The sequence below is a fragment of the Netta rufina genome (genome assembly GCF_964035555.1).
Source record: "Netta rufina genome assembly, chromosome: 2".
NCBI classification, from domain to species: Eukaryota; Metazoa; Chordata; class Aves; order Anseriformes; family Anatidae; genus Netta; species Netta rufina.
This window is the reverse complement of record NC_140124.1, coordinates 73787093-73931271: the sequence shown is the minus strand read 5'-3', so window position 1 is coordinate 73931271 and position 144179 is coordinate 73787093.

The window sequence follows — 144179 nt, the reverse complement described above, 5'->3', positions numbered from 1 at the left end:
CTGAAAAACATGAAAATCCATCTCAATACAAATCCTTCCTTTTTACTGTGCAAGTGATCAAACACTGGAAGAATTTGCCCAGAGAGGTTGCACAGTCCCTATTTGTGAAGGCGATGGAAAGCTGTCTGGACATGGTCCTAGGCAACCTGCTGTAGCTGACCCTGCTTAGGCAGTGACGTTGGACAAGATGACCTCCAGTGGTCCCTTCCAACCTAAAAGATTTTCTGATTCTATAAAAACAGACATAGAGCCACAGAAGAGGTATAGAAAATCTCTGCTATGCATCCAGGTGCTTCCCCATCTGACCCTTATTATTTCAGTTTGAACCAAAAGAGAGTTCTATGTTGTGTGGTTGTAGCACATGGTAAGAACTGTTCTGATACAGTACAAGACTGAAAGTTGTTGACAAGAAGAAGCACCATAATCTATGTTTCTTCTTTTATTAGTAGAATAAATTGATGTTTTATTACTACAATAAAATATATAGCTATTGTTCCACCTATACATTGTAGAAAGGGGGAAAGCTGAGCTGTGAATAACCCTATTTATGGACTGTAGTGTTGTTGCCACAGAAACCCTGCTAAAACTTCAATCAGTCCTGTACTTAAGAACAAATCAATGAAATGGTTATACCTCTCTAGTACTGTTAGTGTAAAGATTTTGTCGTGAGCAGCAGTCTAAAATGAAGAATAACAAGAGCAGTTCATGTGTGTCCAGCTGAACTACAAATGATGTAGCACATAGATATTAAACTCTTTGTAGGGCTCTTCTGTCTAGTGCTTCTTTATTTCATACAAATCTACAAAGTACAGTTTTATTTATGGAATATGGGATTTGTATTTTTCCTTGCCTTTTCCTAAGATGTACATCCAATAAATACATGGTCACGAAAGAGATTAGGCTGCTTACATGGCAAGTTACAACCTGGTATTCCTTTACAAAATTGCTCTTACCACAGCCTGAATTGAAAACTGTATGTAGCTCATTGGTTCAGCAAAAGAAAAGAACTTTACACTTTTGCAGTGTTCCATGTGTAGTATCCATACAATTTGCAAAGGATCTCAAAATCTATTGTAATCTTCAGCAAGTTAAAATCCAAAATGAAAAACAATAGGACTTCAAGGAGAGAGCTTTAAAATAAAACAGAATTAATTAAGTGAACAAACGAATGCATGGACTAAATTTAAAGACACAATTATCTGACAAATTATGCTGAAAATGAAATTGTTCACTGAAACAGAAGTAGCTCCCTAGAGGCTGCCTATGTTGTGCAATACTGTTCTGAAAAGGACCAATGTAAAAATGGCTTTGTCTTAATATATTTATGTATACGGAGAACCAGTTTGATTACTTTGCTGACTGAACTTTTTGTAATTTTTATGGCTTGCCTCCTAGCACTGAAGTGACAACACACAACTTTGGGAAAGTAAGTTGAATCATTAGCAGGATTCTTTACTAAATTCAGAATCATTTTGTTGAAACTTGCTGTTAAAAGTGATTAATATAAATGCCCATGATACCATTATGGATTCTACTTTCCAGAGCTCAGTTAAATGTACACTTCATATTGCCTTTAAGAAACCAAAAACCTACCAATGCAGCTGGAAAATAATATGCTCATATTGGGGGAACAGGGCTGAAAATTATAAAATATGTATAAAATATGATTTCATTTTGACAGAATCATCTGCATTGGAAGAGATCTCCAAGATCATTGAGTCCAACCTCTGACCTAACACTAACAAGTCCTCCACTAAGCCATATCCCTAAGCTCTACATCTAAATGTCTTTTAAAGACCTCCAGGGATGGGGACTCAACCACTTCCCTGGGCAGCCTGTTCCAATGCCTAACAACCCTCTCAGTAAAGAAGTTCTTCCTAATATCCAACCTAAAACTCCCCTGGAGCAACTTTAGCCCATTCCCCCTCATCCTGTCACCAGGCACATGGGAGAATAGACCAACCCCCACCTCGCTACAGCCTCCTTTAAGGTATCTGTAGAGAGCAATAAGGTCACCCCTGAGCTTCCTCTTTTCCAGGCTGAACAATCCCAGCTCCCTCAGCCGCTCCTCGTAGGACTTGTTCTCCAGGCCCCTCACCAGCTTCATTGCCCTTCTCTGGACTCGCTTGAGCACCTCAATGTCCTTCTTGTAGCGAGGGGCCCAAAACTGAACACAGTACTCGAGGTGCGGCCTCACCAGAGCCGAGTACAGGGGGACAATCACTTCCCTAGCCCTGCTGGCCACTCTGTTTCTTACACAAGCCAGGATTCTGTAGGCCTTCTTGGCCACCTGAGCACACTGCTGGCTCATATTCAGCCGACTATCAACCATCACTCCCAGGTCCTTCTCTGCCTGGCAGCTTTCCAGCCATTCATCTCCCATCTGGAGCTCTGCTTGGGGTTATTGCGCCCCAGGTGCAGCACCCGGCACTTGGCGTTGTTGAACTTCATGCAGTTGACCTCAGCCCATCAGTCCAGCCTATCCAGATCATCCTGCAGAGCCTTCCTACCCTCGAGCATATTGACACACGCACCTAACTTGGTGTCATCTGCAAACTTACTGAGGGTGCACTCAATCCCCTCATCAATTAGATCATCGATGAAGATATTAAAGAGAACTGGCCCCAGCCCTGGAGGACTCCACTAGTGACAGGTCTCCAACTGGATTTAACTCCATTCACCATGACTGTTTGGGCCTGGCTATCTAGCCAGTTTCTACTCTGTAATTTTACTCTGTAATATGTAATAATGTAGTCCTAATACTGCCAATTCTGCTTAAAATAGATCTTTGTAGTTGAAGTGGATCTTTTGGAGTAGCTTTGCTTGTTTGCATTTGTAGTGAGTCCCAGAAACTTACTGATGAAATATATTTTTAGGTGAACTGAAAAAGCAGTTGAAGAACAAATCAGTCATAAGCTGATTGTCTATTTCTGTCTGTTCTGATATTTTTTCTTTCTTAGTATATGTTAATACACATAAATATGTAATCTATCTACATATGTGTATGTGGAATTTTTGCTGCACAAAATTTTAAATATATGTAAAGTCCACAAGATATTGTTGGTCTGTTGGTAAATCATATAAATTAACTATATGTATTTAGTGACCTTGAAGGAATAATAAGAACTGAAGTGAAGTGAAGTCTTGTTGACTTTCTCCATAAGAAACATGAGAAGAAATATCTATAATGGTAAAATAATATGAAGATGAAAACACTAGGAAAATGGAAACTGTTTTTGAGCTCCGAGGGTCTATACTGTGAATAAGTTATGAACAAAATTTAAAGCTATAAGGCAGTGGCTGAATTTTCCACTACCCCTTAGGTACCTGGTTATTTTTAGGTATATTATATCTCATGATAATGCTGTCTCAGAGATTGAGCAACAGCAGAATAAAGGGAGGAAGGGTTCACATTCTCAAAGACAAAGTTCAGGTTTCTACAGAATAGGAGTATTCCCTTTAGCGTGTCTTAAATTGTTTTCCTCTTCCAGCCTAACATTTCTTTTGCTCTAGATGTCAGATTCCAGCTGTCCTTTCAGAACAGATAATAGAAAAGAAAGAAAGCAAACATGAGAAGGACAGACAGAAAGAAGACCTTCAGGAGGAAGGTCTGCTGTTGTTATAAGGAATGTCTGATGCTATAAAGAAGGATCGAAGGAGGGGATGGCTAACTGTCTTTTGGGAGATGAGGTTAGGCAAAAGAGACCAGAAAATAAAGCTCTTCCAGCCTCATACAACAATTCTCTTTTTCTTGAGGCACTGGAGAAAAGAAGTTCATGAGACATAAGTAAGAATGGTCAAAAGACTCAAATCATGCAGAAATTTACATATTGTTAGAGGAGAGAATTGTAATGTTTGGGGAAGCGTTTGTTTTTTAAATAATAGTAACTTTGGGCACAGCTCAGTAATAGATATTTCCTTAGTAACTTGCCTTTTGCTTGAAGACAAATAGAATTATAACTGTAAAAGCCAGAAGTTTCAATTTGCTTCAATCCACATATGCAGAAACTTACTTAGCAAAGTAGCTTTGTTTCAAGTGTAATGTAATTGGCAAAAGGAAGCAGCTGTGATCTCTAACGTCCTTTAAACAATCTGGTGACCAAACTACCTCTACCAGAGGTATTGTGTTAGGCATTATTAGTAAGAATGTTGTATATTCCTGCTGACTGAAGCACGATCCTTGGCAGTTTCTCTGCTCATCTCAGGTTTTTCTCAGCCTAGCTCAGCTTTCTCATGTCGGTTATGTCACTTTGAGGAATGGTTCAGAATTCCAATTCAAAATACATGGGCTCCCTTGCAGGGATGAATAAGAAATAATCTACCTGAAAACTCACAGTAAGGACTCGTTATGACATCTAGGTAGGAGAATTATTTGACCTTATTCAGAAGCTGAAGTTTGATGCATCTAATTATACCTAAGGAGGAATAAATTAAGAAAAGAATGGTGAGGAAGAAAAGCACTGAATCCCAATTAAAATAGTGCATTCTTTAGTAATTCAATAGCTTGAAAGATGCCAGATTTACAGTTTTCAGTGCACTGGTATATGAGTAAGAAAAACTCGTTATTCCTGGTTGATGAGCTCTGATAGCCCTTTAATTTTGAAAACAGCTTTCCATTTCTTTCGGAAATGGAAAGCTGCTTTTTTGGCAGAGCCAAAAGCTTAAATTCTATGAAGAAACTTTTTTTTTTCTTTCTCTTTTAGTAGTTTTGGATGACGCTGGAAACAAAGTTTATATCTGTCACAGGAAAAGTGTATACATTCTTTACAATCAATTGTATGACCTAAATGAGTTAAAATACTGTCTAGTAATATAAGTGGTCACATGGATTTACAACAAATCAGATGTTTTATAATGGTATTTCTGCGTGGGTTTAATGGTTTATTGTTCTGAAAAAAAATATGCTAATGCAAGCAAACACATCAGCTTCCTGGGTCATAATCAAAGTAATCATAAATAAGAGAAGCACATAATAATACAAGTTACAGCTGACCAAGCTGGTTTTGTTCCTTCTTATTCATATGGAACCTGTAAAAAGGGAAGCATAGCAAAGACAATTGTCTTACTCAATTTTTAGTTTGAACAACACATAGCTGAGCAGTCGTAGTTGTGAAAACAATGTATGACACTTGTAATGATAATGTAGTGAACACAGGATGTTATCTTTACACAAAGTACCATGTGATGAAAGATTCTGTTGTTTGGAAATTGATTCCATCTCAGATTCTCCCTAGGATATTTTAGTGTGCTTTAATGTCACAGTTTGGGCTTACATTCAAAATTCTCACCTTTAAGTTTGTGCTCTGGTAAAATGGTTAGTTGTTTCCATAGTTTGAATGCCCATACTGACATTTCAATAAATGCTTACTTCACTATGTTGAATGTTAGAGAGAATACTAAGTGGTGTTTTCTATACCAGAAATTGTTCTGCAAATGGAAATGAGCTTATACACATGCCAGGTATTTTTGTATTGAATGAATGTGTAAGGCATGACCTCTAAGAGTGCAGAGTTGTATAGACCTTTTTCCAGTCACATATCAAAAAACTCATGAAATTATTCAAGTCTTCCTGCAGCAGTTTGATTCATGGATATAGAGGCAGAAGGAGCCTTGAAGGTCATGTATTTTCACACATGAACAGAAACAAGCATGTATTTCTGGAAAGTTTTAATTATGTGTGTTTTTACCTATATCAATATTTCTCAGGATAAGTAGCGTCCAGAAGAGCCATATGAGGTCCTGATGTGCCACACCAGGCCCCACCATGATGTGCACACCATCATGAAGCACTCAAATTATCCTATTGCTATGTCTTTATTCTGTTAATCAAACTGTTCAAATCAAACTGTTCAATTCACCATCAATATGGGATTTGCAAACAGACTCGCAGACTACTTTCAGGCAGACTCATTTGTGAAGTGTGCTAACCTTGTGAGCCTTATACCTGAGTAGCTGAAATCCTGTTTGGTAACACTAGACAACTTTTATATGACTGCTTGTCATACTGCAGGTAAGAATACTCTTGAGGGGAGTCTTCTGCAACAAATAGGATAGCGAACATCAGTTCTCCTACATACCTTTGCTATTACTGTATCCTGAATGAAGGGTTATAAAATGTTACAGGAAATTGAATGTGCTCCCTATATTAAAACATAAATGTTGATTACCTAGTTGTGAACTTTTTCAGTCCACTGCAGGTACTTTATAATGAACACTGATGTACTAGAAAAAGATTTGGGATGTCATCCTCATGCAACCCAAGTATATGGCCTAACATAGAAGTTGAGTAGCACTTTTTTGAATAGTCTATACCTCAGAACCAATCTTTAAAAAAATGCTGAGAGCCTAATTTTCAATGCAGCTGAAGTAGTATCTATATGAATAAGTCCATGGTCATAACATAAGTAACAGATTTTTTTTGAAAAGTAAAGGAAAATGCATTGGCTTTTGATAATACATCAAAAGATGGAAGCTAGATAGCTTAATAAGCAGTGCTAAACTTAAATATTTTGGGAAGGAGAGCAGATAGGTATCTTCGAAGAGTTCTCTTACTGTGTAGGCTTTGCAAGATTAAAACATCCCTAAGTATTTCATACCTAATACCCTAATGATGTAAGAACCCTGATCAGAGAAATTTGTTATTCTGTGCTTCATACCTTCAGAACTAGCTTTAACTTGTTATTTGGGGGAAATTCCTTTTTTATTTTTTTAGTTAGTGGATAAGGCATTTAATATAAATGAATCTGGCATCTTATCTCTGAAGGTAATCATAATTGGATAATAAAAATCAGATTTCCTTATACACCATCTTTGAATTATAGTATACCTTCTTTTGCTGGTCAAAGCTATGTATATTTGAAGGCTTCAAAACAAAGATATTTGTGCCTGTATTGTACTTTGGAATTTTGTCTGTGCTTAGTAAACAAATCAGGAGTGAAGTCAGAACTACCTTTTTTTGTGGCTAGTGTATTTTCTTCTAGGACAAAATGTCATTTTTCCTACCTGCTCTAAGAAATTATGTATAAATCCAGCAGCACTATTATTTTTTTCACTGAATTGTCTATAGATATATTTCATGATTTCTGCATAACTTACATAAATGTTATTTACCGTAGGTTCACCTATTGAAGTATATATTATAATCAATGTCTCCCTGCTCTGTAAAAAATTGGAAATAACAAAAGAGCTTTTTGGAACGGTGGTTCATTAACCACTTTCAACTAGCATAGCTCTTCTGACTTAACATATACACTGCCCATGATTTGAGTTTTGCATCCACATTGCCTTCTGTGGAAAACAAAACAAAACAAAACAAAAAACAGGCTTGTCCTCAACAAAGGGATGAGTTCTGTTATATGAGAAAAATGGTTCTGACTCAGAAAGATTCGGTGTTCTTAGTAGCAGGATACTCTGAATGTAATACTCCCAGGGATATAACAGCAAGTTGAGTAGAGGTTGTTTTTTGTTTTTGCTTTATGTTTTGTTTATTTTTTTTTTAAAAGATAATAATTATAAAATGTTCTTTTTTTTCTTTTTCTTTTTTTTTTTTTTTTGACCCTTCCTTTTATTTCTTTGTATCAGTCTTGACATGTCTTTTCTGAAAAAAAAAAGGGGGGGGGGGAGGGGGGAAGAGAGGAGAATGTTTGAGGTTGGAAGGGACCTCTCTGGAGGTCATTTTGTCCAAAATCCCTGCTGCTCAACCAGTATTATGTACAGCAGGCTGCACAGTCCAGATGGCTTTTCAATTTCTCCAAGTGTTGAGTCTCCACTACCACTTTGTGCAGCCTCTTTCAGTGCTCAGTCACCCTCACAGTAAAGTTGTTTTTCCTTATGTTCAGGCAGAACCTTCTGTGTTTGTGGCTAGACATCACAGAAAAGAGCGTGGCTCCATCTTCTTTACACCTTCCCTTCAGGTATTTGTACACATTGATGAGATCCCCCTGAGCATTTTTATTTATTTTTTGCCTGTTTTCCAGGCTGAACAATCCCAGTTCCCTCAGCCTCTCCTATGGAAGATGCTCCAGTCCTTTCATCATCTTACTTCTACCTCCTGCATATAGAGGAAAAGAATTGTGTTAAATGGGCTTTTTATTAGTTTAGAGACAAATTTACAGAGCCAATATTCATCATCAGTTTGAAAGAGAAATAAAACTTTTCAATAGACAAAGATGGTCAAAGATTAAGTAAAGAGCAGAATGATAAATGGAGTAAAGGGAAGAGATTGAAGCTTTGAAACAATTGCACCATCAGTGGCTTCTGGATACTGCTAGGAGAAACCTTGGCCAAGTCAAGCCACCAGACTGTTAGCCATTTCTTTGTTTTATAAGTAGCAAATCTTCAAGGAAACCTAAATACAGCAAGGGTCATCATGGTATTATCTCTTGTTTCAGTCTCCCATCTCAAATTTTTATAGAATCATAGAATGGTTTGGGTTGAAAGGGACCTTTAAACATGAGCTAGTCTAACCCCTCTGCTGTGGGCAAGGGCATCTCTCATAGATCAGGCTGCCCCAAATCCTTTGGGCTGGCCTTGAAGATTTCTAGGGCTGGGGTACCAATGACTTCTCTGAGCAACCAGTTCCAGTGACTTGCCACCCTTTAAGTGACAAATTTCTTCCTAAAATTTAATCTGACTCTATACTCTTTCAGTTTAAAACCATTACCTCTTGCCCTGTCACTAAATGCCCTTGTAAAAAGTTTCTTTGCCTTTCTTATAAGCCCACTTATAAGGGGGCTTATGGTCTGCAAGAAGGTCTCCCAAGAGCCACTTTCTCATCCCCAGCTCTCTCTCTCTCAGCCTTTCTTCATTGGAGAGGTGTTCCAGCCTTCTGAAATTTTACAGAATAACTTCTGTATGATACCAAGGGACATTCACTTAGAGTTACCTGGTAAAATTCTGCCTAGGGCAGTCTTAGATAATGTGTACAGTTTCCACTGCCTTTGCAGTGTGGTATAGTTTCATCGCTAAAAAGCTATTTTATACTATTGAGAAGATAAGGCAACAAAAGGAAGTAAATTACAGGGAACACTTCAGCCTTTAGTGACAGAACTATTTTCCATTGGGGACCTTCAACATTCTAAGATACAGTACCTGGAACAGATAAGAATTTAATTCTATTGCTAAGGGTGCAGTTAATAATACAGGTAATAATTACAGCAGTGAAGTTAATGATCTCATTTTGTGCAGGCCTAGATATTGTAAAATGCTGCTGACTGTTACCTGGATACATCAGATACTCAGTAATGGAATTTCCTTATGCTTGTCTCTGGTAGAGAGAAAGAGGAAACATTGAAAATAAACTTAGATTTTCAGTACAAGAATTGTATTTTGACCATAAAATCGAAGTCATGCATAATAAAGTCTTTTCTTTATATCTATCATTTCAGACTAATCATCTTCACAAATACCTGTCTTGTTCCTATTTGGGAAAATAATAACAACTATATATATATATGTATATTAGAAGTTGAGATGAATTATGGCAGTTTTTCAAAAATAATTTCTTCATTTGACTATCTTCAATTTTGAACTTGCTATCTGTTAAAAACTGTGGTTTATCCAGAAATGGAGGGTAGTTCTGGCCATATTCATCGTGTTTCATTTATTGCGTTATTTATTTTCCACACCTCAGAGAACTCCCAGAGGTTCTCAAGCTATCATAAAATCATTAAGGTTGGAAAAGACCTCCAAGTTCATCAGGTCCAACCATCCCCCTACCACTTAAAACATGTCCTTAAGTACCACATGCAACCTTTCATTAAACAGCTATGTTAAAGGCTTATCAATGCTGATAAGCATGTGAAATAATGCACTGTTCAGTTGTCTTTAATATTGAAAGATGGATTTTGAGGTCCATGAGAAATGTCTCTCCTAACAAGCACTAAAACCTCTGATTCTTTTAAAGAATCTTTTAAAGTAATATGGACTACTGCAGTTTCTAAATGTATAAACAAGATCAGAACCATGTATTGCTCAATATGCTACTGCCAAAATCAAATTCTCAGAACTGTTAATCTGGTTTAAAAATACATGGGATTGAATTAAAAATCACAAGAGAGAAAATAAAAGTAATTGCAGTAGACATTGCGTATGTATGCTTATTTTAGAGGTATACATTATTCAACTTTTCACACACTGTAAAATACATTTTAGAAATTGCTACAGTTAGCCTTCAGGTTTGGAAATAAAATGTAGATTTCTAAACTTTTTTCTTTTTTTTTTTTTTTTTTTCTTTTTCCCAGTAATGGTTCAGAGACTGCTCAAAAAACCATAACTGTTTGTTGGAAATTTACATCAAATATATCTTAATGCTCTTTTTCCAGTGATATTCTTATGCAACAATTTAATTGTAGTGATTAGAAAAAATATTTCAAGAGATTTAAAATAAAACTAAGGAATTTCCATTGCTACCTCACATATTCATGTTATGTTTACTAAGAAATTTGCTGGTATATAAGTTTATGGTGTAAACTCTCCGTTCAGTAAAGCATCTTTGTGTTGGTAAACTAACATCATTCTTTATAATTTTTTTCTAAAATAATCATTCACCCTGTCTCTTCAACTGCTCTTCTGAATTGACCCTACATAAAAAGAGGCAACAGGCACGAGGAGGAGAAGCAGAAAGTTGAAATAATCTGGTCAAGGGCAAAATGCTAGGTAGAAGGGGACCAACCACCCTCCCCCTTCCCCCCCCTCCCCCCCCCCCCCCCAATTTTGAGATTTTATTCTGTGTTCTGTGTTTTGAACCATTTGCCTACTCCCACTAAAGGGAAAGAACAAGGAGCAAATCAGCATCTTATCTGAAAGTAACACAATGGGAGAAGGAAAAAAAAGAAAGGAAGGGAAGACATTTTGCTTAAGGAATTGATGAAAAAATTCTAGATTTCTCTTGAAAGTTTATTTTTTCCTTAACGTTTATTTTTATTATGTTCTCCGCTATATTAAGACAAGAATTAACACTATGACCGTAAGTGCACATACAGGCATACATGGTGCTAAGTGGTTAAATTGTCTGAAAAATTATTGTAGCACAAGCATGATAATTTCAGGTGACTTTCTTACTGGAAATGTCTTTCCTAGACACACAGTGCCAGCCTAGCAAGCAAAGTGCAATGGACCTTCTTGCTTCTCTTGTTAAAGACAAGTTGCTCTCGCTACAGATGTAGATTTAACAAAGTATTCAACAGATTTATTTACCAACGATTCAGTTTGACGGCAGGGCACGGCTGGGCCCAGCAGCCAAGATGGCGGCGCCTCGCCTCAGGGACAGCCTGGGGAAGAAAGGAGGGCACAGCGCTGCCGGCAGCCGGCAGAAAGAAAAGAAGAAAGGGGGAAAAACAGCCCTGCAGGCACCTGGTGGGGGGGAGGAGGAGGTGGACGAGGAGGGCAGGTGGGGCGCCAGGCGCCGGAGCAGAGATCCTCCTGCGGCCCCTGGGCAGGAGGCGGCGCTGGAGCAGGGATTTCCCTCCCTTGGCAGGCCCACTCGCTGGAGGAGGGCACGGTGTGAGGAGGAAGGGGCGGCAGAGAGGGGATCTCAGGGACTGGCTCCAGCCCCTGGGAGGGATAGGACAAGGAGTAACGGCTTTGAACTAAAAAGAATAGATTTATATTAGACATTTGAAAGACATTCTTTGCTGAGAGAGTGTTGAGGCACTGGATTAGGTTGCCCAGAGAAGCTGCGGCTGCCCCATCCCTGGAGGTGTTCAAAGGCCAGGCTGGATGGGGCTTTGAGCGACCTGGTTTGGTGGGAGGTGTCCCTCCACACAGGGGTTTGGAACTAGGTGATGTTTAAGGTCCCTTTCAACCCAAACCATTCTGTGATCTGTGATCTGTTTGCTGTCCTGGATCTTCTGTTTAAACCCTGAAACTGGTATGTAAAGTAATTCACAGTTAGCATATAGGTGTGCTGTGTTATGAAATTTAAAATACAGAGTCAACAGAGTGAAACTGAATTAATAAAATTACTGTATACAATGCACTAGTACCTTCTAGTTGTTTCTCTGTGCAAGGAAGTAGAACAGAACTTCCCCTTTTGAAGAAAGCTAGAGATGTCACAGCAGAATTAAGGCCCATCTAGAGTGGTTATTATACAGACCTATAACTTTGGATGGTGCATTTTCATGGTGATGCTGTAATTACTTGGCAGCTGAGGGAAATTGTGTGGAGAAAAGCTCTGTTGTACTTGAGGCACCTTCAAGTTAAATAGTCATTTTGTCTTTCACCAGTTCTGTTGTTGAATATATTGTTGATTGAATAAGCGGTTGGAAGGTTGCATATACAGTATAGCTTTCAATATAGGCTGTATGTGGAATATAAACCGCAATGATGGTGGAATATAAACTGCAAAGTTACAAATAGAACAGATAAATCCAGTATACACTTGTTCAGGTTTGGTACCTTTATGCTGGTTCTTATAGTGTAGCACCAAAAGCTCAGCTAAGAATCTTCAAGGTTATTGATGTGCTTAAACATTTAAATGTTATGCGTCTGTATGAGCCCATAACTGTTCTCTTTCTGAAGAAGACTGAGCTTCTCAAATATTTACAGGATAACCAGTACATTATTCAGTGAAATATTATATGCTTTTTACGATTATTAAGAAGGACATTAAAAATTACCTTCTTAAAAAAAAATTCTTCATTGATTATATGGTATTTTTGTTATACTTAATACTGAATAGAATGATAGTTAAGTGCACATGCATTTTAATAATAATAATAATAATAAAAAGTCTCTGGGAGTAAAGCCAAAACTTCAGTAGCTTCCTTGACCTGCTGATCTCTTGAAAAGTAATGTTTATGAAACATCTCATTTGTACAAATCAAGAGCCTACTCTTTAAACCTTCACATTACAGACAGGACAATTTTTTTTTTTTTTTTTTTTTGTCATTTTAATTTATGGGTATACCTGCCAGTAGACATCCAAAGCCCACTGTTGCTCTTGCATAAAGCCTCATACCTAGAAATAGTTACTGAAAATACAGTATGCTTGTAGCTCTGTCTCGCCAGCAGTGACTTGCAACCAGAACAAAGAGCACATTCAATGCTCAGAAGGAGAGCATGTTAAATGATGATAAAATGGTTTTCCGTGTTTGTTCAGCATCTAATTAACACAATGATGCTGATACATAACTATCCCACTTAAGTGATACAGAAATAATAATAATGGTGGTGGCCAGCATACCGAATGAAAGAACATCATAAACAGTAAATTTGTGAGTACATAACATACTACAAAATTTGTATGGAGGAAAAAGTAATTCAATATTTTCATTTAAAAAAACAAACAAACAAACAAAAAAACAAGAATCTTCATAGACACATACATCACATTCATTTTTCACTTGCAGACTCTTAGCACAGTGCTATACTTTGTATCATGCACATATTTTATTTTTTTTTATAGATATACTGAATATACTGAATACTTAGTTTGGCTTACCAAGTACTGCCCCACCAGTCTGTTCATTCTGAAAACTACTGATGTCAACGAAAGTAATCAGGAAATGTTTTTATGCACACACCAAAAAAAATAATATCTTTGTTGAAAAAAAAATAAATTATTTTATTTGATTCTAAAGAAAACCAAGAAATATCCCACATACACTGCTGTTCTAAGAGCTCTGTGGGGATAAAACTCCACCCAGAAACCATTTAACAGAAACGTTTTCGCAAACACTAGATACAAGCTAGAAGGTAACTTACATAGTCTCTAAATCAAAATGAATTGAGCAAAGCAATTGAATATCTTATTAACATGCAGAGGTAATGTTTGGCATTCACAACTCTGCAATATATTAAGGTAAAAAATAAAAGGTTGTTGTTCTGTGTTTTAAAGAATTACAATTTCCTGCCATAACTCTAGCACAAATTCTGGCAGTGTACTTTTATAGCAGGTGATATTGTTACAGTATTTGCAATACAGTGATGCAAAGACATTCATGCTTTGAAACAGTTTGTAGCCAAGGTTGGAAGTATAATCAATACAATACCAGATATAGAGGAAAAAAGGGGATTATTCAGTATGTATTTTAGTGATATCATATGAATACTAAATATATGCTTGCTGTTGGGGTGTTTTTTTTTTTTTCCTTCCCAGTGTGTTAAAATCTTCAGAACTAATTAACTGCAGTGCACTAAATGTCAAATGCATGCTTTCTTTTGTTTGAAGAGTCCTGACATTAGAATAAAGACCCCAGACAGGAGAAAATATTGTCTGTGCATTATATTAAAGCTTATGCACCACCTGGTGGTTTTAAGAAGCCATTATATTGCCATATCAGTTGATGATAGTTCATCAGATCAGAAAGAGCCCAGCCTCTAAACAGCAACAGCAGCAGTGTATGATGGGGCTGTTTGTGTGGCATTGCTTGACAGAGGAGAAAGATGATGGAAAAAAGTATCTGTGGCCTCTGTCTTCCCTCTAACTCCAAATGAGCTCTGAATTCACTCAGGGATTTTATGTCTAGCACTCTGGGAAATAATCTGGCTTGTTTCTGCAGTTGCTATTATTTACAAAGGCATGCTCATTCACCAGTGTTTTCTCATCCGAACTGCCCATTCCACAATTCCATACACCCAAAATAGATTAAGTTAGTAGTCTCAGAGTTACTCCACTAATTTCTTTATCTGCGAACCATTTCATGGAGTTGTATTTTCTCCCAGAAGCTATGTTTTGTTCTCATTGTTTATTCTCTCTACTTTAAAATTCAGTATCTGCTTACATATATTCAAACAAACAAAAAAAACCTACCAAAGTACTATTTCCTTTCTTACTTGTATAGTAAGTAGGAGGACATGGGGGCATGGACAGATAACACCCTTACCATGGAACATGATCACTTACAGCCATGAACTTTTATGGGTGCTAAATAGTCAGTAAAAAGCAAAATGTTCCATTTTCTAAGACTGATGTAACAGTGATCTCCTTGTGTGCTGGTGACATCAATCTGTTTACTTCTCACAGAAAAGCTCATTTTTCTGTCTCCCCTTATCTTCTATTCCTGCTTTCATTTTTCTCTGCTAGGTTTTTCTTACTCAGTTTCTCTTCCGCAACTACAGACATTTGAATTTTTCCAAAGCCTGATTATTTTTCATTTTTGTTGAAAATGAAAGGAGACCTGTTAATGTCTTATTTTTAAAAGAATGCATCAAAGTAGCTATTTTTCTTTCCTAAACACACATAAAATCTAAATAAAAAAAAAAAGGAAAAATAATAGGATGAAATCTTCATTAAAAATATTTCACCTGCTCTTGTCTGAATCAGCATGCCAAACTAGAATAGCAAAGGCAAAGGGGGAGAGCATGTGTTTAAAATATGTTTGTATAAATCAGGCATTATCGTATGCCTGACATATCACATTTCCTGATTACTTTCATTGACATCAGTAGTTTTCAGAAAATTAACAGACTGGTGGGGCACTAAGTATTCAGTATAGCGACCTTATCTATAATTTGTTGGCTAGCTGTGTGGATGATGCAAAAGCAAGAAACAAACTTAAAATATCCTGCAACTACTCTTCAGTAAAATCCATTGAAAGTTAATTCAGAGAAGTATAGAGCTCAATCAATAATGATTGTAACTCAGTAACTTCAAAGCCTTGCTTTCTTTTATTCACTTGTTCTGGATTCCAGTGTTTTTAAGTGCTCTTTGTCCAGAGACCTATGTTTCACTTTACCTGTGATTTGCATTCAGATTTCAAATGCTATTTATTTTGCTTTTAGGTATGTGTTTTGTTTGTTTGTTTGTTTCAGAAAGGAAAAAATGGAATTCAGAACTACTTTTACTGCAAATCGTTCATGGTTATTGCATTCATATGCTCTACACAGAGTTTTCTGACTATTAAAATTTCTGGAAACATTGAAATATGTGAAAGACTGTCTTCTAAGTCAAATTATAATGCCACATTAGATCCTAAAAGTTTCTTCCTGGTGCATCAAATAAGGTTATTAAATTGTTTTATAACTTATTTGCTTTTTTTTTTTTTTTTTTTTAATGGGAAGAAGATACATCATAAATTGTGTATCATGCTGGTTGTTTATATCACGTTATAGTAAAAAGAGTTTAAATAATCTGGCACACAACAAATCTCCCATGCTGTAATTTAAAACAAACAAACAAACAAAAATAACATAAATGTTTTTTAGAGACAAACTTCACCCGTTTCTTCTCATGCCTCATACAGCATTTGCAATGTTAATGTAATTTTTACTCTCCTATGTCTGTGTCCTAAATTGCAGAGACCACAATCTCAACAAACGGGAAGAAGTCAGAGGGTATATAGAGTAGTGGTGCTAAAATGATGCAGTTTGTATAAGCCATAGTGCCTTAGTCAAAGGTATGTCTAACTCAGTACTATGTCTTAAACAAGGGGCATAGTGAGATAACACTGAGAACAAGGAAAGAGGGTACTTTTCAAGTCTCCAAATATTTTTGGACACCAGGAAATGTCTGATTAGTAACTCTTGTACATATACCTTTATCTATTCACAATTACCTTGAGTGAGGAGTGCCACTGGAAAAATGACTTTTTATTATTTGTTTTGAGTCTGGCTCCCACCACCTTTACTGATGAAGGCTACTTCTTGTGAGGAACAGTGAATGCTTGATCCCAATCCATTCTCTCCATTTCACCCATGTTTAAATAGACCTCATCATATGTAGACTCTTAAATCCTTACAGGCTCAAGAGTCCAAATCTACTCAGTTGCTATGAGCGTCATACTCAATATGACAGCCATGCTGCACTTCAATTGTTCTTATTGTCTTCAAAACGTCCAGAATATTTGGGAGAACTTAAATTTATGCCCTAGCATGTTGATAGTATCTTTTTTTTTTTCCCTCTCAATTATTATGTTTCTAGTACTGACTTTTGTTTTTTGTTTTTTGTTTTTTTTTTTCCTCCTGTCCTGCCTCTTGGTCAACTCAGAGTTTATTACTTTATTTGTGGAAGTAAGTTTATTTTTCTCCATGCACAGCTTTGTATGAATCTATAATGAATTTCATGTGTCATTTGTGCCCGTAAGATCCTTCAACAGTTCTTTGAAGTTATCCTTACTATATTAAATAACTTCTTCAGCAAACCAGCTCACCTCACTGTATGCCTCTTGGACAGATTATTTATGAATATATCAAACAGCCAGGTCCAGAACTGGTTCTAGCACAAACTCTGGAGGAATTCCATTGGTGACCTCACCCCATTGTGAGAAATAGCTACTTTCTCCTACACTCTTAATTCATATATTTAGGTTATCTTAGTTATCTTAAAAGCTTGAGATAAGGAACTATCAAAAGCCTTTTCATAATCTAAGGAAGATGTAAGAACCTGGTCACTCTGAATAACAAGATGTGCTGAATAACAATCTGAATAACAGAAGTGCTGAAAGCTCAGATGAGTATGAAAGTCTTGCAATGCTAGCTTCTATGAAAGGAAGGACTGTTGTCCCTTTTCAAGTAGACAATACTTAGATGCCCAAGAATAATTCTTATTTATTTATTTATACCTTATAGTAGCTGTCAACCAGTCTGAAGTTCCTTAAATCCTCTTGGAATGCTTTTATGTGTCTAACATGCCCATTTCCCTATCCTCAGTCCACTGGTATCAAACAATTTTTATTGAGAGGTTATATATCATCATTAGCATTCATTTACTCCATCCCTGAGTTCTTGTCAAACTCTTATGTGAACATCATCTGGTTCTGCCAGTTTGGTTAAGTTAGTATTGTATTTCTTTAGAAGACCAGCACGTATATGTTACGTCTATGCTGTGGGCCAAGAACATAGATCCATCTTAATTTATATTGCAGTGTAGGGGATTCCAGGGCTAAGTTACACCCTTGCAGAGAAGTGGAGAATGGTGTGAAAACAAACAAACAAACAACAACAAAAAACAGTTAAACACTCCCCAATTCCCAAAACCTAGAGAAAGAAAAAATATGGTGCAATGTTATATGATGCTACTTATTAATACAATTCTCCCAGCACTTTAATATGTGCACTAGATACTGTTAGTTATTTTTAGTGACATACAATTTGGTACAGTAAAAAAGTTTAAGGGTCTAGCAATATCTAAGAGAGCTTATGTGGGCAGAAGTTCACTAACTTTCTGTGCATTAGTCCTTTCTTTGATGGAGTCATTTAGTGTATTCTGGTGTCATTTTCTGCCTTCAGGTGTAGTTTAGGCAGTGAACATATTTCTTTATAAACACACCCACACGTGAGCACACAGTGAAAGAAATATACATTATTTTTAGATAAAGGGATGAGAAGTAAAGAATTAAGTGAAAAGGTAGTATTGGATGTAGCACAATATGTATTTTAATGTTAAAGGGAAATGAAATTTCTGTATCTCATTACACAGTCTCATGAAGATGAATTCACATTTTATTTACTTGTAATTTCAGCAACAAAACATGGGAAGTTTCTAGTGTAATCCAGGTCACAAAGAAAAAAAAAAAAAAAAAAAAAAGGTGCATGTGTGTAAAAGTCCAGTTTCTATTTCACTAAAACCTTGATTTGTGTTTCATACTGGTTTTGTGTATAGAAATAATGGGGGGGGGGGGGAATGGAGGGGAAGAACATTTTCAAAATTGGGTAGCCAACAACAAGCTTGCTACTCTTCCTCATGAGAGTGTTAGAAAATGAATTTTCTTACCCGTCAGGTTTTTCTAAAAGCCCTGTATGGAAATCTACATAACTAATATAAAATACTGGATGATTTATGATCACATGTATTTGTTCTGAATTACAGCTTTGTGATTATATTCCATAACTTTTAGAATTATTCTGTTAGGGTTCAATTCAGAGGTAAGCTTTTGCTCATTAAGTTCAGAATATTTAGATCTGGTAGCTGATTTCAGGTTCAAAGTACTGCATTTTGTAAAATAAGTAGAGAATGAATAGGTAAATCTCAGTAGTCCTGGAGAGCAACTTTGACACATTAATTGTGTAACAATTGATATAAAAGCATTGCAGGTGGCAGCTCTGAAAGAAACAGCATACTGGGTGTAACTAACATAAAGGTAAAATTAGAGTTGTAGATCCTTTGAAGTAATGCTTTTTTTTTTTTTTATGAGAAACCCATTCGCAGCAAAAAACTACTATGAGTTTTACCCTGTATATACATGCTTGGATTTATAAAATTGGATACATGCATTGAATCCAAAGTTAAAGAATAAGCTTGGCAAGTAGGAAAAAATATACAGACGTTACTTAATCTTGTTCACATTCTATTAAGTACATATTTATATGCTTCTCTATTTATACCAGTTGTGCATCATATCTAAAGAAGTGTTTATGCTTCTTTATTTTAGTGTTTGTAATGTAAATGCACAGCAATTGTAAATGAGCTGTAAACAGAATGAGTTTACTAACCTTTACTACATGAACATGTCACCACTTTCAAGACTTGCTTATATTTCTAATAAAAAAAAATAGGTAAAGCTAACCAAGTTAACCATGTTCCATAGCAATTTGAAGACTGGGAACATATTTTAAAATCTAGTAAGAATACTGAATAATGTAAAAACCTTATTCTATAATACTGTATTTTTGCCTATTAAATTTTTGTGTTGCAAGCTGTCATTTTCTCCATATTTGTAAAGTGCCAAACACAATAAAATTTGACTAGAAGATCAATATTGAGAAATAGCATTAACACCATAGATATCCTTCTTGATCAACTTTTTAAGGTGTGAACTTACTATTTTCCTGTAACTATACTTGAGATAGATATTGTTTATTCTTTGGAAAAGATTTTGTACAATAAAATGATTTAAATTTCAAATACATTTATAAACATTCAAAAGAGAGTATTTGTACCTTTAGCTGTATTTTCAGCATAATAGTTTATAGTTTTATATGTTTATCATTGTTTAGTTACAGGAAAAAAATAATTTTTTTTGTTCATAATTTTCACAAGGAAAAATCTTAAATTTGGCTAAGTATTACTTTATTACATTATTATGAAAGAATAAAATAGATAATCAAGGTCCACTACAGTGCTTTGGACTTGCCAAAACTTTATGTAAAATTAAGTTTTGAGGATCAGGTCATGGGGAGGATTGTTACAGTAGCAGTGCTCTAAATTCTGAAATGCTTTCTATAGGTACCTCTGGATTTTAATTTAGGGCATTTGTGCCTATCTACATTTGCTAAAAGTCTAGCCCAGAGTTTTATACGTAAAGAAAAGACAAGAAAACAAAGTTCTCTTGTGCTTGGCAGCTGATGAAGAGAAAGACAAATATAGCTGACCATTCATACTGAATATTCTGAAATATTCTCTAATTTGTGTAAGTGTGATAAAGATCAATATGAAGTATTTTAAACAGATGATTCAGAAAAGGGAGACAAAATATTAATCTGCCTGGTGACAGGATGAGGGGGAATGGGCTTAAGTTGCGCCAGGGGAGTTTTAGGTTGGATGTTAGGAAGAACTTCTTTACCGAAAGGGTTGTTAGACATTGGAACAGGCTGCCCAGGGAAGTGGTGGAGTCACCATCCCTGGAAGTCTTCAAAAGACGTTTAGATGTAGAGCTTAGGGATATGGTTTAGTGGGGACTGTTAGCGTTAGGTCAGAGGTTGGACTCGATGATCTTGAGGTCTCTTCCAACCTAGAAATTCTGTGATTCTGTGATTCTGTGAACTTTTATGCCTCTATGTGCTGTATTTATCTTCAAAGCTATGAGGTTATTTTTGCATGCACAAGAGAACAGATGTATTTAAATTATCCAGGTACCCCTTGTTCCTTCTGAAGTGTTCCATTCCTGGTCCTCCATCTACTAGGGCACTCAGAAAACAAATTGGATTTGGGGATTAAAAAGAAGTTAAGGGTCAGAAATAATGCTGTGTGCATAATCTGACTGTTTATGGTAGCCCAAGCTGTGTAAACAAATGAGCAAATTCCAAGTCTTTGAAGAAAAGAACACAACAAACACTGCCAACATATAGTCTGTATCTATTTGTCCAACTGAACTATATAAAAAAAAAAAAAAAAAAACACAAAACATTATGGTCTGTCCACCAAACACCTCAAAGGAAACTGAAATGCAGTGCTTTCTGAGTTGGCTGGTTTGTTTATGAACAGACTAGGTACCTCAGCATTAGACTTGAAGGCAGACCACTGACTTGGGAGTCAGTGACAGAGGTAAGTCTTGCTAGCAATGTCTTGTTAGCTAGGTTTAGGAGAGCAAACTGTTAGTAAGCAGCATGCTTGAGTTGGCAGGATGAGGTTTTTTCCCTCCCCAGACCTAGGAAGGAAGTGGGGAGTCGCCATGAAACAGCAGACCTAAGCAGGGGTGCAAGGAGGAGATGAAGGAGGCAACAGTGAATTAATTAAAAGGCAATCTTGGGAAAACAGTCATCAAAGCAGCACTTTATCTCAGATGAAAAGGTTTGTCTCAGAAGTAGTACCATAGCACAAAAATTAAACAATTAGTCTGGAGAATTATGTGGGAGTAGCTACAGTCCAGATGTAATACTTTCCCCATACAAACACAAATAAGCTAGAGCCTTTGCCAAATGTGAAAGATATGTCATTAGAGGTTTACAAAAAAATGTCACTTTGTTCCTAGAAACAGATGACTCTCTTCAGACAGTTGATGTTCTTGTTTGACTAGCACGTGAGTAGCAAAATCTCATGTGCTACAGCCATTTCAACACAAGGCAGAGAAATTAACATTTGTTTCTTTTTAAAAAATAAATGTGATTGGACTTTTTCTTGTTCTCACCAATATATCACATCTGTTTCCTTTATCTGTTTTATTAATTCCAGCTATCAGTGTTGTGTTGTTTTCACAAAAGATCAAGTGGTTATTTTTCATGATCAGTGATATCATCCTGTAATTTGTTTCTAGCTGCGTTCCCAGTTGGTGAGCTGTTTTTGTTCTTCTGTTTGAAATTCAAAGGAGAATGAAACCTAACCAAAATGTCAACCAACCCAGTCGAACAGTTTATGTATTCATATTGCCTTTCTTTAAAGATAAATTCTTCAAGCACCATGTACAACTTATCTACTGGGTCTTCAGGTTTTCTGCATGCTGTGTAACATGAGATCGATTCATACGACAAACCTTTTTGTCTTTGTAGATCCACAGTGTTTCTATGGAAACTGTTACAATCTCTTACATGGAAAAATAATATTTAGAATATTATTTGTTGTAGGAGTTGTTTTTGTTGTTTTGTCTGTGATATGACAGAGAGATGGAAAAGGAACTACCTTACTTTCCCCATTTCCCCTGCGTTGTTTTATTTGGTCGTTTTTTGTTTGTTTTGCATGGGGAAATCACTTAGCAAAAAATATTCATGAAGAGTGCTTTTTTGCTGACTTAAATATCGTTAAACATTGCATTCTCTGCTTGTAATTCTTATGGATCACACAGAAAATCTTACTAGGAAATCCAGTCAAATTTTCTTGTTGAAATACTGCACAGTAAACTGTTCATGTTGTGCTGTTCATATTAAAAATATAATAGTAAAGCACATCCTGCTGTCATTAGCATATGGTGAGACGTCATTTTGTTCAATATCAAGATCACATAAAAAGCCAATTCTGATCATCAAGGAAGAAAGTCAAGCCTGGCCATCACTTTTTTCGTCATAAGTAGTTCCATTTAGACACCATAAAATATTCTCTATTGTTGTTTGGGTGGGAATAACACTGTTTGTGATTGTTACCAATCTATGAAATCCCACAAAATGAACAGATATTTAAAATTTTCAAAGTCTTACTTGTTAGAAATCAATGTTTAGGTATATGTTACATGCTTGACAGACACCACTGGAGAGTATTTAGTATCAACTGTTTCATAAATGATCCATTAGGGTTAGACTTCACGATGACTCCTGGGAGAAATATGCTTTTATTTCTTTGCCATTTACTCACTCAGCTTTCTGTCTGCTGGGAATTCAGAGCTGTAAATTCTCCAGATAACTGTTTGTAGTCAGTGAAAACCTGAGCTGACTGTGGTAGGATGTTGGCTGCTGTGCTCTCCAACCTGTCTATTGTAGAAAGAGGTTACCAGTTATATATATATATACCAGTTATATACTTATACCAGTTATGATCTTGGTCTGGTCACTTTGGTGGGAAATGGAGGAACTGTACTAAACCATGTTCATCCTTGTTTTGAGCCCAGACCCTTTCCAAAATTTGTATTGTTTTATGTAAATAGCATTTTGCCCCTTTTAGAATCTCCCGTACTACAGCCATCTTCCTTCATCTCTGCTGATAAGTTGCTAGCTCCACAGTGTTCTTTTTTCTTAATGATGAATCCAGTGACTTCTTCCAAACATTTCCGAGCTGCAGAAAAGTTCATACTGAGATCCAAATTTCATGTCTGACATTTGTGGCTCTTTCTTGAAGGGCCTGGCATTTTCTGCAGCTCCAGCTGCTCTGTATAACCTAGGTGATAAATGTGCTATCAGTCAATTAAGGAAAAAATAAGAGAGGGGTGGATAATCGCAGAAATTGCAATCTAATGATGCCTAACTCATCCCAAGTATGCCAAATGAGAAAAATATTAACTATTAAAATCTAAATTACATTCTGTGACAGAAACAATCCAGTATAGTATTTCATTCAATGGATTACTGTAAGTCATCATATATTATTATTATTTTTAACTAAGTAGTTACAGATAATGAATAGGAGAAAAAGGAGAGGAGAAACTTGTTAACACTTTTCAGAGACTTAGGAAGAAATCAATCAAATGGAGCTCAAAGCTTCAGCACTGATGGTTAAGTCAAATGAGGCTGTAATTACCTATGATAAGATAAGAGTTGCCTCATTTGTAGCTCCAGTTTTTCTGGTTTCAGCTTGTTCCCATTTTTCTTTATGAACTTACCACCTGATTCAAAGGATCTTATTTTCTTAGTAATATTTGTCCCAAATCATGTACTTGTAGAGCAACATCTCTCAGACTCTGAAGAAATAGGAGGAGTTTTCTAAGTCTTTCACCGTGTAACATATTTCCCACACCTCAGATCATCCCTATCCCTTCGCTGGGTTATTTCAAGTGCTTCAACACCTCATAAGGTGTTCAAGTGCTTCAACACCTCACTCCAGAAATGACCATGCTGATGAACCAGTGATCTTGTGAGTAGATTTGTACAGGTCATATTCCCTCTGAAATTTTTGTAGATTTTTCCATTTATACAGATACACCTCAGATCAAGTTAGTTTTTCAATTGCTGCATTGAACTGTAAGCAGCTGGTTATTCACCCTTAAATCCTTCCCAGAGTCAGTTTTCAACAGCCACTGTGGCATGTACTACTTACTGATCTATACTTATGGGATATACCAAATGGGTATATGGATAAAATGTACCCAGTTTACCAAACAATCTCAATTTCTTTGTAAATTGTCCTTCTTTTGGAATTAACATACCACCGACTTTGTGTTATCTGCAGTTACAAATTATTCTTTTTCTTCTATCTGTCTTTTACATACACACACACACGCACACTCACAAAGTATTATTTAGGGGGTTGATTTTTTTCTGCAGGACCATATTAGAAATAATTCAAGTCAATTACTCTTCCTTTACAAATACATTTTGAGGTCTGTCGTTGAAAACATATTAATCTTGTCAGACGTTAAAACAGTGCAGACAGTAAACACAGCAATGATAATATTCGGATTTGGGTATATAGCTACCAGGAAAATTATGCTGGATACTTCAGAGAAGGTGAAAAGAGGAAAAATTGGCTTATATTTTCCTGCCCATTAAAGAATGAAGACATTAGCAATCTACATATCCTGCAACCAGGAAATCTAAGAGACAAAGATGCTACAGACAGGCTGTTGTTGTTTTTACCATAATTGTGCTAATATTCATGAGAACTATCTCTCAATAATTAAAATAAAGTAAGTAAGCCTGCCTTTTCCCATCAGGGAATTAAAAGAAGAGTCATCAAGACTTTTTATTTTAAAGATAAAATTATGAAGATCAGCAAAGAAAAGTGGATAGAGAGATTTTAATTGATTCAGATCTATAGGTCAGCTGTTATGGAATTTATTTTCAGACTAGAGATATGACAATGTCTCTGTTTTAAAGATCTTGTAATCTGCATCAGTGTGCAAGATTCTAGCCTGGCATAGGGTCAGTCTGAGCAATTTCATTGATTGTTGGTTCCATTTAAAATGCAGTTTTAAGATTAAAAAATAAAATAAAATAATAAAATAAAAGGAAATAAAATGAAATAAAATAATTTCTTTTGTCCTTAAGAAGACTCATAAAACCAGAATAAAAATATCTGTAATATATTTATGCAGTTTTGCTCCTCTCTTCTGGTACTAGAACTGTAAAAGACTGTTTTGGTTTGCTATACCTTTATCTGTTGATAGATGCAGGTAAAGCAAACTGGTTAATTATTGATCTCCATGAGTACTTTCCGTTACATATCTACATCTAAAATAGATTATAAAATTGACTAATCTCTGCAAGGTTTTTTGCCTATCTGATCCAATAACTGGGCTGCATAGTAAGAAAGAATAGAGCTATTCTATTATTAATGTACTGAGAGAAAAATTAGTACAAAACTGAATGAATTTATGGCAGAACAAAAAGCTGTTTTATTTACCAGGGTTTCTAATCAACCATGGTTGATTACATGAGGAAAGAATTCCCAACTCATGTAAAGAAAAATGAAATAGAAATGAAGTACAGATTCTGTAAGTTGATCTTTCTGTGGCATGAGGTTTCTTGGTCAACTGTGTAGATGTTAAAACACCAAAATGTTTGTCAAATGTATCTCACTGTCAGCAAGATGTTTTTTCCAGGGGACATAGGGAAATGTAGGGAAAATGTAAACATTTGACCATTTTCCTAAATAAGAAAATACTCATTTTCAATTGAAATGTCTTTATATTTATATTCTATCGAATATGAACTTAAAAATTACATATTCCAATGTGGTAAACTGTTGGCTCCATCCAGAAATAAATGTCATGCCATCCTGCTCCACCCCTTGCTTTTCCAGAATTATAGTGTTTTCCTGAATTGTTTTTACTTGATAAAACTTCTGGTGTACCCAAAATGTAGTAAGCAGCACAATGTTTAAGCTGACAGTTGATAACAAAGGTGCTGTGCTAAAACAACAATGTTGAAAAGAAATGCATTCTGTGGGGAGGGTCGCCGGGATAGGTAAGAGTTTGTGTTTTGCAATGTGACATTGCATAACACTTTCCACTTACCTTGCTAGATGCTGATTTAAGTAATTCAGTTTACCTGAGCTGCAGTTTGATACAGTGACTTTGCTTAGCCTGAAACTGTTACACAAAACTTTAATTTTAATTTTAATAATTTTACTCTACCTATTGTTTCACAGAGGTCTTGAGGAGATACCATCTTTTTCATTATACTTCAGTGAGCTGGACTAGCTAACATTGCAAATGAGAACACCTTAAATGGCTTCATTTACTATTAAGTTTACAGAACATGCACAAAAGACACATTAGGGTGGTACTGGCAGTTTCCTTCCAAAAATGGATGTAGTATCATTGCTAATCTGCAACATATTTAGTTTAAAAAAAAAAAAAAATAAAAATGAAGAAGAAGAAAAGAAAAACTTAGAGTCACCAAAACATAATGGAATCAAATTGTTTTGGCTCAGCCTGTCTCTAAAAGCAGTTGTCACACTGAGTTCTCATCTGTCTCTGTCAGCTCATTTCATTAAGGTACTGTCTGCAAACTTGGGGTGGGGGAAGAATGCTGCACTGCAGTTTGATTCCTTTACAAGCAGCATCAGTAGCTTTTTGATAGTGCGCACTTGTTGGACTATCATGTTCTGATATTAGCAGTGAACCTTCCCTGAAGGAGGTAAATGGATCACAGAAAGAATCAAAATAGACTGTGAATATGGCAAGTTCAACTGATGAAAGCAAGTTACACTTAGCCATCTTCTGTTTGCAGCAACTATTACTTGAAAATATATTTAATGTCAAAGACAATTTTTATATTATTGGAATAGACAATTATTTAGAAGTAGATGGTTTAAAATAAGTCAGATATTTCTTCACAAGTAATGTCTAGACCAAGAAAGACTTTTCAATTAATACTTAATCGTCATTCAGAGTTTCACAAATTTTTGCCTTTTGCCCACAAATCTATTACAAAATGCAGCTTTTTATTCCTTTGTAAGACTTCTGAGGCATACAATTGTGCAATTAAGGCAAAGTGTTGAATGTAAAATATAGCAGTCATTTCCTAACAAAGTGTCTTGAATGCATGGATTAGCAAATTAGAGACTTTTGGAGTACTGCTGTATTACTGCCTGGCCATCACATACTTCCAGACTGCAGGTTTATTATTCAAACCAGACTGCCCATTTTGTTTCACTGCTTTACATATGGAATTCACTTTTACTATTATTATGCAAATAAGACATTCATTACATTAGAGGTTAGGCATATATAAAGAACTTCAGATAAGTATGATACATGTCAATAAATATGTTGAAACATTGCCTCTATAAAAATGGGAAGTGTTGTCTATGTCTGATACATGTCAAGTAACAGAAATACACTTTTTATTTCTTTTTTTTTTTTGTTTCCACATTGAATAATGCTATATAGTCCAATCATCTGCATAGTGTCGTATGTCTCGTGGCAAAATGCAAAACTAATTTGCTGCCAGCAGTACTATTTTTATTCTCTTGGTCTGACCTTTCTTGTACTCCTGTTTTAAAATCCTAAGTGAATATTTTCTCCACCACTTAAACATTGAGTGGTACATCTAAACTGTTATAATAAGCACAGTAAAAATAACATGCAGAAGTATTATGATATCTGATTCAGGAAGGAGGAAAAAGGAGGAGGACTTGGTGAAGCTGTTGCCTGTATCTCTGAAAGGCTCATCCCTGGAATGAGCGACTATATTATATATGTACATATATATAAATATATATATATATATATATACATGTGTGTGTGTGTATATATACACACATATATATAAATAACTTAAAGGCAGCCTGTCTGGCTATACTTGAGCACTGAGCAGAAGTCATCTCTTTTTGTGACCTTGGAAATATGGGCCTGTGGGCAGATTTAGAGCTGAGCTCAGCATGGACTGTAGGCATCTTCCCATCAGCCTGGTCCAATGTTATTTACAGCCACAACTCCATTCTGTTCATCTCGCCGAGTGGAGCACCTTGATCGAGAAGCTGTCACTGTTGTTGAAACCTCTTGTTTTGGCAAGAGAGGAAAGCTACACTTTTTGGAGGGTGGTTCTTGGCTGTGGAACAAATAGCTAGTGTATAAACAGAAAACATATATTTCAACAAGGAAGGTTTTGTTTTGTTTTGTTTTGTTTTGTTTTGTAAAGAAGTAGAATTGATTTTCAAATGAGTTATCTGCTGATTTACTAACAACAAAAAAAAAAAAGCTCTAAATGTTATTGTCTTCTAACTACCTTCTCTAATACTTGTAGTATTTTATTATTTGCCTAATCAGCAAGATCATGTATCCATTTTAGTTAAACATAGGAAAAAATGCTGCTAGCCCTGGCTTGTAAATGGGGTTAAATTTTAAAGAGAATGTCAAGCAGATCTTAATTCTCCCCTTAGAGGGAAGGGGTTCCACTGGTCCCTGTGATATTTAAAGTTTGCTAACATAACTTTTAATAATACATTATTCATATTTTAATGTCATTAAAATGCACACACCTCATAATTGGCATTTCTAAGTCTGGTATATTTCTAAGAACTTAACACTTATTTACTAAATTATTCAAATATTTGGTACCTGACTATGCATTTCCACTGTATTTTAACAAAGATAAGCTAAGAACAAAGTTATGTTTCTACCAGAGCATCAGCCTTCTAAATTATGTTGTAAATCCTGGTGGCATTAGAAACTGAAAAAAATAAATAAATAAAATATCGGGGAAAAGTTTTGGTGTCAGCATTTTGTTTATCCATCTGCTTAGGCCCCAACACTTTTGCTTTCCAGCAACTCACAGTTATGAGAATATGTAATTTCCTTCAAATTACGACATTTTAAAGGCATTTTCTGCCTTACTGATTACCACAAGTACCAAATCTCTGTTCATCATGGAGATTATTCTGAAAGTAATCGAAACCCTGTCATTGTCAAGGTCCATGACTAGAGGACAGAGACTGTGGTATGGAAATATGTAATGCAGCATCTTCCAGTGTAAACAGGAATTAATCTTTGATGTATTGAGCATGTTAATCACTATCCAAATAGCAATTCCACAGTAATGCAGCTGGAAGAGGCCTGAAGAAAGGAGTCCATCTACCATTAAAGTGGTTATTGATTGAAGGTTAATGTTGTGTGTCTGGGAGATCACTCTGCATCCTTCTGGTAATCAAATAAGCACAGAATTGAATGACTGAATAAAGTGCTTGGCTAGCTGTCCATTTTACTCAATATGGGATATCGGCATTGATTGTTTAAAGTAATCCAGGACCCAAAAAAGACTTTATGCCTAAACTGTCACAGCTCTATGTTGACTGGCAATTGTCATCTATTCACTCTACTCTACAAGAAGAAAATTGACATTTCCTTACTTTTTCACTTTTAAGCAGTAAACCATTACTGAGTATTGTATTTTAAAGAAGGTGTCACCCCCGGGTCTTTTTTCCTGTGAACAGAATGATTTATATAAGATTATATGGTACTGTACATTTCTGTGTGCTATTCATGCTAAAGGGAATGACAAGGCTGGATAAATGGATGGGGAGGTGGAGGTAGCCCAGGGAGCATGCTTGAAGGAAGGACAGGGCAGGTGTTGTGGGGATGCAGGCAGCAGCTGTGGAGAGCACTGGTAGCAAGCACACTGCACAGGAGGCACTGGGAGGCTGCCAAAAACAAACAAACAAACAAACAAACAAACAAAAAAACATGGAGCCACATTTCTAGTGTGACAAAATGAGAAAATTTCCTTAGGAACATAGACTGTACAGAGATGTCCACAGCCCACACAGCCCAGAAATAACACCGAGTTGCAGAAATGAAGGTGAGATGGGGGCAACAGCTTACCCAGCTATGGCACAGGGAAAGGTTTCCCTTTTATTTCTCTTCTGTCCTTCTAGTCAGTCTGAGTTTTCTCTGCCTTAAAGTTAGGGTTTACTATATGAGCACATGACTTATAAGATTGTGCTCCCTAAATGCTCAGGGAAAATATGGGAGTTAAGACAGCACTTCAGAGCACATAAAAGAAAAGTCCAATTAAAGTCCATATGAAGTAGGTTGTGTAAATATCATAGCAGTCTAAGCATTGACTATGTCAACTTGTCAGCTGATATTTCCTCTGCTCTGGTACATTCTCAGTAGATTGATGATTCCTTTCTCTGTTTTTCTAGCTTAGGCTTGACCTTTATTCCTCAAGGGCCAAAATGAGCTATGGTCTGGTCTTTTGGAAAAATCAGTAGTTAATGCCTTATGTATTTCTGTTACTGTAAAATGAATTCTTCCGGAGAAAGAAAACATGCAGACAAGTGATTCCAAATGAATAGTTTTGTGTCATCATTTTGTCGTGTGGTCTGAAGTTGGGCTTTTTGCTCTTTCACTAAAAATTGTGATGGCAAAAGATGACAGCAAACATACTTTTTCATTTTTCTCTTCATGGCAACAAGAACTAGTCTGTTCAATGTGAATTTCATTTGCTTTGTACTTTCTGATGAGTTTAATTGTTGCATGGCACAATTCATAGAACACTGAATATTAGTCTGTCTGGATAAGAAAGCTATTTCTATTTGCATGGTAATGAAACCTTTTCTCAAAAACACTGAGGATAATCCACAAACTAATGAGACTTTCTGAATGACCTAAGCCTAATGGCTGGTTCTTCTTGTAATTTAGATCAAACACTGCTGATAAATGTAAGGGAAAATCTTTAATTGAATGCAAACATTCCAACAAGAAATGAAAGGAGAAATTAGTGTAAACCAGAAATGAAAGGAAAGGGAGAAAGTTCTGAATGGCAGCTACTCCAGCCAAGATGATTGCATAAGAGGCAGAAAAGCACTGTGTTAATGTTTATTGATTAAGGCACAATAATGTTTATACCTCAGCTATATAAAGACTTTCCAGTGAACAAAGTAGTCAGATTTATCCTTAAAAAATGTGTCAGCATTAAACATTTCTTTTGTGTGTGTGTTTTCTTGGCCAAATATTTGGTGCCAGATGCCAATTTATAGGAACAATCTCAGAGATTTCAATCTCAGAGATTTCTTTGCTTTCACTTCTCCCAAAAAAAAACAAGCTGTTAAGCTTCCTTCATAAGGGAACTACATTATAGAGATCAGAAGAGAATCCAAGGAACGTTTCTGATTTCTGAGCATGCCCTCTAAGGGTAAAGTTATTTGTTTATATTATGCTTATCTGTTATTTAAGTATATCATTTTTTAAAGCAACCTTAATCATCTCTTTAAAGTAACTTGAGTTTCTAAGTTTCTGATTTCTGGCTTCTCAAATAGAATATTTATGCAACAACAAAAAAGAAAGAAAATTTATTTTAAAAATGTTGACTGTACCCCTAACTTGGCTAGTCCCATATACTTGCTGCCTTATAGTCACTGACTACCAGGGCTTCAAGCTTCCCGTTTCATCATGATAATTAGAAACTCCAAACAAAGAACATTCTGTTATAGGTAATACTAAAATAAAAAATAAATTATCCTTATTTAGAAGAATTTAGAATTTTGTTAGAAATATGGCTGCCTTTGATAATATATGAATGTTTCTGTCATGCACAAGTCTTGGCAAAATGATATAGTAAATTATAGAAGAAATAGGAAAAAAAGTCTGATCACTGTTCTTTTTTTTCTTTTTTCTTTTTTCTTTTTTTTTTAAAAAAGGGTGAAATAGCTAGTTATTAACAAAAATTTGTCAACATTGTTTTCTGGAGAAAAATTTCCACATGTACATCTTTAAAAGTCAGTTTCTTGTGTTTTAAGCATGTAAGCCTCTGCCTGCTACATGTGCGTTTTTTTGCACAATGTGTTACTCATTTCTCAAGATACTGTAGCATATTATATATCATCCCAAGGGCCTGGTCATTACCTTGATGCATGAGATTCATTTTGCTGGTTGTGAATGGTGTGGTTGCTACAGCAGTGTGAATCGAGAGCAGATTTTAAATGAGAACATAAAAGTTCTTTTTTTAATACAGTAATGTTACCCTGTGGCAATTTGTCTGTGTTCTTGAGCAGCCTCTTCAAACGTGCAGTGCATGATAGTCAGTTGAACAAAAATGTAATTAGTTTTCCTAAGAAAATGACCAGAAGAACATCTTTTCAGCGGATGTATTTTTTTTTTCCTCTGGATTGCACTTCACTTGCACATACCTTTTGTGCTCTGAGTAGGGACAGAACTCTGGGCTGAAGGCAGTACAATTTCCAGACATGGGATGGGTGGAGAACAAACACCCTGAGACCCCTGAGTCAACACAAGAGAGAGTCTTTGGCCTGTAAACTGTCTTGCTAAATCTGACATATTTAAACTTCTCTTACTGTGAGAATAAACTCATCCTCCTTCAAAGACAGTTTTGTGAATGATCTGTTGTTAAGTAAAAAGACCTTTCTGATCCTTGGCACCCCTTCTGCATCTTCTGTATGAGACAAAGGATGTGATTCTGTATGTGACCATAGGCATTGGTTACAATCTCAGTAGCTGAGAGACTGTTGCCAAGGGGGAAATTATGAGTAGTTAATGAGTCAGTGTATCCATGGCTCACATACTGCCTGTATTCTCTTAGGAGAAAGTAGTTATGAGAAGACTGAACAAGGAATGAGACTTAACATGTGAATAAAACTCTGTGTGTTCTGGTTATTCGTAGACAGTGAAAGATGTCATGAATAAGATCAAAATCATTATAGAAATATCCACATAATTCATTTATTTATTTATTTAGTGCATAGAAGTCATTAGGCCAGAGAATGGAAGAGGAGCACAATAGATGGAAAGCTAAATACAACTTTTTAACATATATATCTCTTGTTTTTTTCTTCCTTCTTTTGAATTTTCAGCGTTAAAAGATACATTGCGTCCACTTCCACTCTCTCTCTCTCTCCTACATTAGCATTGATTTTATTGTGCCTAGGGTTGTCTTTGTATTTTGTTTTTACAAAAAATGGTTTTCATAGCTCACAAAAAGAATACACCAAGACCATGGACTACATTATTAAAGAATTTCATCTGAGGTGAAAAAAAATGTATGAGTTATAATGAGTTATAATATATGAATAAAATATAAAAAATATAAAATTATAAACTCATATAATTAAATATAAAAATATATAAAAATATATAAAATTATAACACATATAAAACATATGAGTTATAACCTGAGTTATAACTGTCCAACTACAGAGACGTTTATTAAGAAAATTGGTAGAATGTACAATAGCCTGAGCAACCAATCTGATTTGTCTTTTGAAATTAGCTATGGTTTAGTGGGAGGTTGGACTTATTGTTTCCCTTCCAACTTATATTTTTCTATGGAAAAGCCTAAATAAATTTAGAGGGGTCATATTTGTATAATTATGATGGTTTATACCATCAGAAAAAAAATCTTCCTACATCTGCCTTTTCCTTTATATGTTCTGTACTTAATCACTACTAATAAATTCCCTACAGTAAATTCCATAATGGGTAGAGAGAGATCTAGCTCTCAGAGCCCTCAAGCGATTATTCTCTTCTGAGACCTAAATCTACAAGACTTCTGAAGGTATAGGTGAGTGACCATGTAAGTCATGCTTGGATTCCTGACTTTTTTTAAAGTAAGAGACTATTAGAGACCACATTTAAAATCCATTAATGTTTGTGGGAGTCAGATACTTTGGTCTTTTCAGTCTGTAAATATTTTGCCGGAGTTTTAATATGTTGTCTACTTCTGTATAAATTAATTCAAGATCTTATGGTCATACTGCTTTTGCTCTTTTCAACTGGTTAGAAAGGAAGAGGAAGCCTGGAGTCTTGTGGACGGTCCTCATTTTCCTGAAACAGTACCTGTTCAGTTGACTAATTGTCTCTGTTCCACAAATGAATCATCTCTAAATGACTATATGGCAATGAGAGACGTATTGCAACAAGGTTAGAAATGTGCTGAGAAATGACAGTCAAAATTGCTTGTATTTCAGAGAAGGGAAATGAACTATATTTTGAAAAAAAAAAAAAAAAAAAAAAAAAAGAGAAGAAGCATTTAAAATGTAACTGTAGGATACAGAATAAGAATACTGAATGAATGTGAATAGCTGGTAAGCCATCTATAAATGTTAACACTAAACTTGTTCATGCCTTAGTTAGATTCTTCTTCTTTAGTACTGTACTTGGAATTGTCCTCACTGCTCAACATTCGTTTGCCTGTAGTATATTGTTTTCTATTAAGAATACCACAGAATTAATGGCACAGAGACCTTTTAGTGAAACTATTTACCTCTTAGAATCTCAAAATGAGAGTAACATCTCACAGCCCATCACTTATAATTTCTGTCTTGCCACGTTAATGAGTTTCAGACAACATTAATGCACTTGGAGGACACAGGTCCCAAAAGCCCAAGTGCAACATAAAGGAAATGGACATTCGTTTGAGTCTTAGAACCTCATGGGGCCTTTACAGATATAAACTCGGCTATAAATTAACAAGCAACCTTGTTTGCCCTCAGGCTGTTTGAAATCTATGAGAAGAGAAGATTGTCGTGCTTTGGAAAAAAAAAAAAAAAAAAAAAAAAAAAAAAAAAAAAGTGCCCTAATAGATTACCATTTGTTTAAAATCCTGCTGTTCTTCCATGTTCTGTGTACATACTGTTTTTGTACTGTTTTTGGTTATGGAATGCAGGATGAACTTAGGCTCCCCAGACATCACAGCACCTCACCTGTACTTCTGTATTGCTCGGTATTGACGAATTTACATGAAAGAGTTACTGGTGCATTGTATTTAAAAGGAGCCTAGTAACTAACTATGCAAAGCTGTTGCCAAAAGTAACAAAACTTGAAATGCTGGTCTCTTTCTCTAACATGAATTTCTGCCAGTCTGTCCTTCACAATCTGAGACAGGCTTCTGAAGTAACTTGGATGTGAACAATAAGCTTGAAATATTTTAACTGCATGTCTATATTGCTGAATGCAAGGAATCTCAAACAGCAGTCCAACATCATAGTCACTTATGGAAAACAGGAAACATGTACTGTAGAAAGAACAATGAGGGGTTTGCCTTGCGTACACAGATTAATATAGCTCTCAAGTAGCCTGCAAATGTTGATAAGATTTCTCCTTAAGATTCAACCATTGCTTACTAGTCAGGTAGAACGGAATTAATGAGGACCATCCAAAGAGAAAGCAGCCTTTTTGAAGCTGGTTCTTTCACATGCTTGCTTCCTTTCTTTTCTGACAACTTCTGTGTATGTGTCCTCTGCCAGAAACAAATCAGAAGTGATTTCAACTGACAGTAAGGCTGATGGCATATGAGTGAAAAAGGGAGCAAAAGCATTAGAGGTTTCAGGTAGAAGTAAATTGTTCCCATTCAGATAATTATCACTTGTGCATCAGAACAAATCTTCTCCTGTTTTTACAGAGAGGTACGTTTGTTCATAGGGCATTGGAGTTGGACACTCTTCCGTTGGCTCTCCTGAGCTTTGGACAAGTCAGTTATTGTAAATTAGAGATACAATAATACTTTTTGTTTGTTTGTTTGTTCATTTTTTGCAATCAGTAAATAGAAAGTATGATGTAATTGTTTAGTGTTATTTGTAGATTTTAATCTTAAACTTCCTTGAAAATAATGTCATGTTGGATGCACTGCATTGCAAATTTTGTTTCTTTTTTTTTTTTTTTTTAAACTGTCATATCATTTTATCAAGTGTTTTAATAAGGTGGGTAGATAGAATAATTGAAAATGTAAGCAAATTTTTGTTTTGATTTTTTCTGTCTTTCTTTTCCCTGACAAACTATAGTTGAATTTGGAAATCAAGTAAGAAAGCAATGATGATCAGTCTTTATACAGCATTATGGCTGGAACACTGGCAATAAGAATTTTGAAATTTCTTTTTCGTATTATATTTAAGGCTGGTTTGTAATTTTGTTGGCATGGTTTTGGCTCTACCAGAGACTTTCTGTATGAGTTTTGATAAATTGGTTAATCTTTACCTGCATTACATCTTATATGTCTGTAAAATCATTATAAAGATGATTATCTTTTTCTATTTGGGTTACAAGCCTTTTAGTGCAGCATGAAGTGCTTGGAAAGAATGGACATGCCTGTGAAAGGCACTCTTCTGAACTACAATAATGCAAATAAAATAATTATGAGGTTTCAGGAATCTGGTTACCACCAGATTACAAGGTTAGGGTGATTTTAAAGGAATTGTCTCTGAAAACAGCACTCATACTAGCAATAAGTTATATAAAATATAGTTCATGTGTTTCATAAAGCTTTTCCTGTTTAGAAAGATTTTTGTGGAAAATTTAATGTACTTTATTTCATCTATACAATTTATCTATCATTAATTGAAATGTCTTAGAAATGTAGAAAATGATGTGGCCCTATTCCTAATTGCAGGTTTCAGTGCATTCTGCTCAAGGAAATTTTCTCCATAATCATGAATTCATGAACAAATTATATGGAAGAACAAGAATTGTTTATAGAACAAGTATAAACATTTCCCGTTTTGAATGTCCTTGAGGCTATAATTAAAAAAGTTTCAAAAACAATTGTCCCTGAATTTTGCTACTGGCCATAATGTAGTCTTAAAAGATCAGTATAAAAGAGCACTATGAGTATTTTCTAGGCCATGATACAGAAAATCAATATGAAATTCATCCCATCAGTTGTCCTTTCCCTCAAAGCACTCTAATGGCTAGAAAAAGCAGAATCATTCACCCTATGTGCTGCAATCCTTGGAAAGATGTACAGAAAATTAACAACAAAGAAAAGATATAAAGGCAGGATAATCTCCATATGTCCCCATTAACTCAAAAATGTGATTGACTTAAGTAATGACTAGTGAGATTTCACTAGCAATAGCTAACACAAAGTTTATACAAATGAGCATACTCAATGTTTGGAATGCACCCTACATTTAGTACAAGAGATTTATATATTGTTCTGTTTGTGTCCTTCATCATATTCACAGTTTCTTTGGCCCTAATACTTTTCCTTTCAATGACTGTAATGTGTTATCTTATATGCACTAAAGTTTTGACTTCATATTGCATTAGTCAGTTTTATGTAGCTGTAACACTGGTGAAACCAATGGTGTTATTGCCTCTGAGAGAGTGGAAGAACTCAGCAGTAACTCAGATTCCTAGTTTTAGCAGTTTTACTCCAAACTTTTCTCTAGCTTGAACTGTGTGTGGTAGGAGTGTAAATGAAGAACAGTCCACCGATGTACAGCAAGGATAGATGTGGTAGGAGCCACCTCCCACATTTTGCATTCTAATAATGAGATTGATGGCTTTTTTCCAATTTAAATGAGCACAGTCACAATTAGTCTTTATTATCCAGAGAAAAAACAAATGGTGAATCATAGCTTCATATCCTAGAGTGTTTGTTATATAATACCTATTGAATTTCATTTGCATGCTTTATGCATATATTTATTATGCTGAAAGCTGATTACCCAATTTCTTCTAAAGTCTTTCAAGGCACTGTGCCAGCCCTTCCTAAAGTTCTCAAGCATATTGTTTTTGACAGTCAGGAGAGTTTGAGATTTTTGTATTAATTACTCTGTTTACATAAAAATGAGGTTTATGTCATTTGTGTATTCCTATTATACGTATTTTAGAAATTACAGAGTAATTACAGCAATTGCTTAAGCTGCATGTGGTGTCTAATTTAATTTAATAAGATGCAGCTATATCATTTTTCACATATCATAAAACTGGATGTGTGAGACAGTGAAGTCATAATGAACTGTTACAACAGTATACATAGAGTTCTAAAAATAATGTTCATTTGCTTATTTATTTCTATAGTTAAGAAATATAGCTATGTTTGCCTCCATACATGATGTGTGAAGTATGTAAATGGTTGCTACTTCTTTCTTGCTTACTTTATACAGAGAAATTCATGTCACTTTTTCCTTCCATGTAGGTCATAGCTCTTACCAGTTTTAGTCTGATAATATTAGCTGTAGTCTGTGGTCACACATTTTAGTAAGCTAAAACGGATGGTCATTTATCAGTCTTGACAAGTGGTGGCTGAATAATAACTTTCCTGTAAGGCAGACGGTTTCCTGAATGTTTAAGTGCTGATGGTTTGAACATTACAGCTCACCAAATTTTAATTGATTTGAGGTTCACTGATTCACTGACCTCAAAGTAAATGCCAGTACACAGTGTGTTTTTATCTTCTTTTAGTTATCTATCCAAACAGATATATGTCCTGTCAACTATTTGATTCTCTAATGTCCTACAGGTACCCCAGAAACGTACATCCTGCATGTAAAATCATTCTCTGACATGAGAAAGAGACACATGATCCAAGAGTACAGTTTTTAGCTGCATGTGACATACATGAGGTGTAAATATTAATAGGTAGTAAAGGACTTGAATAAAAAGAAGTAACTCTTCTCAAGGCTTGATTACATGGGTTGGGAGCATAGGTTTTACACCTAAACAGCTGCAGAATAAGGATGAGATTATAGACTCAGGAGCCTGGTCGATCTAAGGCAGCCTGGCTGTCTAATTATTGCCAGGATTTTGACCGACTGAGCAGTGCTGCCATTTTCCACTCATACTTTATAGCCCTAGTTCAGGAGTTTGTGAAGGGGTCACTGCAAACCTGCACCAAGAGGTTTTGTTTCTGATTCTTCTCTTCAAAGTTTTCTGGTTATGTTCTTTTTTAACGTACAAAAGTCCCCCAGATATTTTATTTTATCAGCTCCCTGGGTTTTATCTTGTATTATCTTCAGGACACATAAACATTCCTTCCTTTTCCTTCATTTCAAGAAAAAAAAAAAAAAAAAAAAAAAGAGAGAGAGTAAAAGCTGCTCTGTGCTTTGTTACCAATGGGAAGCATTGTAGTGACAACAACTTCCAGGTAACAAACAGTGTGAGCAAAAAAGTCAGCTTGTTTCATGTTTGGGTGCAATCAGTCAAAAATGTTGTAGTTTCTTTAACACCATCAATGAAGGATGAAAAAATGAATAAAATTAATTACTGACTTTTAGGTAAAATTTCAACAGTTTCCTTGTATGCCATCACTTATGATTGGAAAAGGCATTTACTGAAGAATTGTCTATTTTGATAGGAGTCATTTGTAATGGGTTTTCTGGAGATTTCTAGAACTTTTTCCCTGCGAGACACCTCAGAGATTAACCAGACAGGACAAAATCAGTATGGTCATTTGGCCAATAAATTATGGGACTATATGTAGACTGTCATTTCTTTTATCTGAGCTGTCAGGAGACTGAGTTGCAAAGAATAAACTAGATAATGGAAGCATGAAGAAATAGTTTCACTTTTGCTTTGTATCCATATAGAGTAGAAGCTAGAAATTGGTAGAAGAGACAGATTCAAAATAAATAAATAAATAAATAAAAGTATGCATTATGTTAAAGTTTTTCATAGCCACTTTCTAAAAAACAGTGCAATCTTTTTATGATATTCCAGATATCCATAAGATATTCAAAGGATAGGATATGTGTAAAGATCAATAAGTTATGCTGAGCATTCTAAAATTGTTAAGTAAAAAAGGGTTAGAATGGTGATATGCAAATTTTTTTCCAGCTACATAAAAACATTGCTTTACTTAGCAAAATAGGTTTAAGTATTTCTGTATTTCTGTATTAAGTATTTCTCATGTTAATCACTCTGCTTAGTATGTTGATGTTGGCATTCAAGACATTTATCATTAATGGAATGGAAAAAGAAAGCACAACTATAGAAAACAGAATAAGCAAGCTGCAGTAAGAAGTTTGATACATCTCTGCAAGTTGAAATATATGCATTTAAATACCAGAAAAAGTCCCTCATATTCTTCCTTTCGTGTATTTTGTCTTAAATTTTTGTGTTCAACAGCAGAATACTGAGTGTGAGCATGCTGATTTAAAAATAGTGTGCTAAAATACACATACATGTAGCACAGGAGTGATCCTCATGATATGCCAGAGAAGGGCTTAGAACAAGACCAATTTCAGCAGCCCTTGTCTTCCAGCAAGTTGCTCAGGGTTGAGTTGAATCTTCGTAAAGTGGAGATGGCTCATAACTGGAAACTGAGGTACTATAATTTTTACTACAGTTTTTACCACAGTTTCTGGTAAATTCTTCTTTACCTTTAAACTCACTTGTTGCTTCAGACTCTAAAATAACATGGAGGCTGGATGTGCTACACAATTGTTTCATATATCTGTTCTGTACTATTATATACTGTATTTAAAGCTTATGTAAGGCATTTTCCACAATAACACAGATTTGGGTTGGTCATGGGGTTATGCATGCATATTACTAACTTAGCCAGGATCTTCTATTAATATATTAATGTATTAACTTGGTATTAACTAGGTATTTGATTCTTCTTAGAACTTATATATGTCTGTCTGTGCGCATATATATATATATGTATACATACACAGCATGTTTTTCATATATATACAAATATACAATATACATAGATAATACCTATTTTTCATTAGCATGGAGATGCATTGTTATTCTTAAGTGGGACAAATCAAAATTTCCTCACTCAGGCAAAGTTTTACTGAGTGAGATCTGACTTACTGAGCCTTTATTCTGAAGATTGTCATATGTATTTAGATGATTGTTACAGTACTTTCTTTCATTTCTTTAAAAAATTAAAGAGCCAGTGACCCAGTGATGGAATGAGACAAATGCTAAGTTGCTGTCCAAGTTTTATTCCTTTTTATATATTTGAAATTACTGTCTTTAGTCCTAGAGAAAACAGATTGTCTAAGTTAGTTTCATATGCTAGAAGTTCATAAGAGGAATCATTAACACTTTATTTTGAGAAAGATGATGACACCAAATTCAGATTTTTTTCAACAGTTATCCTGCAATATTATTCAAGTTGATTTAATGAGCTGCAACACTATGTTTCTTGCCAAGACTTGAGTTCAGATTCTGTTTTATCTTTGAGAGTTGGCAATTTGCATAAGAAATAAAGCACTGTAAATAAATTTCATACCCCTGCCTTTTTTTTTTGTTGATAACGATATCAAATATGGCACTGAGAGGAATGCAAGGTCAAGTCTTAGCAGCATGGGTGAAATACAAACCAAAACCAACTAGCTTCCCTTTTCATGACCTTTCAAAAGCTGCTGGATTTCTTTCAGTTTTCATATGCTTATATTCCATAAATCAAATGTTGAGTTGTATGGGAAAAGGAAAAGAGAGAGAGAGAGAGAAATTAGTCTTCTCTTCTAAAACAAAGTTGGAAGATTAAGCTTTCTTTTCTTCTAAACTAAAACTAGTCCAAAAATATGTCCTTCAGGAATTCAGAAAAGAAAAATAATAAAAAAAATATATATATATATGTAAATACTTATTTATTTATATTCATATATATAATATATATAATATATTATATGTACATCATGTTATATCATATAATATATAAGGCATATAATATATATATATATATTGAATATAATATAATACAATACAATACAATACAATATAATATATTATATATAATACATATGTATAACATATATATATATAATTATTACAATTTAATGCAGATAAAACTTACCATAGAACCATAGGATCATTTAGGTTGGAAAAGACCACTAAGATCATCTAGTCCAACCTTTATGTGTTGTGATGCCTTCTAGCATTTCTTCCTCCATAACTAAATCTTATTCCTTGGATGAACCATATGTCATATGGGATTTATAAGGAAGCATTGAGGACTCCTATCTTCAGGCTGTGAAACGCCTCAGGAAATCTATGCATGTTCTCACATGCACTTCTGTTCTACCCCTGACCTTCTAGACCTGGTAGGATAAGGAGATCCTTACTGCACAACCGTTTAATTCACTATTTAATTCTGAACCCTTCTGAGGTTGTCTTTATTCATTTGCAAACCTCATATACATATCCTGAGCCCTTCTGCTCTATTCCTCTCACAGTATGTCTTTTAGCAGAAAGGAGCTACATCATTCTGTTCCTTGACAATGCTAAATTTTTTCACAAGAAAACTGGCTGCATTAGCTCTTCAGTGTTTTCAAAGATTAGGAGATCAGTGCAATAAGAGCATGATTTATTGTGTCTGATGGTTTTAGCTTTATCCTAAGATCACACTAAACTGGTTAGACTCTGTTCAGTTAGCTGAAATGCCTTTTTTGACTCACTGTTTGGAGACCAGATATGGCTATGGAACCATGCATGGTGTGGAAACAGTTGTGCTGCTTATCAATTAAACTGCATGGTAATATAGGCAGAAAAAAACATGCTGTATGTTTGACATATTTGAACACAGGGTCAAAGTGATGTTCTAAAACTATGATTTTTGACACAAAGCCTCTCTGCTTAGATAATTATGTTCCCTCTTGGAACCTAATTTACCCTGTGCTGTTTGATAGTGAAAACAGGAAGACCTCAGGGAGCCTTGAGAAGTTCCCCTTGGAGCTCTTTTATTTGCATCCAGCCTAATTCCCTGCTACAAATCAGAAATTGCCTGCAGATCCAGCAAAAGAAAGCTGGAGAAAGGGATCGATATCCAGTCACACCACCAACTAGCAAGAGATCCTTCCTGGGCTACCCATGAGGGAGATCATGTGGTCTTCACAAGAGAAGAATTCTAGTGATGCTATGAAAGTACAAGAGGTAGGGCAGGAGCTGAATTTGCTAGATGTATAACATATCGCAGAACAATTAGGTTCCCAAATTCGATTGCTACTCCCTCCATGTCAAATGAGTAGTGTAAATAAGCCAATACAGGGACAAACCAACCCTTTGATTTATGTGAAGTACTGGAATTATGTCACAGATATAATTTCCATTGATCCCACTCTGAACTAGAAGTTAGGATCAAACTTGCTGTCTTTGATGTAGAAGGTGGCCCTACATCATACTGCCAAGAAAAGGTACAATTTTTACTTTTTAATTAGCTACTGAGTTTTGTTAGATGTTCCAGCTTGTTAGACTTCGCACTGCAGGAGGAACTTAGCTTGTGGTAGGCCTAACCTCATGTTAAGAAAATATTAGCTAAACTTCACTCAGGTAGAATTCTATGCTATCCTCCTTTTTAAAGTTGAGCCACCAGTTGCTCTAAACCTTGAACAGAGCCATCCTAATCCCTAATTATCTAAATAGACTTGCAAGTTTAGGATTTAAAATTCCACTTAGTAAGGTGGGAATTAATGCAGACAAAATGAAGAAGCAGCTGCAAATAACCAAGATATAATATGTAAATGTAATAAAGATCAAGAAGTGACTAAGAAAGTCACTTCTTATTTAGGCAAAAGTCTGGAAAGAGTGAAAATCCTATTTTGAGAAGAAGAATAAAGGTAGCATCCAGGTCTGGAAGAAATAGTTACACTGACAATACTCCTATTAGGCAGCAACTCGCTCATTCTATATTTAGCTGAATACTACATTGAGTGTCAGCATCCCCAGCTGAGATGACAGCTTGACTTTCAGTGGGTAGACATTTTATATTTCTACCACAAAATTTTTCTCACTATTAAGCTACACCCCCAGAGAGAAATATTTGAGAAGCAAGAAACAATACAAAAGGATTTTTTGACTGTAGGGGTTAGGTTGGTGTTGTATTTTTTTGTTTGTTTGTTTGTTTTGTTTTGTGTTCATTCTCAAGAAAGATGCCTATGCTTGCAAAAATAATTATTGATTGGTAGAAAACATATTTTTCTCATGTAAGGAACCTGCTTTGGCAGGGGGGTTGGACCTGATGATCTTTCGAGGTCCCTTCCAACCCCTTCAATTCTGTGATTCTGTGATCAGTTTGTGTACTGCCTTTTTTTTTTTTTTTGAGGTGCTCTGTATCTCAAAGAAACATGACACTTATGAAGAGTAGGGCAAGGTCAAGCATGGACATTAAAGGCCACATTTGTCACAAGTTAGCAGATCAGAAGAGCTAAAATTAATACCATACCACATTGACTGTAAAAAAATAACTCCCTATTCCAAAATTAAGAATCAGTCTTGCTTATTCCACTGTGTTTCTATGGATTGGCACAGGCAGTAAAAGCTTGGAGCTTACCTTGTCAATTTGTCAATTTTCTATTGTGAATATACAGGAAGAATTGAACTGTAACTACCATGAAAAATCTGTATTAATTGTCAGTAGTTTCCAGAGAACATATACAAGGTTGGTTCTCTGGTGTGTACTAGATATTTACATTGATTAATCCTGTGGTGTTTTTCTTTTTTACTTCATATATTTGCATTATTCTTTCTGTTTATAAATCTATTATTTTTTCAATGTTTTCTATATCATCTTTATTTTTATGGGAGAAGAGCTGGTAGCATTTTAATGTATCAAAATAAATAATTACAAGAAATGTAATTATAAATAATTTTCTTTTTGTTTTATTATTACTGTTTATCTGGAGAGACTAGATGAAATAACATTATTCCACATAAATATAAAGAAGCTAATAAATATACACCATTTAATGCTGCACTTCGTGGTTCAGGACAAGCAGCTAAAAAGCAACAGGCACATGTATTGCAACATCATGTCAGAATTAGGTCAGGAGATTGGAAAGCAGTTTCCAGGTTCTGATTCTTGTCTTTCTAAGCGATACTAGACAAATCTCTTTAACCTGCAGATTTAAGAAAGTTTACAAACTCTGTTAATGTATGTTATCAAGGTGATACATGGTAGATTGCTGACTACTGAGAGCTCAAAATCATTATTTGAGATCTTAACATGAAAAGTCTTTCCCTGTCTCCCCTCTCCCTGCCCCCAACCTCCCTTCTTCCTCCAAGTTCAGGAAGAGCATCATTCCTGCTCACAGAAATGGTTAATGATTATTGTGCTGTTTCTTCTGTGCCTTAAAGAAGTCCAGTTATCATTAAAATTTACCCTTTCTACAAGTCTAACTTTGTACGAGTTCAGCATTCAGCCCTGGCTCAATGAGGGTACATTGGTCTAATGGGCAGCTACAACACTTTTTGTCCTCTATGCTTCTTCCTTTCCCACAGTGTAAAACTAACGGTACTCTGTTTGCATGCTAATGGATGGGTCAGCTGCCCTGGTTTGGATTAGGCCTGTAGGTTGGCAGGCACAGTTTTGGAGACCAAACCATCTTTGTCATAACAAATCAGCTATTAAAAGCATGAAAGCTGTCCTGAAAGTAAATGTCTTTGTTGGAAGACAGCAGTGAAAACACATGTATATTGCAGTGTGTTTCTTTTGATAAATTGTAATTCATGAAGTACTCTTTGACCTCTTCTGTTAGTTCAGTTGGGTGTAATGGCCACTTTATTTTCTTTATTACATTCAACAATAAGGTAATCTGTAAAGTGTGGGAAGGAGAGTATTGTAATTCCCATTCCTAGCACTGGACTCGAATGAAAAGAGACATAGATTTTACAGGTTCTGACAAGGAAGGAATTTTTGCTCTGTTTTTGCTGGTAATTAGGTGCAAGGTTGCTCTTACCATCACTGTCTTTCATTGTTATGTGATGATAATAACTGCTAAAAAATAATGAAAATATTTACAGTGATAGTTTACATGCTCCTCCCCTCCCCTCCCCTCTCCTCCCCTCTCCTCCCCTCCCCTCCCTTCCCTTCCCCTCTCCTCTCCTCTCCTCTTGTGGGAATTGTGAAAAGCTGTAGATCTTGCAGGAATAAATGGAACTGCAAAAATCTGTCTACAGGATGTAGCCTTTTGGAGTTAAGGTGGATGGTCAGGTTACATCAGATGAGCTATCTTCATGTTGCATGTATTCACAACAATGAATGCAAGTTTTATTGTATCTGGTAGTTAAGCTTTGGAAGAAAGAAGGAAGGAAGGAAGGAAGGAAGGAAGGAAGGAAGGAAGGAAGGAAGGAAGGAAGGAAGGAAGGAAGGAAGGAAGGAAGGAAGGAAGGAAGGAAGGAAGGAAGGAAGGAAGGAAGGAAGGAAGGAAGGAAGGAAGGAAGGAAGGAAGGAAGGAAGGAAGGACAACAGAACATTTAAAAAAAATGGTATTAGCTTTAATGCTGAAGCCTTTGTTTAGCAACTTGGAATTTACTGAAAGTTTACTTGGAATTTTTCCAAATTAAAGCTAGAGGCCAGAAATTCACCTGGTATAAACTGGCATAGCGCTACTAATGTCAAACATACAGTGTTTGAAGCAGCTGAGGAGACGATTCTTGCTTTCATAATGAAGGCTGGTTGTTATTCTTACCCTTTCTCTTTATTTTTATTTTTTAGTTTTCAAAGCATTTTGAAACGTTAATTAAAGATTCTCCTCTATGCTAGGAGAAGTATGCAGATACATCAAACCGTGTATCAGAACTGGAATGGCTAACTCATTACCTAAAGTATTTGGCTGTCAAAGGGGAGAGAGGGCTGCAATTTTCTGTGCAGATGGCAGAAGTATGTACAAAGCAGTGTAGTGTATTTATTAATCTAATCTAAAGAAACAGTGAAGAGGTTTTGTTCAGTGACAGCCAAACCATTAACAGCATCCCAAACTTGATTTTATTTCTTCATGTTTTTGGGTTGAAAACACAGTAGCTAAGATTTATTATGTCATTGTCGTCTCTGCCTTTCCTCTGTCTCATCTGTATTCTTTACAGAGCCTATAAACATGGGCTGTCAGCAAGCTAAACCTGTCAGATTTCCACTTCCCCCCTCCTCCGTCTGCTACTATGCTGCCCGAGAAAGAACCCTGCACGCTGCACCCTTACTATAATTCTCATCATCACATCTCATTCATCAATCTGACTCCAAACTCTGCTCAACACATTAGAAAAAAGGTCAGGGATATGAAAGGAAAAGAGAAATAAACAACTACACAGTGGAAGCGGTTGAGCTACAGGAGACGTGGGAGGTAAGATCGGAGCCAATTTCTCTGCCAGCAGCTGTACTGGGCATAAAGTACTTGCTATACAAGTTCTAAGTGTTTTAAGCTGGAGGGTTGTGTAGAGGTTTCCTGCGTCTCCTGGTTTATTTCCCAACACAGAAGCAGAGTGAAAGGATAGAAATCCTTACTTAAAGACAGAAAGGTTATAAAACTTTTTATAACTAGAGTAAAGATGACAGATTGGTTGCTGAGTGACTAGCAACCTGATAGCATGCAAGATTAGGACTCGAGAGTTCAATAAACATCCTTGCAGTGATGAAGGAACAAGTCCTATGTTGACTTTATGAGCCAAACTTTAAGAGGCTTTTGATTGGAGATGGGGGGGATTTGGTATGGGGAAAAAAAAAAAAAAAAAGTGGTTTTATATGAAGCAGTAATATTCCTTTAAGTGTGATCTGTTTTTTCCTATGTGCTGCTGCACTGTCGGTGTAGTTAGGTAGAATTTATCTAAAAAATTATTCTGGCTTAGTTATTTCCCTTCTCTTCTTCATTTTCCTCACTAATGTTTTGGCTATTTGTCTATACTTTGGCTATCACTGAGCAGGTTTGTTTTCTTGATCAAGAATTATGGTTTTTCCTTTTATGTCATTTTCTTCAAGTTCTTGGCATTTTTACCATAAATAGAAAATAGCTGTTAACTATTTGCTTATTTGGATTCTGAAAATCTACATTTGAAATACTGATGCATTAGCATGCCAGTAATTTTCTTCTCTTAGCAAATAAGGGAAACAAGGGGGAAACTGCTGAGCTTAAAGTAGATAACTTGCAAAACTCCACTCAGAAGACTATGATACAAAGAAATTAGCTTGTGAAACCATAATGTGTGTAATGTGTGTTGTTTTTTTGTTTGTTTTCCACAAATGGTACTCAGTTTATAAGGATTTTAGTTTACATTTTTATTTGTGTGCAGTAACTGGTTAAGAATTGGATATGACATCTGATTATAACATTTAGCTCAGAAAGCATAATAACTTTGGTCAAATAGTTGAGAATATAAATATCTTTATTGAGTAGTATTTTTATTTATTTTTTTAAAATTCTGGTTGCACTTTATGTGAGCACAGATAATTCATTTCCTAACATTTTCAAATACATGTTGTGTCCAGCTCATGCTAAAAGCTAGTTTTTTTCTGCTTTGTGAGCTATTTAAGCTAAATAGAGAAGGCAATTAAACTGATTGTTTGATACTTTTCATTACACAAAAATGTAAGAGGCCCCCTTATGAGATTACCAGGCAAAGGATAAAATCAAAAGCATTGAGGGATTTAGGAAGAAAAAGGTAAATTCATGAAGAATTGTTCCCATGATGTCCATTAAATGCAAGACTTTGGATAGAGCCTCCAAGTCTGACAATGCCTGTACTATTGAAAGGTGAAAAGGAATACTATTGAAAATGGTATGATCTATTGAAATAGATCAACATTGTTGATCTACATTGTTGATCTATTTCCTACTCTTTACTAAGTATTTGTTATCTTGCCTAAGTTGAAGAGGAGATTCTAGACTTCTTGGTCCAAAACTCTGTAGAACATCTTACAGAAGCCACTTGTGGGAAGAATATAGCACAGTTTGGGGAGAAGCTTGTTACAACTTGGGAAAGGAACTTTGCATATAAAAATAAAATAGAGGACTGTTATATCCATCTATTTCTATGCAAGTGTTTGTTTTCCTCAGTAAATGGCACTGCTCTCAGTGCCATTAAGCAGCTCTTTCCTTCCCTGTTCATCATAGTCATGGAATGATAATATGGAAAAGCATCACTTTTGAACATACTGAATATCCTAGCCTTAGGAGGTAGGGCAAGTTAGCACCGCTGCACCAGGCAGCCATAATAATGCATTATGTGCATTTATCTATATGATAAACCAGTGGGGAGTAAAGAGACAAGCTGAAAAAGTGAAAAGCTGAGCCCATGGAGTTAGGATATTCAGACAACAGGCAGTTCAAAGTCAAGCTGAGACTAGATAAATTCTAGATTAATGTGAACTGTGGGGAGTAAAATAAATTGTGAAGAGTAAGAACCAGGAATGAAAGCACATTAGAAAAGAGAAACACATTTTAGTTCCTACAACCTACTGTATGCTGTCAAGTATAAATGCAGCATTGTGATACAGCAGAGCTCAGTACTGACATGACTCTTCTTGCCCTAATTTAAAATGACTCATACTTCAAAATAAGGAAACAAAGCATGCTAGAAATTTCAAACTTGTGAAGAAAGAGGTTTGAAAGACATATTGCATTGTACCTATAAAGAGAAATGCAGCTGCAAAACAATTAGGAAATAAATGTGTGTGACTCTTCGTGAAGTTCATTTCATTGTAGCAATAGCAATGACAGTAGGAAAATGAAACTACAACTAGTCAAGGAAAAAAAAGAAATATAGGAGAAGATCTGAATCATAAAGTAAAGCATGAAAAGAAAATGGGATTATTTTAGAACATAAGAAAGAAATAGAAATCTTTAAAGTGTTTAATTTTTAAAACAATATAAATAGTGTTATTACCTGCCATATCACTGCAAATATTATGTAGTTTTGGTGGAAAAAAGGAGAAAGAAGGAAAGTCCAGAACCCAGTACTTTCCTCTTTACTGATATACTAGGAAGAAGAAAACTTGCAGCTGGTTTATCTGTTGGCATCAACTGAGATTCCTTCAATTATCTTGATCAGTACCAGATGAGAATGTGGTACTTTGCACTGAGACATGAAGTGTTCTTTTATATTTCTGTAACAGAGTAAACTAGTGTATTGAAGCTGACAGACTGAATCTGATAAATACTTCAAATTTAATGTATTTCAAATTCATATCTTCGAAAAGTAAATGTTTATGGAGCTTCTTCCTCTTGAATATGTAGTAAGGTCTACATTACAAAATGCACTTCTGTCCATATAGCTACTGGCTGTTCATGAGTAAATGTTGTTTAGAGGGCTGCATTAACCTGTGAAAAAATCATCTTCAACTGAAATATGAAAGGCAGCCATTTTAAAGTTACACAGATGAACAAAGACATTTGAAAGGTATTCTCTTTCAAATGACTGACTCCTCTCATCAAGCAAAAATTTGTTAGCATTTGACATCTAATAAATATCAATGTTATATGACCTAATCTGCTTACTTCTATTTTTTCACAACACCAAAACTAGAGTTGAGTTTCTACATTATAAATCAGATTCCTATAGTGCAGATATATAGTATTCTTTTAATTCCTTAAAAAGGATTATTTTCAGTGCACAGACTTCACTATCCATGTTTGGCAGCTCAGCTGACTGAAATCAATAGTGTGTAGAGTAAGATAAATTTGCAAAATGAACAAAATCATCCCTTTGTTACAGATCATTAAAATAAAAATCCACTGTTAAGATAGCTGAATACAGATTTTTATGATAGACAGCTCTTGCATCTGTGCAAAAAGAGTCACAATGACTTCATTCCACTAGTAGAATTTAGGTTTGTGTATTGGGTATGACTGTTTTAGTCTCTGGAGCACTCAAGTCAGTGTTGGCAACATAAAACCATTTTAACATGGTACCACTTTAACAATGACCCCTTTTCATCTTCTGGCAACAATTACCTCCCATTTGACATAGTTTTCAAAACATTTACTTGCTGTACATAATTAGGAAAAATATTGAAATAGATTCACATTTCTCTTCAGGAACAGTTAGTACTCTTATTTTTCATACAGGACCCTTCTGGGAGTTTTGGCTTCTAAACTCTGCTCTTCTAAACTCTGTGGGTTTTATTACGATCTCTTCAAAATTTGAATGAGAGGGGATCCAAGCATTTGCTTGACAAAGCATTTATGCTCTAAACTTTTGGGCAGACCTGTGTGGTGCCAGGAGTTGGACTTGATGGTCCTTGATGGGTCCCTTCCAACTCAGGATATTCTATGATTCTATGATTCTATTTGAATCTTGATTAACAGTGCAGAGCCAGTCAAGTAGATTCTTATATTTACCACTATTAGTTTATTCAATGCTATTTATAACATCATTTATTTGATAGCTGTGGTGCTATTCCAACCACTGAGTATATCTGGATATTGAATTTTATTTTTGTTTTCACTTTTCCATACAAGATTGTCACTATTCAAAAAAGAGTTCTGAGTTCTCTTGCATGTCTCTACACACATTATCAATGTGTACATCCTTTGATTTTGCTGCTTCCCTAATTTTGTTTCTCCAGCTGAAAGCAAACCCAAACATTCCAACAAGATTAGCCCATTTCAAACTTGTTGCATGAATATGAAAGAAGGTATAATTTTGGAAAGAATGTATTCTTTCTTACAGTTGTATTATTTTGATTTTAAAATGGAAATATTTGAAATTGTTTAGAGTCATTAATGGGTGTACTTTGTACAGGGCAATATTTTGTTTCTACTTTCTTTCAAATGCTGTCATTTGAAGTTGTACAACAGTGCTGGTCATTTTATATTCTTGAAGTCATAACCTGTAATATTTTTAAAGAAGACCCATGCTAGTTGTAGGTAAAGTCTTTAATGTCACTCCAAAAATTACTACTTTTTAAAAACCTATAAAATTATGTCATTAAAAAAAAAAAAAATCAGGAAATAATTGGAATTGCAAAATTTTACAGGGGAAAAAAAAAATAAAATAAAAGTTGAATATTTTTTCAAAAGTCCAGCCAGATTCTTTCTGGTTAGTCTTACAAGAATTTTGTGAAGCAGTTGAAATGCAAACTACTCACTACATTATGCATTATTGGTACAGTAATTATACAGTAATAATAATATGCATTATTATGCATTATTGGTACAGTAATTAGTATGTTCTTGGCATTCGTTTGCCCATTACAATAATGGGTTATAATGAGATCTTTTTTTAATGCACCAGGTGTAAAAAGTGTATTATTCAGGATTTCTTGGGCAACCACTGGAATCCAGTCAACACATTTGCTAACAACTGGAAATACTTGGCACCCTGCTGTGTAATTTACAATAGTCTTATGCCAGATGGAAGACCTTCTATCAAGTGCGGTGGAGAAAATATACAATTAAGATGAACTGTTTAGTCCCCCAAGAAGAATGTCCCACCTATTGTATGTCTTGGCTTGAAAATTTTAGCAGCTGATATCCTTAAGAATGGGCATGATCTCCAGAGGCAATTAGTGTCCCTCTCTTTTCCTTCATAATGGCTTAAAATTTGCAGATGGTCACATGTGTATGCCTAAGAATGGACAAAATATTATTGTTAAGCTCACTCTGTTCAAATACAGCTAAATGTATCTCTTGTATATAGGCAAGATGAGCAGGAGAAATAGATCTAATTTAGTCTGGTAGTCTACTGTAAATTAAGAGTTTGAGAAGGAAGATTGTCTTTTAAAAGAAAATAATATGTCAGGCTCAAAGCAATACAACTTCTGTTTTAATTGGGCAGAGGAGACATCTATTCCTGTTGTATTATGTTGATATGGCACTCATTAGCATGTCAGATTTCATGAAATATTACACCAGCCTTACCACTTCCATCTTCAATGTATATGTAGTGACAAAACAATGTGACTGGGTGTAACACATTCTTCATGTTCCACAAATTTTCCAGGTAGTAAATTCTTTGTCAAGCAACTTTTTTTTTAAGATACCCTCATTCCCTCAAGATTTAGCAGACATATAGTTACTGTGTATGACATAGAGACTTTAAAATGCAACAATTTTGAACATCGGCTTATTTAAAATATCTTTATTTCAACCTTTTAGTTTAAGAACTGTACCTCTTTTCTAAGTCTTGCTTCAGTATTACTGACTGGTGTGTTCTGGTGTGTTTTTCCTTTTTGTTTTGTGATACTGTTTCAGTCCTAGGTTAGCACACTAAATATACTGGGAATAATAATAAAAATAGTTTTAAAAGTATCTTGGAGTATTGCTTGTCCAAATAGATTCTGAATAAATAAATAAATAAATAAATGCAAGCCACGTATGTCTAAAGTATGTTTCTTTGGTTTTATTCAGAGTGTTTCAATAATGATAATTTATTTCTGAAATTGTTTTTTACCATCTTTTTACCTGGATATCTGAGGTAACTGGAATTAAAATGAGCTGTGGTCAAATATTGCAATATTGGAGTAATTTCTGGTTCATTTTACTTAGCTTGTGAATTGACATTGATATAAAAACATCCCTCAAATGTGTTGGGCTTAAAATATATAGTATTTAAAACTTAAGCTTCTGTAACATATTAGAACTGCTTAAAGGATAGTGGTAGAAGAGGCTAAAAGAAAATGAAAACATTGGACAAGTAGATTCATTTTAGCTTGTTCTAGAGATGTTGGGGGGGGGGATAGAAATTGGTGGCATTCCTTTGAAATACATAGGTAGAATTAAATATGATGCATTTTTAAAGGAAAGAACTGCCACCATTGTTTTATTTTAAACTGTTTCTTTGAATGCACTAGCTGTTGGTAGTGGTTTGGACATATCTATTTGAGGTGCTGACATGACTTGCAGAATCTTCTACCTGTGAATATATGAATGGTAAAAAGCCAGTTTGATTCCAAAGTCTAGGTTAAGCTCCCACACGTAGAAAAAAATAATAAATAAAACCACTATTTCTTAATGTGAACAAACTCTTACAAATATTAAAACAATAGTAGGTGGATTGTTTTTAATTTCACTGTTAGAGAACTAACTATAACAAAAACTCTAGAAGTAAAATTTTTAAAGGAGTTAACTATTTGCTAAACTCTGATTGAAAGACAAAAAGGATCCTACCTATTATCATAAAACTTGCCATTTTGGTATGCATTTGGTATACATTTTTATTGGTTTCTATCACTACAGAATAATATTAATGTAAATACCCACTTTTCCCTGTGTTTTTCCTAATCTCCAAGGTCAAAAATGTAATTTCTTACAACACCATACTAATTAATGTTTATTCATTGAAGAGCATTATCCTTTACTCAAGAATTTCCCTTATTCCTTTCCCTTTTTGTTTTCTGTTTAGAATTCTTTAATACCCTTTTTCAGCTGGAGCCTGAATTTTGCCATCTCTAAACCATATAAAGCCATATGAAAGTGTTAGCTCTACTCATATTTAATTGCTGTCCATGTCCAAACTCCAGTTCTGACTGTGAGGCTCAGCCATAAATTTCTGCTCCCAAGCAGATGAATTTTATGTTTCTCTTTATTTTAAAGCTCATGCTTTATCATTTTATTCTTTTGTCTTTTGCCAACCAATATGAATTAATCCCAACACAAATACCAGGGTATGTTTATTTGCATATTATTCACATTGCAATCAGAAGCATGTTTTTTCTGTTTAAATTCTCAATTTTTTTTTTTTTTTTATTTTTTTTTAAGTCCTTAAGTCCTGCAGGATAGGTTTTCATGAAATTATTATTTGGCTACTGTCCTGAGTTCAGGTGAAAGCACCTATCCACTTTGCAACTATTTCAGTATTTATTTAACCAGAGACAAGGTTTAGTCTGAGATTAAAAGTGTGTTGGTTCAACTTTCCAATCTGCCAGAAACATAGTTATTCTGTATCCAGTTTGTAAAAGGGGAATCTTATTTGTTGCTTCACAAAGACACCGAGATCGTGAATTCCTTGCAGATTACACAAGGTTTTTGAATGCTTTGAGAAAAGGAAGAATGCACAGATGAATAAATACCTGTTACTAGCATTAGATGATAAGCCTATGATTCTGAAATGCACCAAGACAATGAAATAACACATTTCTGTTTAAGAGGATATCTAAAGCTTTAGTCTCATGCTCTACTGTAATGTAGTGGAGGAACAGCAATGTTAAGAAACAATGGAATATGTAAAGTGCCATAAATGGTTGATGTGAAGAGGAATGCATTGAAAAGGCATTGTGTAAGGAGACAAACAAATACACCTACCAAACAGTGCTGCTATTTTTCTACTGTCCTTCTGCACTTAAACCACACATACAGCAACTTCAGCATCTACATTGATTTGCTGAAGTAGTAATGCAGACCTTGAAAATCAGTGGTTGGTTTATTTCTGCCCCTGTCTGCAATACCAGAAAATAACTTGCTTAGCTGACTTCAGTGCCTTTATATAAAAGAGCATATGGGACTTGCACCTTTGTCATACTCTTGAAGGCCTCAGGTCCTCTACCGCCGCTACAGCCCACAGCTTTCTAATTATGCCATAGAGAACATGGGCTGATTATGGATGAGCAACAGAGTAGTTGCTAAGAGACATTGTGTGCAAGGAACTGGGAAGAAACTGCTGAGTAACACTGCTCAACAGGCATCACTCAAGTTTTCAGAGGACTAATAGGTAGAATTCTGAATTCTGGGTTAAGACGTTGCTGATGTTAAATGTTTTTGAAAAGAGAGTATATTTGATTTCTTTCAGTGAGGTCAAAACAAAAAATAAACAAGAAAAAAAAAAAAAAAAAGCTTGGGACTTCTGTCTTCATGACTTTTTTTATTTGGTTTATTAGCAGTCTGTTTAACTCACAAATTTATGCATATTTTTGGAAAATACTTAAGTTATTAATGCTAATCAAAATTGTTCATTTTTTATTTTTATTTTTTGAAAAGGCCAGAGTTTCAATTAGGTTGGGTATTAATATTACTAATCTTTCTACCAGAAGTGCCATGTAATGTAGTGTGTCTTACAGAAGTGTTTTCTATTTAGCAATCTAGTTGGCAAAATGCTTGACCTAACAGCATACTCTAATACTTCTTGATAAAGCTGAGTATATTTATTTACATAAAACTGTATGGACAAGGTATTGAGAACTTTGACTTTGATCCAGGAAGTCAGTTTTACAAATGACTAGCTTTTCAACTTCGGAGAAAATTTTGTGAATCCTCAAATTTACTAGAACTTTTGCTTAATCAAACAGACAATACTCTTTCTATAAAGGACTGACTCCTAAAACAGTATTGACAGAAAACAAAAGCCATTCTCCTCTGTAGATAATGTGTTCACAAAGGCCTCAGTATGACCTGAACTTTAACAATACAACCACGCCAAACGAGGAATCTATAAATATATCAGCCTAATGCATTGGTATTGTCAAAATTATAATTATAAAAGAAGTAATGACTCATATTTCAAAATCTCCCCAGCTTTCCACTTCTTAACTCTGTGGAAAGACTCCTAATGACTTCGTGGCACTTTCAGTCCTATTCTGACCTAATGGATAAGTAATCATACAGACAATGTTATAAAATGGTTCTTATCTCTTTCTCTAAAGGTCTCTTTCTTCCCATTTTTTGCCCAGACTCTCTCTGAGATAATCATGCATGGCTTGCCAAAATATAGAGCTATTTACAATTTGAGATCTCTATAATTTTGAAATTTAATCCTTTTCCGTATATTCATAGCTTTCTAGTGTGGTAAGCATATCAGGAATGTAATGAATCATTATGCTGTTGCCGATCTATTCTAAATGCACACTGCATTGCCACAAACATTGTCTGCTGCACAGACCTCATGGTTTACAGAGGCTGACAAGTTGTGTTACAATTTTTGGAGAGTGTAGAGTAACGAATATGTAACGTGGGTTGTGCTCATACCCTTGAAATGATTGATAAGTTTTTAATTATAAATCAAATTTTAATTCAGTTACTCTGCTCACCCAACTATATCTTATGAAATTTAATTTATGAAATATTAATCCATGGTATAATTGAGTTTCCAGTGCTGGTAGATTTGGTTGCTTGAGAACACACAGTATATCCCTTCATAATAACTAGTTTTATAATCAGGAACTTAGTCTTTCAAAAAGGTATGCAGGAAACTTCTCTTAATGGTATTACTCATGCTGGAATGGTGACATGGAAAAAAAAAAAAAAAGTTACTGTGTTTGGGGCCTTGCTATATAGAATCCTTCCAGCTGTTTCTTGGCTTTGATAGCACTGAAATATAGCATTAATTTATAGACATTGTGATTCTGTTTATCCTCTCAAGCACTACAAATCATAACTAACTAGAAGAAAAGACAAGAGCAAAGGCAGTTTATATCAGCTAGTCTAGGCAACCTGCATATTATTTACTTTAACTTGCTAAAAATAAATAGTACATCATGTTCTCACCGATAGAGCTTGTAGCTCCAACTTGCATAATACTTTGCCTGGGTTTAGCTTGACTATTGTGGTTGGCCATCCCTAGTTTTAAGAACATTCCTTTCTTTGCATATTGTCAATAGATAAGTTACCAGCCCTCTAATGACATTTATTCCTGACTTCCTCTGGAAAAATGGAAAATAGGCAGCCCCTAACTGGCATAGATTATTTTAAAGTTTAACTTTCCTCTCGTTTTCTGAAATTTCTCTAGTATTTTGTTTCAAAAATCCACAGTAAGTTCATGAGTCTGCTGAATCTTCATGTCTTTGGTAGTTTAGCCTATGGTATAAATACATTTTTAATTGAGTACATACCCTGTTGGCCAAAGTAACTGTAGGCAAGTTATTTTACTAAACATAAAATGTTGAATAGTATATGCTTCATAAAAGAAAATGAACAGCCTTCTTGGAATGATTCCAATGTATCACAAAATATTGCAAAATATACATGATTTTCGTCAGTGGAATATACTGTCTGGAGTTATCAATGTTTAAATAAAAGGTATATTTTAAAGAAAAGTGAGTATACAAATAGCACTGTGTCATTTGTTATTTCATAATCAATTCATTAGCTCATCTCCTGTAAACTTGGGAAATTTAGAGCCAAACTTTGTTGATCATAAGTGTTGATCATACAGTATTCCATATTTTCCATATTCCATATTTTACTACAAGAGATAAATTCACTTTTCAGGAGAGAATGGCAGTTCATAGTCAAGCTTAATTAAACATTGTTACCTTTGGAGTAAAACAGGCACTGAAAGGAAACTTGTATTCATTCACATCTTTCTTTTGTATTGAAGGGTAAGGTAACGTTCAGCAGACTGGGATATGTTGTGCTGGCCTTTTAATGTAGTTTGGCTAAAAATTTACTTCTGGTCTTCTATCAGCTAGAAAAAGTTTATTTTCTTATGGATTTTTCTTATCGCAGGCTAACAGTATAGGAATGATTTTGCAGATTTAATATTTTTCCTCATTATATTAAATAACTTAATGAATTATTACATGGGTTCTCTATACTTGTTTTTTGTTTGTTTTTTTTTGTTGTTTTTTTTTTTATATATATAATTTATGCATTTTAGATGAGTATTAATGAATCTCACTACAACACAATGAACTCGTTTTTTCTAGTTTGCGAACTAAAGATGTGGGTTTTCTACTTAAATTTGTTTGTAGTCATTCAAGGTACTTATTATTGTGGAGTCAGCCTTCCACTCATCAGTTCCAGTAATAATAGAAAAATTCCACATACATATTTGGCATAGGAAACTGTATAGTCAAACATGGCATATACATGTGTTTGGGCAGATGAAAATCTGGTTCTCAGTGTTGCTTGGACAACAGGTTCTCCATTTGTGAATAAGAGAACATTTCTAAGAGGAATATTTATAACTTTTATACATAAATATATATGTTATGATAGCTATATGGGTGAATAATACCTTTTCTAGCATTCACAATAAATGAATTTTACATCAAATTAAATTAACACCATAGAATCTTAATTATCTTAGATAGTTCTTAGGACACTGTTATTGGAGAAAATGTACAACACATAATTAATATAGTTAATGTAGCAGTGATGATAAAGATGTAGCAGTAGCTATAATTGAAAAAAAAAAATCATTCAGCTATCTTTCCTCACACTATCATCTACCCCTTTATTCCCTGATGTTTACAGTGGTATTTATATATATATATATATATATATATATAAAAATGTTATTAGCATGCCTCTGTAAAGTTCCGATTTTTCAAGTAAATGTTCAGAGAGTCAAATCCCAAATGTCTAAAATATTACATTACCTTTAGTTCTCTTATTATGGGAGTCCTAGCAGACATAAACTTATAGCAGAAAATTTAGAAAATATAGATTCATATCCTGATGATTTTGGGGTAGCATTTGAGGCAAAAATATACACCTCTGCTTTTTAAGGAAAACAAAAATACGAAACCTTTCCAAGTTTCATCTGTTCCTATTTCTACTTACTTTTAAAGTCCTATTTCTATTTACTTTATCATCCATGCTCAATGCTGAACTCTATGACAGGCAGGCTGGGAAAGTGTACCACTGAAACATAACAGGATATTGGTTGGTTCCGGGCAGATAAGGAGTTTCTCATCTTTCCAGAAGATTCATTTTGGCCCAGATTTTTGTTATCCTTTTGTGCCTCTGATGGAGCTAACTGATAAAATGTACAGAGAGCAGGAAAACTGTTTCCTAGCAGGTGGAAAACAAGCTGCAGGGTGGATTGTCTGTGGATGCATTCGTGCGTGTGTGTATGTGCGTGTGTTTAATGGGTGGTCCCTCCTTTTAAAGACTCACATCTTTCCTTTTTTCTTTTTTCTTTTTTCTTTTTTTTTTTTTTTTTTTGGGAGGGGGGGGGTGAGGTGAAGGCAGATTCGATATTACCTGAAGGACTCAAAAGTGAAAAAATACAACTTAAACTAATATTTTTTCTTTCAACAAAGCAAATCCAAACAGGTCTCAGCAATATCTTCTGCAAAAATGTCCTATTTATGAGGTTCCCATTGCAGTGCCTGTCTCAGCCCTAACTGACTCTCACAGGGTCCCATTGCTCACGGGATTCCCAGACTGTAGTCAGTCTGGAAATTACCATCCCCTAAGCACTGAATGCATTTTGAATGTCTAATGCTGGTTTTATTACAACTGAGAATATAGTCATTAACTTTTTAAAACAGAGGCATCAGAACAAGACAGAAGACTAAGAGTGTTTGCAAAGAAAGATTTCTCTTTTCTTCTTTTAGTCTGGAGAGTTCTCCTGTATTCAAGGCTTGCTATTAGTCCCAGCTCGAGACTGGATTGCTGCAAGCATATCTTGTTGATCCCTGGGAAGAAATTAACTCCCATTTTGGAGGCCCAAATGTTTGGCAGTCCCCTTTTCCCCAGTCTCTACTTTTGAGCCTGCACCTCTACTGTCCTATGACTCCCTTGTTCACTTGCACAGCCAAGGACTTCTCTGGCCCCTGGTACCCTTGCTGCTTCCGGGAAGTGGTACTCTCCCCTTCCTCCTTCCTCCCAAGGCACCAGGATGCAGCAGCACCCCTCCTCCTTCTGCCCAGGCTTGGGCTGTTAAAAGGAAATGAGGACTGTTGCTCTCCATGACCAAATTAAGAAGACACCACTCTCTATACCTTCTGAAATCAAAGGCCAGAAGTGCTCAGAAACAGGTTTACACAGGTATTTTGACACAAATGTATAGAGAAAGGGTCATAAGCTGAATGTTTTTCAAGTTGGTTGGTCATTCTGCTTAGTGCCTTACTTTATGTTGCTACTTATTTATTCAGATAGGAAACACTGGTCTCTGTGATTTCTAAATGGCATTTGACTGATGACGTTTGGCCAATAAATTATATTTGGCTGATGCCACTCATGCTAAAATTTTCCGATTGCTACACATGTTAAAGCACAGAGCAATAAGCATGCCTCAAAAAGAGGGCTAGCAACAGATAACTACCAGTTGTCCTGCTATCTGAGAAGTATTCACCGTTGTCTGGGAAGACAGACTGAACACAGTTTTTTAGGCAGCTCTTCCTAGAATGCAACCAACTGTCTGGATAGAAAGCAATATTCACACAGCCTGTGCTTTCCACCTTTCAGACTACTCGATTGGTTCTTCTGGACCCCTGCCATGACGTAGCCATAGGTATTAATTCCAAATGCAAGTGCTCAGTCTGAATTTCTTAGCATTTTCCAGAAGAACTGCTAATTACATTGGATGTGGGCTGCTATGGCTCTGCTGCTGCTATGTTCCACTTTCTGTCTCTTGTGTTCTCATTTGCTCCCCTTCTGACTTGCCTGAAATGAAAGGTTCATTTAATGGAATGTATTTACCTGAAGAATTATGGTTTGATCCCTTGGCCATAAGGATGGTTGGAAACATTTGGCACAGAGTCAGGTTCAGTGGATTGTGGCTGCCTTTTCTTGTTGTCTAAGGTTGCCAGTTGTAATTTATAGTCTGTGTGGAGCAACTAATCTCTCTTTGGTAGAAAGGACAGAGCTGGGTTGCTGTATACTGTACATGCCAGCTGGAAATATTGCTAGGCACTCTGGAATCTTTTTTTTTTTTTTTTTTTTCTTATTTTTTTCTCCAAAGTAAGGACTTTGACTTAGTTTCTATATGTAGCTGTTTCCTCCCCACCCCCCCACCCCTACCCTTTGGATTATCTCTTAGCAACAGCCTCGAAAAACATTACGATTAAATGAATAAATGGAAATGTAGACCAGTGGGATTTTTTTTTAAATTCACTCCAGAATAAGACAGAACAAAATGAAAGAGGTACAGCACTGATCTACATCGGAGCTTCATTCTATTCCACAACTAACCCATGAAAGATGGAACAATTGCAGACATGCATTATTGACATTTTTCACAACCGTGTGGCTGTAGACTTGTTTAGAAAGACATGAGGGGAAGAAATGCCTCCCAGGTCTTTTTCTTATATAACTATTTATGAATGCAAGAGAAAAAAACAGAGCTGTATTAAAAGTTGTGAGCAGTAGTGTGCTGTAGATTTAATCTTTTTGTTCTACTTGAAGTCTAGCATGAAAATGAGGCAGTTAGTGTAATACTTTTTCAGGTAGCTTTGAAATTACCTCATAACAAAAACTAAAAACAATTGATTAAATATAGTGAAACTTAGCACTTTTTCTTCTTGCTGTGTGATACTTGGAATAGACTAACAGTAGTGAATTGCTAGCTTAGGTTTTATGAACACTTTTCATCAAAGCATAGGGATGGCTGTATTGAGCCAGGTTTCACATCCCTATATCATAGTATTGTCTCAGACTGTGAAGATTTAGGAAGGAGTATAGGAACATACGGGATATTCTTATATTACGCCTTTCCAGCATTCAGCTATTTTCAGGTCAAGGACTCCTGGTCTGAACAATTTTGTCTGTGTATTTAGAAATAATCTGTGAATTCCTTTTCCATGAGCTTCTTAAGTCTCCCCTACACCCCCTATAAAATGTTGGCATTCAAATATCCTTTGGCAAGAAATTCCCATTTCAACTTTCTGTTCTGAGCCTGGCTTCTCCTAGGGTGGTTTATTATTCCCAGGTCTTGTTTTGAAAGAGAGTAGTTAATCAATCCCTATCCACCCCTTTTATTATCCAGCCTTTTGTTCTCCAGGCTGCAGAGTTTCAACTCACTCAGGCATTCAGAATAGGAAAGATGCTCCATCTTTTTGCATATCTCCAAGCACTTTCCATTTTGAGATGTAGAAGGAGAGGACCAAAACTGCACACAGTATTGAAGATATAGATGGACAATTATACAATGGCATGGTGAAATCCAGGCAGTGTGCATTTTCTGGGCTACCTGTATGTTTCAGAGAACTCTCAATAGGTTTGTGAGCTGATGCAGGCACAATTTCTCATAAAGAGAGAAATTCAGAGCGGATCCTGTTTTACTGATCTGAATTACCATCTAGGAGATTCTGCTACATGTCCTGGGTTGTAGGAGGCGTTGAAGAAAACTAGCCTTGATATACCAAAGATGAGCCCCAAATCAAACAAGTGACTTTGCATGTATGCATGTGTATATGTATTTGTGGCTTTGTTAGGATATAAATTCTACTGGGGAATTTCAAATCCCCCTGGAGAGGAACCAGGTCTATACACAAATGAAAAAATGCATGAAATGTATTACAATTCCTTCATTTTAAAGAAAAAAATTATAATTTTAGTGAAATAATTGTAATTTCTCTATTTTAAAGATCTCATTCTCATCAGGCTCATACAAAATGAAAAAGGGAAGCCTGCCCCTATGACAGAGAAGTCATTTGATAGCAAAAATGTGTAAGTAAAAAAAAAAAAAAAAGCAAGCATTTAATCTTGTTTAGAGACTGCCACATTTCAATTAATTTTGCTGGGGTTTAGGGTTGTTTGGATTTGTTAAAGACCTTCGTCAATGCATTCAAGTTAGGTTGAATTTTCAACAGTAAAATTGTCATTAAAATAGTTGTTAATGGTTGTGCAAGTACTTTTGCTGACTGCAAAGAACATGGAAGAAGATGAGCCTAGAATGTATTTGGTAGGTATATGTATAATTTCATCCAAGAGTAAAACAATTTAAAATTCTTGAAACAACATCGATGAGTTAGGTTTCCCTTTGTCAGATCAATGTTCTTTTTCAGAATGTGAGCTAATTGTACAACTGACAAAATTATGGCAAAACCAAACAACAAGTTGTTCTTTTTAAGGAAGCTTTTCCAGTGTAGCCAGTAAAGGACTCTAATACTGTAGAAGATCATCTTGCTAGATCAGTAAAACAAAAATTGAACTAAAATCATAATGTTCCTATCTTAGACAGTTGACTGTAGATTAGGTTGTTTTTATTCAACAAAAAACACCTGTTAAGCTTAGCTTAGGCTACCACCCAGGATCTAGATACACTTGTATCCTTAAGCAGACAGGAGATCTTCTGCCTCTGCTTTTTGTTCCTTTTCCTTTGGCTTTATTCATCTTCCTAGGTTTGCCTGATAAGTCTTATACTTAGCATCTATATATCTATATACATGTATGTATATACATATATGATAGGAAAGCTAACTCTAGACTTCCCATTTTGTAGAAATAATTTTATTTTTTTTCCTTCTCTAGGATTTGATTCATCTGCATGTGGTTGAATCTTATAGACTAAGAGGTTTACACTAAGGGGTTTATAGACTAAGTGGTTTACATGCATTTCTAACTTCTGTGTTCTTTCCCTTTGTGTGTATTTCAAAGCGTTTTAATGGGAGAAGTTCTGTTCCAGTCATGGAAGAGAAGATGAGTCCTTCATGAATCTAATGGATTCACAAGTTCACTGTAACTTCAGTAACATTGCTGTCCCTTTTGACATCACACTTTGTTTCAAAGTGAACTCATTCATTGGATGTTGTTTTCAGTGAATCTCTTTTAGACAAACACCAAACTTCGATCAGCAACTAACCTCTCAAATAGGTAGGAATGTGTAAATGACTGGAAAGCAAAAGGACCATTGTTCAGAAGAAACCTAAGTGATTTCCATGAATTTGGTTCTAACCTGATTTTCATGCCTTTTTTTTTTTTTTTTTTTTTTTTTTTTTTTTTTTTTTTTTTAAGCCATAGTCCAGAATTGAGAAATATAGTGAAATATGTTTATGGAAGTCTTTCCTCTACACATTAAAAATGAACACAGTAGTTTGACTTTAAGCATGGATATAAGATGCTTCTAAATCCAGTAGTATATTTTGAGTTGATCTCAGAAGGACTAAGCATGACCTTAAATGTTTTCTTTCATTGCTTGGAACAGAAAATTAAAGTAAAAGTAGCACAGAAAAATCATTATGATGATGATAATTAAGCAAAGAACCTTTAGAGGCTAAATGTTATGTTGCTAACTTTTAAAGAGCTAACTTAGCAGAGATAAATATGCTTCAAGCAGATCTTTAATAGTATAGTCTGTTGAAATCCTTAAAACAGATTCTGTTTCTAGCCAAAGAGACCAAAATATTATTTGTATTGTTACACTTATTAACTCAAGGAACACACAATGAGTTTACACAGACACTAAACAATCTCTTCTTTAAAAAGGTTTATGAAACCAATTGTAAACACCCATAGCAAAGTAAAGCTGAGTGGATCCATCAGCATAATATTAGCTCTTTTTTGCAAGTCATTAAAACACAGGTACTTGTTTAGTTTAGTGGGACCTGAGAACTTTCCCAAAAAGAGAACAAGGGTAGTGTAGTTAGTATACTAAGAAGAAACAGACCGTTCTCCAATCTGTCAACACTGTAAAGTGAGTATGACTGGTACCTATAAGAAGCTTTAGTTAACCACTGATCTTATTGAATATTTTATCAAACATATTGTGATATGCAGCCTGCAGAACTGCTTGAGGTAGCACAAAAAAAAAAAAAAAAAAAAAAGGCATAGGATATTAGAGATTCAAATGTCCCATTAGTTATAATAACTGCCCTTCAACTACATTTATTATTTTGTGTGGGGATATAAAATTTATGAAGCCAACTGAGTTAAAGCATTAAGTACTTTATTTCCAGATTATGTAAATGCTACAGTGACTTTAAACCTTCAGCCTAAGATGACAGCAGTCAGTGCTAGAGAACACACAAGAAAAAAAAAAAAAAAAAAAAAAAAACGGAAACAAAACAGTAATACTCTTTGGTATTCAAAATAATCTTACTGTTATTTCTCCTTGCATGAAAGAAGGTGACATTCACAAATGGTCGTTGGTAGGAAGGTAGTGTTCTTAAAGAAGGTATTGACTTGTTCTGTCTCTATATAACACAAAACTTATTGTCATGGAGTGTCTTATTTCGAAATGAAGGTAATTATGTTTCTCTGCAACCAGTGTGAAAGGAGACCATAAAATACCTAAAATATTTATAATACATCAGATGCCCTACATTCTTGGTGTTTAAGTGATAATTCTAGTAATGTACTGTATTATTCTGTGTTCTCCATTCTTATGATTACACAAATATGATTTGAGACAGTATAACCCTACACAATTCAGTAACCTTCTGCTTCAGTAGTGTTTTGACAACAGACGATGAGGCTACTACTGATCTGCTATCAACCATGCTTTTAGATAATCTGGTGCTATCTATATTGTGAGATGATAATCTTAGATAAAATACTACTGCTCAGTGACCCATCTATAAAATAAAGATGATTGAAATATAATATACTATGGTAGACTTTTTGCTACTGTTACATGTAAAATAAACCTATATTTAGGCCTTCTAAATTCCTATTTCTATCTGCTAAAGTACAACTACACATAAGACAGCTCCGAAATTTTTCTGCCACACTGGAGTGACAAATCCCCAGAGATAAGCTTTCTCTTACGAGTGATATACAGTGTTTACCCTGTCTGTAACTAAAGTAATTTTCCAGACTTATATGTCTTACTTTGATTTAGAAAAGCAGGTGACATTGTACAAAACTGTATGTATTTCAGATGTTGCTGAAGTTGAAGAAATGACAAGATATGAATTTCACCCCTATGCTCTAAAGGACTTGGCATGGCCATCCTTACATAGTAACTTAGAACTTACAAACTCCTTCTTAAATCACAATTAATATATTAAAATGCCACAGTTCAAATTCACAGGATTCTGCAGATTGTACCTAGGATCCTTGTTTATTTTTATATTTACCATCATTCTAGGTCATAAGGTTTCACTGTGTACCTTTTTGTCATTCTAGATGTGTTTCATCTAAATATATTTATCTTGACACCAAACTAAATGGATGGCTTGCCTAGGAAAATACATATTCATTTCTGCCCCATTTAAAGTCTGATTTATTTGGTAGGGGAAAACTTTTTTTTTTTTCTTTTTTTTTTTTTTAATTGCCATGCTTATTAAGTGTAATTTGTATTCCAGTACCCTAAGAATGTGATATTCAGTGGCAACAGATTATGATATTTACAAGTATGACATAGTTCTCTAAATCTAAGAACACTGGAACAATGATATTTTGAAAAGTGGTGAAGGTGTATGGTGAGATTAAGCAGCTGGGTTGCAAGGGAGAAATAGGAGTCGGTATGTGACATGGACAGACACATTGATAAAGTGGTGAACAATTTAAAAATGGCATGATCAGATTCATTCATATCAAAGAGTAAAGAAAGCATGATTTGGGCATTTTTTTGTCTTTTCATTTTCTGTGTCAGTTTGATTCTTGGAAAAAAAATAATTAAGAGTTCAGTATTATCCAAGAAGACAACAGCTGCTCATTTTTGTTGTTCAAACAAGTGCTACAGAGCTGGGGTTAGAGAAGGGGTCAGAGGATGCAGAAATGGCTGTGTCATCTTAAGGTTACACTTCTCTAGGAAATTCTCAGTTGGTATCATAGGTCATCCATAAATTACTCATAAATGTTATTTATGGCTTCTTGATTTTTTTTTAGATAGTTATAAGTATCAGACTACAGTACATCTGTCATTCAGACTAAGTAACACTATTTGCCAATTTTATTTGTTGAAGTAAGAAAAGAATTCCTAACTCACACACACTACAAAGCTGCCTTGTCTTCACATCATTTTGCTTAGGTTATTTGCCAAGCATGCAACACCTTTTCTGCTTAGAGGGGAGATAAGGCCACTAAAAAGGAGTGCTGCATATCCCTCCTCCTCTGTATTGGTATTTTGTGATTATTTCAGTGACCTTGCCTGCTCCACAAAGCATACAGGTGTTATATGTCTTACTTTTCAGTGTAACTCAATTTTCTCATGGATAGTAGGTGTGAATCTATGAATAGTTCTTAACTTGTGGGTGTGTGGTTATTGTTAGAATTGAGGATCTTTCAAATACTCTAAAGAATTAAAAGACTTCCAGTAACTATTCAACTCATACAGTCAAATAGTTACTCATTGCAGATCTGTCGTGGTTCCGCTCGAGTGGGCAGCCGAGCTCCACCACAGCCACTCTCTCACTCCCCCTCCTCAAAGAGGAATGGGGAGAAAATATGTGAAAAGGGCTCAAGGATTGAGATAAGGACGAGAAAATCACGCAATAATTATTGTAACGGGCAAAACAGACTCGGCATAAGGAGATAGTAAGATTTATTGCTTATTACTAACAAGCTAGAGAAGTGAGAAACAAAGGAAAAAAAAAAAAAAAAAGCACCTTCCCCCCCATCTACCCTCTTCCACCTCCTCCCCCTGAGCGGTGCAGAGGAATGGGGGTTATGGTCAGTCTACAGTGCTTCTTCTCTGCCGCTCCTTCTCGGTCACTCTCGTCCCCTGTGCTGTGGGGTCCCACCCACGGGATGCAGTCCCTGATGAACTGATCTGGCGTGGGCTTCCCACAGGCAGCAGCTCTTCCAGAACTGCTCCAGATATGGGTCCGTACCACGGGGTCCATCCACCAGGAGAAAACTGCTCCAACCTGGCTCCCCTACGGGCAGCAGCTCCTGCCGGGTCACCTGCTCCTGTGTGGGCTCCTCTCCACGGGCTACAGGTCCGGCCCGGAATCTGCTCGGCAGGGGTCTTCCACAGGTGGCAGCCTCCGTTGGTGCAGGGCCACCTGCTCCACCGTGGTCTCCTCCACGGGCTGCAGCGTGGAACCCTGCTCCACCGTGGTACTCCATGGGCTGCAGGGGGACATCCTGCTTCACCATGGTCCTCACCACAGGCCGCAGGGGACTTCTGCTCCGGCGCCTGGAGCACCTCTCCCCCTCCTTCTACTCTGACCTTGGTGCTGTTCCTCACTCCCTTGACTCTCCCGGCTGCTGTGTGGCGCAGCGTTTTTTTCCCTGTCTTAAATATGCTCTCACAGAGGCGCAAACAACATCGCTTATTGGCTCAGACCTGGAAAACAATGGGGCCCTTCCCAAACATGGGGCAGCTTCTAGATCTTTCTCACAGAAACCACCCCTATAGCCCCCTGCTACCAAAACCTTGCCACGTAAACCCACTACAAGATCATACTTTTTCTTTTTCTTTTTTTTTTTTTTTAATTTTAGATCTGTTTTTATGGATTAGATTATGCCTTTTCTGAAATATGTAAATATGTGGTTTCCTGGGTGAGTGGACTACCTGTGGCAACTGGCCTAGTAGCAGTGGCGGTGGTCATGATACCAACTCTGGCCATCTGTTCCCTAAATGAATGTGCTTTTCACGTGATCTGGCAATTGTTGCTGCTGGAGGATGGGTTGGGAATGGAAAAGGTGGAGGGCAGTTACTGCTGAGGGAAAAAGGAGGAGGAGTAACGTTTTTCGCTACCATTTTGCTAAAGATCAGCAGCAGTTACTGCTTTCATCACCTAGAAGCAGCATACTCCCTCCTGCCTAGCTTTCCATCACAGACCTTCCAGGACAGCTTTATCCTTTCCATCCTTGTGAGAAGAGTGGCTTTGGACCCTCCCTTGTCTGTGCACAAGTGTAGATTGTGTGGGAGAATGAGAGCTAGCTTCAGAAAAGAACACCTCAGTGAGCAAACAGTTAGAGAAGGAGATACCAACCTCTACTTTGGTCTCCAGAAAACCTTACTGTATCATCTTCATGGACTGACTTTGTCATCTAATGTGTTAGAGACTCGGGGTGAAGCCCTTCTTTATTCTTGCTGCTGGTGGTTCAACAGTCAAGTTTCCCGTGGAGAGATGAATCTCCAGGAACCCAAGTCAGGCTGTAGCACCACTATATCGCCACCCTCTTCCTAATTCTTTTCCATGAGTCATATAGCTGTCAGAATGACACATTTGTTTTGGATGGGAGGTGACTGAAGGACACAGAGTGCAAGTGTCTTTGTCTTTCAGAGTGTAACTTCCAAAACTGATGTATATTGAAATTAAAATTTTAAGTCTGAATTCTTATTAGGAACTTGTACTATTAGGAACTTGTACTATTAGGAACATGTACTTATTAGGACATGACTTGCAGCTTTTTTTTTTTGTAAGACAAACATTTGTAAGGCAAACAGTTACTTATATAGCATTTACTAATTAAATATTCCTATAAATCGTGGCAAGATTTTTTTTTACAGCAGGACAGAGTAAATTGGAACTTGCAATTGAATATTGATCTATGGCCAAATAAAAATTTCTAAATGTAAAGCCTTCACTTAATTTAGACAGGATCAAAAATAACATTGATGGTCCTGTTACAAATTCTCCCAAGACCTTGTCGGGAAACATAATTCAATTTTCATGCTGTCCGGTGATGGATCCGGTTAATGGAATAACCCTATAACCTTTAATGTTATTATTCATATTCATGGGTAATATAAATATCATCTGTCCTTCCCTTGGGCTCTAGAACATTAGGCTAACCTCCTTCTTAAAGGCCCAATATGCTGTGGTTGCTCCATCTGTCTACTGCATTGATTGTTTTAAAATAACTAGTGTTATTTCAGGCATAGTAGACTCCTTAACTAGACCAACAATGTATTAGGGACCAAAAACCGCACTGAAATTTGGGAAGCTGAATCTGTACCAGGGATGTATCAGATGCAGAGAAAAAAATATATTATTTGTTTATTCAAGGAATTCTCCCTACCAAATTTCTCACTTCTAGTGCTTCCTCATGTGAAAATTTCTAAATTATCATTGTTAGTTTTATTTCGATTTAATAAGCATTCTAGCTTTTCCATAAAGCTTCTTTATATTGTAATTCTGTGTTACAGTGTAATTTGTTAAATCTATGAAGAATGAATATAAGGTATAACCTGCATATCTTTTGATTTACATGCTTCAGTCTTCATGTTTCACATTTTTCTCATATTTAGCAGCAGGTTACACTCTAAATGAGATTATCCTCTGGTTGGAGATCTGGGTATACCTGGGTTTTCAGGAAGGCTAGAGGGTTCAGCATTTGTGTGCTATAGCTCCTAGCTGCAGTCTATGATCAGGAGGGCTGCTAGATATGCTACCTGGAGAATATTTAGCAACAGGAGTGTCCAGCTAGGGCTTCTAACAAAAGGCTGTGATAAACATCTGAGTAAATTAAGGAAATGAACCACATACTATATATGTATGTATATATGTATGTATGTATGTATCTATCTATCTATCTATCTATCTATCTATCTATCTTTATGAAATAGTCTACCATCATTACATTATCCTTCCAACCCAACTCCACTTCAGTGGAGGTAAGAGAATCTGCCCTTTTTTATGCTCAGCTGCCAGACTGGCTTATGTGTATTCATGCAGCTGTAGTGGAGCAGGAAGAGAAAGGCAGGGGAATTAGGCAAAAAAATGAGCTTGTGCTAAGCCAAGGTAAAGCTCCTAGCCATCATACCCTATTTTGGAAGAAAGGTACATCAGTCGGAAAAGCCATCAACATCAGAGAGGAATTTTAAAATAAGGGGACATAACATGGGAAAAAAAGACAGTGGCCAATGAAATGTAGGATATGGAGAAGAGATAGATACCTATCACACTTGTATGTTGATTAAGATGAAGCAAGTAGCAGACTTACAATGATGTCTTCCTGAGAATGTCCTGTTTATATACTTGCTTAAATGAATGGTTTAATGCTGGGTGAAAAGATATCTGTGTGTTTTTTCTTTCACCCAGGCTTTTCATGCCACCTGGCAGGTAGCTCAGACCACAAAATTCTAAACATCGTAAGGAAGTTGTTGCCAGTTAAAGGGGAGGAATAAGAGAAAGGGGGAAGAGGATGATGTGGTGCTTGCTGGTGAAAGGAGAGTGTTTTGGATGAGAGGATGGATACACAGTCATTTAATTTCCTAAGAGCTGTGAAGTTTACGTGAAACCTCTATCTCCCCCCAGATAAAATATTTACTTATATGGATCTGTGAAGGTCATTGTATATCAGTATATAATTTTTTCCAATCTCATTCAAAGAAGCTTTCTAAGAAGCACTCTAGGAAAAGATTGGCTTGCATATTGATTCACTGGGCTGATTCATTGCTCCCGTTCACATATAAAAACAGCAGGTTTGAAGCAGGACTCCTCTATGTTTCTTCTGGAACCAGTGAGTATGCAGTTGCCAAGCAGTCAGCGCTGCAGTGATGAATGCATTGCTAGTTATGTAATAGTCACAGCCTTTCAGCACCATCAGGTTTTAATAGCTGCTGGTGCATGTAGTGTGTAAAATAAAGTATATGGCTATGGTTCTGTGTACATCTCAATACATGGCTCCTGCCTTTTATGCACAGTAAAACAGAAAGTATAAAGGGAAGGTAATGAACTGGCAAGCTGTCTTTTGGGTAGCTAGCAGAGAGCACAATTTAAATGAACAAGTTTAGAAGTAGATGCCAGAATAATCTTCTTCATCCTTAGCTGTGTATTCACAATTGATCTCATCTGAAAGTGCTTGTTATTGCATTCCCAGACCTGTAAAGCATCTGTGGTTGTATTTAAATTTCTAAGCTGGTCAGTAGGATCACTCTTAGGCTTGAAAAATTAGACTGTTTTTAAGATTTACTTGAATGAGAACCAAGGGTTCATTGCTCTGCAAAATTTAACCATCCCTTGTTATTCAGATGTGATGTTACAAAATCAACTTGCTATTGATGTCAGCAAAAATCATCTTTCTGGCATTGGACAAGTAACATGCTAACTAGCCTAGCCTTCTCTGACTCTAGGGATAAGGCTGGGACTGTTCAGCTCATTTGCAGTCAGGTTCAAATTCATCCATTCATAGCCCTCAAAACAAATTTAAAGGGCTATGAGAATTAATTAGCTGATGCCTGTCCCATCTTTTCAAAATGAAAAATGTTATCTAAGTAGTTCTGTGGTCATTATAACAGTCCTTACCTTTCCAAAAGATTAAATATAACAGAAAATTTAGAACCATGACCAGAGCTATAACAATATTGTATTGACAGAAGAAATAACAAGGGTTGTATGATGACAAGTGTTACTATGATATTCTTCACCAGCTTTTCTGAATTTGCTGTCAGCAGCAGAACATATTAAGTGCAGGAATAGTAATCTTTCCTTCTGTGTTCCTAACAAAAACTTTTATGTGGCTGAGAGAGGAAGGAGAGGCTATTACTCTGTATACTTTGGAGTTTTCTTATACAAAGGACATCAGGAGTGGGCCTTGGGGTCCTAGGGAAAAGGCCACACTCTAGAAAGTCAGATTATCCTGTCACAGATTATCCTCATTTATCTTTTCAGAGACAAACAGCATTTGCTGTTACATATTAACAGAGATAGATTTTCAGGGAATATGTTTTGATTTAATAGGCTTTATTCTGATATCCTGTCTCTGTTTTCTCTTTGTGCACCTTCAGCTATGTAACCAAACTATGAGGAGAAACATTTGAAGGACACAAAATGGGGAAGAATGTGTGAGTTCTTTACAGTATAAAGATTGTAAGGAAATGGGCTTCACATCTCTTACTGAAACTTCAAAAAAACATCAATGGTACAGTATCAGGCAAAATTCTGTAAAGGAAGAGATGGATACAGTGCACCTCTGTCTTTGAGTACTCTTATTACCATTTTATAGAGGTAGTAGTAGAAGAATGAAAGAAAAAGGAAACAAACAAACAAAGAAACAACAACAATAACAACAACAACAACAAAACAGATCATATTGAGTACAAAGGAGTGCTAGGACACAATTTAAAGTGGTTCTTCAGTCCTTATATGACTAGAAGAACAGAGATTGCCTTTGCCATATTCTGACAAGGGCCAGATTTCACACTTACATTTAATTCCCCATCCATTCTTCATTCTACCTACCTGAGACTAAGTAGGGAGTGGAAAGAGATTCTACTTCTGTTTAAATAATAATTTAAATTTATTTAAAGTGAAGACGGGTGTATTTTTTGGCCCTCTTCTGATGTTATGCATCTGTACTAATTCAGCTGAGCTTCACCATGGTGCTCTCTCACTCACACTCCTCAAAGGAAGAGGGCGAGAAAATACAATGAAAAGGCTTGGGGGTTGAGATAAGGACAGGAAGATCAACTCACCAATTACCATCATGGGCAAAACAGAATCAGTGTAAGAAGATTAATGGAATTTATTGTCTATCACTAGCAGACTAGAAGAATGAGAAACTACATTCAGATTATTTTGGGGCCAAGTAGCATCTCCTTTAATGTGACTCTACTGCTCACTTTTTTTTCTTTTTCTTTTTTTTTTTTTTCAGTAGATGCAGTAAAAATCAATTTTGATTAAACTGTTGAAAATTCTTAAATGAGGTCTGAAAGCACCTATTTTTTTCCATGTTGCCTTTGTAACAAAAGAAAAAATGCAAAGCCAAGAGTGGTAATGTCCTTGGTTTATTTCCAAACAATATTTTCTTGTTCTATGTTTGTGTATCAGACTTTAATCCAAATAGAATTAAAGTTTAGAAAAATCTGCTATTACAGTATGTTTAGCTAAGGCACATAATTGTTGGTTAAATGTTACCTTCCTGTCTGCATTGACTCTGTGGTTGTTTTACTCTCTACTATGGCAAGGGCTTGACTTTCAAAAAACAGGTGGAGCAAATGAAGCATTATTAGAAAATAATGTTCTGATAAAATGTATTTCCTTGGTCTTGTAACATTTAAAATATATCATGGATCAGTTTTGTGTGTTTATTAACTGTGTAATGAACAAACAACACCCAACCCAATAAAAAGTGTTGTTTCACTAGAGCATAAAATCCCTTTTAAAATTAGTTTGTCAGTACATTCGTAATTCTTGTTCATGTATTTAGTGTGTGTAATTTTCAAGGTTCTGAAATTTAGAATCCATGACAGAAAAAGTGTTCTAAAGAAATCTACTCTTTTAATGTTTTCTGATGTTTTATATATTGTTCCTCTTTGATGGGATTGGGCAGAGATTAGAACAAGTTCACCTGTTCATCCAAAATCAGATTAATGGCCATTTTGTAAAGATTTATCAATCTATATAGATATATATATAATCTATAATCTATATAGAGAATCTATAATCTCCTAGCTGTGTCAATTAATGAAACTCTATCAAAACCCCACCAGTAAAGAGGTCTGAAACTGATTTCATATGTGAAGTTGAAATAAATAATTTGTATTGTTTGCATGACTAAATTTTGTAAGGAATGCTACTAAAATACAATCCAAAGTTGGGATCAAGTGTGCAATTTAGTTTCAGGTTGCTTTCTGTTCAAGTGCTAGGCAGGTCTTGTATTTTCTGTTTTATTATTATGTTGAAAGACTGAATTGTTTCTGTTCTTAAGTGTACATAGTGTTGCTTTTTTAATGGTTAAGTGCTAACTATTATAGAGAAAAGCATTAAAAGATACTATTCAATTTTCCTGTAACTGCAAGCACAATAGTATGCATTCCTGTCCTGTAGTCACTGTTGTGGCTATGCTATTGTATAAAATTAGATTGAGTAGGTATATTTTCAATAATTAGCTTGTGTACTAGCTGCACAGGCAGACAGTGGGATAAACAAAATAATATTTATTTATTGTTTCAGTCAGATCTGGTTCTCCATTTTGTCTTCTGTTGCCTACCTGGCTTAGAGTATTTTGGCTAGCTAATTTAATGCTTAGATACGTTGTTCTATCATAGGTAGTAACCAAGGGCAGCCTAGTTTTTCATTATGATCCTTTTCCATAAGTGTAAGGTCAGAAGTTCCTTGAAAGTTCTGTTTATATCTTGAATAAGAATGTAGAACACCTGCAACTACACAGAGAAACCCTTATAAATTTCTCAAATCTTACGTGAAATTATGACAGCATATGAGTTCTTGTGCCACTTCAGGCACAAAAAGGCTCATGCCTATACTGAAGAACAGTAAGCCTTCTTTGCCACTCAGTGCATTTCCCTTCATAGATAACCTTTTAATGAAAATGACTTTGCAGTTATATGATTATGAGGCTGTAATGTCAAAGTTTTCTTTCATATCTGATATAATGTGTTTAGACCACTGTGATCGGTCATATTATGCTATAGATATGTCACTACCAACGTATCAGGGTATGAGATAAGTGTCCAAATATGTTTATCAAAGTATTTTCCTCTGTTCCATTTCTGCCATCTTTGTATTTTTTATCACATTTAAAGTGTGCGTGTACAGGTTTGAGGTATTCTCCAATTCCTTCTCAAGCCCGTTTTAGCTGCCTTGTCTCTACTGCAAAGCTACGCTGTCACTATGGAAAGTTTTTGTTATACAGTTATAACAAAATATATTGTTATACATATAAATGGTAAATTTGTTGTGATGGTTTATAGCAGGGGACACAGTGACAGGACTCAACAGGCACAAGCTGAAACAGAGGAGGTTCCATTTGAGCACCAAGAAACAAGAAACACTGTTTTTTTTTTTTTGTTTTTTTTTTACTGTGAGGATGTCAGAACCTGGGCATAGGCTGCCCAGAGAGGTTGTGGGGTCTCCCTCATTGTAGGTATGTCTGGTTCAGGGAAGAGACTGTATGTGACTTTGACTGAGCAGGGGGCTTGGACCAGATGACCTCCAGAGGACCCTGCCGACCTCAGCCCTTCTGTGGTTCTGTAACTCTGTGATACAGTGATGAGAAGATTCTGACTAAAATATAAACATCACATTCTAATGTAGCGTGAGTGAAAACAGTCAAATGTGCAAACCTTTAGGCTGCTGTAAATTCATTGTAATTGATTTTTGCACCTTTTCAGTCATTGCTCTACAGACAATTGATATAATTGCTTTTGATCTCCTTTATTCACTGTTCGCATAAGGGAAGAAAGGAGGAACTTCACCAATAATGCATTGTGTTTGAGAGCTAAGGAGGAAGAGAATTGAAAAGAATATAATTCTGTAGTAACACGATTTTGAGGATTTAAGTCACCTTATCTAGAAACTGGGTTTGATTATGTTTTAGAAAAGCAGATACTTATACCATAACGCGTATCAAGAAAATCTCCTAGTGTCTAGGGGTAGCTTCAGGCATAGTATGGAGAGAGACACTGCTCAGCCGCATGGGGGCTGCTTCTCAGGCCTGGAAAGCAGTTGGTACAGCATGAAATGTTATAGAGGTACAATGTTCAGAAAGAGTCATTCTGTCCTTTAGCCAAATAAGTAGATTTTCCCTAGTAAAGTTTACTGGAAAAAAAATCTATAATAGAAAGTTTCTGGTATGTGGATAAAGTATTCTTTTGGAAAAGTTATTCACTGTTGGTAACATGTGCAGTAAAAATAAACACTAAATACTTTACCAAAATAGAAGTGGGGATGTAATAAACACTGCAGAATTGAAAATGTAACACCAAAGCATGGTTATACAGCTATTTTCAGCCATTTGCCAGTCTGTGGAAGGTTAGCTTAGTCATTTTATTACATAGGTTTAGAGGCTGAATATCTGTCGTCTTATTTTGTCCAAAATAAAAGCACATCATGTATGATTTTCAGTCTTTTCATCTCTGTTCTGTGAATTAAGTTCATCATCACTGTAGTATGGGAGAAAGATTATTAGTATTATCATTTACATTATAAGAGGATATCCCCAGCACAGCAAGCAAGAAGGCTCTATATGTCTTCAGAAATTTGGCAGTTTTGAAAATAAATAAAAAATAAAAGCTCTACACATTAATTTATATACATCATAAACAATAGCTATTTTATGTGTTGTCTTACGTATGCAGGTAACTCTATTTCTAAACATGAATGCATCAAAAATCTAAATCTGAGGACAAACATTACCTCTCCACCAGTTCATGTTTAGCCTTAAGAGATATGTTGGTAACGTAATACTGAAGGAACATGATTGCATGTTTGCTGAATTACAGTTTGGTTTTGGTTATGAACAGATAAGCAAAGTTAAAAAGTAAAGCCTAACAAGATCTGCCAGACATGGTATTTTATATCAACAGAAGTCGTATGTCATAAGAAACATTCATAAAGAAGATATGCAAAATATATTATATTCTGGATGCTTATCTAAATACCACCAGTGATAGCAATACAAATAACCAACATTAAGATTTTTATTGTTTTCACAACACTAGGAAAATATAAAGAAAGGTAGGTAGCATATAGAAGTCAAGATGTTTCAAAAATTGAAATGTCAAACAATTATATGTCACACAGAGTATCTTTTTACTCAAATCCAGATATTTTCTACTGAGTACAACTATTTGTTTTAGAACATATAAGGTTTTTTTTTCTTCCCAAAACATGATCTTATTTAGAAAAAGATTTTTATTACTATCTGAGTTGACTTTTTTTCTGGGGAAAATACACTTAGAAACACTAAAAGTGGTGACAAAGTTTGGTATTGCTGAATCTGCATGTTTTTGTTTGTTTTGTTTTGCTTTTGAAGAATAATGTATGCCAAATGCAGCATACAGTATGAAAACGATGTTAAATATTTACATGCAGTGGTATTTTAGGGTATTTTAGGGTAAACTGAAGTGAACACATTATTTATTATGGAACTGTTTAGAAGGGACTACTGCAGTCATAACTGTGGGAGTTAGGCACTACCCACTGTTTTCTTGCAGAATATGGATTTAGCCAAGTGCCTTATTACTGGTTCTAGAAAGTACAGTTTGTAATACAGATCTGTGCCACCTGTTTGAAAAACTGCAATTCTACTCTATCTTTTAACTGATGAAGTTACTTGGCAAGTCATCTCCAAGTTATCATACTGTTTTATGATGTCCTGAACACTGCCCATATTTGGACTTGCCAAAGAACTGCACGGAGGTCAGTGGCTGCTTTGCTGTACACAATTGAGACTGTTGAGCTAGGCTGAAAAAGAGATAAATATGTAGGAGAATACATTAAACTTGCTATTTAAATGAAATCTTTTTCCAGCAGCTTAGCACAGTGCTTCTACACTGGTATATTCTGGCATGTCTACTCAGATAGATTTTGAAATCCTGAGCAAGCTTCTGAGCTGTTTGGTTCCGAGGCAGAACAGGTATAGAAATAGTAAGCTGTAAGAGCTCATGCAGTGCTCTGTTAATTCAGGACTTATAATTCCAGGACTGTTATTTCATACCATATGTCAAAGGCATGAAGAATGATGTTTTTGTTGCTTTGTGTAGGCATAGCATTTGTAGCTTTAGTACATGTTTTAGGTGAATAATATGCTATTGCTTTAACTGTACTTAATTTTAGTACATATCATTGTAATTTGGAGAGGCAATTATTTGTGTTTCACTTTGTTGGTGACATTAGCTCTGCTTCCTGAATTTATGTTCCAAGTACCTACAACCACAATGTTGTCTGAAACCTACAGTGTTGTCTCTTTGCAAATGGTTAGACCCTTGCAGTTCTGTCTCTGGTAATATTTCTGGTCACACACACAGTTTGGTCACTTTGCTTGTGTCAAAGAATGCACCAAAACTGTTTGCTTAGTTGTGGATAGTCTTCACTGGTTGGAATTTGGGTACTAAAACATCTGAGTGGTTCCTGAAACTTGTAGGTTTATTTAAAATGAATACCAGTGAGAAGACCTGATGGACATATAAGCTATCTATTATAGCTTATTTTCTCTAGTCAGTAATTGTTTTAAAGCCTACACCTCTTCTTTTTTTTTTTTTTTTTTATACATAAACAAGTACCTGTCCAAGACCTACAGGCTTTTCAAAAGAAAAACTGTATTACTTTACACCTTTTGATGTGAAAATGTTCACTTCAAAGACTTCAAATACCTGTCATTCCCATGATGATCCATTGTACCAGAGCACTCTTGCACTCTTAAGTGTAGTAAGACTGAGCAAAAGCTGGAAACGAAGCAATCATATGATTCATTTCATTAGTGCTTCACAACAATTGTGAGTATCAGCAGTTTGAAACCTTAGGTAGTCAGGGAAGCAAACAAGGAACAGAATCTCACAAGAGACTTTTTGACCTTTTTTCATCTCAAACCTGTTATATAACTCCATAGGTAGCCGGGGGGGGGGAGGGGGGGAGAAGGGGGGAGGAGGGGTGTTAATCAAACGTGGCTTCCCAAGAAATAATGTCATTAGTGCCACCTTCTTATTTTCAAGAGCCACTTCTATACCTTCCTGATGTTGGTCTTTAATCCAGATACAAAGCAATCAGAGGGATTTTTATTTTTAAAATTCTTCGAAGTTTTAAGACGAACTTCATTCTGATATATTTCTTAAGATATATCAGTAATTTATTGTGTTTAACATTCTGACTAATATTAAGAGTTCAAGAAGTAATATAAAGTCTTAATAATGAATGCATTTGCATAATGCGGTGGTATATGTACTGACCTCAGCTGATGACACACTTGAACATGGGAGGGCTAATAATGCAGCTCCCTCTGCTCCATTGACATCTCTGCTTTGAATCTCAAAGAAGGCTTTTTCTGTAATATGCAGAATTATTCATAACCTAGTTATATTGAACAGTCATATATTTTCACCCTTAACTGTATCTTATTAACCAACTGATTCAGGAATTTTAAAAAATATTTACAATATTTTAAAATATTTAAACTTATTTAAAATATTACTATAGTATGCAGTTTGCTCCGGACAAATCATGTCACCACAACTGAACAGCTTAAATTGCTACACCATAGAAGCTGATTTTGAATAGATTATTGCATACCACATCAAATTGACTGTTGTCATGCAAGATGTTGTCCTCTCATCAGTGATTTTTTTTTTCCTGGTTAAGAAGCTCAAAGTTTCACGGCATGATATTTTAGATATTAGCTTCCTTTTAACCTTTACATCATATAGTACACTACCACCTATTCCTCACTGAAAATGTCCTAAGAATGAACAGATTATTATAGTGTAGGTTATATATAATAAATATATAATATGCATTCAGAGTTAAATTTCATATTATTATTTCAAGCACAGCTTTAAACATAAACATATGCAAATAATACTGATGTCGTGGATAGAACTGCTGAACAATAGTCTCTGGAGTGTGAAAAGGGCTGTTTCTTTAATGACATTTATTGTCATATTGCAGAGTTGCAAGAATCTAGAGGATAAGTAGAGCAAACAAAGACTCAGGAGATGAGAGATTAAGTAAACTGAGAGTTCATGTGAAACTAAGAACACTTCCTCCTCTTCCTATGGAAAAGCACAAGAAAAATATTGGAATAATCCTATGTCTTGACTTGTAGATTTATTGTATTGATGTTTCCCCAGTCACAGACCGAGCAGCTACAGTGTATGATTCAGGTACTGTTGCCCATATAGTGTTATAAATAGGGATAAATCTTGCAGGCACTAAACTCTAAGGACGAATTAATGAAGGGAAGTATCAGTATAAATAATCTAGTACATCAGATGATTTTATTTTCACACACAGCTTGCTTATTTTCAAGAATGATTATCCTGTATTCTTCAGAATTCATTTCTCTTTTCAATGATTATACTGTCTATGATCTGCATAACAATATGCTTCAGCCTTGATGAGTTTTTTGTTTGGTTGGTTGTTTGGTTGTTTTTTTTTCCTAGTTCCACTGTGAGATGTAAAATTAGGTCTTAAACACTTGTGGTCAGAAAGGATTCCTAGGTATGTCTTCTAAGAGAGGAGAGGGGTAAACTGCAAAAGAGCAGTCACTGTGCTAGCCATGGACTAGTCTGGGCAATTCGGTGCAGCTTTCTTATCTAAAAAGAAAAACGAGTGGTGAGATTGTCTGTCCCGATACTGCCATAAAATTAGGCATCTTCTCTGTAACAAACACATTCTCCCCAAGTATAACTAACTCAATGATTAGTGAGAAACTATCACTCCCTATAAGCTATTCATAAAAACTGGCATGCTGCAGTGGCAGTGCAATTTCAGTTATAAAATAACACATTTATTTTAACTGATTCAGACAGATTGAGGTGGGCTTTTTTTGGAACATCCTTGTAAATCTGATTTAAGAATCTAGACCAAAAATTGAGACTGTTACTTGTAAGGTAAAGTTAAGTGTTGCTGTAGGATTTGATGTAATGGGGATGGAGGGGAGGGTTGATACTCAGTTAGTTGTATTGAAACATGCTGAAAGTACTTCAGAGTTAGAGTGTTTCCGAAGATTAACCCCCGGTTTTAATAAATGCATGCTTTCTTCTGATTTATTTATTTATTTTTTAATTTTGTATGATTGTTCAGTTATGAACATACTGCAAAGAATTCTAAAGAATTCTAAAGCCTTCAATTTATGCACAAAGATACTGCAATGACAAAAAGCAGCTATGACAAAATGTGGATTTCCCCAGCATAATTTGGTGTTAAGAGGCTGAACAAATTAGTTTTTTTTAAGTATCTATTGGAAAAACAGTGACGTCTTCAGATCTGTATGTTGGCTGACTCTTTCAAATGTTTTGTTTTCCTTTGTATGTAAATTTTTCTTGAAGATCAAGAACAAGTCAGTGCAGGCATCACTATGGTTTGGGCTGTCTTAAAACAAACAAGAAGTTGCTCCCAAAAAGAAACAGTGTTATGAACTCCTGATCACTTTTGCAGGAAGGCTCTGTTCCTTTGTGTATCCCTTCCCTTGGGGTCTGCCAATTCAGGGGGCAGGAGTTCCTCACTGCCTGCTAAGGAGTCCCTCTGCTGCTCTTTGCTCTCTAATTCAAGTACTTTAAAATCTTTTTATTGTGTCAGGGACTCTAGATCAAGAATCTTGCTATGAGTTCCCTTCTGGGAGATACTGTTTGAAGATTTTTTTTACTATTATTATTTTTAATCTATTTTACTTGCAAAGGGACCTAAAAAGTAAGAGGAGAGTGGAAGAGCTAGAAAGTGGTATAGCTATAACATCAGTTCAGCTCATGTTCATCACTGTAAATCCACAGGGACATAATGAAACACCCGTTCACCAGTTATTATCTTTGAAGATGCAACACCCTTTGTTTCCAGACACATGTTCTTTTTTTTAAAAAAAAAAAAAAAAAAAAAAAAAAAAAAAAGTTTAACAAGTGCCCATTTTCAGCAGCCTTTTCATGTATTAATTTTGCCTTGTGCAGACTGGCCTGCCCTCGGGGATATGCTGCCAGTGGATGTCTACTCCCTGAGCAAAATTCCCAGGAGTAAAGCTAGCATTTGGCCTGCAGGAGTAGATTGCTATGAATTGTTTCCCTCCCAGGAAAAGCTTTATGAATTATGTCATTTGGCATCTGAAGTATATCTTTGGGAATACCCTCTTCATGACTTTCAGAATTCGGTCTGGATATTCACTCTGGACTTATCTTTCAGCACAGTGCTTATATTTCACCTCAAATCATTCCATGTCAGAGCCATTTACTATAGTTGCAAACTCATGTAAAACTATCAGCCCATGACGGAAGAGTTGGGACCTGGTGATTAAATGTTTTGGCCTTGGACTTGAGGAAGCAGGCACAGTAGTTAACACTTTAAAGATTCTTGCTTATTGCCCTTGTTCATCTGAAATGAGTCTCTGCCTACACTACATTATGATACCAATTACACATGGCATTTGTAATTAAAGTATTTTTCTTTATGTATTTATTTATTTGTTTCCGTTAGGACCTCTGTTATGAATTGGATGGATGTCTGTAAGGAAATGAATCATTATGTTTTTCATTATGGGATTATTCTGTGAGGCTTTTGCTGTGATTTTTCAGTGTTTGAGCTGTCCCATCACTCAGCCAAACCTTTAAGCGGATGCTTAAATTAATTAATTAAAGAATGTGTTACGGTTAAGAATTTGTTCAAGTGCTTTAGTGAATTAACATTTCCATTTATAAAGTACAGCTTGGCTTTTGGTAGTGACTTTCAGTTATTAATAATAATAGTATAATATTTTGAAAACTCAGAGATTGTGTTTTGTTTGGACTAACTCACAAAAAAAAAAAAAAAAAAAGAGTTTCTGGTTTCTGCCCCACTTTGGGCATCTTTATTAGATAGGACAAATAAAAAGCAAGAGGGAAAATAGTAATATCTGTACTGCATTATTGGGAAACTGCCATTCACATTATGTTAGCAACCTATAAAAATCACAAAGAAAGCATGCATAGCAAAAGAAATGACCCACAGTCTCCAGCCCCCAACCATCCATTCATTTTCATGAAATGCTATCATGTCCCTAAAAACGTGTGCTCCTTTTCCTTCAATTAACAGTCAGCAAAAAGATTGAAGTCATTTTTAGAAAGAAGAGACCTGTCTTTGACATTCTTTGTCAGATTTCCTGTAATTGGAAAATCTGGAATGGCTCTGCTCATAGGAGCTAAATGTTAAAATCCAAATTCAGTTATTAACCCCATTAAAATACATCTAATTTTCTGTTCCCTCAAGCAGCATTGTCAAAATTCCCTCCCCAGGTGTCTGGATAGAAGGAAGTTACAGCTGGTATCTGTCCTGCTCTTTACATTGATGTTTGTATTTGTCCATCTGACTGCAGGCCACCTGCTGTAAGGGCGAAAGGGTGGGATCCCTCACTTCAGAGCAACGTCCTTCTGCCAGCAGAAGGTTATTCAATTAATCACCCTGCTTAATGCTGGATGGGATAATGTAAACCATCTGCACTTGCTCTCCCTCCCTTTCCACTTGCTGGGGACGGCAGCCCTTTCTTTCCCTGGAGAGGTGGGAAAAGTTTTCAATCTGTTCCCTTTTCACATTAGCTTCTCACTACAGTTATTAGAGTTTGACATTTGATTTGCTTCCTGACTGGGGCTATATTCTGTGCAGACACTTTGTTGAAATATCTGATAAACATTTGATAATACCTTAACGTTTTACCACCCTTACCCATAGTGGACTGAATTTTTCTCCTACTTGCCCCAAACGGCTTTAAGCAATTTTGTATGGATCAAAGCACTAAACTAGGTCAAGTAAGGGAAGAGAATAGGATTCTTAAATGCATTAACACCATAAGACTGTCCATACAATTCTGAATTTTTAAATTACAATTTTGTATTTGTAGCCTTTTTTTTTTTTTTCCAGAAATATTTCTTTGTATGGCTTTGTATGGTTTTAACACATTTACTCCAATTTATGGAAAGAAAAGTAGTGTTCATTGCTGTGGTTACTCTGGTTTCACCAGCAGATAATTCTTTCTATTTGTTTTTTAATTATCTGTATGTGTGGACTTGTGGCTTTTCTGGGTCTTTCCTGCACCTTCCACGATAGGTCTTATTCTGTGGAGAAAAAAAAAAAAAAAAAAAAAAAAAAAAAGCAGAACATCATCTGCTCCTTATAAGCAAGTATATATGCTCTTCTATATTGTTTCTTAAAACTTTGCAAATTCATCAATTCCTACATAAAATGTAGTGTCAAGCAACCATCTTCTCCAGCATTTATTTTAACAAAGTAAAATGACAACTGTTAGATCTATCTCAGATTGGATATTTTCCTGAAATATCTAATATTAAGGGTATCTTGAAATCTTTACATTTATCTGGAAAATTGTCCTCTAAGCATAGTTATTCGAACAAATCAAATTTCTTTCAGCTCTCCTATGTCCCTGAGACCCTCCTGAACCCAAGTGTCATAGTGTTGAAGTAATTCCATTCTGGTTTTAAGTACAAGACTGAGTCTGTCAGAATTTATTTTAGGTGAAGTACATAACTCAAATTATTTGCCTACTCCAGTAATGCTAATCTCTCATGTGTGTATATATACGTATATATGTATATATGTGTATATATATAGTATACATATATACATATGTGTATATATATATACACGTATATATACACACACATATATTTGACATAGTCTTCTACTCTTTCATTTCATTTATTTAGGCCCTGTTGTGACTGGAAAAGTCTCCAGTCTTTCTGTTAAGTAAACTTTATTAGTGGTGTGTTAATGTTAAAAAGATAGTTTTTCCATTTTAACAGGAAGTAGAAACAAACATTCTGCCAACCTGGATTAGAACCACATTCATTGCTTTCTGATATATTTGCCATCTTCTTTATCTCTAAAGTATTTAACAGCTTACACCTGAATGGGACTGTTTAAAGAGTTTCACAAATGACACACATTTTTCTGAAATAATTAAAGGTGCATTTCCAGAAAGAAAGAGGTCATTTATTTATTTATTTTTTCTCTCCTCTTGCAAAGGAGGGAGAGTCCACAAGATTTCAGTTTGCTAAATGTCTTTTTTTTTTTTTCTTTTTCATTTATATATGTATTTTTATATAATTGTAAAATTCATTAATTTTTCAGGCCTCTCAATATTCAATAAAATTGCACAATGGGTCTATACTTTCTGCATAGAATACAGTAGTAACAGAGAGATCACATGGGTTTATTATTTGTGGATGTGTGATGACAAATTTGCAGAACTGTATCCCCATTAGTAGAGTATGTTGCCTCTTACTGAGGACCATACTACAGCTCAGGGCTTTGGAATAAAACAGCCTGATGAACAATTAATGTGCAATTGCTGTAACATTTGAGATTCGTATGTTAAAGCAGATGTACCAGGTTAGAAGGCAAATTCTACTAAGGCAATGCTAAATCCTTGTTGACCTGCCATTTGCAATGCCCTATACCACAATTTATTTAACTATCAGTCTATCTTTCTTTCTTTCTGTCTGTTTATTTATTTAGGGTTGCAGAAGGATAATTTCAAAATATTAACATCAAATTAATTTAATGACACCAAAGTGTCCTTACTCCCAGTTAACGCAACTGTAGAACCGAATGTGATAATTAAACATGCAAATATTTGCATTTCCTTTTCAGTTATAACTAATTCTTAATGTTATGAATGACTTGTTGAATGATTATGGGATTACTCTGAAATTTATGCAAATGTCTATACCCTTAATATCATTCTAAGCGGTGCTCTATGCCCTCTATGACTCTGGAATCATCAGATATTTCTCTAAATGGGTTTCGATTAATTTTAATTTTTGATCTACTCAGGAACTAGTGCCAAATAAAAAGATGGTCAGTATCACAGTGTGTGTGATACTGTGTGGTGATGTATGATATGTGTAATTACAATTAGTGTAGAAAACACTACATGAAATATAGTCACTCATTTGTGTGTCACTCATTTGTTTCCAGTTTAAGAGGAGTATTATGAAGAATTACACAAGTAGAGAAGTAGAGGCTAAATTGAGTGAAACCAAAACAAAAAAGTCCTTTCCTACACAGACAAGCTTACGCTGGGCACCCTACTAAATGTGCCTGGTAATAGCCACTTCTTTGCAGGAGAAATAGAAGGCAAATGTCTTTGTGAGGGAAAAAAAAAAAAAAAAAAAAAAAAAAAAAAAAAAAAGGTGCATTACTGTATATGAAAGCTCTATAAGAATGACTGAGATGTAGTTGTGTAACAACTTCCAGATGATTATAACATTGCAGAGGATAAATACATTCTGTTACTTTGTAGAGCTGTCTCACTGAGATGAAATGCAGTGTGTCTTCATGACCAATCTTTACTAATAAGAACAGAAAAAGTATCTGTCTCAGAAGTCATTAATCTCCCAATATTCTATGAGTAACTTCTGGGGGATAAAAGTTATTTAAAAATACTTCCTGTGTACATGGAGCACTTGCAGGTAGGTTTAAAATTTTGCTATAGTCCCAAGTAGAGGTGCACACAGGAAAATATATTTAAAGAAACAGTCTGAATTTTATATTTTATTGCAGATTGTATAAATAATTAGGGAAACAATGAAAAAACATCTGTAAGGTTATCTAATGTGTCCATAATGAGTTATATATCATGAGATATATATGATTTTTATATATATAAAATTTATACTTGAATAGCTGTATACTTCACAAGCCAAAGCAGAATCCATGCTGTATTAGGTCTTCTGTAGAAGGCATTTCTTCCTTTATGCTATAACAGTTTGTACCTCATGACATCTAAAATGAGTTAAAATGTGTTAAATATGAATGTGTAATAGTCGTGATTGGATACAGGGAACCTGTATTTGATAGCCTTCTTCAAGGCAGACAGTTTACACCTGAAGTTACTGATCAGATGCATTTACCTCTGAGTATCTCGGTACCCATTTGTAAGGTCATAATGCTTATCAATAACCTAAGGAAAAAAAAGTAATATTAATATATGTGATGGTAGTGAGGCCCATATAACAAACTATGGGATGTTGGGTAGATGATCTGCATTCACAACAATAAAAGCTTTATTGGAGTATACTCTCAAGAATAATATGACTAGTGTTCTGCCAGTGAGTACTCTGTTGCATTTATGTGATATACAATCTGTTTACTGAAGAGAAGAGATTAAGGAGAAGTTGTTCTTACAATGACCATTTACCTGACCTCTGTGAGGTTTGAGAAACAAATATTAGAATTCCTTTCAAATATATTCTTATCAAAGGAATAACACCTTTCCTTTATATGTTTGGTTACAGGAGGAATTAATATTGGTGAAAACAAAACACTTATTAAACTTCTCAGAAGTTTCTATTAAAAGTATTTGCTTTAGAGAAGTTCAAAATTAAGAGAAATGAATAAGATCTGGTGTGTAAAAATAGGATAGGAATGTGGAATTTTCCCCATAGGAAAATAAGAAATGTTCTCAGGAATACTTTTGAGAAAATAGAATTTTAGAAATTAAAACCAGAAGTTTTTTTTTATAAAAAAAAAAAAAAATTTTTTTTTGAATTCAAGGGGAAGTTTCTGGGATAATTCTCTTTAGTCTTACTTTTTTTTTTTTTTTTAATAAAAAATAGTATGTAAGATTTTGTAAATAATTACCAAGTGTTGATATTTAAAGATACATAAACAGGTTGTTCAGCAAGCCAGTTGCAGATTATAGGAATAAAATTAATATCTCTATATCAGAGAAGAAGAGGAAAGACCAGGACATTAGAAAGTGTTCTGATCTAGATTTAAAACTTCCTTTGGCTCTCTGGGTACCAAACTTAAATACTGCTCTTATCAGTACTTAGAGTGGTAGCAAATGCTACATAAATGTATACAGAAAGCAAAGTGCAGCCATTTCTTTGGGTAAAGAATGATTACTTAGAGAGGGAAGCTTGTACAAATGAAAAGACAGATGATGAATGAATGTAAAGAGTCTAAAGCTGAAAATCAGTAAATTCCTGTGAGCACAAATGCATTCATGCACATCTCAACTTGTCATTCAAGACCATCACACACAGATCTTTCCACTGATGACTTTTCATTGGTTGTTCTGACAGTCTTCCAGAATATCATGAAATCAGCAGTGCTGCTAAATTTCTTCAGTAGTTGTTGAAATGCTTTAACACTCTGCTGCATAAGAGAAAAGAAAATACAAAGAACTGTCTGAGAAGCAGGAGAAAGATTAAATGAGGAGAACAAGAGGAAAATATTGTTAAGGTAGTGTCGATCAGAAAGACCTAGAAGCTAACAGCCAGAATCAAGGTAATCTGTAATATAGTGTAAAGGTTTGTGTATTCTTTTACCTCTCTTGGTCATGGTTTTCATCACAGTATAGTAGCCTAACAATTTGCCAAAGAAACAGATGCCAAGAGAAGTGATAATTCTGCCCTCTTATCAACCAGTATCGCTTGTTTGTTTTTTTTTAAGTTGTGGTAAGAGGAAACATGCTGTTGGTTTTTTTTTTTTTTATTAGGTCTCCCAGAAATATTTATTTCCAAGCAAGTTTAAAGCTAGGAAATGAAAATAAGTTTAAAAACATAGAAAAGGGAGGAAGTAAAACCTCTTGGTTTCAAGACAACGTGGCTCGAAAAAGGACTGTTTTCAGATCACTACTTAGTACATGTTGCATTTTCGGCTGGACTGGTGCAGCTTGTGTATGATGACATGACACCACTTTCATCTCTGAGGTAACACTGAGGTGATTTTTACTTCTTAAATAGTATTGTCCAAAAAGGCTGCACTGCCTTAAATAACTTAAGATCCCAATTCATTCTCAGTCCGGCGTATAAACTCCTGTGAGGGTGTATAGTTACTGGCAAACCATCCTCTGCAAATCTCCACTTGAAGGAAATACGACTTCTTGAAACACTCTTGACAAGTCTTCCTTCAATACTAGAAATTAATAACACCGGTCAACTTGAAAGTACTTTCAAGAAAAGAATTGCCCAGTTGAAATAAGGACAAGAAACAGAGTTATCCTTGTTATCAGTGGCAATTGCTGAATTAGGTCAAGGATATTATTAAACCCATGGCAGTAGTACAAGGGCTCATTTTCCCAGCACTTATGGCATGTTAATATAGATCAGTTTAGAAAATGAGAAAAATATACATGGAACAAGCTTTTATTTGGCATTTATGTCTTTACAACATAATGCTTTATGTTTACAGAAATAAACTAGACTAATGATAGTGCTTTTAGATTTTTAAATGTGTTCAAGATAAGTAGAAGTCCTCATGGAGATCCTAATGGGCCTGCTGTGCACTCAGAGCCTGCAAGTGCAGTCTGAAGTATGAGTCCTTATGTATTTTCCAGAGCATACAGCAAACTCAGGGATTTCTGGCCTGGGAGTACATGGACACTCGGGACAGGCTGGCCACTGCTGTGAGATTGGAACAAAGGTGATGGAGCATTTTGTGCTTAAGCTTCCTTTGGAAACTGCTCCTTCGTGGCAGGACAGAAATAAAATATGGGTCATGTCTGTAACTCATATAAGCCGGCGTGCATCAGTGGAAATGTGCTTTACTGGAATTAGCTTTCAAAAAAAAAAAAGAAAAAGCTTTTTTTTTTTTTTTTTTTCAGCTGTATGGATCTCTTATGCATGTGAATTTATGTTTTTATTTATATTTATTTATATTATTATTTTTCTGTAAAATCAGTAATCTGCAGTTTAGATTGAAGGGTAAGTTAGTTGCTAATAAGAGGCCACAGATATCTATGACACTGCAGCAGAGAAGTATATGGTCAACAGTGTTTAGATTTAAACTGGTAAATCTCAGTTTTGATTTACACTTGCACCACTCAAAATGGCAGAATCAATTTGTCTGAAAATTGGTAAAACAAATTTGCTGTGGGCTCTGACCTTATATGCCAGGCTTCGTCCCAGAATATTTGTTTTATGTTTGCATTATAAATCTCTAAAAAGCAGTTTTTATTAGAGAAGTACTGACATAGCCTTAACTGTAATGGTGTGGCTATAATTTTGTTAAATAGTAGGTTAATGTATTGCCAACTGGTAAGTAATATTTCTCAAACAGTAAATGTTGAACGGAGAAGCTGAAGAGAAAAACTACTGTTACAAAAAATCAGTAATTGAAGTGAAGAAATAATAAAAGGGCAAAATGCTGCTATAGGAGTGATGCAGAATGAAAAATATTTGGTCAGCTGATATTGTTGAGTGTGTATGTGCAGATAATCATACATGGACATTTATGGGGTATATGTTGTGTTTACTGTGTATTTCAAGACTCAGTTTTATTAAGAGAATACAACACTAGTGATACATAACACAAGATTACACTTTTATAGAAGGCAATAGAAGCAATTATTGTGGCTAACTACCACATGATGTAAAACAGAATTTAAGTGAAATGTAATTATTTACTACACTGTATCTGCACTTGAAAAAGTTTTTTTTGTTTGTTTGTTTAATGGATGAAGCATAGGAAGTTCTGGTTATCCCATGTAGCAGAAAGATTCAAAAATATCTGATCCATTTTTAGGCCAAATACTTTCACCTATAGAACATTCTTGTAAGATTCATGGTTTTTATTAGATGTCATTCAGTTCAGATTTAAACAAGACTGAGTACAGCTTCAACATGTTTTCCATTCATGTTTTCATTCAATAACTTTCTTCTCTTTTAACCTTAGTTAATTAAAAAACCTTGCATAATTAAAAACTAATTTCCCAGCAAGCGCACATAATTATTTAATAGAGATGTACCTTTTTGATAATCAGATAAATTCTCCACAAGTATTCCTAAGAGCTGATGCCAGTAAGATGTTATGTTGGCATAAAAAAAAAAAAAACAAAAAACAACACCTTAAGTTATATCTTACTTCAGTGGGACTATGCTTGAAGTGAAATATGAAAGAATGAGAGGGTTTCTCAATGTGATGTTCTGTCTGTGTTTGTATTCCCGTATGTGCTTCAGCAAATTCCAGCACATCTAGCCTTTAGACCATATCAAATTCTGCTCTTTACATCTTTCCCTTCTTTCTGTGATGTCTTACAGCAACTCAGCAAAATTGTTTTTATAGTCTCCATGACACCTTTCTTCAGCCTTCTTTTTTTCTCTTTAATCATTTCCTATATTTTCTTTTGTTTCCATGGTCTACTGTCCTTGCTATTGACTTTGTACAGCAGAACACCAAGGGAATTCTTGAGCTTTTCCTGTCCTTAGTAACCACTAAATGTTAAAAAGAGAACTGTTCTTACTTCTTAGCACCCCATGTCGATAACGCAGCAAGCTAACAAATCTTTTAAATCACAGCTTTAAAGTTCTATTGGTCTGGGAAGTGAGCATCCTACAACATTTAAGTACAATCTTATAGTATCATAAGCTCCACTGAATTCTCTGCTTGAGGCAGTTTGATATGTAGTGTGAGCTCAGCAGCACATTGTTTGACTTGCTCTTCAGTTCAACTCTAATGGGGATTAATGGCAGCAAACTTAAGAGCACTCAGGGGCTTGTTCAACCCTACTTGGACTTGGGGCAACTCCCTGGAAGGCCAAGGTAAGCACTCCAGCTTAGGTTTGTCATAAGTCTCAGTCAGTTCACTAAGAAGTGGTTGCTTTATTGAACCTAATATGAAAGGGCTTGCTAGGCATGAAGATACTTTTAAAGTCTTTCTAATACCCAGTGCACTTAGAAATTCTGTCACAGTTTTGTCCCTGTGATATCACAGTGCAATTGTTCATTCCACTTAGAAGACTATCCCTCTTTTCTGTGGGTCTGCAAGTTCTATGCGTACAATTACAGTTAGAAAACTTGGGAGTTTTATTTCTTACCAAAGTCATAGGAGTATAAAGTCAAGAAATAGGTATGACTGAAAAATGGCCTGATTTACAATTTCATTGGGAAAAAATGAATTAAAGACATTTTGTTTCCATTTGAGTCAAAATAAAATCTTATTCTTCCAATTTGGAATGTATCAAGGTGCCTTCTTTCACTACCATATGTCTTAAAAGGAATGTACTTCCAGATTACTTATTTTTATCTCAGTACCCCAAGTGGACAGCAAATGCTACATCCCAGAACAGTGTTCTCCTCCTTTTCTTCCTTCTTCAATGTATATATATCTTTAACTTAAAAATACAGAATTATGTTTTAACCCTCAAGTTCCATTGTCACTACTTCACAGATTTGTGTAGATGCTCTGTGCTAATTGTGTTGGTGCAGAAGAATCTCCCAAAAGTAATTGAAATGGCCCAAAACACAGTATCTAAAATACTCCATTGTGTATCTGAGTGTGATAGCTGAATATTTATATGTATTTTAATAAAACAAGGTTTAAATGTTTAAGTAGGACAGAGCCAACCTTCTCTAAAAGTTAATTCTTATCTGATACAAACATTGCATTGGTAAAATAGATTGGATTGCAATCACTTCTTTCACTGCGAGACAATAATTCTAATGTAGACATTTAGTATGGTACTACTTCTCAGTTAGAGAATTTTAATTAATGTGTGTTCTTTTTTCTCTCTGATATTTCAGAAATTATCCACAAAACTTCTCCAGAGATCATAATATGTTGTATGATATGAGAAACCTGTTGAAAGTCATTTTTTTTTTCAATGCAATACACATATCTGTGTATTTTATCGAGTTTAATGCTTGCTCAAGTGGGCTTTACCTTATGAAGAAATTAGAAGTATTTCTTTTTATAATACATATGATAAATTATTTTAAAAGTGTCTAGTCTGGGAATCATGAAGAAGAAGATGAATATACACACATTGGTTCAGAGCTGATACTTTTTAGCCAAGTTACGTTGGAATACTACTCTCTGTTTATCCATCACATTTGATCTGAAGTATTGCCAATTTTTAAGATGTTATCAAACACTATAATTCTGTTTCTGAGGTCCAGATTCCCAATTGATATGCTGAAAAATACTACAGCAGTTTATAAATATTCATTGAATCAATTAAACAGTTATTTCCCCCCCCCCCCCCCCCCCCCCCATGCACGTTTGTGAGCTTTGCATTCTTTTTCTTCTTGGAAAATGTGCTTTTCAGCAAAGCAAAATCCTTTTTCTTGGAAACATACCTCTTGTGAGATTTTTCTGAAATCTAGGTGGTAGTGTTTTGATCAAAAATGAACAGTTTTATTCCCCTATTATGCGGGAGATGCAAGATAAGATTGTCTTGTCAATTGTTATTAAATATAATTACTAGTTGTTGTTGTTGTTTTGTTTTGTTTTGTTTTAAGAGTCATTTACATGACTCTTCCCAACCTGGTACGCCCCTCTGATTATTATCCTCTTTTGATAGTCCAGCCAGGCAGTGACAACATCGAAGAGAGAAGCCTCAAGGCTATCAAAAGAGACTTTAGGGGGCTGGGTCGGTTAGTGGATGGAGCGGGAGTGCAGGTGGTGTTTTCATCCATCCCTACGGTAGCAGGGAGGGGTACAGAGAGGACACGGAAAGCCCACCTGTTAAACACGTGGCTCCGGGGCTGGTGCCAACGTAGAAATCTTGTTTTTTTTGACCATGGGGCACTTTACTCAGCACCTGGTCTGATGGCCGCAGACGGGTCCCTATCTTTTAGGGGAGAAAGGATCCTGGGCCAGGAGCTGGCAGGGCTCATTGGGAAGGCTTTAAACTAGGTAGGAAGGGGGATGGGGCTGAAGCTAGGATTGTTGGGGCTGTGCCAGGGGGAACAATGGCAAGGCTGGAGGATAAGGCAATGGCCCAGCTGAAGTGCATCTACACCAATGCACACAGCATGGGTAACAAACAGGAGGAGCTGGAAGCCATCGTGCGGCAGGCAGGCTACGACTTGGTTGCCATCACGGAGACATGGTGGGACCAGTCTCATGACTGGAGTGCTGCAATGCCTGGCTATAAGCTCTCCAGAAGGGACAGGCAGCACAGAAGGGGTGGTGGTGTGGCTCTCTATATTAGAGAGTCTTTCGAGGTTGTAGAACTCGAGGCTGGGAACGACAAGGTCGAGTCCCTTTGGGTTAGGATCAGCAGGGACAACAAGGTTAGTGTCCTTGTCGGGGTCTGCTATAGACCGCCGAACCAGGATGAGGAGACGGATGAGGAATTCCACAGGCAGCTGAGAGAAGTTGAGAAATCGTCAGCGCTTGTACTCGTGGGGGACTTCAACTTCCCTGACATATCCTGGAAGCACAACACAGCCCAGAGAAAGCAGTCTAGGAGGTTTCTGGAGTGTGTGGAAGATAGCTTCCTGACGCAGCTGGTTAGTGAACCTACCAGGGGTGGTGCCCCGCTAGACCTTCTCTTCACAAACAGAGAAGGACTGGTGGAGGATGTGATTGTCGGGAGCTGTCTTGGGCAGAGTGACCACAAAATGGTGGAGTTCACTATTCTTGGCGAGGCCAGGAAGGGGACCAGTAAAACCGCTGTATTGGACTTCCAGAGGGCTGACTTTGAGCTGCTCAGGATACTAGTTGGTGGAGTCCCTTGGGAGGTGGTTCTGAAGGGCAGAACAATGCAGGAAGGCTGGGCGCTCTTCAAGAAGGAAATCTTAATGGCGCAGGAGCGGTCTGTCCCCACGTGCCCAAAGACAAGCCGGTGGGGAAAAAGACCGGTCTGGCTCAACAGAGAGTTGCAGCTTGAGCTTAGGAGAAAAAAAGAGGGGTTATAATCTTTGGAAAAGTGGGCAGGCCACTAGGGAGGACTTTAAGGATGTAGCGAGGCTGTGCAAGGACAAAATTAGGAAGGCCAAAGCTCATCTGGAGCTCAATCTGGCTACTGCCATTAAAGATAACAAAAAACGTTTCTATAAATACATCAACACAAAAAGGAGAATTAAGGAGAATCTCAATCCTTTACTGGATGCGGGGGGAAACTTAGTTACAAGAGATGAGGAAAAGGCAGAGGTGCTTAATGCCTTCTTTGCCTCAGTCTTTAGTGGCAATACCGCTAAATTCTCTGGATACTCAGTACCCTGAGCTGGTGGAAGGGGATGGGGAGCAGAATGTGGCCCTCATTATCCATGAAGAACTGGTTGGTGACCTGCTACGGCACTTGGATGTGCACAAGTCGATGGGGCCGGATGGGATCCACCCAAGGGTACTGAGAGAACTGGCAGAGGAGCTGGCCAAGCCACTGTCCATCATTTATCAGCAGTCCTGGCGATCGGGGGAGGTCCCAGTTGACTGGCGGCTAGCAAATGTGACGCCCATCTAAAAGAAGGGCCGGAGGGCAGACCCGAGAAACTACAGGCCTGTCAGTTTGACCTCAGTGCCAGGGAAGCTCATGGAGCAGATCCTCTTGAGAGTCATCACGCAGCACTTGCAGGGCAAGCAGGCGATCAGGCCCAGTCAGCATGGGTTTATGAAAGGCAGATCCTGCTTGACGAACCTGATCTCCTTCTATGACAAAGTGACGCGCTGGGTGGATGGGAGAAAGGCTGTGGATGTGGTCTACCTTGACTTCAGCAAGGCTTTTGACACCGTCTCCCACAGCATTCTCCTCAAGAAACTGGCTGCTCTCGGCTTGGACTGTCGTACGCTTCGTTGGGTTAGAAACTGGCTGGATAGCCGGGCCCAAAGAGTTGTGGTGAATGGAGTCAAATCCAGTTGGAGGGCAGTCACTAGTGGCGTCCCCCAGGGCTCGGTGCTGGGGCCGGTCCTCTTTAATATCTTCATCAATGATCTGGACGAGGGCATTGAGTGCACCCTTAGTAAGTTCGCAGATGACACCAAGTTAGGTGCGTGTGTCGATCTGCTTGAGGGTAGGAAGGCTCTGCAGGAGGATCTGGATAGGCTGCACCGATGGGCTGAGGTCAACTGCATGAAGTTCAACAAGGCCAAGTGCTGGGTCCTGCACCTGGGGCGCAATAACCCCAAGCAGAGCTACAGGCTGGGAGAGGAATGGTTGGAGAGCTGCCAGGCAGAGAAGGACCTGGGAGTGATAGTGGATAGTCAGCTGAATATGAGCCAGCAGTGTGCTCAGGTGGCCAAGAAGGCCAACGGCATCCTGGCTTGTATAAGAAGCAGTGTGGCCAGCAGGGCTAGGGAGGTGATCGTCCCCCTGTACTCGGCTCTGGTGAGGCCACACCTCGAGTACTGTGTTCAGTTTTGGGCCCCTCGCTACAAGAAGGACATTGAGGTGCTTGAGCGGGTGCAGAGAAGGTCGACGAAGCTGGTGAGGGGCCTGGAGAACAAGTCCTACGAGAAGCGGCTGAGGGAGCTGGGCTTGTTCAGCCTGGAGAAAAGGAGGCTTAGGGGCGACCTTATCGCTCTTTATAGGTACCTCAAGGGAGGCTGTAGCGAGGTGGGGGTTGGCCTGTTCTCCCACGTGTCTGGTGACAGGACGAGGGGGAATGGGCTTAAGTTGCACCAGGGGAGTTTTAGGTTAGATGTTAGGAAGAACTTCTTTACTGAAAGGGTTGTGAGGCATTGGAACAGGCTGCCCAGGGAAGTGGTGGAGTCACCATCCCTGGAAGTCTTCAAAAGATGTTTAGATGTAGAGCTTAGGGATATGGTTTAGTGGGGACTGTTAGCGTTAGGTCAGAGGTTGGACTCGATGATCTTGAGGTCTCTTCCAACCTAGAAATTCTGTGATTCTGTGATTCGGTGTGATACATAATTATTCATTAAATTTTAAATGACACAAAAAATAATATAATGAACTGAACAGCTTCAGTGAGAGCAAATGAAAGATAGTGAAACTAAAATATTCCAGAGGGATTGTAGGGGAGCTCTCACTTAGAATGAGGAAGACCAATAGATTAAGGGACCTGAAGCTGACATTTAACATTTGGTAAATATCTCCTGGTATTCTTTCCTTGTCTGAGGGGCAAATCTCTCTGTCCCTCTGTTTCATTCTTCTCTCTCTCTCGTCTTTGTCTTTTAGTTTCCAGAAAGGCATCTAAAAGGCTTCAGTTTCATTTGAGCAAATATTTCCTATTCTTGGTACCTCAAGAAGAGTTGTGGTGCAAAGGAAGGTTTCAGGCATTTTAAAATGAAGCATCACTTTTAGATGTAATGTGAAGTATTAATATTAGCTGATAATAAATTAATTATTTGGAAATTGGCATTTGGAAATAGGGTACATCTTTCTTTTCTTATCTGTTCAATTTACAAAGTTATATGCAAATATGTGGAACTGAATTCTGGTCTAACTTCCTGCAAGGGAAGCTGCTGCTAAATCAAAGACAGAGACTAAAATTTCATGGGAAAGGAAATTGAACAGTTGTCTGAATTACACTGTAGTTCTTCACTTAATGGGTGGTAATTCATGGCAGATCATATTTATATAGAATACCAAGATGATCTGTAACAGGCTGATTTTGTTTCTCTGCTGCATGACACAGCTTAGCTAGATCATTATGAGTTGAGGTGTCATTTTGTTTGTTCACAGATAAATTATGTTTAAAGATATTTTGGAGAATACTTAAAGCATGTAAAGAACATGAATCTACCTTCTAATCTCAGTTCAGGTGATCTGAGAGAAGACTGTGAATGGTACAAATTGTTCTGAGTGCTTTTACAATTCACCCTTGTCACTTTTCGTTGAAAAGTTCAATTTTAGTGAACTGCTTGCCATAATTTACAGATTTTGTTTTAGCTTAAGGAAGCAAGGAGATGGGTCCAATTTTACAAGCAATGGAAAAGAGATGTAAGAATAATATTGTCTACAGCTTCTGCTTATACTATCTGATTAGTGCTCCTAGGTTTCAAGTGGCTCTTCAGTTGCCAGGATAGGTTAAAATTTGAAGGATTTTTATGAGTAAAGTTTTATGGACATGATTTGATCTGTATGTAAAGACAGAAAACAATTCAGCCCTTCTATTGATTCTTGAAGTTTCTTAGAACCAGCCTTTGATTAGAAATACTCAAAATTAAAGCATCTGATAATTTGGTTTTATGTGTATCTGGTCCTAATAATTATCCAACCTAATCTCCCACTGGTAATTTAGTCTTGCTTGATCTGATACAGTGTAGATGCCTGTGCTGAATGTCTTGGTAACAGCCTCCAGTGAAAACCATGTGGAAAAGATACCAGGATTTTGTGGAAATCAGGGTGATCTGAGGTTCTGTGAGGAATATAGTTTGGTTTTGTTTGTGAATGCATGGATAATTCCTTACTTTTTGACTGTGCTGACCAGAAATACAGACCTTATGCAAATACAATTCTCAGAGAACAGAGAAAGCAAAAGTCACACCTACAGGCAAACAATAGTATGAAAATAGCACAGGTAAAATGCTGGTAAAGATTCTAGTAGTTAGTAGAAAGTTATTAAAATTAAGCCTGTCTGAAATGAGGAAATGAACTGAATATGATAATGTGATTTAATAATATATATATATATATCAGAAAAAAAAAATAAAAGAAGCTGATTTTGCTACATCAGTCAAAGCCTTTGTCTTAACATATTTCTAAAAAAGCCTGGTTTAGAAACAGCTTCATATGAAACATTTTCTGTCAGTTGCCACAGTAGATGATAGGATGTTTACATGTTATTACAAAAGAATTCATGGTTCATAAGTACTTTAAATCTGATATTTCTGGTTGAAGAAGCCTGACTGGCTATAGAATGAAATACATTTTATATCCATCTGGTTGGTGTATGGAGCTGAAATGAAACATGAAGAATTAAAAAAAAAAAATAAATGAACAATTAAACTAGGCTTTTAAAATATAGTAGTAAGGAGATAAATCTTGTTTGAAGTGTACAAATAATGTAATTTATCTTGAAAGACTGACATGTGAATAATTGCAGCTACCCATTTCCCTGGTGAAATGAATTTCACTTACATATCATGCTGTTGTGCTCTGCAACTCAGCTTTTTTTCTACCCTTTCACCATCTCATGCTAACCAATCCACATCAATGTGCAGAAAAAATTCCCTTCAAAGCAAGTCATCCACACAAACAGCCTTATTTGAAAGGCTTAGAGGACGATTAGCTCCTCAGGCTATATTCCTATTTAGAAAGGTACAGAGAAGAATATATTATAGTCAGCAGCATGTATGAAATTATAAAATAGTGAATTTGATTTAATTTTGAAGCACAGATTAGACATTCATAAGTAAAAATACATTAGCTATATTAATGTATTAGCTTAAATTTCCTGTTTAAATTGGTTTATTTTTTTTTCATATATATTTCCATTTGAGCTAGAAGCCATGTGCAAACATCTCAAAAATGCAGTTGTCTCAATAATAATATATCTTTATTGATTAACCAAAACAATAAATAAATAAATAAACAAAAAAAAAACAACACCACCAAAACCTTTCAAACTCTCTTTGGACCCTAAGGGGCAGTTATGTATAGAAAAGTGATTGACTGTAAAAGGTTTTTTTTTTTTTTTTTTTAAAAATGGTAGTTTTGAATAGACTGTTTTCTTTTTTAGCAACTATGGATTTGAACTATTATTTGCACTTTGTATTTAGCACAAAGGGTGCTTCAGTTTTTGCTTTATTTTTTATATTTCTAGAATCATATGTGCTAAATGCAATATGAATAAGTGCATATGTTTATAGTATATGTTCGTAGAGATATAAACAGCAAATCCAACCATCAATCTGACCTATTGAGTCCCATCACTAAAGCATGACCTTTAGTGCTCTGTCCACTTGTCTCTTAAATAACTCCAGGTATTGGGACTCCACCCCTTTCCTGGGCATCCCATTCAATGCTTGACCACCTCTTCCATGAAGAAATTCTTCCTAATATACAATCTAAATATACAATCCTCATGCAAGTTGAGACCGTTTCCTTGCATCTTGTCACTTGTCAGCTGAGAACAGAGACTGACTCCATCTTCAATGTAATCTCATTTAAGGTAGCTATAGACAGTGATGAAGTCTCCCCTCAGCCTCCTCCAGTCAAAACAACCCCAGTTCCCTCAGTCACTATCATTTCATGAAGCAAGATGGAGAGTAGTCAGGTAAAAGAACCAGCATAAGTGAAACAGTAGTAGAAAGCACTGAGATCACAAACACTAACCAGGACCATCAGCATCTGACTTTGTCTGATCATGTTCTTGTACAATGCGTTCTCCATGTGCCAATCACTGAGGCTTCACAAAGCACTACAGCAGACTGCTGTAATTAGTGGCAATACTATTTTCTATAAAAAATAAACTAAATCAATGATGTTTCATGTCCTATTTTATGACCCTTGAGGGTATAGAAACCTTGAAGAGAAACCTTGACAAATTAGAGGGCTGAGCAATCACGAACCACATGAAGTTCGATTCTGTGAAAAGCAAGTGCCAGATTCTGCAGCTGAGACACAGCAACTTTTGATATACCTACTGACAGGGACATGAGAGAGGCTGGAGAGCAGCCCTGTGCAAAGGGATCTGGAGGCTCTGTTTGACAAGTTGAATGTGAGTCAACAGAGTGCCCTGGCAGCCAGAAGGGCCAGCCGTGTCCTGGTGTGCATCAGGCATGGCATTGCTAGCTGATTGAGCAAGGGAAGGGATTATCCTGCTCTGCTTTGCACTGGTGAGGCCTGACCTGAAGCACTGTGTGCAGTTTTGAGCACCACAGTATAAGACAGACATAAAACTGTTCGAGAGTGTCCAAAGGAGGGCTATGAAGATGGTGAAGAGTCTGAAGAGGAAGACGTATGAGGAGCGGTTGAGGTCCCTTGGACTGTTCCGCCCAGAACAGAGGAGGCTGAAGGGAGGCCTCGTGGTGGCCTGCAGCTTCCTCACGAGGGGAGCAGAAGGGCAGGCGCTGAGCTCTGCTCTCTGGGGACAGTGACAGGACCCGAGGGGATGGCATGGAGCTGGGACAGGGGAGGGTCGGACTGAGTGTTAGGAAAACGTTCTTCACCCAGAGGATGGTCGGGCAATGAGACAGCCTCCCCAGGGCAGTGGTCACAGCACCAATCCCAACAAAGTTGAAGAAGCATTTAGACAATGCTCTCAGACACAGGGTCTGGTTTTTGTTGGTGCTGTGTGGAACCAGGAGTTGGATTTGATGATCCTTTTGGGTCCCTTCCAACTTGGGATATACTGTCATTCTAAGGTTTTAGGAACCTGAGACAGGGACAATTGATTTTCTGATTTGAAATAAATTTCCTATATGTTTAAGAAAGACTTACATTAACCTGAAGTATTTGAACATCTCCTCTTGCCTAAGTCCAGAAACAGACAAACAAAAAAAGTTAACTCAAAAAAAAAATCTAAAATATAAAACATACAGTACCATGTAATAATATCATTTGCTATACAAGTAGTAGCCTTTCTGCTTTAAACTGGTCTAAACTGGTCCGGTTTAAGCAGGTCTATTTAATCTCATAAGAAATAGATTGTATTTTTATATACATTTGAGTAAGATTAGCTTAGTTTATCCTTTAAAAAACAAACAAAAACAAACAAACAAAAAAACAAACATTTTGGGTTGTTTTTTTTTAAACTTGGGTTCAGTTTAACAAAAGCTTTAAATCCTCTATTGAAGCTTTTCCTTCCTATTTGCTACTGATAGGTTTTTCTTGTTTAAAGAGCTTTGATGAGCCTTAATCTCCATTTAAAGAACAAGGCTTCAGTACAAAGGTAGATTTTCAGCTCAGTTTCTTTCATTAATCTGTTAAACTGGTTTTGTATGTGTGAAATTATACTTCTGTGATATGTCTGAAGTAGTTCTGACTTTATTAACTGAGAAAATTTAGACTGCTGTTACATAGCCTATCAAAATATTCAGAATTCATTAATCAAATCTGAGCTGTTACTGTGGTTTAACCCCGGTAGGCGGCCAATGCAAAACAAGGAATTCATTCAATACTTCCCATCATCAGGCAGGTGTTCAGCCATTTCCAGGAAAGCAGGGTTCCTAATGCATAATGGTTACTTGGGAAGACAAAGTCCATCACTCTGAATGCCCCCCTTTCTCCTTCTTTCCCACAGCTTTTATTGCTGAGCACAAGGTCAATGGTATGGGATATCCCTTTGGTCAGTTAGGGTCAGCTGTACTGGCTGTTTCCACTCCCTACCTCATGTGCGCCCCCAGCTTACTCACTGGTGTTAGAAGCAGAAAAGACCTTGGTTGTGTAAGCACTGCTCAGCAATCATTGACACTTTGACATGTTAGCAACACTGTTGTGGTCAGAAATCCAAAACATAGCATGATATGAAGAAAATTATCCCAACCAAAACCAGTACAGTTATCTAACAGCAACAGAAGAATATGAATACACATATATTGGCCTGTTCTTAAACTAAAAATGGATTCTGATCCTCTTGTTGAGCTTCTGGCATACCTTGAAGAAAGCTGAGAAGAGGTGGGGCTTGGGTATGAAGCCCAGGGTTGCTGAGATTCAGTTTCAGTCTCTGGTCACAGTCTGAGGAGATCAGAGGTCTCCATGGTTTTCTCTTATGACATGATTTAGCTCAGCCGTTTGCCCTTTTTGGCAGGCTTGAATGGAAGGAAAGGACAGAAAGCCAGACACACCTATAGGAGAGACAAGAAAGGAGATAGCAGGTGTTCCTGCTATTTATGACCCCACACTAGATGTCTGCTCTGTTGCTACATGAACTCTCAGGGCTGAGCTGAGTAAACAGGCTGTATGCAGGGAACCAAAACCTTGGGGCTTGGCTTCTGACACAGGGTTCCCTGTAGTGTAACGCTACAGAGATTTCTCTGGGAAAAGTGACATACAGAAGGGAGAGGAGTGTGGCACAGTTAAACAGGGGAACAAAAATGGAAGGAGGAAAAAAGCTTGAAAACAGAGGATCATTGACTCAGCACTCTCTGTCCTTAAATAGTTCTCAGTGAAGCGAGGTGGGGGATGGTCTGTTCTCCCATGTGCCTGGTGACAAGACGAGGGGGAATGGGCTAAAGTTGCACCACGGGAGTTTTAGGTTGGATGTTAGGAAGAACTTCTTTACCAAAAGGGTTGTTAGATATTGGAACAGGCTGCCCAGGGAAGTGGTGGAGTCACCATCCCTGGAGGTCTTTAAAAGATGTTTAGATGTGGAGCTTAGGTTTAGTGGAGGACTGTTAGCGTTAGGTCAGAGGTTGGACTCGATGATCTTGAGGTCTCTTCCAACCTAGAAATTCTGTGATTCTGTGAAGTGGGTTAGAGCTAACTGCATAAATCAGAATGCAACCCTATATGAGATTATTTTAATTGATGCATTTAAATAATCATTTATTTTGAAAGGAAAGAAGAAACAGAGAGAAGTAAAAGTTTAGGTGCAAAAGTCTGATTATTATTTTTCCAGTTAAAATATCAAGTTTATGTGTTCTAAACAAGAGGTGAAACCCAAGGATAAGAAATAGAGCTATCGGATCACTGAATAGTACTTAAGCATACTGAGTACAGTATTCTTAAGTAGTTTAAGAGCTATACATGAAAGATACCATAAAATGTACTGTAAAAGCAATGGTGCTGCTATTTAGGCAGAATATCACTAGAAGCTCCTTTGGAAGGAAATGTTTTGGTTGGGGTAACAAAGATAGCTATTCATAGCAGTCCTTGTGTTTTTTTCAGTCCTTGTTGTGATTTTTTTTTTTTTCTATAGGTAGAACAGGAGGATGAACAAACTATTTCAGTCCCATGGATGTGGTTAGCTGTGTAATGCATGACTTTGCTCTGGATGGATTTTGAGTTCGCTTGTTTTTCACTACCATATCTCAGTATGTGACAAACAAAGCTAGGATACTTGTTTCTTGAGATCAATTGCCATGGCTGAAGATAAAAATATAAGAAAAATATGCACTTAGATAGGGAGAGAACATGGGGCCCAGGTTATTGTCTGCCAGTCCAGACAAGTCCAGACAGTCTTTACCTAGGGTAAGGAGGGATAGGACTCTTCTTAATCATGATCATGACTGCTTTACTAAGTCTCCACTAAACATACTTAGAACATAAAAATGTGCATGTATCTAGAAATGACACTTGGTATGTTAAATATCATATGGTATTTTGAGTACTCTAAGAGACAGTAAAAATGAATTAAATGAAGTAGAAGAGTATTTTTGAGGTAAGCTGTCATTTGAATGATTACATCCCATAAGGCAAGCTCTCCCACACTGGGATAGAAAAGAAAGCACTTTTGCCAAGTATTTTATTAGGGATATATTTAGAAAATCTAGAATAGAAACTTGGAGAGGTTGGAAACTATGGGCACATCAGCAAGGGAGATATCAATGTCCTAACTTCAGCTCCACACTTGTGTATAACTGCAGATCAATGCAATCAGACATGGCTTATCTGTGTGAAGTACTCATTTTCAAACTTTGAACAATCACGTCAATCAAAATGGGACTAGATGTGATTGTGAGCTTGTTCCTTTGTTTCCAGCTGCTGTGCAGTGATCTCTTTGGGATATGGCTATGTTTGTACTTGTGCCCACACTCAGAATCATAGCCTGTCTGATAACGAATGCCTAAGCTGATTCCTAATCCCTGCTGAAATATGTGCTTTTTGTGCTTTTATTCACACACTTCCTTTAAAAGGAGAATGTGATCTTGTGCAAGTCCAGAAATTGGAACTAAGTCCTGCTCCTGTATTTAGCCTTTCAATAATCCTGATGTGATTCTGCAGATGGTGTTAGCTCTACAAGTCATGTACTTAGCAAGTCAAGTAAGGGGCATCCATTGCAATGAAGAACTTAGGCCATTCTCAGATTTATCGGTGGTATCCTGAAGCAAAAGTAGAATCAGAAGTGAGTATAACTCTTTTTAAGACTCAGGGTTGGGTTGTTAAAATCAGAAAATAATCTCTCTGTTCTCATTTGAAACTATACCTCTGAGTTCAAAGAAATTTTAGTGCTGCAAAGAAGACTCTTTAACTACTAAACACATGTTTAATATAGCACATTACCTACAGAACTCTGAGATGTATGCACTGAAAATTGTTCTCTTACAGTCAGTTAGACTCACTCAGTCTCACTGAGATTTTCAGAACTGACTGTCTACCAGAAGTTTTGGTGTCAATATTGGTTCATATAAACTAAGGAGGTAAAATTGAATGCAATAAAATACATGAAACACAATAATTTATGATAATCCTTTGTATCTTTCAGTTAGTTGTTTTTCATACAACTTCCTAGAGGAATGCACAGACTTATGATGCACAGGCATGGATTAACTCTAAACCACATATTGGATGGATTTACTGGAGAGCTAATGTAGCATTACGTAGCCTGCTAGCACAGTGAGGATTGGCATACATCATGTGTTGTATTATCAGTGTGATCTTTGTCTTTATAATATTGTCTTAGTTAAGGCTCTGTTAATTTGACATAGTCGGTGAGCTGGGAGAAAGCCAAGCAAGTAATTTATGGGAATGTGATATCTATTTAAATTTCTACAGATCTCTGAATTTTTGTTTTCTTATCACAGATGAATCATCTCATCAATCATTGTCCTGCATTAAATACAGTTATATTCTCCTTTGATCTGGATATATATTATAATATATTCAATTCCATAAGCTTTGCTTATAATGAGTTTTCTTTGTTAGATTCTCCATACCCCATATTTCCCAACTAGACCTCCTACCATCTTCTTTAAGAGTGAACTTTCCCACGGGTGGGTAGAGGTTTTTAAAACACAAAAACAGGTTAAAATAGTCATCGTACATGCTGAAAGACCAGGAAGAGAAACAGATACTTGTACAAAACACAGCTGAACACACCTTATCTGCATGGTAAGATTTGTCTTTAAATATCACAGCTCACTATTCAGACTTAAATTGTTTATATATATACATATATATATATACGCCTATTTGTCTTTGGTGTGTGTGTTGGGGGGGGGGGGGGGGGGGAGTAGTTTTATTTATTTTTATTTAATTTTTAGAGCAAGTATCCAAGACTGGATCCTTCTCAGGACTTCACACCCTTAACCTTATTTAAAGCTGATATTACTTAGGGGCTGGTATCCTTAGCACTCACACTTCAGACTTAAACATTATATTCTCGGCAGTGCTTGAGTACATTGACCATGCACTTCATGCTCCAAACTTTGCAAATACCTTTAGGATAAAAGCCTGTAAAAGCAAAAAGATCTGCTCTATTTATTTAGGGGTTTGATTTTATCCTCTGCTTTTCCATAGCTCTGTTAGCCTAGTATGTCTTTTCTATTGAATCCTTTTAAGATGTTCTGAACTATCAAAGATAATCCTACATCCTGTTTTTTGTCAAATCTACTTGGTCACCGATTGTTCTTGTAATGCTTTCTTTGCGCTGTACTAGGTTTGTTTCAAAGGCATGATAGGTAAGATTTTGAATGATTACTCTGAAATTTTTAAGAGTTCACAAAAGCAGTTAAAATAAAACACTACTTCACTGAGGTTAATGTGATCCCATAATTTTTATAATACTAATATTCAAACTGACTGACATCTGGGGTAAAACGTAATAAGCCACTTCCTTTTATTGGATAAGTTTTGTTTTCAGTGTGACACCTGGACTCATAGTCACGTTTTAAAGGGAAAGTGTTGATTTAGATGGACATTTTTAAGTCTTTAATGTTTATGGTTTTCTACTTCTTCTAATTTTTTGTGCTTTGAGGAGCACTAAATTCCAGATCAGAATTCTGTCCCTTAAGGGAAATTCTGATCACTGTAAAGCCTCTGGTTGTTCACCCAAAGTCATTACTCACTACCATTTTATGATGCTTCTAGGTCTATTTTTATTTGTAAATATTACTTTCAGGGTATTAATATGTATGGGTTTTTATTAAGATTTTTTTAGAGGCAAATATTCAATTTTGATTGTCAAATATTTCATTCAAAAATGCTTTATGGCTCGGTGCACCCAGAAGAAAAGAAGACATAAGCATGTTACTCAGTTCTTCCCTGAATGAGGTCTGTAAGACTGAGACAGAACAGAAATGTCTTCTTTCTATCTGGAGTACTGAATGTGCAAATTATGAGCAATTGTCAGGATTTTTCATGTATTCCAAAACTGAGTTTTGCCAAGAGCAGGAGGATAGGAAACATCCATAAGAAAAAAATCTTCAATTTTCCTTTTATGTTCCTTTTATGTTCCTTGTTTAGTTTCTAAACTTTGTTTTTACCTTTCCTGTCAGAGCAGAAAGTGTTTGAGGAATCCATAGCAGGCAGCATTCAGAATTATTCGAGTGCTTATGGCTCCACATCAGTTCTAGAACTCTCCATGCCTTGCTTCAAGTCAGACACTTTATACATGAATTTATGAGACTTCTGGAACACTTTTTGGTTAGGAGTATTTCCCTGAATATTGTATCCCTCTGTTTAGACTGGAAACATACTTCATTTAGCTTTTTCCTAGATCGACAAGTTAATTCAAGAAATACACAGATAAATATTTTTACATTTATATGTATTTTTTTTAAATTGTATTATTTTCTGTTCTGTGTAATAATTGATTCTGTAGAATTGCACAGTTGAAAATGATGTTGCAAGAAAATTTCTGACATTGGCCTTTGACATTTAGCTAGCATAAAGTAGAATAAAGTTGCAGTCTGAGAGGAACACATTTTTAAAGTTCATGTTTCATGTAATTACACTGGAAATGTTTCTTTTTCTCTGACAAATATGTTATATTATATTATTATAGTATCAGTTGGCAGGGGAATGTCATCAAAGAAAGGAATTTCATAAAGTTTAGTGAACTAATTTGCCTGGCATTATGGTGATGTTTTGGTTTGAAATAAAACTGTTGTGAAACTATTACACTGTAGAGTATTCCCAAGAGCATACAAGGAGGTTTTTGTTGGTGGTGTTTTTCTTTTTTTTTTTTTTTTCTGTAAACTGTTAGGGTGATGCCCTCATGAATTTCCAGAAAATAATCAACAGGCTGTTGATAGTGTTTCCAACACAAGACAGGCTATTTTGGTAGGCAGTGACCCTGAAAAGGGAATCAGCTGTTCAAAGCACAGTCTGACTCCAAAGAAGTAGATTGCAGTTAGAGATGCTACTTGTAGACTGATAGGGAGGATTCTATTGTGACTATAAAATCCAAAGGGTGATAGCAGTCATTCATACTAGTATTCATTTTTTCTAAGTCTTTTTAGTTAGCTGGAAGAGTCTTGTCAAATGTTAAGCAAAACCGCTTGAAGCAAATGCATGTTTTTAATATTCTCAGTAGCAACACTCTATTATTAATAAGATTTTAAAATTAATGAAGCCCATCATAGAAATCAATATGTATATGTCACATAGAGCTAGGCCTACCTAGATAACAACACTTAAACTGTAACACATTTATTGAAAAAATTGTAGGTAATTATAAAAAGTATTTAACTGCAATGAAGAAACTTAGTCAAAAAGAAAAATAGATCATCTAGAATACCTGAGAAGCCAGTGGAGTGTCCAGGAATACAATCTGAATTTCCAGTGTCTCATTCTAGAAATCTATTTCACACACACACACACACACACACACACAAATCTAGCAGATAACAATTACAATTACAACAGATAACAATAACAATTACAATTACAGATAACAATTGCAAATAATTTTCACTTTCTCCAGACCAAAATTAAAAGGTATTTAATTCTAAGCAATTTAAGATCATATAAATCTGTTCTTTCTCTAGGTGTGCTTATGGGCATTTGATCTTGGTTACATTTTAAAAAGATAAAGGTGTTAACTCCCAAACTTTATTTCCTGCGGGGGGAGTGGGGTGGGGGAAGAGGTGGGGGTGAGAGGAAGGGGTACAAAAAGAGACTAGTTTCACTAATGAAGAGATTCAAAATGAAGTATTTTGGGTTTGAATCAAAATGAATTTTGAGGTACTTCAGAATATTGTATTTTGTTAAATATTGGTGTTCCTAAAATGTTTCACAAAGTTGAACATTCAATTTCTTTCTCTGCCTTGAGCAAAAAGATAAGTGTTGAAATGCCATATTTCCTAAGCAACAGAAATTGAGTTTTGCATAGCATTAATTTTAGGGTTTCTAGTACCCTAACAGTTAAAAAGTCTCTTGTGAAAGAAATCAAAATTTATCCCACCTTGAAAGCCCAAATAATTTCCAGAGTGAGGCAAAAATGTATATTAAATAACACTTTCATCATGAAATGTGGAATTGTTTGGCATTGAAATGTTTTCACCATACAGTGGAAAATGCTAGTTCTACCAGCAGAATTGTCTAGCATTAATATAATACTTAGTTAATTCCTTACTGATGTCAAGAACAAGATGTAATCAAGAAACTGAAATTATTATTATTATTTTTTATTTAAATTTACAGAAAGTGATGTAAAGATGTGCAAATAGCACTGGAACTCTTAGTTCAAACCCATATGTTAATCTAATGTTCTGTGGTAGGTAGCATTTCAAGAATTCACCTAGTTATTTTCCACCTTAAATTAGTTACAAAATAACAGTGAATACAGCTTGGCTGTTGACACTCCTCTATAGTCTTAACTTGTTTTGGGTCTGATCCAAAATCAATTGATATCAATGGGAGTTTTCTGATGTATGTTAAGAAGACTTGGATCTGGCATTTAGTCATCTGAAACTGTTTTAACATTTTCCATAATATTGTCTGCCACACTAAAATACCAAACAGTTGCAAGGGTTTGTGCTTTTTCTATTTCGTGAGACGTGGCATCTCCCTTGACTAATGGGATGGAAATCAGTAATAATAGCAGTTAGCAAGAAAGAAACATTCTTTGAAGATTTCAGAACAAACAGCAGTAACAAAACAAACAACAAACAAAAAGAGAATTGATCTTTTTAGTCATTTTCCCCTTAATGACTAACAGACACGGCATTTGCCATCTATAAAATAGATTTTTGGACAATGTGGGGGAAAAAAAACACCCAAGCCTCATTCCATTGTGGAAATGAGTTATTCTGGGAACTGAATATAAGACTAAATGGCGTATCTGCACTTGTCTATATGGAGGACAAATGCAAGATTTGGCAGCCCCAAACCATCATATTTTGAGGTAGCCTACTTCCAGAAAGACCAGTCAGAGCTGGAGATCATTAATGCAAAAAGTGCCTTGCACAATATAAAGAGCTTTTCAGCAGGCTGAGAATACATGCAAGACATATGGTGTGAACAGTACAAACTATTTGCTTCTCCTTTGTGTTGTAAACGTCAGTCTTCCATAGTTTGGTGGATTTCTTATACTGAACAACATGCAAATTTGCTACTTACTACAAGGTAATTTCCAATCATGGTGTCACAGCATCTGTGTCTAGTGGTGATTGCTCACTTGTTTGGGACTCCTAAGAATTTTCCATGTGCCTATCTTCATAAGTGATATTGGGGCTTTAGGTATGTGCCTAACAACAATCATGTAGGACAGAAGTTTTTTTATGTTCTCCAATGTTTATATAACATGGATAAGCTACATAATAGCTTGATGGGACATCATTAGAAGTCTTCCTTACAGTTCTTACTCACTTTAGCCATGTTCATATCAAGAAATGAAACACAGCAGGATCATTCTTTGGCACTGAGGCTAATCAGCAGAGAACAGCTTACATCAATGCAAGTAATGAAAGTAAAGCTCTTAGCTTCCAAAAAAAAAAGATGGTCTGCAAACTGCCTGTTGGTCTTTGCCACCTCCTAAACCATGCATGGAAATGCTCACAAGAAGACACTGAGGCCACAAGCATGCCAGAAACTGTTCTAATGATCTAAGAGTATGAATGTATGAGCATAGTGTTCACTGGACACTGCTTAATTTAGTACTCCATGTATAGTACCAGCAGCCTTTGAGGCTGCTGACCCACTTAAGTTAATTTCAAGTGCTTACTATATTTTTAGATTATAGGATTACATTTAGCACACGGGTTGGAAGTGTCAGAACACTTCTCTGTCTGGATCATCAGTGGACCCCAATTTAAGGTGTAAGATGATAGGGTGTTCAGCTGTCCCTTCATACAGAAGTAGCTTAAAGATGACAGATTAAAACTAACTGCAATACTAATTTTAGGAGCAGCATCAAGTCAGCTGAATCCAATGAAGTTGAAATGTAAGACAATTAAAATGATGCCTAGTAGAGAAAAGCTTCTGCTTGCTCCTGAGGCCACCTAGATGGAATATATAAAGTGATGCATGTCTTCATATGCAAAATCTGAGCAGTAGTACATTTGCAGCTTAAAATGCAAACACGCCTCTTGTCAAATAAGCCAAAGCTAGCTTTATAAATAAACCAAAGCTAGCTTTGACCTTGCTGGCTGGGCCACTACTAGTGATGTAAGTGCAGAACTACAGAGCCAAGCAGAACTACTCAGTTTGGCTACATCCTCCCTGTGCCTGTCCTGTGAATTTCTCTTAAGTCAAAAAAGCAAAAGAATGGCTTAATATTGCTTACTTCACAGATTATTGAGTATTGTAGCAAATGAAAACCATCAAATCAAATATATTTGTGTTATACATGGATAGAGTTTGTAGGGTGAATAAACATTATTTAGGCTTCAGTCACTGCCCAACAACTTTTGAAACATCAAATAGCAACAAAAAAATACACAGCAAAACTGCAGGAGACTGGCACAGACATCCTATTTACTTTAAGGAATAATAGTTTTGGAGTACATTGAACTTGTTCAAACAATGTTTTGTCCTTGCTTTACTTATGCTGCTGCCTCAAGACCTAAAACCTTTGTGTATTTGAAAGCCTCATGCTTGCCACTTCTGCAGTGTTATTAAAAATGTCATGTTGTCATCTCTTGCTGCTGCAGAAAGCTACAGTACTGAATGATGTAATTCAGGTCCTGTTCCTGGGACACAGCGAAAGGATCTTCAAATTTAAATTAATCTTCTTCATCCAGCTCCTAGTATTTTAACCCTGCATTTTTTTAACCCTGTAAGATATTCCTGCTTTATGGATATATAAATACCAAATTCTTTGGTCCTATAAAAATTACACATGGTAGCGTACAATTTCTGTGTGCTTTTGTTAGTCTTCCTTGTGTTATTTTGGGTAATTGCTTTATCTCTTTGTTGAAACTGACTATCTAGGTACGAAAAGCTCTTGTTAAATCTCAATCTTTATAGGAACCGAGGTCCTTCCCTCTGCCAAAGTCAATGTTAAATGAAGCAAACAATGTGATATTTTTGTGTGGAAATGAAAGCATTTTAACACTGTGATCCTCTGTTTTCTTGAGTCACATTTATGGAGAGATTTTCATCAATACATAAAATTCAAACAATCATAGGATGGTGTATGTTAGAAGGGAGCTCTGAAGGTCATCTGGTCTAACCCCCTGCTATAGCAAGGACACCTAGAACAGGTTGCCCAGGACCAAGTCCAAGCAGCTTTTGAAGATTTCTAAAAAGGGTGACTCCACAATCTCTGTGGGCAACATGTGCCAGAATTGGGTCACCCGCAATGCAAAGTACTTCCTGATGTTCAGAGGGAACCTCTTATGTTCCAGTTTGTTCCTCTTGTCCTGTCACTGGGTACCACTGAAAAGAGCCTGTCCCTGTTTTCTTTATACACTCCTTTCAGTTATTTACACTGATGAGATTCTGCCCTGAACTGTCTCTTCTCTGGGCTAAATGGTCCCAACCCTCTCAGCCTTTCCTTACAGCAGATTGGCTCCAATTCCTTAACTGTCTTCTTTGGACTCTGTCCAGTAGCACCGTTTCCCTCTTGTACTGGGGAGCCCAGAACTAGACACAGTATTCCAGATTTGGCCTCACCAGGGCTGAAAAAGGAAAGGGATTACTATCTTTGACAGTTTATCTGGCAGTGGGTCAAATACTCTGGCAATACTCTGTCAAATGAAGCCCTCTTCAAACTCTGTCAAATTCTGCCCCATTATCCAGCTCATGATTGAAGATGGTGAGCAGGTTTGGATCCAGTATTGACCTCTGGGGTACAATGCTCGTTACTGCCTACCAACTAGACTGCACGCCCCTGATCACCAACCGGGGGGTCTAACCATTCAGCCAGTGTTGAATTCACCTCACTCATCCAGCCACACTTCATCAGTTTCTCCATGAAGATCCCATAGATCCTTAAGTGAAGTGAAATCAAGGAAGAGAAAATCCACTGCACTTTTCTCATCTGCCAAGCCAGTCCTTCCATTATAGAAGTTTATCACGTTGGTCAAGCATACTTCCCATTGGTGAATCCGTGCTGACTATTTCTGATGGTTTTCTTCTCCTTCATGTGCCTGGCAAAACAACATCAGGAACTGGAAATGGAATACCAGTACAGATATGAGTTTATATACAGAGGTTATATTATGTATCTATTAGTTCATACATTACACAGTGACAGATGGGGAGATCAGAAATTGTGATCAGTATGAGATGTGTTGTCTTCTTTTTAAATTTGCATATAATGCATGAATTAATACAGAAAGAAGAAAAGTAAATTGAATGTGGGAATGGACATACTATTAAATTCCTTAAATTGCAATAGGATGGGTTGTATTTGCAAAGTGACCCATTAACATTATTACGATCACTATTATGAGAATGAACTCATGTTGTTTCATAGTCTGCTCTCAATATAACCACATATATATTTCCAGATAACCATACTGTATTGTTGGTGTAAACAACAGCAAACCATGTTAATGCTAATTTCATCTATGTTTAATTCCACTGACTTCATTTGCTCTGTACCTAGTGCTTACAGAGAAGGACATACAAAGATAAAATAGCATAAGCATCAAAATCTGACTTTATTTAAGTAAATGGAAATTCAGCCATGAGTGTCTTGTAGTCCAAATTGCTTCTGTTATTTCAAGACAATCACTTAAGAAAAATCTTAACTGAAATCAGCCAAATTTTGTCTTTTTTTTTTTTGTAAAGAAACTAAACTAACTAAAGCTAAGCCCACTGTATTTTATGTAATTACCATTTTTTAAATCGTTTATAATTGCGACAAAAAATGCAATACAGAAAAGAAAATCTAATATAAAAATACACATTAACATGGGAAAATGTGAACATTGGAGATTCAGATACTCTTAACTTGTCAGAAGAAAATATGAGAAAATCATTTTTCCAAGTATTTTAATTTAGAAGTATATTTTTGACAGAAGAACTCTTATTAATGTATTTATTAAAAGTTTGCATGCAAGCCTGAATTCCCTGGGATGACAGTATTTACTTTATGAAATGGCATAAAAATAAAATGATGTTAGTTTCAGTAAAGGTAACAGCTGTCATAATGACAAGCCAGGTATACCACTTATTTTCTGTTGCTGCTTTGTCACACAGCTGGCATGGATAGTTTGCTCAGAAAATAAGATATTGACAAGATATTGTTTTAACATCTCTTCCCATCTTTGCTACCTTGCCTTGCCCATCTTTCTCAACTGTTGATTAATGAAGAAGCATGACTTGTGCCTCAGTTATTTCACAGAGAGGCTCTGCATTGTTTCTTTGCTGGGTGTTGAAATTGAAATATTCAAGAGAAATTACCTGCATTTAAAAAACAAAATCAATACCAAAACTGTGGTATTTCTTTCCTCTGTTTAAATACCCTGTATTATTAACAAAATAACAATTTTGAATTGTTGGTAGGGCTATTTATTTATTTAAACTGGCTGTACATTGGCATACAAGACAAATTGAGTTTTATTTCAAAATCAGTTTCTGTTTGAACCAGAAAAGGTCTTTGCATGAGTTTGTGATGTATCAGGGAAAAAAGTTTTAAAACAGTTTATTTCAAAATTTTCAGGGTACTGCTTCAGTTTTGTCTGAAGATAAAAATCATTACATTTCAACTACTTACAATTTTAGTTTTCAGCAGAATTATACCTTTTCATGCAAGGTGCAATATCAGAGGTTCATATCATACTGCATGGCTTCCTTCATTGTTCTCAGAGGGAATTGTTCCTGTCACAGATTCCTCCGTAATATCTTTAAGAAGAGATATTTTGCATTGATTGGTAAGCATGGCATAAAGTCAATGCTAGTTGTATGGAAAGTATCCGCTATATGAATGTATGTGTGTCTGTGTTCAGTGTAGTGAAGATACCTTTAATTTTTTAATTGATTGAATCACTGGTATTTGGAACATTTCTGAGTCCCAGGTGCAAGGGTGGTGTAGTTAATGAAGTATTTGCTTTCTAGTCAGCCTCTGATGTCTGTAATAGTGATAAAGAGATCTCAAAATTTTCAGCAGGAAAGATACTGCATTCAGTGGAAAGGTCAGGTTTCTTTGTTTTGTTGGTAAGAAAATATGTATCTGACAACACTCAGCTATTGTTCCTTTGAAAGTGGAGTATGTGACCACTGTGATAGTGGAAGGAAATTGCTTGTTGCATTGCTTGTTGCTGTATGAAAAATTACGGGAGTTGCACTGTATACCAAATTGAGAATAAGGCATTTACAGTGTGATTTCAAAAATGAGTGTGGAATATCCATATTGTTTACAGGAACAGCTATCATACATCTACATCTGACTGACATGAACTTTTTCCTGTAAAATTACAATAGCTATCTCTCCCAGCTTTTCCCTCCCTTCTGCCATTTATGAAATGAACAGATTTATCCTGTGGTGGTATTGTAGCATAAGCCTCCTTTTGTAAAGGAGCACAGCAACTCACACAGGCTGTGTTCTTTTCCCATGGAACCTCTCTTTCAGTTTGCCTTAGAGGTAGCAGGACTTCATGGCTTGTTAGAGGTGGAAATGGTAGGGGCAGAGTGGCTGATTCCTTATATTCAAAATGCACCCTGTAATGGAAGCATACCTGGGAGAAAAGACGTAATGACTAGTAAATAACAGATATTAGATATGAAAGTAAATATATGTAGATACATTCCTCATGTTCTATTACTTACCCCAGCCTATGTCAGAGAAAAACATTTACAAACAGATCAAATCTGGCTAAGACTGCTTTGATAAAAGCAAACAAATTTTTAAAAGAATAAGTAATAGAAGGAGACCATTTATGTAAAAGTTTTACTACAAACTTACAGAAATATCATTAACTAAGTTAAGAAACTCAATGCTGAAGTTCCTATCTGTAAAAGACATATCTACATAACTAAATGACACATTTTCAGTATTTCAGTATTTTATAAGATGTGTTTGGGATCTTAAAAGAGAATACCTATGCTTGCTCTTTTAAATTTATTTACCAGGTAGTTTTTGGTTAGTTGAAATCAATTTGTACTGCAGATATACTGCCTCATTACTGTAGTAAAGTGACATGGCATAACATTAGCTCAAAAAACTCTACAGAAATGTCTGTCCAATGAACTAGGAAATCTAGCTGTAAAAGTTTGACAGGCAAAAACAAAACTCTTGACCAGAATGTCTCTTTTCAGAAAATAAGTGTTTTTTTTTATTATTTTTTTCTGTACACTGACACTAGAGGAAGCGTGTAGCAAGCAATGGTGAGATTTTGCTCTTCTAATAATAACTGCCTAAAAGTTTGGCATCTGATCTTAGCAAATGTTCTATGACCTTTTCATATTCAAAGGGAGGCAGAAAGTCACACCAGCCAAGAATGATAAATCTAATTTTCAGAAAGGTGTCTGTGTTCAGGTGGACAAAACCTTCCTGATATTCTTAATTAATAATGATTCATTAGTAGCCTAAATGACTAGCTTAATTACTTATAATTGGTGGTTAATTACAACGGTGCAAACTCAATGAAATAAATCACTCATGAGAGTCTTGTGCAGTTTAATGGTATTTTAGGGTATCCAGGAGTATTGCAACATTCTTTACTAGGGTACTCTTCAGTTGTGAAAATCTATAGACTTGCATCAAAACAGATCTTCTGAAAACTTCTGAATACTTTGGTTTTCTTTACGATATTGTACCTTTTCTTATAAATAAATCCATGTATATATACGTATGTATATATATCACATAAATATTAGCAAGGAGTTATTTATAAGTTTCTCATTTTAATTACATGTATATATTATCCATGTATGTTTCACTTTTTCAAGAGTTTTGATTCATACGTAATTTCAGTTAACTATGGTTATAAACATGACTATGACTTTAGAATTCAGTCTTGGAAATGTTAAGATGAGATTTAATGAGTTCAGTGAATTTTTTGGGGCTCTAATCTGAACAAATAAAAATATTCTCTTGAATAAATATATGCAAGGTCTGGCTCTCAATCTGTTGTCCTACAAATTTCATGTAAATAATCTCCCCTGTAATCTTCACTGGAACAACTTTATTTGTGACTGTAGTGAAATGAATCATACCACAAAGGGCATGTCTTGCACCATTCCTTTGGTCTCAGAGCTATTGTTTGCTGGATGTGCTATAGTAAATACAATAGTAAAGGATGTATTTGGGTAGCTAGCTTGGAGTTAGCTCATTGTGCCCTGCTATGCTGTTACCAGTATTTGAGCTAATTAGGACTGACTCAGATATGTCTCTGTGAGTTGCAGTCATTCCCAGTCTGCTTGCTATTGAGGATAAAACAGTTCACAAGCTCTGGAGCGTGAATATTTGTATCTGATGTTTTACAAAACATTATACTCTTGAACTTTGTGGTATGGGATCAGCATTAAAAGATTACTAACATATATAATGCCAAGTGGAAGTGACTGGAAATATGTCATTAGTGTTGAGAATGAGGCATAGAAAGAGATAGCATTATCACTTCAAAAAGTAGTTTAGAAAAAGATGGGGGATTTTTTGTGCACACAGAAACAGAGATAACTTACCATCTGAGCAAGTTTAAAAAATGAAAAGTTGAGGTGAATGTAGGCGTAAACAATGGGAAAGCCAAAACATTGAAAAGCTACACAAGTATTTAGAAGGGTCACTTGTATAAGTGTTTCACTTATTTGTAGACTCACTGAAAAGACTGTAAAAAACTGGTGTAAGAACAATAGAGACTGTCAGTTGCTGATGACATTTCCTGCGAATCTCTGATACGAGAGCTCCATAGTTAGATACAGGATTTTTTCTGACCCATCCTAGCCATTATTTCATTATTCTTTGTTTCTCTGTTTTGAAGAAAAGTCTTACAGTAATGAGTGTGGACTTATTATTAATCTCACACATATTTTTGCTTAAATTAGAAAATAAATGACACAAATAGAGACACTTTCTTCTATTTTTTGTTTTCAGGTTTTGGTTTGGACGTCTACATTCACATCTATGTTATTAAAATAGAACTTTCTCTCTGAAGAAGTAGCACTTTCAGAATTCACCTCAGTTCAACGATATAGCACAGTAAATTAATTTGTTGTTACAACACACTTCTTCTGCAGGTGCATCCTGGCTTGCATAACACACATTATGGCCAGCAGGGCTAGGAAAGTGATTGTCCCCCTGTAGTCGGCTCTGGTGAAGCCGCACCTCAAGTACTGTGTTCAGTTTTGGGCCCCTCGCTACAAGAAGGACATCGAGGTGCTGTAGCGAGTCCAGAGAAGGGCAACAAAGCTGGTGAGGGGTCTGGAGAACAAGTCTTATGAGGAGCGGCTGAGGGAGCTGGGATTGTTCAGCCTGGAAAAGAGGAGGCTCAGGGGAGACCTTATTGCACTCTACAGGTACCTTAAAGGAGGCTGTAGGGAGGTGGGGGTCGGTCTATTCTCCCATATGCCTGGTGAATGGGCTAAAGTTGCGCCAGGAGAGGTTTAGGTTGGATATTAGGAAGAACTTTACTGAAAGGGTTGTTAGGCATTGGAATAGGCTGCCCAGGGAAGTGGTTGAGTCACCATCCCTGGAGGTCTTTAAAAGACATTTAGATGTAGAGCTTAGTGATCTGGTTTAGTGGAGGACTTGTTAGTGTTAGGTCAGAGGTTGGACTAGGTGATCTTGGAGGTCTCCTCCAACCTAGATGATTCTGTGATTCTGCTTACATAAAGGTTGTTCTGAGATGTGTATTTTACCACTGTTTACAAGGCAGCAGAGTTTTTCTGTAAGTCTATTTAATTATTTTTGAAACCAAAGTAAAGCAATATCATCCTAGTATCATGGTCATGGAGATTGGGATTATTTATTATTAATACTGTGTTTTCTTCAAAAATTAATGTTTCATTATTAATATTCCTCATGAATATATAATTTGTATCTTTTATATCATTAATGACATCGGAAAAATATGCTTTTAGTTGATTGCAATGTGCTGCTGTGCAAATGTCAGTGTGATAGAGAGAGTTTACTTTATTCCATTTTGTATAGCTTTAATTAAGCAATAAAAGACGACATCCAAAATAATTACATACCATTTCCTTCTTGAAGAATACAAAGCCAAAGCCTATGCTAACATAAAGAAGGCTAGAAAAATAAAACTGACACTTTCCTGCCTAGCCTAGAATAACCTTTAATACTTGAAAATATTAGCATCAGCAGCATTCAGATTATATTAACAAATTTTAATTAAAGATAAGCTGATATTTAAAGCTATTTTACTAGGTCTCAATATTTAAGAACCAGTATGTGCCATACCTTGATAACCATTTTTATCTTACAGTTTAACTTACAGCACTGTATTGCATAGCACTGTCTAGTTTTTAAATGAAATAAATAAATAGTCATCACCTTTTAAAATAATTGAGTTCCTAAAACAGTAATTAAGTTTCTATAATCAGTTCTGAGCTCCTTCCTTGCTCAGAAACCTTCAAATATAATTCTGGACACATGTAAATAAAATCTGTCTCTTCCTTTTAGAGCTGAAATTGGGGAATGGAAGTTCCCCAATGTTCAAATGGCCACAGTGCCCCAGCCTGAGCCTTGAGGCATGAAGCTTCTTTCAAAGCCATGAGACTCAAGGAACAAAATGAGACCATGCTTTAGGCAAGTGCAAGGTCCTGCACCTGGATAGTAGTAACCCCATGCACCAGTATGTACTGAGGGCTGAACAGCTGGAAAGCAGTGTTGCAGAAAAGCAGCTAAGTGTCCTTTTCTGCAACAAACTGAACCCAGCCAGCGATGTGCCCAGGGGGCAACTGTCATCCTCAGTCTGCATTAGGAAAAGCAATACCAGCATGTGAAGGGAATTGATCCTTCCCCTCTGTTTCGCACTGGTGGGACCCCATCTGGGGTGCTGTGTCCATTTCTGGGCTCCCACTACAAGGTAGATGTGAATATACTCGGTGGAGTCCAGTGAAGGGCCACCAAGTAGTAAGAGAGTGGGAGAACATAGTGTAGGACGGAAGGCTGAGAGAATTAGGGTTGATTGGAATGGGTTGCCCAGGGAGGTGGTGGAGTCACCATCCCTGGGGGTGTTTAAGAAAAGGTTGGATGTGGTATTTAGGGACATAGTTTAGTGGGTGATATTGGTGGTAGTGGGACAGTTGGATGAGACGATCTTCAAGGTCTTTTCCAACATTAACGATTCTATGATTCTAAGGAGAGAGAGCTAAGCGGAAGATAATCTTGCTGCCCACCAAAAGGTTGGGCATAGAGATGAGCCAGACACATCTCAAAACTGGGCCATGAAGAGACAAGAGACAATGGACACAAAGCAGAACAAGAAAAAAAAACTGACTATATATTAGGAAAGATATATTCACAGGGAAGATAAGCAAATAGCGGAATATGTTTTCATGTCGACAAGGCCCTGGGCCCAGCCTGCTCAACCTGCTAACCTGCTCCATTTTGACCTTGTATCATGGCCCCAAAGGGTGCTTCCAGCTCTCCACCCCCACCCCACCCCTCCCCACCATCTGCTGTCCATGTCCCGGCCCAGGCCCAGGCCCCACGGCAGCCCTGAGGCCACCAGCCCCTGCTCTATGGAGGCTGCAGAAAGGCTGGGCTCCAGCTCCCCACAGCCCTGCCTGGCCCAAACATGGCCCCTGCCCAACCAGGCCTGCCCACAGCCCAGCCCAGCCTCAGCCCGTCCTGGCCCCCAGTGCCTGGGGCTGGGGCTGCCCTAGTTCCCTGCGCCTGGTGGGGTGCTGGGATGAGTCCTGCCTGGCCCCATCCAGGGACACCCCGTGTTCTTGATGATTCCGGGTTTTCTGAAAGGTCAGCTTTGGAAAGTATGTACATAATATTCACTAACATGGGTGGGAGTCTGAAAACATTGTACTCTTTTTAAGATGCTGTTAAGACAAACGAGAAGGGGACACGCTCTCTGATTTTAAGAGGGTATAGAACTAAGGGAACTATGATCTTTCAAAATCTTTTAGGAGTGAAAAAAGATATATATTATTTTTCTGAAAAATTGCTTGCTTTCATGGTTTTAGGGCTTGGGAAGCAGATAATTTTCCAAGATACAGAATAGGTGTATCTATTCTGTAGATAAATATTCTTCATACTCATTCATTCTTCTTAGGCCATGTCCAGACAAGGGAGAAACTTGAGGGAGGCAAGAAAAGGGTACAAGTATGGCAGCACCCCACTCTTGCACGTATGTTTCTTTCATGGTTGAAATTTAACAGGTTGGTTTTTTTTTTTGCATTATTAATCTCTCTTTATTGTTACCAGACATTTCTGTACTCTTGAATATCACTGTAGTGTGGAAGTTTTGAATATATGAGTATATTTGAGACTGTTCACCATTTTGATTCTGTTGTCACTCATCAACACCATACAGTATTATGTAGATAATGTCAGTCATAATAGTATCATAGAGCAAAACTGGAACAAATATTTACCTTACCAGTTTTTGCAATGGAGCTATTTGTGGAGCAGAAAGCAAAACTTCTTGAAGAGGTGCAAAGTGGTCCCTATTTGAACCAATTGTTTGCATGTATGATAAAATTCATGTCTTAGTACTTTTTAAGCTTGTTTTCAGGCTTCAAGGAACATAAAGTACTTTGCATATATATATTTTTTTTTCATTATTTAGAGCTTTTTAAGTTGGGTAGACATGTGTAGTATACTTGTTGGGATTCTGCTCTAATCCAGAACCAATCCTCAAGTTCTTGTCAGCTACATCACAGAGCACAGTTATTGCACTCAGATCACTAACTCAGTTCATGGCCTTAGCCTGGACAGCTCACATCCCCAGTCACTGTCCTAAATTCCAGGCGTTGATGCATCTCTTACAATCTTAAAAAGTCTTCCTCCAAGCATTGCTGTACAACAATATTAACTCATGCTTCCCTGTACTTCTAATGCAGAAATGTCTTTCTGCAATCATGGGAGATTTGGTTAAAAGGATTTTTTTTATTGTAAAACTTGGGGGGAAAAAAAAAAAAAAAGTGGGTTACTTACAGGATTAAGGAGAGGTTATTTTGAAAGCAGAAAAGCAAGGTTTAAGAAGTAAATCTGTTTTGTTCTGTATAGTTTCATCTGAGATCTAGTCTTACAGATAGCATGCTTTCAATGAGCCTTCCAGGATGCAAAATTAACCAGGCATAAAAATCCTAACTGAATTTATGCCACTAGCATTGGGCAGCCTTTGCATTTAGTTGATCCAATTTTTAGTATGGATAGCCCTGCAACAAACAAGATGCCCAATAAATGCAGATTTTCTAGTTTCCTGACCTTTGTTTTGGGCTCATGATTACTTTTATGATTTTGCCAGTATCTGAGAAAAGACAGCAAGTTGTTAAAAAAAAATAAATGTGAAAGTGCACATTATGTTTTATTTGTCTGTTCCATTGTATGATTCATGGATCTTTTGGAATATTGAATGACTGCATAATGCACCATAGGGCTGCCCTCCTTTGGAATGTTAAATTCTTTATTGGGGTCTTACGATTATTTGCTGAACCATAACCTTATTTGTTCCATCTGCTTTCATTTCTTTCTAGTTATAAGCCTCATTCCCCTCAGTCTTCTCCCCTTTCTCTACTCGCCATGTCCTCAGGCAGGTCTCTTGCCCTCTCTGCTAATGTTTCTCCATCTGTAAAATGGGAGTAATCAGAGTTGTTGGAAAGATTAATTAGTGAATTAATATTTGTGAAGCACTTGAAAGATGAGAAGCACTAGATAAAGGCTAAGTAGTGTAATTATTATTCTCAGAAGTGCCCTCATGAATAGGAAAAAAAAAGATACAGGGTTTCTGCAAGCTGATTAATAATCAGTATAGATGGTTCTGGAGATAGCTGACCATGGGCTAGTTGGCTATGCTTGTAAAGAGACAAATTAAACATGAATGAATACATATCGTTTATTTAGGTAACTATACACTTAAGAGTTTACATTTTTAATCTGCCATTTTTAACAGACTGTTAATACTACACATGTTCACATTGATCATGAATCACAAATTGCAGTGATTAGAGAAAACGCAACTCTGAACTTTAGATGTGAAGCCTGTACCTTCTAGCTTCCAAATCCTTTTATTGTGATTTTGTATATGTGAATGCCTTTTAAACATAGTACTTATTACAAATGCAAATGGAACTGAGAAAGTAACTGAGAATAAATATTTTAAGGTAATATCCTACAGTCTCAGCATTGTATTGTGATTATAACACCATCTTCTCCCCTCTTCTCCCACGAAAAGGGAGGTAATTTCCTTGTACTATAATTAAACCATCTTTCATTCCTCACTATTCAAAAAAAAGGGGAAAGAGAAGCTAATGGCCCCAAATGAGCATGATCACATAATGATAATTCCTGTCCAGAGAAGATAATAATTATTAACCTGAACATTTTTTTTAATGTATTTTTTATAAATCATGTCTTCTGTGGCTAGAGAATTCTATTAAGTCTAACCACTAGAAGCCAAGTTGTATTACTTAACCAACTGTCTTAAACCATGTCATCTTAAAAAGAGATAAAGGGTGGTTGTGCTTTGTGGAAGCATGTTCTCATCCAACATAATAATGTGGAGGCATGTTCTCATCCAACATAATGTTCTCATCCAAGCCCATAATAAAGAAACTCTGTTCCAGCATGCTCTGTACCAGCTTTTGGCAGCAAGCTAGAGTGAAGTAGAGTTTAAGATGGTATGTCCTTACTTCTTTATTCCTTCTATAGGAAATGGTACCCAAGGTTACGTTGCCAAACCATTGCCTCTGTTTCCTGAGTGAAGGGGCTGCAGCTGAGACATGCTTGGGCTGCCTGAGGAAATGAAGCTCCTTGTTTTCTCAGTTCTCCTGCCGCCTTCAGTTTCCTGATGCCTAGAAGTCAGTTTCACATTTCATGTCATAATCTGTTTCTGTGTCTTCTGAGCTTTTAAGATGCTCATATGGATAGATTCCATTGGAAGTAATGATTACAGGATGAAACAATTACAAAGACACTTTTTATTATTGCCTTTTCATTCTTACATCTCTGCTGAGCATCTAAGGGAAAATTTAGGAAACTTAACAATCATCAAGGCCCAAGAGACCAATATTATTGAAGTGTGGGATAGGATCAAAAAACAAGCTGATGAGGATTAACATGCAGCTGCAGAAGGAAGTGATGATTTTGTTCAGAACTCTTTCAGACTATAGATAATCAGACTTCATGGGGTCCTAGCATGTGCTGTATGTAATGAGAAGGGATAAGAAAGGTTTGTGATGTGAGTGGTACAAACAAGAAGCAAATTAGGTATAGTTAGGCCCTGCTAATCAGTGTCAGTGTCTGTGTACGGGATTGAAATCTTTGTATTCCTTGGTATCCAAAAAATAAGATCGATATATATTATATGTTTCAGTTTCTTTACGTTACAAAAAAACGTTTATTACTCGCTTTGATGTGGTGAAATGCTTTCAGGGTAATGGCTTTGCCATTAGGCCTATTGAAGGGACTACATTACTTGCATCATGCTTACATTTCGTGAAAGGCTCTAAAAGTTCTGTTCTTCCAAGAAGATTGGGATGGGGGACTTCTTAACCATTACACCAACTTGGCATGGTATAGCTTGGGTATTCTCTCAGCAGAGTGCAGCCTAAATGTTAACTAGCATTGTCACATGTGAAGGGAGAGTGCTGACCCCAGGTAAGAGCTTGTCTTGCTGGCCACTGTTCCCATCAGCCTACTATTTTAGGGTTTGGCATTAAAATGATATTGCAGGTATTATCCCTATAGCCTAGCCCAGCCTGATTCCCAGTTTGCTACACAGAAGGGAGTTGATCTTCACAGGAAGAAGCTGATGTCTGTTATTTAAGAGAAGACTTTCTTCAGAGCATTAAAAACAAGAGAGAACCAGGAATAAATAACACTTCTGAGTCAGGTTCCTTTGGAGTGTTTCTTGCTCCTCCTGAACAGTAGTTGAGGGAATTTGATTCTAACAGCAATTATGTCAGAACTTCATTCCCTTTCCTACCTAAGAAGTTTTTACAGGGATATGGAAAAATGCAACTTCTCCTTCTAACACTGCCAGAAAAGAGACATAGAAGGAGGAATGCTAAGAGAGATGAGAAAAATAATTCTTGGAGAAAAATGTAGATGGAGCTTATAGTACTGGAACTGTATAAGGAGAAGCATTAATAAGGAATGAATAAGTGGAAAGAGAGCATATTAAAGTAAGAAACAATGTTTCATATAACTAGCAAATAAGTAAATTAAAATAACTTGGAGAGAAGACACAGATTTCTGAAGAATTTAAACAAAACAAAACAACAACAAAAAACCACAACCAATCAACCAAAAAACAAAGAAACAAAGAAACAAAGAAATGAAAACATAAATATTAAAAGATAACATACTATGACTCTGACATGGACAGACTGAAAGAGAGAAGAGGAGCATCACAGAAGGAAAAATTGTCAATGATAAAGTTAAAAGTAAACAACAAAACATAATAATGAGAAGAAGAAAGAAAATAAAGCCTTAAAGTTAGAAGACTAAAACTACTTAGAGTCATCCAAGTTAGGTTTGCTGGAAATTTTGATTTAATTAAAGTTTTCTTTAATTAAATTTCTAAACATTTCTGTGCTTTTCCAGAAATCAACCATGTCTGAACAACCATAGGCAGAGGTGTTGCTGCCACCTCTGATGATCTGATTTTCTGTAGGTTTTCTAAAAGATCTGTGGATCCCCTGAAAAAATGGACTGATATGATGCTTTATGACTCTGAAAATGTGGTCCTTAACGTGTGTTAGATTTATAGTATTAGTCTGAGTAAGTAGCAGAGCAGGCTTCAGCCATAAAAATGCCAGGGAGAATCCCAAGACTAAATTGCAGTTCAGTTTTGTCCCCTTCAAGGGGACAAGCAAACCCTCCTTATTCAGACAGATGGGAACATGGAGGCTAACGGTTAGGTGTAAGATATTTATGTGATTACAGGCAGTATATTGCATCCCTGCACACTTCCTGTACTATCCTCTCTCCCCTGTCCTCACATGCTAACGTAAGTGGATAGCAAAAGGCAGTCAGCAGACAGAGATTTTACTGGGAAGTTGTTGTAAATTGCTGCTGAGACAGGTCATACCACAAATCATTGTTCCCTTCACCTAAACAAGAAGGATGTGAGGGAGGAATTGTACCTTAGAAAGGATGTCCCTGAGTCATTCTGTCTCCCACACTCCTAGTGGTGCAACTTGCAGGACACTCTTGTTTTCGCTTTTATGCCAAAAGGAGCTATATAGCCACCAGCACAAGGAAGACCCAGACCAGAAATTACATGTCACACTTTGCTACAAAACCGCACCCTTGGCTACTGCTGTATAACTTGTGTTCAGTTGAACCATATAGGTGTACTGCTGACAGCAGAGGTAAACTAACTTCAGCTATAAAATTTCCCCTGTCCAGTAGAGTACATTTTAGTATTCCTGAGGATCTCAGTACATAGAGAAAGATAATACAGTACAAAATTGGGATTCTGTGTTTTAACAAAACAGCCTTTATAGTTCTTCTGGGTTTATGTGGCAAGTTTTGGTAGCCAGGGGGCTGCAGGGGTGGCCTCTGGGAGAAGAGTCTGGAAGATGCCTCGTTAGATAAGGGTCAGTTTTTATACGGTCATTACACTTTTGGAACATTTCTGTTGTTTTAGAAACCTCTAAAACTTGCATTTATTTCTTTATACATTTTTAAGGAGGCATACTTTTGCCTCCTAAATGTCTCCAACATTGTGGGGATGCCTCCAAGGAAATAGCGCCAATGTTGAAATGTGTCAGTCTACCACCCTCATTTAATAAAAGTGTACAATGAAGCTCAAAGCGCACATTGCATAACATAATTGGAAATGTCTTACAGCAATATGTTGTACTACTTTTCTTATCTTTGGAAGTTTGGCCTAAGCAAAAAGAATGGTACTGATTACTATTGCTAAACTGGGATTGAGAATAGTGGTCAGATAAGGACAAGAGTGCTTTGGAGTTGTCTGAGTCCCTAGAACTACCAGAAGAAAAAGCCTGATGAAGTGAACAGTTTTCCAGTGAGTATGGCTGGGATTTAGCCAGTTCCTTCTGTCCAGATAACAAGATAACATCTTTAGCTTAACATCCACACCCTGTTTAACAAGGCAGTGAACTAAAGTGCTGAATATTCAAGATTATACTCTTTGCTAGATGCAATCAACTTCATTGTGTTGTCTGTACTCACTATGGCCAGAAAGTCTGGAAAAGAAAATGAGTTATATATATATAAAAGTTGGATAAAATTGCAGGAATCTTTGGAATCTAGTATAATATTAATTGATGACAAGATGTATTGCTTTTGCGTGAGATCTCACTAATTCATAAATTTGCTGTACAGTTCCACTTAAATAAATGCAACTACGCTGATGTAAGCCAGGTGAGAATTTGGAGTTGAGTCTGCTCAGCGTCTGCTTTTGAAATTAATGAGGGTGAGAGTAAAATTCCAGTGCTAAAATGCAAGGGAATTATCAAATAGTATTGAGAGTTATCTAGTCTGGTCAGATACTATTGAGAGTTATCTAGTCTGGCCACTATGGAGAAAAAATGTGGAAATTGCCAAAATGTGGAAAATATGTTGGTTGTAAAAGTTCAAATGGTTCACTTCAAAGCATTTGTAATGTGTTTAGGTGGTTTATTATTGATATGCATATCTCTGGAGGGGAGAAGAATAAGGGTGATTTCACTCTCTCTCTTATTATAAAGTCTTTTATTCTGCAGCTTTTGCTGTTATCGTAGAGTATTCCCACAGCTGATTTCTGGTTACTCTCTTTCCAGCCAAAATGAAGCAGACAACACATCTTTTTGTTAATTACTTATTAAAAAGGAAGAAATTACTTAGTAAATTGAATTTCTTAGGACATTAAGTGGAGTATGTTATCATTTTTATACCAAAGAATCTTTTCCATTGTAGAATAAATAATAATAATTCTGCATGTTGAAGCTATCGGTACATGATTGACTTCTAGTTTATTCAGTTCCTGAGCATAACAGAGCTAAGGCAACTACTGTGTGGTTTGGTCCAGCTGAAAATTTATAAATGTAGTGGGTTATTGTTGATTCCTTCACTGTCCACACAGAGTAAAAGGCCACAGAAGAATTATTGAGTTTACAATTGATGCATGGTGATGTATCACGCTGCACTGGTTTGTGTTTCTGAACTCAAGATGTTTACATGATAGTAAGAAAATTATGCTGGAATAATTTACTACTTCTGTATTTATTTGTTTTGGCATTCAGTTTATTCAAATGATGAATTTGGGAAATACAGCTTTAAAAAAAAAAAAAAAAAAAAGCTATTCATCTGTTAAAATAAAATCACAAACATCTAAGTTATTCTTTTAATGAAACACAAGTATCTAATGACCTTGACGGTAAAAATGTCATGGCTTATGCAACGGTACTGTAAAGGTCTTATAAATTGTACTACTAAATTATATTATTTGGTAGAATATTTTTTTTGCCATGATTAGTATCTTCTCTTGTCTGTGAGGTAATAGTTGTTAATGAGTTGTTAATGAGGAACAGTCTTTAAAAATTAGATTTTTGTTTTGTATACATTCTAAAACCTGTTGTGACTTTAAAATTTTCTCATATATAAATATATATATATTAGTTCTTTGCTTTTGCATGATTACCACAATCATGGCTTGTGGTAATAAATTCAAAAGGTTAATTACAGATTGCATAGAAAATTAATCCCACCCCCATTTTTTTGGCCACTGGTTTAATGTACTGTCCCCTCTGTATAAGAATGATGAGTCAAGAGAGATGTCTAATTTTTACTATGTGATTATATTAGCCCTTTTTAAAGACATACTTCTATTCTGATCATTTTCGCTCCCTGCTCTTAACAATCTTGGTCCATTTATGTAGATGATTTATAAGAACGGAATTCAAAATCTTGAGTTACATTTAGGATGGGGAATAATACCCAGGACAACTGACTTCCATTTTGTTGTTTAGACTGCAGCAAGACTTAGAAGTGATTCAAATATTGTTTCCTTTTGTCAACACTGAATTTAAAATGCTCATTTCTTGTCTAGTTGTCCAAGTCAACAGTAAGACCCAGTAGTTTCTGTGCAAACTTAAATCATGTTGTCTCTTCAAATTTTGTCACTTCATACTTCAGTCCCTTTTCTGGACACTGTTTTCTCTTTCAGACCTTTACTTAAAGTAGTGAAAAATTAAGATAATTCGTTTATGTCCTATGAACTTCTAATGAATGCTGACTTCTAAACCTTAAAAGGACAATCAGAATAGTAGGTTAGAAATAAAACAGTATTATAAGACTGGAATTTTTAGTATAAAGCTACCAAAGGAGTTTTGAGAGGTGGTTAATAAAAGGAAAAGTATTACTGACACTGAGATCTACTAGGTTGTTTAAGAAAAGTATGGAAGATTCCAGGGCTGGTGAGAATAGGGACTCGACTAGACATAATGGTAAGAAACCTGTAAATGGAAGCTTTCACGAATGACAAAGAAGTTGTCTAGATGATCTTAATGCCATTTTCATATTCAATTTCTTTGATTGTATTTGAAATAAATAACACAGTGTGTGTCTGTGGCCTAATTATTTCATAAAGGATGCTGTGTCGTAACAAGTAAGATTGTAAATGTTGGGATGACTTGCTGTCCATTCTGCAGTACAGATTTATGGGTAAAGCAACCTCTTTTTCTGTGAGGGCTTGTAGCAGCAAATCATCGTAGTCTTGACACATGAAACTCGTTTAGTCAAGCTCAAGAATATGTTTACATTTCTTATTAATACGTGTAAAAACCTTCTCAGTTGAATAATACTTATTTTTTATTAGTCCCAGGTGAAATGGCAGTCTGTATGATAGGCATTCTGTAAGTCTTATTAAAAGATACTCTATGTCCTAAAAAAATACTGTCTGAATAAGAAATATTGCCAAATACAGTCTTATTACCCAGATTTTGCAAATGAGAAGTTTTTGTTCAGTGGAAATAGAGAGGCATTTCTAGAGGAGGATCTCTAAAATCGTTAGCTACCACTGTTAGGGCAGAAAAGTCAGTCTCTTCCTACTGACCATAGGGGGAACACTTAGCTTAGATTTATGGCTCATTTCTCAGGCATTATAGTTAGGGTGACAAATAAATGTCTTCTGTCTTGTCTGTGTTATGCTAAATATATTTGAGATTCAAACTTTTATGATTACTTTTGAGTGATCTAAGTCACGTGATAGTGTTTTCTCTGTAATATTTAGATTTCTGATGTGAATGCCTGCAGAATGTACGTAATCTAGTTCCTCTGTCATTGGGTTAACAACTTAAAAATTGCTTTCTTGACCACTCATTCTACTAAAATAAAATTACACTAATTTACTCAAAGAATGAATAAAAACAGATCCTAAGTAAATTTGGTTAAGAATCTCAGTAGATGTTTATGATTATCGTTGTTTCAGAATTTATAGAATAACATACAGTAGAGCTGGCATTGCAAATGTAGGTTCCAAATCTTAAAATGTTATCCATCTCCACTAGTGTGTCAGACCACCATTACTAAATATGATAGCCTGTGAGCTCCTCTCTTAGCCACTAACTGGTATTTCCATGGATAAACCTGAATGGAAAATTGAGTCAACTGGCTAACACTGTAATTGTCATTCAAGAAGTGAGAAAACGCAGATGAAGATGGTCATAAAAGCTGACATACGTTGGCTAGACTAATTTGAGCACATTGTCCTGAAAACAGTATTACAAAAGCCTAGTTTCTGTAATATCATAGAAGCAAAAATAGGTAACAAATACACTTCATTCTTCTCTCACTTTTTTTTTTTTTCCATCTAAATTTAAGCTGTCATCTTTAACAGATTTATTTGTATCAGTATAAGTGAAAGGCAAATTAGGTCCTTTAAATGCATTCCCTGTGGGTTTTTTTGTTCTTCTTCTGCAAGTGTAGAAGAGAACGTGTATTTTTGTGCTTTGCTACTGATTTTATCTCTGTCTTTAAGAGTCCTTTCTGTAATAATTTCGCATTCTTTCTCTTCATTTTATTTAAATTGCCACATACACTTGTTAAATAATCCTATCCTGTTTGGGTTTTGTTGTTCCTTTATTTTCCTTTCCATGGTGATTTATTGCCATCTGGGGGCTAACATGAGCCCATCATGCTAATTTCACTTACTCTGCCCATTAACTGCTATTGTCCCCAGGGTCAGAGGCAAACGTATGAAGCCACTTTATCACTCAGCTTACAGAATGTCTCATACAGTGAACCTTGTATTATGAAACGGCTACATCAGCCTCTAATTACTCAGCTCTACCCTGTGTTGAATGCTGGTGCACCTTGAGAAACAGCATGCAAAAGCACATTTGTTTAAGTCCTCAGATGGTTAACAGTGTGCATAACCTCCTCACAAATTACAGCCTCAGCTGCAGCACATCCATTAGTCTGGAAGAATGAAGATTCCCAAGTGGCCCTGGTGCCTTTCCCAATTCCCTTGCGACCCACCAATCCTCTCAGTGCTTTCTCTGCATGTAGGGAGTGTTCAGAGCTAATCAGGTCAATGATCATCTCACGGCTCAGGGGACATGACAGGAGCCTATCACAGCAGTTACACGATCTTCCAGACCTGAGCACGCTTGCTGAGAATCTCATGTTAAGAAACATAGCTTTGGTGCTTCTTCTCTCACTCCCTAGGAACCTCTGAGGATTTCAGCTCATCTTTCTCTCTCTTTCCTTTAGACAGTGAAGAGTTCAACATAAATGAAAAACAGGCATAGCAGTATGCAGCAACCCGGAGTGTGTTGATTGAAACTTAGATTACCCCCAAATCACTGTTGATTTGACTGATGCGCCAGCTTTACCAGAGAAAAGATTTCAATTAAGGTAAGTGCGGCTTTATCTGGCTGACTGCATCATGCTGAATTTCTGCATTGAAAGTTCAAACTGAGTAAACTGACAGTCTGCACTGCAGCAAGGGAGTCTGTGCCGTGTGTCAGGAAAGGGCTCAGGGCAGAGGCAAGTGTCCCAGCATGGAACCCGTGTCTGGAGAGATGCAGATTTTAAGCAGCCGCTCGTGAATGGCTGCAGTTATTTCTGATTCGGTGGCACTCTGAAGCTTGAAAAAAATGTTAGAAATGTGCAGGGGTGTGAGAGGGGAGGAGGAAAGGCAAGCGCACTTTCCCCCTTTGTGCTTACTACATTTATTTTGGGAAGCACTACAACTGGAAAGCAAAAGTACATTATAGTAAAACTTGGTTCTGAGCAAGGAGCTTTGTTCATTCGCAAGCAGAAACTCGTAGACAAAAGACTTCAAAGTTCGGTGGCATTTAAATGAGACAGAAAGGGATTTTTGAAATGAGAGTTGAGAATATGCATGCAGCTTTCCATGTTACAGCCAGACTGAGGGCTGTGACTCGTGTGTGGACTGTTATACTCAGCAGTTGATGGGTTTTTGAACAGTTCCTTTTGCAGAAATAGCAATTCTGTGAGGGGAGAAGTGTGAGTGGGGGTGCTGCTTCAATAGGAGTGATCAGAAAATGAAATTGGTAGTTGATGGGGGGTGGGGGGGAAAAGTAGTGTTTGATTGAAGAGGAAGAGGATGCATTTTTCATGGGGTGATAGAAAGAGTGTGGCATATCAAAAGAAATATACTGATGATTGAAGATCTTTACTTAAAAAACAAAACAAAACAACAACAACAAAAAAAGAGTAGATGTGAAGAGGCTGTCTTGAAAGATAAAATGATTAATAAGAAAAAGTCAAGGATGCTTATGCAGCCCAGAGTTAGTTAAGCAACCCGGTGTATCTATGGCAAATCCGTACCAGCATGTCTAAAGTGAATTGAATTTGATAGTCTGAGTCAAGTGTACATTTAATATCTATGCTGTCAGGGATAACTGAGGAACTGGTAAACAGCCCAAACTTTTCAATGTTGTAAGGGACCAAATTAAAGATCTGTTGTATTAATCATGTCAGTGTTCTTCCTGTCACCCACAAAAAATTACACTTTGTCTTTAAAAACTTGTTGTAATAGCGAGAAAAGATCAATGGAAAGTTAATTGATTCCAAATCTTGCTGTCTTAAACAGATGTTTAACTCCTAGGCAGTTTACAAAAGTATGAATTAATTGCAGTGCTTTTTCAGCCAGTGCTGTTTACTGATATTAAATATCTGTATCTTTGATTATCATCCAGTGTTGGTAATATAATTCATAGCACTATATCTTGCATCAAAAGCTCAGCTACTCAATACATTTAAAATTAAAAAAAAAAAAAAAAACACCTCTCAAGCACCTGCTCCACCCTGTCTCTTCTCTCCCCCCCCCCCCCATCCCCCTGAAAAAGAAAAATTCAGGGAAATGTTGGTTACCTGCAGGTTTGTTATTTATTCCATTAGCTTTTTCAGTGAGAAATACCAAGCTGTCTTTCTTACACAAATATAAGCATATTGGAAAATGCCCTGAGGTTTTGGGGAAATGTACTTAGTATGCTGATGGTTTTAACAATGTATCAGTATTTTCTCTAAATTCTGTACTCTATAATGGTAAATCAGTATGTCCACAGTTTTCTTGGAAAGGAAGTTCATTTGGGAAGTAGTTACAGGCACTGGTTCTCATCCTGGTGTAGCCTGTGGCTCACTTCTTTTTCTATGTTAAATTAATATGGCATTTACTAAGTTTTGTGCTGCTTGAGATGCAAGCCTTGACCAGGCTAGAAATACTTGAATGCATAAATCAGCTGCCATTATACCTGTCTTCAATGATTTTTCTTTCATGAATAATCAATGGTTTCCTAGCATAATTAGTATTCATTACTACACATCAGAATATTCATTAAAAAAATCAAAAGGCAATAACTTAATGCATTGCAAGGGAAGAAAATCTCATGTAAACAATTCCTATGCAGTTGCAGACTTCCAGGTAATGTACAAATAGCAGCAACTTCCATTCCAGTCTCTCACAGGCACTGACTATAAACACTGTTTGACATGATGGCTTTGTTCCCCTTTTGTCTCACAAAGCTGTTGCTCTAAGTAAAAAAAAAATAAATCACGTTTTTGTGGTATTGTGTCTGTGGGTTTCTAAACAAGTCTTACAAATGCACTTACATCCCCATTATTATTTTAAAAGATCAGATGTTCTATCTGCTTCTAAGTGAAGAGCACTTACATTCCAGTATACTAGCCTCAGAGATTGTATGAGATGACAATTCACCAAACACTGGGAAATACTGCTTTTCCTTGTGTTTTGATAAAACAGACCGTAATGTTACAGTTATTTTCTGGTCTCTTCCATTAGTGGACTGTGGACTTCTTCGTATGGATTGACCATCCAAAATGACCTCAGCAATACGGGGAATTTAATTCCTCATTCACTGTAATTGGGAGCATCCAACTCACTGAAGCTTTTCTGACATGGTAAGCATAGGAATACAGGTTACACAAGAAAGCAGTGGCAGAGACATCTATATAGCCTAGTTTCCCTCTCTCAGACTCTTTTTGCCATATCAAATAGTATTAAATATACATCTGTATGCAGAGTTCAGCTTTATTTCAGATATTTCTACTTCTCTGAATGAGGCCAGAGTTAATTCTGTGCCTCAAGCTGAGTCTTATTATCAACAGAAGCGTAAGACTGCTATCTGGCCCAACACTATTAAAAATTAGTGTTTCATACTAATGCTTTAATATTTTAAGAGTTTTCCTTCTTTTTTTTTTTTTTTTTTTTTTTTTTTGTAAGGAAGGATATAAATTGAGGTTCAGAATGGGTTAAAGCAAAGGGAGCATCTACTAGATGATATAGAACCAACCACAGAGAAGCAAGCAACAGTTCTACTAAAACTGTGATAGTGATACATGAAAAAGAAAGCATGTTAATTACTACAGCTAATAATCCAGAAAATTTAAGGTAAAGAGATATATTTTGTCATTTCAAGAGAAATGGGTGAAGGCAGGGTAGAATAAACTTCAGGGGCTACTGAGTTCCCCCAGTTTCCTTTCTCACAGCTCTATGAAAAGCTCCCAGAAAGGGAGGATTTTCAAGCTCTGTGTTATTAACATGCCTTTGCAACCTTTGCAATCTGCTTTCCCAGCAAGACCTTTGTGTCCCACCAGACTCTTCTTATCTCTGCAACTCTTGTCACTTTCATAGTTTGGTTCTCAAGCACTTTTTCTTGCACCTCTTATAGTACAGCTTCTGTTTCTTCCTTATGTTTTTTGTGTTTTTTTTTTTTTTTTTTTTTCATTCTGTTCTTCGTAGCATTCTTCCTCTTTCTTTTCCTTTTCTTTATCTACCACAAGGTTATGCTTCATCACTTTTGTCTGCATTCTCTTCTTTCCTTTGGTGCTGTTAGGACATCATTGTTTTTCACTTGATCCGTGTGTGTAAATTCTTCTCTTTTATTGAAACAAACAAACAAAAAACTGAAAACACTCTAGTACTCAAATGAATGACATATACGCATTCAAACACTCTACCATCTCAGCCATCCCTTTTTTTTCTGTGTTTTTCATTGTTCTAGTTTTACACTCTTCATGTCAGAGGCTATTATCTCAGTGTCAAGTCAGTAGCGAACACAAGAAGAGCCAGTTCTATTTCCAGCTTTGGGGTCTATGTGTATGTTGATACTAGAAATTGAGTGCTTTTAACTGGTTCATGAAGACAAAGCTCTGCAAGGTTTAACTCTTATTTCTTAGGATGTCACTGTTCTTGCACAAGCATACATTGGAGTTAAGAAGAAACAAACATTGCAGAGTATACACATAGATGCTTGCAAATACTTAAGATTATAGGGGTTGTTATATTCAAGCCATTGTGAGACTTTCACCTTCTGAATGACTTCTTAGACTCATAATTAGTTGATTTAGAGGAAATGAAGTGTTTGTTACTACTTTTTCTTCTCTTTATAAGACTCTGTCATATATGCATCATATTAAAAAATGAGTTTCAAACCTCTGTCTTCTTTGGTATTAATGCTTTCACTAGGGTCCACTTGTTTTGCAGAGATGTAGCTCATTGAAGGCATTGGGTTTGGCATGTGTCACTGGAAGAATATTTGCTGAGACAATAATTTTGTAGTAAGCCAGCAAAAGTTTGAAGCTTCAGTGGCATTTTCAGAGGGAGAAAGCTTCAGTCTGCTTTTTTGTTGAACCTTCAATCCTGGCAGTTTGGGGGAAAAAAATTCTGAAAAAAAAATCTTTCATGCAGATGATTTCTATATCAAAGTAAAATACAAACCTACACTGCCATATTTATTACCAGACTTGGTATTTAGCAAAAGTCAAAGACGTATGTTTTACAGTGCCAATACTGAAATGAATTGTTTAAAGAAGCTTCTTTTCTTCTAAACATATGAGAGCTAAGATACTGTATCATGAGAGTAGGTCAGGTTACAGGCACACCTGTGCTTCAATTTCTGTCAAACGTATCATCTCCTCTTTTTGGAGGTGAAGAGAATCTTCCTGTAGGGATCAGACTCATTAATGTGCACCAGACTGTTCTGTTGCTAGAAGGGCATCTTTCTCCTATAGGTGTCTTATCTGTCAGTATTTTTTAAGGCAATGACTGCATTATTTTTGACCTATGTATAACACTAGCTATGTTTACTGTCCTGTGGCCCACCAGTTTGTGATTTGGGGTCTGTTGAAGATGGAGTCTCTGTGCTGAATGGCCCCGACCTAGACTCTGAGATCAGATTGGAATGTTTTTTGGAGAAATGTATAAGAAACACAGAGCTGAGATTCAAAACAAGGAAGTATCTAGGCACCTTAACTCACAATAAAATGCTGTCTCACACTTAAATTTAAAAGTTGCATGTCTGGGTACTGGAATTATTTTGTCCTTCAACTTTCAGAGTACAGTATTTTCAGACCAGTCTCCAAAGCAGATGATGAGAAGTACTTAAATGTCTTTGGTAAGGAGTTTTAGTTTCCAAATTTAGATCAGATTTATTATTCTTTTCATGCATTCATTTACTCACTGAGCACATTAATACTATGTCCGGCACATCAACTATACTTACAAAATACCATTATAGCTGACTTGCTTAGAGAAATGTTTGAAATTCTTTTTTCCCCAGTGAAAGTAAAGAAGAATGCAAACCCACTCATTTTCCAGAAAACAGACAAGACATTTGACCTTTCTTGATCAACAGTGTGTGCTTCAGCACTGATCCCCAAACCCAGCTTTTTGACCTGGGTCACTTAGAGTCTATAAGCATTAGTTTCTTGGCTGCTGTTCTCTTAAGGCTGCCAGCAAGTGCTAAATGTAATTGTAAATGCAGACAAACGTTTGCCAAACAGTTGTCTGTGGCCGCTTACTCATTCCACAAAGATTTTGGTTTGTTTATGCACTTGAACCACTACCCACAGGACTTGGTTTGAACTGATGACCAGGCTCTAAGCTCCCTAACCATTCCTTTATGTTCTTCAGTCCCCTTCAACTGTTTGTATGTACACAGTACAGTGTTTATGTGTATGTAGCTGAGATAGCACTTTAAGTAACTCTCTTAAAAGCCTATATGAAGATCACAAAGTACATTTACCAAGAATAACTTCGGCATTCTGTCTTCAGGTATATGCGTTCTGTGTGTGTATGTTGTAAACTTTCATATATATGTTTTATACACAGTTCTATACCTATAATCAAATATTTAATTTAATAACATAATAATAAATATCTATATCCCATAGTTCATTTTTCCTTTTTAAGAAAATACAGCAACTAAACGCAATATTGGTAAATGGTAGAAGTATATCGGAGAGTGCAATTTAAATAACATTTTTTTAAGAATACTTGTATCTTGAAAAACAGCTGAAAATAACACTTCTTGACAAGATTTCCATTGTCATGAATAGTTTGAGTAGAGATTTACTCAAAAATTTTGATATTTTATGAGTAAGTGATTCTGCAGAATCTGACTTCATTCAGATTTAGTTGCAAAAAGCTTTCTGTAAAAATTTTTCAAGTTCAAGTAATATTTCTGTCATTAAACTGGAATATTAATTATACAACAAAATGAAAAGCCATTTCGTTTCCATTTAGGAAGCATGTATCTTTGCTTGTTAACAGTCTTTCATTTATCCCTAAAATATTAATATGAATCCTGGTATTTGGTTGCCATAATTTTAAATATTTAACTCTCTCTCTTTAAATTGGTAAATGGAATATAAATACATTGCATTCTCTGTTACAACTGACACTTCCTATTCTTTTTCTGGGTAAAATAGTAGCAATTTAGGGGATGGAGTAAACCCATTTAGTATAGATCTGCATCACTGTAACTCTAAATGAAAGAAATCCTGATTTATGCTGGTAATTTAAAAAAAGAGGAAAAAAAAAGGAAAAAAAGAAAAGAAAAAAGAAAAAAAAAAAAAAGAAAAAAAGGAAGCAAGCCCCGTGCCTTTTGATAAAGAGAACCCTTTTTATATCACTGTGCAACATGCAATGCAATTCTTAGCTCATGTTCTCATCTTCACATACCTTTCTTAATCTGACCTGGACAACAAGACTCAAAAACGTTTTTTTATTAAAAAGAAAAGACAAACAAACAGCTACCACTCATTCAGTAATTTGGCCCTTCTACCTTTGGGCTGGTTACCTGAGGAAGCACAGGCATTAAAATAAGAGATAAAATATGATAGTCTAGCTTCTTCCTGAAAGAGTACATATGTCAGAATAAATACAGAGATAAGAGGTGATATTGAGAAAGTGGTGATAAGGAAAACATTGAAATGAACTTGCTAATTAAAATGCTGTATAAGTAATATCTCTCACATGTCACCCAGCCTTTCTGACCGTAGCATGTTATGAATCCTATGAGTTTTTTCAGCTTTCAAACCTTCTTACAGATTCTATGTAAATACCTATGCCTGCCCCCCCAATCCCCTCCCCCCCCATATCTAGATTAAAATTTTCAGGCACTGCTGTTTTCTCCTGCCTTTGTCCTTATGTCTCATCATCCCCTTCCCCCTTCTCCCAACCCCCCTTTTATTATTATTTGGGATGGTAATGTCCTTAGTCCAATGCACAGAATGTGTAAGCAGCTAAATTCAAGTCCGTCAATGGACTTGAATGCCACTCTGAATTACCCATCAGATGTAGCACATAGCAATTACCTGTCATTCTTTCTCACCCTGAGAGCCGAAATGTATCAGTCAAGGACATTTTGAGTTCCAGTAGCCAAGAAGGGGAGTAATCCTAAACTGGGTGTAGATGAGATACTCTGTAGGGCAGAACACAGCATAGCCATGAGGACAAGTTTCTGGATTGTTTTAACAGGTAGAGTTTAAAAAAAAAAATACAACAAATATTAGAAATTATGGCTTTTCCTGTAGAAGTATTTTTCTCTAAGCTTATTATTTACACTGGGTGGGGGGAAGTTGTTTGTTTGGCTAGCTTTTTTTGACTCTGCCTGGAACTCCCTTGGGCATTATCTTCCAACAAACAATGGGCATTTTTTGCAAATGCTTTCTAAAGGTCACCTTTTTTTTAATCAACTCACTTTTTCTGTAATAACTGTATGACATTTTTTGCCCTATTTGTGATCAATGAGCATGAATATTTTAAATGGAAAACACACACACTTAACTATATCTTCTAAATGTTGCTGTTATGGTTTGAGCAGGGGGGAGGGAGGGTCAGGAGGACAATGCTGAACATCCAGAATTACCATTCTTCTCACACTGCTTACAGCCCTTTCTGTTATTAGGTGCCTAGGGTTGCTTTTTCAGGAAAAAATGACAGGATGCTACATTTTAATTTTCTTTTGAATGTACTTGATATAAATCTTCCTTACTGATGAAGAACAGGTGGAACTGGTTACCATGCAGCTTACCTCAGGTTTGATCAGTGCAGGTTGTACCAGGCAAAACACACTGATCTTCCAAACATTTCTGAATGCAGCGTTTAGGTGCACCAGGCATTCCGCTTTCTACCGGCTGTTCTTTAGGTTTCCTTTGGACAGATACCATGGTAGAGAAATAGTTCATTACAACTTAAAGCATCCTTTAGCATATGTCATTCTCTGACACTCTCCCTCTGACTTTGTGTCTATGTGTCTGTATGTCTTGTGCAAAAATGGTTAATTAATGGAACAGAACTAGAACTATCTTATCTAAAACTATAAATCATGCAAGTACTGAAGGTTGCATCTGTTTGGTGCTGCATGGTTTTTCTGCCTTTCTTGCTTTTAAATTGCACTTTTGACAAATAATGGTCTGGTATTATTGATGCCCATAGTAAAACTGTCCATTTTTTGTGTCATTCTTCTGAATTTTCTGATAGGATATTTTCCCAAAAAAATAAGCAATAGTGCGTGTATTGGAAAATTTCTCCTTCAGAGCCCTTCAGCAATAATGTCCCCAGCTGGAAATTTCTCTTCCTGCAAAGAAACAAACTTGGGTCATATGGGTCTAGGTTTCATGGGATGTATAGATACATTTTTTAAGTGTAATTCTTGAGGCATAACTGTGATGTTTTAAATAGCTTGAAAGGAAAAAGAAGTGATTTTTAATGCAGATCTACCAAATATAATGTCCTTAGTAGCATCAGTACCCCTGAAGGCAGGCATTTGAAAAGACAGAGAGAGTCATAACACCAAGATAAATGTTGTGACTAGCATATAAGGAAAAACATAATACAAGGAAGTAGAGAAATATGTCCTGTCAGAAAACAAAGAAGTAGTAATCAAAATTATGGTTCTAGTTTTCAGTTTCTTTTCAACTATTCAGTGAGGCACTGGCCTTTATCAACATCAAGACTTTTTTTTTTTTTTTTTTCCCATAGCTACTTTTAAAACATTGTTAAATCTTATTTTTTATTCTGACAAATAGTCAGGAATACAAATAAAAATTGTACTATTTCTTTTTATTTGGCAACAGTTCATAGCTCCAATGCTGAACTGAAACCTGGACACAGAAAGGGAAATTAATTCTCTTTCTAGGAACCATTTGAAGTATGACTTTATAATTCTGTATAAGAATATAACCACATGTATGTTGGAATTTGAAATTCCAAAACTGTTAAAATTCTCAAGCTCTCCATGAAACCAAATGTTATTGTATCAAATTCTATCAACACTGTAAAGAGATTTATAATCAGATAATCTTATTCATCTTTGAGACAATATACTTTGTTTTATGGATGGTATCATGAAAACAGCCTTTCTGTAGTAAGGTTGGTGTACAAAGCTATAACCTAGCCTTAATTTCATTAAAATTGATTTAAATTTACCAACCACAGAATGGAAAGAAGTTACAGTCTGCTCAGTACATTGCCTCCAAGTTAAATAGCCAGCAACAACAGAACCTGGGTGAAGATTTAACTTTTCTGACATGAACAGCAGCTGGATCAAGGTATAGCTGTGAGGTACACTGAATATGAATGATAACATTAGAAAATCCAGCTGAGCAGGTAGGATTGAAAACTCCCCTCAACTCCCTGCCATGGCTTTGAAGTTTCACAGACCGTGTAAACAAAGTCTACAAGAAGTAAACAAAAGCTACTGTCATCCTGATTTCTTCTCTGTGTCCAGGGTGAGGCATTGTTCTGTGGCCATGCATAATGGACAGGCTCCTTCTTTGAGTGGTTGTTAAGCCACAAACAGTGCCACATCCTGGACTGTACAGTAGCTCTGACCATTTGAGCCTAGGTGAGGCTGTGATTACTTGTGTGAGGCCATCAACGCTTGCTGAGTTTTTTCTCTTGGACAAATAAAAGTGTGTAGTATAAGTACTGAAATTATTTTTATCCTCTTCTAATATTCTTTTGCAATTTAATACTAAATTTGGCTTGTTTCCTCTCCTCTCACATTGCCTACAGAAAGGCTTCACTTTCCAACATTTGGAAAGTGCGACATCCACCCCACATAAATTTAAGAGATTGTTTCCTTCTAACTTTATTTTAGGAGACCAAGGGTTACCCTCTTATCATTAAGAGGGTAACATTCTTATCATTAAGGGTTACATTCTTATCATTATGTTCCCTTTTCTGTGCCTACAGAAATAATGAGGCACTGGCTTGGCAACACCTAATTCAAACTTTTACATGAGATCGGCTTGTGATCACAAATTGTTCTAATGTCAGATATTAATTTGGGGATTATCGTAGCCATAAACAGAAGCACTTGTAGTTCGGATTAAGAAATTGGTGGGGGAAGAGGGACTGAGGCTATATTTCTTCCTGAATGTGGAAGCAGTTTATTTATTTTCACTAACAATAGCAGCAAGTAATTACAGCCTTTTCTCATTCTCCTGCCTCAGGGGAACTGAACTGCTGCTGTCTCAGTGGAGGCTGAGCTGCTACTGGCTGCTGCCATTTAATACTTCCTATTCTCCTTTGAACCTGTCTGTGAGCCACTTCTCCTTACCTATTCCTTCTTCTTTGCTTTCCCTGATAAATATGTTCCTGAAATGCCCTTTAAAGTAAGTTTAGATATGTGCAAATAATATGGTTTAAACACCTGGTGGAGGCTAGCAACCATAAATCTTGAGTTCCAGGGAGTCTTTACCTGCAACAAACTCCCCCTCCTCCCAGTAGTTGAATGTACTTTCTTAAGATTGCAGATAATAAGTATTTACTTCTCCTTGTTTTTTCTAACACACAATTGAGATTATGTCTGTTTATTTCTTAACTGTATCATGTGAAACAATATTCTTGCCTCTATGAGTGATCTCTTTGATGCAAACATACAAGGCTTCATGCACTGTGTCAAGAACTGTGTAGATTATCTGGAGTACCAAAGGGGAAAAAAAAAAAAAAAAAGGAAAAAAAGGGGGTGGGGGGGGCTACCTTTTACTTTCTATAAACAGAATATAGATTTTCTAAATTGTGCTTCTTATTAGTATTCCTGTACAGCTATGTTTCTTTTCTCGTCCTCCTTCTTTCTAGTGCCAAATAATTAAAATTTAACTAATGGTGATTTTTACTGGCAGATGAATTCTTTCTGTGAATATGTTAGTAAATGTATTAGAAAAATAAAAATGTATTTCTCTGAGCATAGACATACATGAACACGTTAATTTTGAATATAATGAGCAGATAAATCTTAGCATCGTGTAAAGTTTTATTACCCGAGGCATAAGATTTATGTAGTCATTCAGACCTTACCTACTTTGAATGAGGAAGGTGATATACTCTCATGATTTGAGTGGAAATTTCCTAAACACATTCCATTTTGCAATTGTTTATTTACTACTATTTATTTCTCTTAATTATCTTCATTCTAAAATCAGACTATCTGCTATTCTTTGCAAGTACTACAATTGCCATTTCACCAAGACAGACTCCCCACTTAGAAGAAATTCTCCGTTTCCCCTCACCTGGATTCTTTGCTTGATAACCCAGCATCCACCATTCAAAGTCAAAGGAATAAAACAGAATGTGTCAGATCAGCTCATGTTAAAGAGCTTTTACATTACACCAGATCCATATATATTCACACACTGAATTTTTAAAAAATTTTTAAAATGTAATTAATTTAAATCTCCAAACTATGTTTTTATTCTGCTACTTGGAACGGTGATGCGTTTGCAGGACCCAAACAAATGGGAGCTACATGGGACAGTCCAAAAGAGAATGTAATGGTACAGTATAAGGATTAAATGTGAAAGTAATCATCTTCGTTTTCTAATTATTCAAATCTTAATTACAACTGTGTTGGCCCAATTAGTTCAAAACACAAGGCTAATGTTAGGGTTGGGTGCATACTCAGCATCTGTGCATAAGTAAGAGGCATCTGTTGCCAAGTGGTGGAGTGATGGAAAGTGTCAACTCACCAGCTGTGAAGTCAACAAAGCTCTTAAAAAACAAGTTTG